Below are 119,968 nucleotides of genomic sequence, written 5' to 3'. Positions count from 1 at the left end.
GCAGAGCGGCAACTGAGCTGTAGTTCTATACGTAAACCTTTGACAATAGTTAGCAAAGCTCAAGAAGCGCCGAAGCGCCTTGCATGTCATGGGTTTGGGCCAGTCCTAGCCTGAACTGACTTTGTCTGGGTCCTCTTTTTTCTTTATACCTGTACTCTTACACCACCAAAGTTGTCCTTTAATTGTGTTGTATTCTTCTATTCTATTCTGATCTTTCTTGTAAAGGCGCCACTGTGCATTTTTTGGCCCATTTTGAGTCATTTTTCGCATCTATTTTTGGGATCAAGCTGAGTCTCTGCTAAATTGTGTGTCGTGCATCGTGTAGTATTCATGGGGTCACAAGAAGCAATTGACACCTCACGACCAGCTCCTGATCGGCAATCGTGTGGTCGTAAGAAAATCAAACATGTTTGAAGTCCTGGTTCTTCTTCTGTTTTAATAGTGACGCTTCAGAGTTCTTCTTGTTATTCTAATTTTTACATTGCATTTCCAGAAACAAGACCCCGACGTGTTGTGTATGGACGTACAGTGTGAACAGTCAGGTCGTGTCAGAGTGTCGGTCCGTATAGTGTGAGAACATGAATTGTGAGCTGCGCACATTCTGACTCTGCAATTGAGTCACACAATTTGAGCTGGAGTTGAGTACAACGATTAAAAAAAATCCACACAGTGTATGCCCGCTTTACATCCCAGCAAAAAGCTGAAGGTGGAAAACACACTTCACCTTCACAAAAAGCTGGTGGTCCAGGAGTCGGCAGAGGACCTTTCTCACACGAAGACAGTAAGTCTCAGAGTCAGAAGAAAAAAGTCAGTACGTCGCTTAAAAAGACAAAAACATATTGATTGAGCTGAACATTTGGGAACCTTTCTATGTGGAGATTGCATGTTCTCCCCTTGCTTGCAAGGGTTTTCTCTGTGTACTCTGGTTTCTTTCCAGAATCCAAACACATGTATGTTTGGCTGATTGGAGTCTCTAAATTGCCCGTAGGACCAGGAGCAAAAATCCTTTTTCAATATTGGGGGGACATTAACCAACACACTAGTAATAATAACTAATTATATGGAGGATGTTTTTAAAATAATAATAATAATAATAATAATAATAATAATAATAATAATAATAATAAATAAATAAATAATACATTTTATTTATAAGGCACCTTTCAAGGTACCTAAGGTCACCGTACAGAAAACAGGTTAAAATAGTAGACAACAAAAAATACAAAGACAAAATAAGGTGGACAATAGTGAAAGTTCAGTGGAAAATTGTTGATTAGAGGGAGAAAGCAAGTTTAAACAAATGGGTTTTGAGTTGGGATTTGAAAGTGGTGAGTGAATCTGCGTTTCGGAGGTCAGGAGGGAGTGAGATCCAGAGCTTTCAGTCGCTCTGCTCCCCATGGTGATGAGGCATGCACACAATATTATTAAAGACGCTGTTTTGACCTCGTAGATTATTTTTGTGCTTAAGTTGAACTGTTCTAGAAAAACCTTGTGTAATAGACTAGTCGATAAAGAAATATCAGTGCAGTCAACAAGGAAAATAGTCAGAAAGAAACGTCCCTAATCTCTTTATTAAGGTGCAGTTAGTTACAGATATCCTACTGTCTACAGTTAGTGCTTGGCTACTGTTTATGTTTCCTTACATGCAAGTCCTCCATGATGTGGTCACATGGTTTGTTGAATCGACTAATAGACTTCACACGTCACATTTTAAACAGATGATGAGTATGTGTTATTACTGTGAAGTGTGATGTCACCATCAGCACCGAGGATAACACTGTAATGTATTAAAATGTAAATTAATTTTTAACAAAACATATAAAATGTGTAATTATTAACTTAAGAGCAAGGCAGTAGATGTTGGGCTTTTTGGATTAAATGAAGGTTTGATAGCAGTGTATAGGAGTGTATATTGCGATTTATATACAAAAAATTGAAAAAAGACTAAGGCACTCTGTGGTAGATCTGTGAAATGTTATGTAAAAATAAGGAGCAGGCAGACAATGTGTTTCTGTATGATAGGAGTCTACATTCTTGTGTTTTGTTATGTTTATGCAAAGTATAATGCAGTGGTTTGTGCTATGACTTGAAGCAAAATTCAGACAGCGATATAACACAGCCTCCTCCTCTGTCATTACATTAGAGTCAAAATATCTCTTGATGACATATACAATTTTCCTCGCCTGGCTGTGCCGCGTGGTGATGGTGGGGGGCGGGGCGCTAAGTTCCTACCAATGTCAAAAATCAAACCTACACCTTTGCTGCTGGCCACCCACCCAATCTGTCAACCTACCTGTATGTCATTCTAGGCTCTACCCCCGTCAGGTTCCACACACTTTTTTGCTATGTTCACACCCCCTCATCATGTTGTCATGTTACTGTAACCCTAATCCACTAGAAAAATGCTGTCAATATCCTATATTTTGTTAAATAAATGCTGGCATTGGCCAGCAAGCTCCCAAAAACTAAGGTTAAATACATGTTTCTGTTAAAATAAAATTCATGCCACAAAGGGTTAAGGGGTGGAGTGACAGGAAACGTCTAAAGCTGTAGGCTGAGGCAGCAGAAATAGCTGGTGGAAGTGTCCTTCAAAGAAATACGTGTCGAAAAGTTCACCTCACAAAAAATCTAAATGTGAACATATTTTGGCTGTATTGTTGAGGATTTACAAATTAAGAAATGTGCTTTTTGAGGATTAATATGACATTTTTTCCCCCATCACTTTTGCACAGGAATCAACAAAATACTTTTGCATTCATCTTTGTGTTTATCTTTATTTCTCATCACACCACACTCTCCCAGAGTTCTTGAGGCACAGGCGGTAGTCGTCCTCTGACGTGGACGACTGGGTACAGGAGGTTACTAATAACAGCTGCCAGATGTGCACAGTCCCCTGAGCTCATGCACATTCTCACAGACAAAAGAATGCTTGTAAGTAGCCCCGGCAGGAAGTGAGGTCAGGGCTCTTGACCCCTCCCCTAAATGCTCAGCAAGACTCTCAGCAGTGGGACTGACTGTTTCTGTGAAGTGTCCCATCATAAACCTGCTGGCAGTGAGTGGTCAGTCAATAAAGAGTGTCTGCTATGTGACTAATAGGGAGTTCTCATTGAATCTATTCTGGCACTTCAGCAGACGATAGAAAAAGCGAGAACAAAAGCTTTTAGGGATACATCGTTAAACCTACAGGCTGGTATAGACTCCATCTTTACAAATTGTTTCTGTTCAGCTTGTTCTGCTTTTGGGCACTTTCCTCATACCAGCTCTTGCAGCAGTGGCAGGGATGAGTCAAGTGCAGAGAAAATGGATTGCACAATGGTTCTACCCGGGTGTATTATTAGCAGATAGAGACACGAGTCGAAGTGGCTGAAAGTATTCACCAGAGTCCAGACACTGGAAGTTTCATCTGGCTGTGGTACTGAAACCATCGGATTAAAAAGTAGAGAAATGTACTTTATAGACACAGAAACACTTTCTTACTGGTGACCAAAGTGTGGTTTTGTTTTTTTTGTGAAATCGTGACTCTTTTCTGTATCTCTCTGAAAAACAAAAACAAAACACTAAACTAAAAATAAACATGTTCTATGTCCAATCACTAAAGTAGTCCACTATCACCACTTTGGTCAGAGAGAGAGAGTCATTTAAACACACTCAACTGTCAAATGAAGACTGAAACTATGCTTTAAACAAGAATAACATTTGACCAATAAATCCAATCTGGAGGCTGCACTGTTTTTTTTTTTTTAATGTTGGTGCATCAAAGGTTTTTTTTTTTTTTTTTTTTTTTTAAATAAATAAAATTGACTTTTGATTGCTGGACATAAAGTATGGGACATTAAACTCTGCTTTGAGCCTTTTTTTAACTATAGAGCTATGGACGTAGACTTATAATCAACACATTAATTCAATTGTTAATAAATAAATAAAAAAAAAAAACACTGTTATTAAATCATTTGCAACTTGCATTCCTATGGTAACAATAGTGTCATGAATACAATAAAGTGTTCTATATTTTCAAGACCTAATGGACATTTTTCCCACAATAACAACGTTTGTTTAATTTGTTTCAATATTTTCTCTCCTGTTTCTGGAGAATTTAGTGAAATGAAAGAGTCACACGCACATGTTTAAACTAAGTCTTTTCAACGTGTTTTTACACAAATGTCTTGATCATTTTCAAATTGTGTGATTAGATGTGCCCAGAACTATTTCAAAAAAAAAAAAAAAAAAATGTTTTAAAGCTACTTTATCCATTTCACAGAAGCCTGGAGAGGCTTTGAGTGCAATGCTCATGTGGGATAGGATAAGATAATCAAATAATGAAGCAGACTTGTGACAACGTTGCATGAATTTGCCTTTCAACGTGATGAGTGTGAAGACACTGTTGTTTGATCTGGGCTTTGAGAGAAGCTCTCTGTGCACATGCTGGTATATACACATACATGGCACAGCCCCAGAGACTAACAAGCCCCGACTTACCTTCACCTCACCCACAATATTACATCAATAACCAGACCTGAGGGATAAATAAGACAATCAACACAATGAGTCATCAGAAGCAACACGTGTATTTAACTAAAACTATTAAAGTTCATGTCAGCAGCTGATCTTAATAAGGTCATATATGTTTTATATGTGTATGTTTATCAGGAGAGAGGCAGGATGATGTGGAGAAAGGAAGTGAGGAGGAGGAACATCTGGACTTCATTTGTTTGTACCAGAGAGAGAGAAAAAGTCCAAAGCTGCATCCAAGTTGTTTTTTTTCCTCTCTCTCTCTTTGTTTTACGTTCCTTTGTGCATCAGTGTGTGTGTGTGTGTGTGTGTGTGTGTGTGTGTGTGTGTGTGTGTGTGTGTGTGTGTGTGTGTGTGTGTGTGTGTGTGTTTCCATGACTCTCCCCCGCCTCTCTCTCTCTCTCTCTCTCTCTCTCTCTCTCTCTCTCTCTCTCCCCCACACACGCACACAAACACGCACGCTCCTGTGTGTGCGCGCGCGCCTCCTGGACGCTCCATGGCCCCGTGGAGCTGTTGTTTCCACACAGAAGGAGGACAATCAAGACGGGCTGCAGGCTCAGAGCCACAAAAGAGAAAGTGCCCTCTCTCTTGTTCTCTACAAAGTCGGTTGCGGCTTTAATGCCACTTCTCGTTTCTCCGCGGCACCGCGGAGCTTCAACGTACTTTTCTGCCGGCTTTTTGCCGCTCACACCCGGTATGGATTTACCACTGAACAGACAAGACACGCTGTCTGGTCGCCCGCACAAGTTCTGACTGTCATCGCGTGTCCCGAGAGCGCACAACTTTTACGCAGCGTCCGTGGAGACTGGTTGGCCACATGTGAGGACTTTTGGAGAGACGCTTTTCTCCCCTACTTTATCGCTCATGGGGTAAGTCACACAGCTTTCACATGCACTGTTCATCTCAGTAGTATAGTTCACTAACCTAACAAAAAAGAGTGAGCGTGCAGTGTCAATGAGTGACAGCGGTGGGATCGATTCATCGGCTTTAACGGTGACCCAGCTCCTCTCCACGAGGTCCCACTTCATTGTACAATAATCAAAGTGAACTTTATCTAAAAACATAAACGGTCTCGGTGTTTCACCAACATATCTGAACGCAAGAAGAGCCTCATTAGACATTTGGAAGCTCTCCTGCAGCCAGAGGCCATGCTGCAAGTCTGGATTCATTGTGACAGTTCTGCGCTTTAATGAATATCACTGCGAGTGCGAACTGTTACATATTAACACGCCTGACTACAGCTGTCAATCATCCACTGGGGATGGGGGGTGTGGGAGCAGGCCAGGCTGCTGCTGCTTACAGTGTTTGGCCCCTGAGCTGCTGATGCACTCACATGGCCCTCACACTGCCTGCTGTGCCCTCCCCCTCCCCCCTCCACCAACTGTGCCTCTTCCAATATTGTTTAGGCTTGTTCATCCATCCCTCTAAAGAAGCTATTGTTTTGAAAGGATGTATTAATAAGACAAAAGAAAAGCACCCAATACCCCCCCCTCCCCCCCAGTTTTAACCTCAATGGTTTGAAGATGGACCCCTGAGAGGCAAGAAGGTCTGGGGTTCAAACCCTGAGGTGGTCACTTGGGTCCTTTCTGTGTAGGGTTTGCATGTTCTCCCCGTGCATGCATGGGTCTTTTCTGGGTGTCTCATCATTGAAAAACACATGACTGTTAGCATTATAAAAGTCTCTAGATTGGCTGTAGGTGTGAGTGGTTGTTTGTCTGCGTTTATGTTACGGTGAACTGGCGTCCTGTTCAGGGTGGACCCCCACCTAGTGCCTGAAGACAGCTAGGATAGGCACCAGCAGACCCCTGTGATCCTGCAAAGGAGCAAGCGTGTTGCAAAATAAAAGGATGGTTTAAAATGAGCATTTCATACAGTGTTCTGACACAAAAAGCAATGGTGCATCAGAGAAAAAAATGACATTTCAAATCACTTCTCAATTGCGTCAATGAGAATAAATCTTGCTGAGAAGGATACGTAGGTGTCAGCAGGCCAGTAGGAGGTCTGGGAGAATCCTCAAGTCAGAGAGAGATAAGATGATAAGATGGAGGAACTAATGTTTATTGCCAAGATAAAAGCCCCCATCCATCATCCTCTGTCTTTCCTGGCTTTGGTTCAGTCTGCACAGTGCTGTGCTCATTAGCAAGCATGTGTGAGCAGCAAGAGTGACTTTAAAGCAAACAAAACCATAAAAGCAAGTGGCTTATGAAAACTAGAAATGCTGCTGCAGATGTTAACTCGGGCCACGGCTGAGGCTGAATAGTTCATCTTAAATGTGGCTGGATGCTCTCAGCCAGTGTTTCTCAAATGGGGGTTACGCGATGGCAAAATTAACAAATGAAAGCATGAAAAATAATGGGATTTGTTTATGTTTATTTTGAGCTAAAAATTATAATCATAATGAATATCACCAGCAACTCAGAAAATGACAACAAAAACACTCAAAATAAGAGAAAAATACCTACTATTACCAGCCACACACACAATGACAACAAAGACACTAAATGTTGTTTCATTCCACTTATTTATAAAGTTAGATTCTTTAAAATATGTGTTATCATCACTCATTCATTCCATTATTATGCTCTATAGTTGTTTTTTCACAGAATTCTGAGCTAAATATTGTAGTAAAAAAAAGTGGGGTACTTGCATTCAAAAGTAAGAGAAAGGGGGTAAACATCTTACTGAGATAACATCAGGAGTAGGAGGTGAGGAGGCGACATGAGGAGCATTGATATCAAGTGTTGAAGGCATTGTTGACAGGTTCTTTGGGGTTTGCGTTGTGCAAGAGTGGCTTCGTTTGTTTGGAGGGAGGCATCGGCCACTTTTAGACTCGAAGCGGTATGTTGCAGTCGCCCAAGCATCCCATGGTTCATTGCTGCTTAACAACACCCTATGCCCCACTGGGCCTGACCGCTTCTAGGCTTCATCACCCACCCTTCATCATCAGCGTGTTAGACTGATGATGAGATATTGCTTATTACATCATGAGTTCAGGATCTTTGAGTGTCTGACCCAGCCCGCTCTGCTTTCCTCGAGAAGATGACTGCTGTAATCGGACCCCCTCCAAATGGGGACAGCCAGTGAGAGCGTGAGAAACCAAGACAAACAGATGAGTAGAATAAATAAATACAAGTACAAGTGCGTGGATGGATAAATAAATGAACGGGATTGCCGTGGTGGGAACTGGATCTGCCTGTAGTTTTTATGTGTTTTTTTTTTAGTAGAACGGGTCACGGAGGAGGGTGGGGGGTGCTGAAGGCGTAGAAGGGTGGTGTCGATCCCTAAAGGATGCTCAGGTTTCAGCTGAGGCCTAGGATTCGTCCACTAAAAGAAAGCAGCGAGGAGGCTTTTTCCTTGGGGAAACCAACTTTTCTTTTGTTGTATTTGTTCAGCTTTAATCGATCCACCTCAGACAGGTAACAACAGGGAAAAGGTCATTGGTGCTTCCTGCCAGAGGTGCTCCGTCTGTGGTGTAAAACACTGCAGAACAAGATGAGCGTGGACAATGCATGTGTGTGTATATGTGAGCTGACATATACGAAAGAGGATTTGTGTGTTGTATAGTGTTCAGGATTGGTGGAAGGACATCTGGACTGGTGCTCCCCTTTTGGAGAAAAACACTTTCTCTGGGTGTGGCAGCTGGAGCAAAATAAACGCCTTCTGTTCGCAAGCTGCCAAAGCACAAGTCACAACACACAGCTGACAGCGTGTAGCGTTCTGCTTCACGGCCAAGAGCTAGGAGTGTCTAAGATCAGAGCAATAAATATGGCGTCCTTGGCTTTTTTTTTAACATCTTATCAACACAACAGAGGATGTGCTTAACAGGTATAAAGAAGCACGTCAGACCTTTCAGCCTTTGTTTCAGCAGTCAGTGCTGTGCTGATTATCATATAAATATTTACACTATCAGAGTTTGGGAGGATGTTACGCATCTCTGGATATTTTAGGAAACTTTATTTCCGAAGCGGTGAAAACACCCATTAACTTTAATGTGTCCTATTTTGTTTTTTTTCCACTTGATCAACTTGGACATACTGCAGGACCCCCATGGCAAACACATGATGCTTGTAGCAGCATGCCAGGATGTCTCCTTTTTTTTCACGGTTCAAGCTTAGATCGATCTGCGCTGCAAAAAGCAGTCATGTGGAAGTGAAGCAGAACACGGGTTTTCAGCCCCGCTCCTCAGAAAGGAACATTAGATTTATCTGTGACATTGACAAGCAGATTGAGTCGAGGTTTCCTGGTTCTTGTGGCTTTGGATGGGTTCTTGTAACACTTTGCAACCTCTCTTTAGGCTTTTCTGTGTGATTTATGAACTGAATGGAAGCAACCTTATGCTGTCAGTCCAACCAGTGGGACTAATCAGTGTGGTCATATTGTGGTTTCCTGATTTCTGGTCTTTTCAGAGAAGATGCTGTGGTTTTGGAGACCCCACCTCCTTCTATTTCTTTCTCTCACCTGGATGTCTTTGTTTTCCACTTAGCTTTGTTTGTGCAGCTGGGAAACTCAACAGGATTTCTGCAAGCTTACCTTCTTAGACTAGTTTGCTTGCATGCTAAACTGTCCCATGCCTCCAGTCAGCGCTCTCTGAAGAAATTTGTTTAGCTTGGAGTTGGAAATTAGTCTGATGTCTTAACATAACAAGATCAGCAAGTCGTTAGATTGTTTAACAGACAGATATCACAATATCTAAATGAGCAGGCATATTTTCTCAGGCAAGGCTCAAGCAAATAAGTGCTAAATATTCGCCGTAAAACTTCACTGTAAGCCTTTCTGATCTTTGAATTCATAGACTTGACCCACAGTTAAACACAAGCAGGGTTATGTTGGAGGCCAGACAGCTTAGTTGAAACGGACAGATTAAGCACAAGTAGATGCTTTTAACTTAACTGACGACTCTTCTACCACGACAGTTTTGACGGAGCCTCAGTAACACTTTTCTTCTGCAAAGGCACTTAAAGATGCACAGTTTCCCCCTATCCAGCAATTTGGTCTTTAACTCCAATAAAGTGTAGTAAATCTAAATTAAGAAACAATATTTACAGCTGGTTTGTAAAAGGATATGCTTCTTTATTGTGGCCAGGGAATACAACAGACAGTATAAACCCTCCAAAGCTATCCATTTATATGAAACTGAACCTCTTTCCATCCACACATTTACCATCCTTGAATGCAGATGTTTGCTTAGCATCTTGCCTTGTGTTTTTCACATTTAGGCATAATAAATGCTCTTTTCCAGGGGTCTTAGGAGAAATATTTTCAACTCTTATAAGAAAAATCCCTGTATCGTCCAAAATGCAAGGGCACAAGTGAACACTGTGTGGACACAACATTGTTCCTTCTCCAAGCAACCATGTTGTTCTCCAAAAACAGAGCTTAATGGGCCACTGTTTGCCAGACTCTGAGGCTATTTTCTGAAGCATGAGGAGAGATGCAGGGCCTCCATCAATTCATCATCTTATCAGTGTGCAGAAGCAATCAGAGTGGCCTTGTGTGTGTGTGTGTGCTCAGTGCTCCTCTTTTTCCCACCTGTTTTTGTGAAATTACGTAAACATCTGTGGACGAAAACAAAAGTGTCACAAAAGCTCTGTGATTTACAACGTTACACTCGAACGATTAATGTCACCATCTGTTGTTTTAGTTACCCCGCCAGCAACAAATGACCACAAACTCTCTCACGACATCCTCACGGTTTCCCAACGTAAAAAGAGAACATGAGAAGGGGTGGAGTTCAAGGTTGAGCTTTAGAGTAGAATAGGATGAAGGAGGAAGGACAAAGGATACCTAAAGAGGGTTTGAAAACCATTCATTAGCAGAGACCTCACTGTAAAGACAAGGACGTGGAAAAGGTGTGAATGGGCAGAGTGGGTGAAACTTGAATCAGGCAAAACTCAGCCCGCACGTTTGTTGCCTCTGATACAGACCAGTCCGACCTGACCTATTCAAAGCCGTGCACCCTAAAGTGTGCGTGAGTTTAACTCGTGGGAAAAGCAGACACTGGTGACACCAAATGCAAAAAGCAGAAATACTGCGATGAAAATGTTTTATCTTCGAGGAACAGATCTCAATAAACCCTAACGCGTGGTTCACCTCTGACCAACAAGAGGCTTCACTTCTGAGAAACATTATTTTCAACCTTTCGTGCAACAGAAACATCTGCTACATGCTACACTGTTGCATAAGCACGGCTGATCACACCAGTTTGTACAAAAGCGACCTTGGTGTTGGTCTGATGTATCTTTGTGCTGAGCTCCAAAACTTTTCAAACTATTAGCTGAGTTTACTGTACACGTTTTTTAATGACTTCTTTATTAGGGGGCTATAATGGTGCGTTTCCATTGGCAGTATCGGCTCTACACGGATCCGCACTCCACGCTTTCGGGACCCAATATCATTTTTTTGGCGCGTTTCCATTGAGCACTCAGACACAATCAGTGTCTGCTTTGTGCTAGGGCTGGGCGATTTTGCCTACAAAAAAAATCTCTGATTTTTTCAAGAAAAATTCAAGTTTGGATTCAATTATCAATTTTTTTTTCAATGCACTTAAAGTGCAACTTTATTGCTGTGATTGTCCTCAAGAGTTAAAATGCATAAAACAATCCCCAAATAAAAAGTAAATGATTCTCTGTCATTCAACTATTTCAAGCTTTAACCCAGGTTTAAGCAAAAGTGCAACAGCAACTTCACCGTAGCTTCAATTTTCTGATTAAGAAATCAGATAATTACATATTTTATAACATTACAAATAAAAAAATTATAAACCCTCTCTCTCTTTCCTTTGCATCTCAGCATAGTGTGAATAAAACATTAAACATGCCTGTGGCACACATATAGCCTACTCAAAGGGTAAACAAATGTACACAAAGAGGGGGCTGGCTACGGTGACCCACAAGGACGGAATGTGAAAAAGTCCAAAATAACTGTGGTGGAAAAAATTTTTTTAAAATAATTTTAAAAAATTAAACGCGAATTTGCAAAATAAAAATCGTTGTTATCTACAAATTTGAAAAAATCGATTAAATTGATTTTTTTTGCCCAGCCCTACTTTGTGCCTACGCCACATTTTCAGACCAGGGCTGCTTTTTTTGGAACCTCAACAAAGGAGCTACTAAAAAAAAGCAGCACCAGGTACCACGATGAAACGAGTAAAGAGTAAGAGAGTAGAGCCGATGCCGCCAGTGTAGTAAGTAGATGCCTGCTCCAGATGTGTGCTAAAAAACAGTCCTTCTTGATGTTCATTTGATCGTCAGTCTTTGTGGCCTTGTCTTTTGATGCCTGTGGTGAGGTTGAGAATATACGATGTCAGGAGGAGGTGTCGGAGGCAGGACGCTGAAGTTCTGCAAATCACATTGGAAAATGACAGTAAAATATGCAAAATAGCGCAAGAAAGGAATATAAGTCATTTGGAAAGTAGACAAGTTGACAGGAATAGTCAGAGAGTGACGGCACTACAGTAATAGGCACCCCCTTTGGAGATCTCCCACCCCCCAAAATGTGGAAGAGTGCAGTTAGGAGGGGTCGGGATTAGAGTGGAGGGGGCGCTGTGTCTCCTCAGCCTGTACTACACTCTTCTTGTCCTTTGTCTCCTCTCAGTATCACTTTATTAGAGCTTAATGGCACACACTACTGTGTGAGATAAGTTTTAGCTGAAGAGGGGAACAGAAAACAACGAGGTGGTGAAGAAACATGAATTAAAAACCAAATTTGTCAGCACAGTTCTGCTTGTTCCAGACAGAGTTGTGCTGACAGATCAGAGTCCTCTGGAGAGGCTGTACCCAAACTGTCAAACTGTTTGACGAGTGAAAGGGTAATCCCTAATTATATGAGAAGGTCTCGTGTATTAGGGACACCCACTCCCCGAGTGTCTCGCAGATTATATGTGCTTTTAATGAAGCATGCGTGTGTTCGAGCAGACGGAGACAAAGAGAACTTTGCTGCTAAAATTAACCGTATGGGGGCGAAAAAAACATGTGCATAATGTTTTTTTTTGTTTAAAAAAAAAAAAGGAACTGCCGCCTGTCACCTTTCAACTAATACCATGATCTATGTGAGGCCAGAGCAAGCTTGTGATGGACACTTCTGTATTTTTGAATCACAAATTATCAAATTACAAAGATTTGTTTATCCTGTAGATTTTGTTCCCTTTGTCCACTTCCTCTTCTGGCTTGTTGTAGTGCACAGTTGAAAGTCCACACTCATGTTCATGAGTCATTTTAATTTATACACACACTAGGGGTGGGAACCTCCGGGTACCTCACGATAAGATACGATACGCGATACACAGCTCACGATAATGATTATCGCACGATATGACGATACTGCGATGATCGATATATTGGTCAGAAATCAATCTACGATCATTCATGACATAACAAGAAAAAAAAAGATTATGTGAAAAAATGCCATTTTTATTTCATATCTCTGAAAGACAATATATTGAAAAAGTGTCCTTTGAACATTGACACTATTTTAGTGCAACATTTCTGTAAATAAGTGTCAACATACCAATGTAAACAAATAAGTATCTCCAATAGTGCTTTCTGTAAACAAAAAATAGGGTTTTTCTTACCAGTGACACCATTATAGTGCAATATTCCAGTAAACAATATATTTGTTCCTTCAACAAACAGTGACAACATTTCTGTGAAGACGTACCTGACCCAAACCCTTTGAAAATAATAGAATAAAACCTCAATCTAAAAAAAAAAAAAAACGATACTTGATCATCGCCACATCGTCACACTCCTAACACACACTTAGGTTGCACTTCTTGTCACATGAAATGGTGTAAAATCACATGAGCTGTGCATGAATGTCAAAATTACAGATTGGACATGCATATTCCTTGTGGATTAGTGTGAAAAATAATCTTCATTAACATTGTAAATTATAAAAACCAAGCTGATTTTATTCTCCTGTTAATCTCATTTGGCCTCCCTGGTTAAACAAATGTCAAATATATTCAGAAATTAATCTCTTCATGTATATTTTTTAAATCTTGATTTCTGCTTTTTTTTGTTTTGCTTTGTTTGAACTCAAACATGGATGTTTTTGAACACCCTCTTCCTGTCAGCTGTGCAGTGTTTCTAGCATCACTTTTATCTGTGAGCTTGTCTGCAGTTGTGACTGATATAGCACAGACTGTTAACCCGTAGCATAACTAAGAGCTGCTCGCTACTGGTTTTAACCCTACAGAATAAACGCCACATGGGTAAAAGTCTGTGTTTTATTTTACTACTACTGTCTTTTCAAGGACGGGGCTCCAGTACACACGTTAATCCTCATCACTTCTGTGTTGCACTGCTGTTAGTAACATGGCGGCCATTTACTGGAAACTGCAACAAAGCAATCAATAAATGAACCGTCCTGATGTAAAATGATTTCACACCCACGGGGGCTTTGTGATGGATGCGTAAGTGAGCTGCAGCTCGTGTGTGTGTGTGTGTGTGTGTGTGTGTGTGTGTGTGTGTGTTTTTCCGACCTCCTCGGATAAGTGTGCAAAAAGGGAAGCATGGACAGCTTCACTGATGAAGTTTTGCAAACTGCATTTGTTAAGAGTAAGTGTTTTCTGGGCAAATCTTCAGTTTAGTCATTTCCTTGAAACATCTGTGGTAGCAGTGGGGAAACCAAGCAGTGGTAATGGTTGTATTTTCTCCTTTGTGTGTGACATGTCAACACTTGACTTGGGGAAACTTTCTGCTGTTCTGTGTGAGTGGAATTTTCTGTTCTATCTCCATACCGCCTTTGTTATGTGCTCACATTTTGGTTTGATTTTGGATTAAAAAACGCTCAGACACACATTAAAGGATTTTTGCAGAGTGAGTCACTCGGTCAAAGTATGTTCGTGATTTGAGGGGAAATCATAGATGTGGACTGATCCCACGCACAATTAAAAGTGAAGCACTCGATCAGATAAGATAAACAGTGATTGCAAAGGCAGAGAGGCTGAACAGGAACAGACAAATCACAACAAGAAAATATTTCCCTGGAATTATTTGAGAATAGCTGGCATAGAAATTAAGCCAAATGTCTCATAAAAGTCAATCAAGAAGCCGTTCACTCCTCCTTAAATGGGAAAAAAAAGTTTACCAAAGCCTTTTTGAAAAACAATCTGTAGAAAAGTCTTCTTTATTTTGTTGTTGCTTCCTTTTACAATTATAAATATCTGCAGGGGTGGAATTCGACTGTATTGTCACTGCAGTGGGATTCAGTAACTAAAACAGAGGTGGGCGACATTCTATCACAGCGTGGACCACGGAAAAGTTTTTGTGTGATCCAAGGGCCACATGATCAACATTCATATCAGCGTTTACAATAATGACTAATCTGAGCATCAACAGGAAAGAACATTGGAGTCATATTGTGTATTTTTGTTGTCATTTTGCATTTTTTTGGAGTAATGTTTGTGTATTTTCTGTTGTCATTTTGCTTGTGGGTTTGCAGAGTAATTTTGGGGGGGTTTCTTGTCTTTTTATGTTCTTTTGTTTTCATTTTCTGGAATTGTATATATTATTTGGAGTCATTTGGTGTATTTTTTGTTGTTTTGTGTTATTTGGCTTCATTTTGTGTACTAGTTTTGTCGTTTTGTTCATTTTTGTAGTCGTTTTGTGTGTTTTTCTTCTCTTTTACTGTATTTTCCTGCAATGTTGGCATGGTTTGTTTTTTTGTTTTTTTTTTTAATGTATTCTTGCTTTTGTTCTGAGTATTTTTTTTGCCATTTTGTACGTTTACTTTGGGGGCCGCATAAAATGACACCTAGGGCCGCATGTGGCTCTCGGGCCGCCTGTTGGCTATGTCTGAACTAAACTTTAACTATGTGTGAACAGACATCAGATAAGGGATAAATAAACTATACAGTTACATGTTGAGATGGTATTCTTATCTGAAATGACTCTGTGAGAATAAGTGATCCATTAAAACGTGTCAAAGTTTAGAAAGTTTCTCTGTTGTGGAGGGTTTTAGGGGGATTGGATCAGGTTGAGGTGTTTTGTGATTGTGTGAGGAGTAGGGATGTAACGATTCACTCAACTCCCGATACGATTCGATTCACGATACTGGGTTCACGATACGATTCTCTCACGATTAATTTTACAAAACGGGACTGTACTTAAATGACTGAAAAATATTCCTTTATTTTTTTGGGGGAAAAAAACTGTACTATTTTCCTTTTATTTTTCATTGTCAAAAGAATCCCTTGATGAACTATTCAAACAATGCAATTTAACTAAAAATAAATCTTGAATGAAATAAATAAAGGAATAATACAAATGAAGAAGCCTATTCATTTAAATTCTGGTTCCATAGTAAACAATACAAAACTGCATAATAGTTATTTTTCTTTTTAAAAGTGCAACTGAAAATGTATTTTGTGACTTAACAATTGGACCTTAAAAAAAAAAAACAGTCTGCACTGTATTTGCCTCAGATATTTGTTTGAACCAGCAGAGGGCGCTGGTAACACAGTGGTCGGTTGGCATGCAGCTAAGTGCAGTGAAGAAGAGATGCTACGCTAGCAGACAGGGTTAATAGAAAAATGTGACTTTTACAGATATTCACTTAATATTACAGATATTCTTTTGGTGCTAAAGGGGTAAGGAATCATTTATGAACATGTTTAAGAGTAGAAGGCGGCCAGAAAGAAAGTATTAGCAGATTTCGCCCGCCGCCATGACTTCTGGTGGTTAAAAAAAGTACTGCGATTCAATTTTCACAGCATCGATGTGAACCTTGATACCTATGAATCGATTTTTAACTGCCTTACGATTAATCGTTACATCCCTAGTGAGGAGGTTGTTGGGTATTGGAGAGCTGACACACTGACAATAAATGCTTATGAGGTGTATTTTTAGAGTAAAGCACCTGAGGCTTTGTGCACATCAGTCGCCTGATGAGGAGGAAGTCAGCATCCAAGCACACAGTGTACACACAATGAGTTATTACAACAGTTTATAATAAACAGAATCAGAAGTACTTCATTTATCCCAGGGGAAATTACTTATGTTACAGCCGCTCAGAAAAACATTACAAATAAAAATAATAAACACTGAAAAAAGAAAGAAAAACATACATAATTAAGTAAAAGACTGTTAATTAAATAAGGATTAAATATAAGTGCACACATTACAGAGCAGGTTTGGAGAGCGTGCTACATACTGGTCTTAGTTAAACTGTTTATTTTTGGCTTTCTGCCCATCCGTTTCATTTAGTTTGTGATATTTTTTTGTTAAAAAAAAAAAAATAAATAATAATCAGATGCCGGAAATAGGAAGTTTTACCACTTAAATTGAATGAAAAGGATATATTTAACAGAAAAAGTGGGTAATGCAAATCCTTCCTATAGTCCGCTACCAGGATGTGATACAGTGGTTGGAGAATCAGGCTGCAGATAAATGCTGTCATCAGCTGTGGCTACTGTTTGCATTCTGCAGGAATGAACAGTAAGAGGAAAATGTGTGTGAAAAAAAAAAAAAAAAGTGTGTCAAACAATGACACACATATTGGCTTCTTTAGTTTAGATTATTATTTTGCCTTTTGGGGAGCAATAATAGTCTGATGAGTTGAATTGTGGGCTCAGAATTGCTTTGAATGCTATTGTCTTTTATGTTTTTTGTGCACTTAAAACTATTTGAGCAAAAAACATTGTTTGTCTGCAACTAAAAAAAGGTATTGAGTTGTACTGTGCGTACATTGATAATGTTAGTTTAATTAAAGCAATTACCCGAAGAATGAACAGTGGGAGAGAAAATTAAAAAGTGAACGTCTCAATGTCCCGCCCTAAACAGCCTCACTTCCTCCCCCTGCCTCTGCCAATCTACCAGAAGCCCCGCCTCTTCTTTTGTGCATGAGCATAGTGGAACATAACACTCCTAGCGCTCCTCCATGATGCTATGCTGCTGTTTGCTGTTGTGATGCACGGCCTTGTTTTCGTGCACACTTTACCTACTCGCATTCACTTTGATTGACAGTCTCCACTACAGGAAGTCGAAGCCTATTGGCTGGGCGATCGCGGCGCGATTTTCAATTTGTATACGTGTCTAAAGGACGAAGGCAGGACTTATATACAATGATGTTAGACTTCGGTGGTAATACGGTGATACCGTATACCGTGGGGCCATAAAAATAGCAATGGTATCAGTTTCAATACCGTCATTTAAAAAAAGAAATGCAATGCACTTCCCCGTGACTACGCAGAGTCCGCCACACACACACACAGGTGTCAGAGAGAGAGTGACTGGGGGGTTCCACTGGAAACGTTTCCGCTGCGCCACTGCACCGATCCGGTTTTGCTCCGCTGTCCGCCGTCCGGTAATCCCCACCGGTTGCGTTTTGAGTGCGCCACGGTGCACGACTGTGACGTCACGAGACAGTGAGTATGTGGTTCATTTCCTGTTTAGCTTCATTTGCTCTGTGCTGATTGAGGCGTCGTGCTCCGGTGTACACCACAAATAGAAGTAATGCGTATAAATGGCGGAGGGCACCGGACTACCGCAGCTAGGAAGGAGCAGACACGCAGCGCAGCGAACCCGGTGGAAATTACATAGACTAAAGTGAAAACCTATCTGCTCCTGTGGCGCGGCGGAGACGTAAGGCAGCGGAGCCCCATCCAGTGGAAATTGGGGGTGAGAACAGACACGTGTAAACCAAGATAAGCTTATTCAAGGTGAATTAATTCTGTAGTCTGGAAGCAGAGTGATAGTTCACTCAGAGTGGCAGGAAGCCACAAGCACACACAGAGTGGGTGACGGGGACGACAGCAGCAGCTGTTGGGGAGAGTAACAACAGAGTGATATGTACGTTCATGTCAGAGTCTCTAAAACACCAGAAAAATCTCCAATAACACAAGATAAAGTATATACATTTGTCACTAGTCTATATTGAGAAAAAAAAAGTCACTAAGAGCGTTCAGAATATACCGGTAAGGGAGGTTCAGTTTCGATTTCAAAACGGAGTGGAGAGAAGATTCTACAAATTGCAGCTTTAACTCTTTGAATAAACCTACATTCTGAGTGAACTCATCCTTTAGTAACTTCGTAAGATGATCATTTAAACCGTAAAAGTTGTTAATGATAAGGGCGGAAGAAGAAACGATCAGTCCTCTCCCCTGTCACTCAGCTCCATACACACACACACAGAGAGAGAGAGACAGTCGCGTTCAGTGTGAACGCACCCTTAGCCTTACGTCACATTTTTTAATTAGCCACGGTAATACCGTATACCGCGGTAAAATAGGGAGGAGGTTTGCCAGTATCATCATTTGGATACCGCCCAAGCCTAGTAGACCATAAAAGTCTAGTTAGGCAATTTTTCGCATTTCAAAAGAAAGATACATACGTAAACATAGATTCTCAACCTGCTTGCCTTTCTTGTTATGCTGGCCATATACAGTCGTATCTACATCTATGTGAAATACCAGAGCCAGTGCACATCTCAACACACCTCAGAGCTGCGACACAACCAGACTGTTGTTAACCTCATGAAGACAATTTCTCTGGTTTTGGGTGAGCAGCAATTCACATACAACATGTGTCAAACCCAGGGCCCAGGAGCCAAATCTGGCCCTTTAGAGCAGTGGTTCTCAAACTTTTTTGGCTGAAGTACCTCCTTTAAGGATTAGTTGAAAGCTGCGCAGAATCTACAGAAGTGACTGCGCAAAGGGTTTTTAAAAACGACTAAAGTGGGTCAAATATTTTTTTGAAAAACACCCCGTAAATATTGACCAGCAGGTGTCCTCAGTGAGCAACGTTTGTAACTAAGGTGAGTAATAATAATGATGTAAAATCGCACGCGTGCAAGCGCGTAGCTTTTTCGTCCATGAAAAAGCTACTTAACCTCCCACTTTTCTATAGCAAGACATGCTTCCTACGGGCACTACACTAGTTTTATTAAAACTAAATGTTAAAGCCTTAATAATTACAATAATAACACTTAGTTTTATTTATAAACAACCTAACTGCTTATCTTTCTTGTTTGCATTTTTTGTAAACTTTATTTCTGGTTAAATTGTAAATTTGATTTGAATTTATGTGTATTTAATGCTCTATTTTGTTGTTGCACCAACAGTTCTGGGTTGCTATTTTTTTTCCTTTGTGTTCATCAGGAAAGGAGGCATTGGCAGTCACAGCATGACAACATTTTTGACAGGGTATGTTTTGTCTACTGGGGAAGTGTGACCGCAAAAACTGGGTCAAATAGAGGGCATGACTTTAACAAAGCGGTGGGAAGGAGGAGTTGGGAGTTAGGAAGTCTGTGTCGCTATTGACCAATCACCGCAGAAACACCTGAATGGCAGGTAGAGAGAGGCAGGGCACCACTGATACTACACTGTGTTGTAGGCAAACCAGCCCATCAGGTTTCCCTCATTCAGCAAAATCTCCTGATGACAGATGCCAAAGGCTTCCTGGTGACAAGAGGACCCTGAGTTGTCTGCACGACAGATGGACGAAGACTGTCCTGAAAAAACCTGAGTGAGACAAAAAAACTTGGCTCCAAGCTACGGATGTAAGTCTTTGGGTGTCTCGCGATTCGATTCGATTTCGATTCTTAGGGTCACGATTTGATTCAAAACGATTCAATTCAAATTTGATTCTCGATTCTCGATTCAAACGATTTTCGATTCGAACAATTCTCGTTTCAAAAATGTATACAATGCATACTGTGTTAAGGCAAATTACGGCATCAAAACAATACAGTTTGTATAACTGATTCCAATGATGTAATCACACAAAGGCAAACATTTATTCATGCTAAACAAATAAAAACTTACTGTACAAGAAATAACTTGCATAAATAAAATTGCCTAAATAAAAGCTTAGGCCAGCTGCCCCTTTCTTCCAGAAGTAAGTCTTACAGTAACTCTCAGTGACTACAAGAATAAGTTCAAGGTGTACAAAAAAAAAAATTCTGTTCATAGATAAAATTGCTGCCTTTTTTCCCCAGAAGTTACAAAAATAAACTGTACACAAATAACACAAATTGGTGTTTTGTGTGATTTTTCAAAAATAGAAACTTCTCAATTCTCAGTGACGACAACAAAAAAATAAAGCTTCTGTCAATAAATTAAATTGCCTAAATAAAAGTTTAGGGTGGCTGCCTTTTTCTCTCTCATAAGGTGCCCATTTCAAAATACACAACAATGAACTGGAGTTTTCTTTGCTATTTCAAAAATAAAATTGTACAAATAACACTGCAAACTTTAACTGCTATTTTGTGTGATTTCTCAACAAATCACATAACTAGGATGGACACATATTGGGCTTGGTGTGTAGGATTACACAGTCCATAATTGTCCACGTGGGATTACTGTCCATCAGGAACATTTAGGTTCTTTTGCAGAAAAAGAAGCTCATCTACGTGTTCTGGACTGAGATTGCTTCACTGTGCAACACTAGTACCAGGGATGCATAGGTAGTGTCTAGCTAATTTGGCAAGTATAGGGAAAGCTGTCTCATGGTTCCTCCACCAATCAGTCCCTCCAGGATTTCGCGATGTCGCGATCGCAACTATTAACGCAAAATCAAGCAAACTCCACAAAATCAGTGCAGCAATGCAATTTTTCCAAAAGCCCGTACCTTTCCCGCTACTTCGCTGAAAAAAATACATAAATGTGTGGCCGCTTATCGTTACTTTTGGCATTTTAGCGCTTGTAGTTGCTACGGAAGTAGCGGAGGATGTACTTTGGGCTTTGCGCCATAAACATGTATACGTGAATGCCCGTTAAATCCTGGAGGGACTGACCAATGAAGGGGGTCTTCTGAGAGTGACAGTGGATCAGCCTCCAGGTACTTATATATATATATATAAACATACATAAACTGCTTACGTCCTGTACTTTGTCTGTTTTTTTGTTGCTGTTTTGGTTTTGTGTTTGTACTTGTATTGTTTGACTTACAATAATAAAAAAATAAAATGTATTAAAAGTTTGTGAATCGATTCAGAATTGTGGATAATTAGAATAATGTGAATCATTTTTCCCCCACCCTTACACACATGCACAACAGAGCAAAACTGGTGTGGGTTTCTCCTGGCAAAGCAGAAACTAAGAAGAAACAGATGTGGGTTTTTTTTCCCTCAATACAATGATGATTGGCTCTGATATTTCCGCCTAATCTAATAAGATTTGTGCAGTTGGTACATATGCTGAATCTCAAGCTTCCCATTTGTGTTTAGTTATTGAACTTAAAGGATGAGAAGCAGACAAGATGTGCTGATAACAGCAGTCGCTCAATGATAAATGCATTTTCTGAAATGATACCCGCACTGCAGACAAGTAGGAGTTGGCGTCCTCAGATTAAGGCTGAAGGTCAACACTATCTACACTGAAACAGACTATTGTTCTTTGTCTCTGCTGGAGGAAACAGTACACAGCTTATTGCAGGCCGCCAATGACAGCTGTGTGTCGGTTTCACCTGCCTCTACGACCGGGGGATGCTTGGCTACAGTGCTTCTTCTGTTACAATTAGACGTGCACGTGTGTGGGTGTGTCATTGTGGTGTGTAGATACGTGCGGTTCTACACATCATTGTGGAGTTTGTATAAATTCACGTCAGGCATGTTTAAGATTCCTGGTTTTGTGTCCGGATGCCGTTCCACATGCATGCTCTCAGTCAGGGAGGCTTTGCCTTTTTTCCTTTTTTCCTCACCTTCTCTCAGGTTTTTCGGTAGTTGAAACTATCTTTTAATTGGTGTCCAAGTCCAGTTTCCACTGGTTTGTTTTTGCAATCAAGGTTTGCTGCAGCTGTTCAGGCCTAGCAGAGACTTGGAGTGGAAGCATCAGTGTTAAATTACTGCAGGAGTTAGTCTGCAGAGGGATCCTGTTACTTTTGACAGGTTTAAGACATCAGTTCCAACTCTAATTAGATTTCCAGACCCTCCGACTTTCCTTTGTCTCCACTCCTCTGACGGCAGCCTTTTTTATTGGCTCTTTGTTTGTTTATCAGATTCTTCTCTCAAAGCAGGACTTTTAACACAGGTTTCTGTGTCACTTTTAGAAGCAGTGCATCTAATTAACCTTTTTCAAACCTTTGCTTAAATCCTTAACCCGCTGAAGAATAAACTCGTCAAAATTAAGCTTAAACATGTTTGTGTTTGCACAATGTTATTAAGAACACAAGAAATACAACCTAGTATCACAAAATATTACTTTCAGTTCATTTTTGCATACAATGTGCAGTAGATATTTATTTTAAATTAATGACTCCCTCTTAAATATTGTGTTTTCTCAAATATCTATAGAATTAAATGTGTTTTTTTTTTATATATATATATATATATATAAAGTGGATGGTCTACAGGCCAGGACAAGGAGCTTCTGCTATTCAAAGAGCTATGCTGAAGTTTCAAGAGTTGGCTCATTGAAGTGGAATGGTCTGCTCACCTCAACAATAGTGTGTGTTGACAGTCGAGTCCTCGGACAGAGTCGGTGGAATGTTCCTGTCAGTATGCTTACGCAGCCCTTTGCCTTTGGCTGCATAAGCAGAAGCTCACAGTGCACTTATATTTCACCTGAAGATGCTCTCTTGCCAGTACAAATTATCTATTGCTCCAAAAAAACAGAAGAAAACTTAGCCTTTTTTTTTTTGGTAACATTTATCACCAATGAAGTGGTAGAGAAGGTTGTCTGGTGAGTTGGCAGTCCGGGAATTGCTGTTGCATCCTTGGGCAAGACGCTTTAGGTACATAGGCAAATATTAATGTTTGAATTTGGATATTGACAGTTGTGTGCAGATTATCAGATAGACTTCTATCAGAATAATGTGTTTCTGATGGTGTTATGTGGTGTTGTTTAGTGAGCTCAGGTTGTTTGAGGTAACCAGGGTTAGGGTCAACTACATTTCTCATTGTTCAATTAGAAGTCAATTATGATTACGATGACCAGCAATTTTTCCGATTACAATTAAAATTACAAATATTTTTTTTACTTAACCTTCATCTTGTGTCAGCTTTCTGTTAGCATATCTTATGACAACGGCTCAGTTGTCTTAAGTCAGCTGTAAAATACACTAAAAATATTATTTATCATCATCATTTTTTTTGTGAGCGTCTGAGCCTTTTTTGTCTGTGAACCACTTGACTTTTCTTTTTTTTTTAAATGGTAAAAATTATTCGGAAGGGTAGTAAGAAAACTTAATATTAAAAAGAATTGATTTCATGATATTTCGCGATTTTTTTGGGTGCCGATTTTAATTAGATTTTTTTTTAATAAATATATATATATGCATATATATATATATATATAAGCAATATTTTTGTGTATTTGTGCAATATTTTAGTGGTGTTACAATGCTTTCAATGTGTTGCCATGGTTACTTGATTTTATGATGGCAGTGTGTAATGCCTCCAAAATGTATGTATGCACAGACATTTTATTTTCATATAATCTGTTCAGATCAGTGTTTAAACTGACACAATAGGATAAATTATTTTTTCTTATTTTTGTGCATTATCAGTAACTCAGGGTGATTTATCCTTAATGTTCTCACTTACAGTGGTTACAATGCCATCATTATGTTGTCATAGTGACTTTGAGACTTCTACACAGTAGTTTCAGTGAAAAGAACCTTGTTGCACTTTATTTTATGATGGCGGTGTGTAACACTGCATTTTTTTTTCAGTGAAAATGTGCAAAAACACTAATAATAAATAATAAATATGATGTTTTGAAGCAATTTGTCCTCTGAATAATCAATATCTTCTGATGAACATATACAGCAACTTGATTTTTCATCTCTACGTTTAATTTTGATATTGACTGGGTAGAGTATTGCGATAATATCGTATCATGACCCAAGTATTGTGATACGTATCCTACTGCAACATCCTTGCCAATACTCACCCCTAATTGTTCCCCAGGTTTGCATTTAATGAATTTGTTATATGAAAGTTATATGAACTGAATTACAACAGATGTTTAAATTACAATTGTGATTACGTCATGATTGTAATTAATTACAAATTACACAATTGCAATTATAATTCACTCCAACCCTGCTTCAGACTGTGTCGGACTTGTGCAGGATACTGTAATGAACTTCTGCTTACACACATCAGGATTTTCTAAATCTGAAGAGATTTTTTTTTTTTTATCTGTTACAGACCTCAAACATGAAGATTAAAAAAATCTGCCATGGAACATTTTTGATCGTACTGTGTGTGCGCTCTCAATCTCAACACAACACATCACATCACACACATAAAGATTCTGTCCCTCCACTGACCTTCCTACAAGCCAGAAAAACCAGATTTAACAACGTGATCTAATGCTGTGATTAAAGCAACTGCATTGTTTTCTTTTGTTTCCAGAATGTGAGGATATTAATGCAGCTCGGCCATATTTTATTATATTTTAATGCTCATTGTCTGACATTTCGATATAACGCTGTGGTTCAAGTGCCATTAAAACTGTTCTCCTTCCTGAGTTATTTCTTTTTACTTGAACTGTTTTCTTTGTCACAATTTATTTCATTATAGAAACAACATTGCTTTTGACAGCGCGCCCTCTTTCTCTGTGCCTGCAGGTGACCCACATAGAGCTCCTGAGATGTGACTGGGACAGGCCGTGTCCCTCCCTGGCCTCATCCTGCCCGTTCCTAACGGCAGTAATTACCGGCATGGACGCTGTGCACAGCTACACTGGGTGATTGAATCTTTGCCGTAAAACCGCTGTGCTCTGCCACCCTGTCACCATGAAGAGCAAGTATTCCGAGTACTACAATGACACTCTGATCCGCGCCTACTATGCCTTCGCTAAGAACATGACCGCCCAGGAGATGAAAGACCACATTGATAAAAAAAGGCATCTCACCAGCCTCAACATTGCCTTCGTGGTCCTGTGCACCATTATCATCCTGGAGAATCTGCTGGTCCTGATTGCTGTCTGGCGCAACAAGAAGTTTCACTCGGCCATGTTTTTCTTTATTGGAAACCTGGCATTTTCTGACCTGCTGGCAGGCTCGGCCTACATAGCCAACATTTTTCTGTCAGGGTCAAAGACCTTTAAACTGGTGCCTGTGCAGTGGTTCATCAGGGAAGGCACAGCGTTCATAGCTCTGGCAGCTTCAGTCTTCAGCTTGTTAGCCATAGCAATAGAACGTTATATTGCTATCACGAAAGTCAAAGTGTATGGCTCCTCAAAAACATGCCGCATGTTCCTCCTGATTGGAGCTTGTTGGGTCACATCTTTCCTGCTCGGAGGCCTACCGATCATCGGCTGGAACTGCATCTACAACCTCCCTGAATGCTCTGCCGTTTTACCCCTTTACTCAAAGAAGTACATCCTCTTTGTTTTCACCATTTTCAGCCTCATTCTGCTCTCTATTGTCATCCTCTATGTGAGGATCTATTTGATCGTACGCTCCAGCCACCAGGAAGCAACCAACTCACAAGCCTACTCTCTATTGAAAACAGTCACAATAGTGCTGGGTGTCTTCATTTTGTGCTGGTTGCCAGCATTTACCATTTTACTCCTAGATTCCTCCTGCAGTATACAGTTCTGTCCAATCCTCTCTCAGGCAGACATCTTTTTTGGCTTCGCCACTCTGAACTCAGCGCTTAACCCGTTGATCTACACGCTGCGCAGCAAGGACATGAGGAAAGAGTTTCTGCGTGTGCTTTGCTGCTGGGGGGTGCTGCAGAGCGGTCGGCCCGCTGACCGGTGTCTGGTTCCTCTAAAGAGCTCCAGCTCTCTGGAACAGTGCACCAACAAACACGAACACCAGACCACACCCATCATGACGGACTGTACCACCTGTGTTTGATGGGGTACAGTCATTTGAATAAGTGAGACAGAGAGAGAGAGAGAGAGAGCACTTGTATGAATATTGGGATCAAGTGGAAAGCCGGACCAGAAAGGATGGGCAGACCGGCGGGAAACAAATGTCTGTAGAGACATGTTCCACTCAGCTGAATGTCTTTGTTACAATCAAAGTTGTGTGTATTCACAATCAGAATTCAGTTAATCCAATGGGAGAACCAACTTTCAGTTGTGAACATTCAGAAATGTGAAGAAAAAAAAACCTTTTACATGGGTACTCTGAGTTAGGCAGTGGAAAACCCATTTTGCTGTGATTGCCTTTAACTTGTCTTCTCTAACCACGTTAACCCAAATCAAAAAAAGACAAAAAGTGACATATTACATCTAAGGCCAAACTTGTTTGGAGTTTGTATCAATGCAAAGCTTACAAAATTGCACTTTGCATATGAATGTTGAGATTCCTGCTTTTTGTGAGGTTTGACCACATTAATCTTTAATTTCATTGCATTAGGCTAGTGTGAAGCATAAAGATTTACCCTCATTCATTTCACAGCCAGTGCTCTGAGAACTTTCCACTGCACTGAAGACTAAGTACTCTGTGGTCTCTTGATGGAATCAGGGCTATATAACCTACAGTATATAACCTTGTTTGAAACCATTTGATAAACTAGACGAAGCCCAATAACCTGCTTACATTTATTGCATGAAATTCTAACTCAATTTTTAGGAGCTAATGTGTATGATATATCCCAGCTTTCATCACTAACAGCCCCTCCAATCTGCCTATCTTGCTTCTACTGTCTCCTCTTCTATTTGAACAGTTTCCGTTGAGGAAAGGCCCGATCACAAAACACATTTCCTCATGTGAGTCGCAATTGAGCCTTTTCACTCAGCTGTTCAGCAGCTCTCACCAAAGGGACTGACGGTGTTTTTAGCAGCAACGTGCGATCTCTGTACCTTCCTCTTAAAAAATATAAAGGCTGAATGTATGTATGAAGTTTATTTTGGGGCTTCTGCCCCTGTGTTGACAGTATTATTGATCATTTACTGAGTCATGACACGCTGGGAGTGGGATGAAGAGGAAAGGTCCTTCTCACTGTGAAGTCTTAAATAGCACCATGATCAAGGATTGGCTGCGACCATCCTGGTTTAATGTGCTGGCCATATGTTTTGTGAAATTTAAGACCGCTCATTTTTCCAAAGACTCCTTATCTCTCTTGCATTAAGGGAGATGATCCAGTTCCAAACACACCAGTATAAGGTCAGCTTCATCCTTCAACACAACTTCCTACAGCCATAGGAAGTCCTGTTCCTTATTGTCTGCTTCCTGTTGTTCAGGGTTACAAAACCTTCCTGTCGACACACAATTAAAACTCTTCCCTTTGTCAGTGTTCTTTGGATTGACATTACATTTAGATGGTCGAGTAGAAATGGTGATAAGCACTTTGGCAGCTTCAGTGATGTTTGCTTTTCCCCCCAGTTTATTTCAAATAGAGAGGGGTTTAATCCTGTGTTCCTCCGACTTTGTTGTACGCCTGATATTCCTATTATAAGTATATGAACATCAAGGTATGCTTGTAATTATGTATGTATCTTTGTACAGTATGTATGATTGTATGTTGTATGACATGTGTCGTGTGCAATAGCCTTGTGTGTCCAGTAGCACGCTGCCTGTATTACGTTGGTACAATCTGAAACACTAATGTAGGTACATAAACTTTTTTTTTTTTTTTTTTGTTAATTGCATTCCAGTTTTATAAAATAAATGAAAATGAAAGAATTTCCTGGCGTGTTCATTTTGGGAGCTGCAGCTGCCTCTGTGCAGGTCCAGAGATGTCTTTCTTTTAAGCCTGTATTTGACAAGTATTCAAAATGCAGCATTAAATCCAAACATGCTCTGACAAGGTCAGAAAAACACTAGCTTCAACATGAAAGCCTTAAGTTGTCATGCTAATGCTGCTTGGTCATTAATCATGGGTTTCTTGCTTAATAAAGTTGTTGCTGTAACTTTAAAGTGAGGCAGGGGAGAATTGGAAAGAGGGCAGGGAGGCCAAAAATAGGCTCTGGTGGAGAAGAATCTTTTTCTGAGATACATTGCATGAGAAAATAATCATTAATGGTTTTGGGGTTTTTTCTTTTTTTTTGGATGGGGGGGGGACTCAGGGGAAGAGTGGAGGTTAACTTATTGTGGCCTTGTGAGATTTGGGCCTGTTTCCTGTCAGACGTCCAGGATTCCTGGGTGGGAACATTGGCTGAATCAGCCCCAGGAGGCTGCACTGCTGGGATGACTGCCAAGTCTTTCCATTGCCCTGCAGGATATTACATCAGAATGAGAAACCTGTAGGTGAAGCTATATACACACACTGAAGAAAAAAAAAAAACATTCACATCATCGCTCATGTCTCTTGTGAATTTATTATAAACCATAATTTTAAGTAGGAAAGTTTAAAGATCTCACAAGTTATGAGGAAAAGACACAATTTAATCACAACCAGCTAAGACACAATAACATTAGAATGCCATCAACAAATGAAGCTGCATGTGCTCATCAGACATGAATCTATTGATTAAATTTGTAGCCAAAGAGTAAACAAATATGTGACTGGGTGAGTTTGACAACAAGATTAAAAACACAATTTAAGTCAGGTTTCGAGAACCTGGAAAAAAAAAAGCAAAAATAATTCAGTTTCAGGTTAATAGTAGTTACACAGCGCCATCTTGTGGTAATGCATACACAGGCCTTTTATAAAATATATATATATATATGTGTGTGTGTTTAATGTGAAGGCGTCTTTGTGATAAAAACTTACAAAAAAAAGTCAACTACTGTACATTCATACTGTAGAATATAGATCATATTTTTAAACCTAAGATATTCACATAATCTAGAAAGTAGTTCACAGTAACAAATGAAGATAGCAGTATTATTTTTTTACCAGCAATAATAAAGGATACAACATGTGAATGGATGGATGACAGAGAGTTTAAGATAAGGATTAAAAAGTCACTTCTTATTGTTTCACCAGAATCAGGAAATTCAATATTATACAAATTTGAACTTTTAAACATTTTTATTAAAAAATAATTCCTTTTGGATGTCAAATCATGGCCACAAATAATTCTTAATAGCACAACTGAAATTCATACTTTACTGACTTTGCTTAAAATGATTGTATTTTTTTTTTCTTTTAAAAACCTACACTTAACCTACTACAATTATGCAAGCAGGTGGTGAAGAAATATTAATTTACGTCCAGGTCAATGAATAAATGCCCGAACAAGACAGTAAAACAGTATATTTATTATTATTATTATTATTAATAATAATAATAATAATAATAATAATAATAATAATACATTTTATTAAGAAATGAAAAACACTCCACTGAGATCAGCCATATTTGTATGCATTACGTTGGCCTTAAAAATGGCAGCATGGGGGCGGTGTTTAGCTCAGTGGGTAGAGCGCCCGCCCCATGTACAGAGGCCATAGTTCCTCACCTGCAGCGGGTCCAGGTTCGATTCCCGGCCTGGGACCCCTTCCTGCGTGTCATTCCCTGCTCTCTCTGACCCCCTTTCCTGTCAAGCAACTGTCATATAAAGGCCACTAGAGCCAAAAAAATCCTTAAAAAAAAAAAATGGCAGCATGGAAACATGAAAAAGAAAATTAAAGTATGTTATGAGAGCTCTCCAACTAATTGTGAGTTTAATAAAAAAAATAAAATAAAACAAGACAACTAAAACTGTAAATGACTAAAACACGTTTCACACTACAAACACACATTGAACATCTGAAAAAGCCACAAAGTATAAGAATGGAATTGAAATTAAACGGCGGTCACCTGACCTTAAATTCTATTCAGATTCAGATAGCTTTATTTGTCCCTGAGTGGATCACAAGGCACAAATGAGCTGCAAAAAAATGAAACAATATTTACACAATTAACACAAGGTATTGTAGTAAACAGTAAAATTGTCACAAATCCAAACAGTTAAAGCTTTGTTTAGTAATTCAATGGTCCAAGAGCTTTTGTATTTGGAAACATGCGCCATGTTTGTTTTTTAACTTCAATAAAGTTTTTTTTTTTTTTTTTTCCTACTTCCGCCTGGTCAGTAGACCACTCTACCCTTCAAATAGCAGGACACTAATGAGTAAGCGAACCTATTATTTCACAAAAACTACATTATACCTAGAGTTGTAAGTTTTTGTGGAATGTTTTATATTTTACAGAGTCTGTGTAGTTCGCAAATAGTGAAAACTACGATTACGGTGAGAACATTACTGTGTTGCAGTGGAATGGTGTCACCTGCAGAACGTCCCATTGGTACAGTCCACAACGCCCAGGTTTCCGCGCGAAAAGACGGCCCGCGCGCCCGAATCGTTGATAGCACCCATTGAGAAGAGCTGCACGAGCCATACAGCAAGGTGGAGCGAGCTGTGAACGAGGACAGCTCAGATTGCCTGTTTTTAACTGTTTTTTAGCCTGAGTTTTACACTTCCCAATAGCTGCTTAAGGATGCCATCCATTTCACTGCCTGACGACGTCAGAAAAAGGTGCGTTCATCGTCCTGGTGTTATTGTTGGCGTTCTGCCTGTTGTGTCAGTTGTGAGAAACTAACATCAGCAGCAGTGTAACGTGTTAACCTGACCGTGTTGGGCTAAACTTCACTATGCTAGCTCTAACTATGTCATCAGTTCCCTGTAGCAGCTAGCGTTAGCCTGTCGCCGCTTCACAACAGCTCGTGTTGATGCTGATTACTGCATTAGCATATTAGCTCACTAGCCTGTCAATGGATGGTGCAGCGAGTGATTTGGCGCCAGGAAGTTTTGTTTCCATGTCACAGTGGTTTTGCTGCTTTAGCCTAACCTAACAAGAAACTGGTTGACTGAGATTTATTACCACATTAATTTAAATCGGTTGTTTACAGGTTGCAGATGCTGAATGAAGGAGGATCTGGAGAGGAGGTGAGACCTGTTGCACTGTATGAGCAATAAGACATAAACATTCATTCATGATGGTATCTGGTTCAATCATTTGTTGGGAGTTATCCTTCGATTAATGACAACGGTGGGTTTAATATACATGAAATGTCTTTAAAATGTTAATCATATTGTGTGCAGCATGTTTTTGTTTTTTTAACACTATAATGTCGGTGAGCTATTAAAGTTTTTAAACACTCTGACATTCCTGAATCTCTAGCTTTGGATGTTCGGAGCCTGTTTTGCTGTATCAACCAAACTTGTAAAAAAAAATTATTATATAAAATAACTGTTATTGGTGATAATGATAAATTGTAGGTGCATATTGCCTTTATGAAAAAAAAAAGAGGCATCTCTATTTTCAATCCTTTTGCCCAAACTAATTTTTCTGTCCTTTTATTGTGAACTAACCACATCTTGTAAACAAAGCTGAAAAAATGGCAACTTATTGCTCAAAATAAATAGTTTTTACTTCTATATTTGTCATAAGTATCAATTCATGGTCAGAAATATGTAGTCATCAGTGTCACACTATGGACATATGTACTGTAAACCTTTGGACTGAATGTATATACATTATTTTTGGTCTGATTTTCAAACATGTTTTATTTTGCCCATTATTTCAGGATCAACTGAAGGAGAAGCTGAAGTTGGTGCAGGAGTTCCTGCATACTGATGCCCAAAAGAAGCTAACCAGCCTGAAGGAAAAAATGAAAAGTTCAGAGATCTCAATGGTCAGTGACAGACGGAGTTCTTTCGATCACCTCCGATTTGTTAACGTCTTCCCACTGCTAATTCTCGGTCTTTGATTTGTGCTTTGCTTTACTCAGGAGGCCTACATAACCAAAGTGAAGGCCTTGCTGGGAAAAGAACTTCACCATGAGAATGGCTCACATGCAGATGGGGCCGAGCTGAATGGAAAAACCAATGGCTTTACTAATGGTTCCCACAAAGAGGAAGAGGAGGAGGATGACAGTGCAGCCATGGTCAGTCAGGAAGAGGTCAAGACACCAACCACCACTAAAGCAAAGGGTGGACGCAAGAGCAAAACAAATTCTGACACAAAGAGTAAGTTAAGTATGTAGTTGTAGTAGGTAATGATTAACTGTTGTTATTGAACTCTAATGTTGGGGAGCAAAAGACAACCATCCACCTCTTAAAGTGAGCATACACCATATGATTGCTGTTCTGGAGCTGGTCGTGAGGTGTTAATCGCTTCTCGTGACCCCATGTACAGTATACTACACAATGCACGACACACGTTTAGCGAGACCCGATCCCAAAAATAGCCGCAAGAGTCAAAAATTGGCTGAAAATGGGCCAAAGATCGCACAGTGTATGCCAGCCTTTACTAAAATTCCTCTAGTAAGATTTAGGGCATAATCTACTAATGATTGTTATTTATGTATCCCGTCTTGCCGTCCTTTGATCCTTGTGGAGTAATGGGTTTAACCATTTCTCGTATAATTTTAATGATTTATTTACTTTTTGAAAAATCAGTGTTTCTCAAACTTTTTCTGTTTTGCCCCCACCCCCTTAAAGTAATGAGATATTTTCAGTCAGTCCCCACAATTGCAACAACATTTAAAAAGAAATGGGTTTAAAAAAGTAACTTTTATTGAAGAAAAAAAATAACAAAATATGCAATCAAATATTTTACAACTGTAATAAAGTTCTCCAGTTTACCACTGCGCTAAGTGATGCTCATTGTTATTTTGTTAAAGTGATTCTTTAATCAAATCTTGCTCCATAGCATCTCCTGCCAGTTCCAGGGTTACAAGAACCTTTGGGAAACAGCCAACCATCATGTCTATGTTCTCTAAAGTGTACGTATGAAGTTCATGCTGTATTAAAAATTACTGTCTTTACTTTTCAGCCAAATGTTTGATGATGTATTTCTTATAGTCAGAAGCGCAAGTCTGAAGACTTAAATGGAGATGCTGTTAATGGACTTGATGAAGAGAAAAAAGATGATGCTGAGGAGGTAATTGTTTTAATGCTTCATTGTTGGCTTGCCTTAAAGATTTATTTTGTTGTTGAATACTGCTTTATACACTTTTAGTCCCGAGAGGAGAAACGCCTTAAAGTGGAATCTGATGAAAAGTAAGTCCTAATATAGACCTGCTCACAATGATGGAGTTTACTGGAGTTAAGAACCTAAAACGTGTCTTTCTGCAGAGCTGAGGTGCCAGAATCAAAGGCTGAGCTTACTAAACCTGCACCTGTTGCAAAGGTAAATATCATTATTCTTCTGCTTCATAACTGAAAGTCCTTGTAAACATCTAGTTTGTGATTTATTTATTTTTTGTGCGTGTGTAATATGGGATATTTTTTTGTTTTTTTTTCACAGCCACCACCAACCAAATGTGCCGACTGCAGGCAGTACTTGGATGACTCTGATCTCAAGTTCTTTCAAGGAGATCCTGATGACGCTGTAAGAAGGTGTAATATTTTGTGATGCCGTTTGGTGAATTGTTTTGTTTTGACTGGAGCTTTGAACCCCTTTCTTTAGCTGGATGAACCAGAAATGTTGACAGACGAGCGCCTTTCCTTGTTTGACTCAAATGAGGATGGGTTTGAGAGCTACGAGGATCTGCCGCAGCACAGAATCACCAACTTTAGGTACGCGCTTTCTAGAATGCAGTCGGGGAGTGTTTTTTTTTTTTTTTTTTTTAAACGCTTTTGTTGTCTTGCAGTGTGTATGACAAGCGTGGCCATCTTTGTCCGTTCGACTCTGGACTGATAGAGAAGAACGTGGAGCTTTACTTCAGCTGCGTCGTTAAGCCTATCTATGATGACAACCCTTGCATGGACGGTACCTAACGTAGCTTCGAAGAACATTTGATGGATTATTGCAGGGTTTTATTCAACCATTGTTTTTATTTCTGAACAGGTGGTGTCCCCGCCAAAAAGCTAGGACCCATCAATGCCTGGTGGATAACCGGTTTTGATGGGGGTGAAAAGGCTTTAATTGGATTCACAACCGGTAGGACTGGTTTTCACTCAGTGCTGTTTAGTCTTGGCAGGGCAATGCTAATGTATTTATACTGTATATCGCATTTCATACACAAGGCAACTCAATGTGCTTTACATGATCAAAAAGTGCAACAGAAAACATTCAACAGCTTAAATTCAATAAGAACATTTAAAATAATCAACAAACACATTACATCAACAACAACATGACCAAAAATCTCCCTCTGTCATACGCAGTTGAGAAAAAGTACCTTTAATGTTGAATTAAAAATGATCACATGTGATGCTGACTTCGGCTTTGCTGCAGTTTGTTCCACTTCTTTGCTGCATCACCGTGTTTACTGTGAGCTCTGGGCTCCACTATCTGACCTGTGTCCATAGATCTGAGAGACCTGCTGGGTTCATACCTGACAAACATCTCACTGATGTATTCTGGACCAAACCCATTCACAGATTTATACACCAGCAGCAGAACTTTAAAGTCTATTCTGAGGTTGACTGGGAGCCAGTGTAAAGACTTTAAAACTGGAGTAATGTGTTCTGATCTCTTTGTTCTGGTTAAGACCCGAGCTGCAGAGTTCTGAACCAGCTGTATCTGTTTGTCTAAAGTCAATGAATTAATTCTGATTTGTATTTTTCCTGTGCAGCATTTGCTGACTACATCCTTATGCAGTCCAGTGAGGAGTATTCGCAAATATTTGCGCTGATGCAGGAGAAGATCTATATGAGCAAGATAGTCGTGGAATTTCTTCAGAAGAATCGAGATGTCTCATACGAGGACCTTCTTAACAAAATTGAGGTGACGAATGATTTCACATTTGATCTATTAGGTGTTTATGAAATCTGAATTGGCCTGTTTTGCACGTTTGTGTTGTAGAGATCACTATTAATGCCAATCATTGGGACATCTGATGTGTCCATGTCTGTGAGGGAACTCTGTAAAACTGCTTGTCATGTTTCTGTCGCCTACAGACAACAGTGCCTCCTGCAGGACTGAACTTTAACTGCTTCACCGAGGACACGCTGCTACGTCATGCACAGTTTGTCGTGGAGCAGGTGGAAAGCTATGATGAAGCTGGTGACCCGGATGAGCAGCCCATCATTGTTACTCCCTGCATGAGAGACTTAATCAAGTTGGCAGGAGTTACTCTGGGCAAGAGGTACGCTTGACTAGGATCCATCCTTATTCGTTTACACTAAGCTTTATTTTGTGATCCATGGAGGAAATGTCATAATTTTAGGGTAATTAATGCAGACTTGACAGAGATCTAACCTATCAGTGTCTGATCATACTGCAGAATGTTAATCGTATTGTTGCACACGTCTCATCTGCTGCAATTAGTAAAAAAACAAACATTAAAGGGTACCTTTAGTGGACATGTATAAAACAAAATTATTTGATTTTATTACCACTAAACAAAAAATGTGCACGTTTAAAAAAAAAAAAAAAAAAAAAAAAAATCACATTTAAAATTAAAATTAAATTAAAAAATTTATGTCTTAAAATTGAATTGTGGAGCAGCTATGTTGGGCCAAATGTGATTTCAGTACAGTGTTTACATGGATGACCAAATTATTTCTATAATTTTCCTCTTTATGTTTTAGTAACGATTAGGGATGTAACAATTCATTCAACTCCCGATACGATTCGATTCACGATAATAGGTTCGCTATACGATTCTCTCACGATTTATTTTACAAAATTGGACTGAAAAATATTCCTTTATTTTTTTGGGGGGAAAAAGTTTACTGTTTTTATTTTATTTTTCATTGTCAAAAGAATACCTTGATAAACTAATCAGAACAATGCAATTTAACTAAAAATAAATCTTGAATGAAATAAAGGAATACATATGAAGAAGAAGCCTATTATTTTAAATTATGGTTCTATCGTAAACAATGCTAAAGTGCATAATAGTTCTTTTTAAAAGTGCAACTGAAAATTTATTTTGTGCCTTAACAATTGGACTTGTTAGGATAGGTAAGGATGTTGAACAGCTCAACATCCTTACCGGGATCCAACGTTGGCGTTAATCAGTCGTGTCTCATAAACAAGCTGTTTTTTTCCTCTTGGCTGCTTGACAAGGACTTTAAAAGAAGAAAAACTGACTAAACCTTTCATGTTATATATAATCATTTGATAGGGCTTACACCTAATATTCATGACAGGTACCCTTTAATGACTGTAACACTTAAGTTAATTTCAATATTTGCTTACTTTCTGCTCAGCTTTTCTTCTGCCTAATGTCTCACACTCTGACGTTCCTTAATGCAGCATGCAGCTGTACTGGTAGGTAGGCCTAATCATGACTGCATCCATAGCTTGCTTGGTGATTTTCTGTGAAACATCTAGAAGTGTATTTAAAACGGCACTGTACCAGTGTAATTTCCCCGTCCTCCATTTCAAAATACAGTAGTTCCATCGCAGTTTTTCATTGTGCCATTATGACTACCTGGTCCACTTATAAATGTTGCTTTTAACTACAGTTGAGGTGATGTTGAACTAGTCTACAAATGGCAAACAAAGATTCCACAACACAATGCGTAAATGCACTATTTTCTCCAAAAAGAAATTAAAATTGTTTCTTGTGCAGTTTAGTCTTGAAAGCTTCCCAGTCATTGGATTGTAAAATGCTTTCAACCTCATTGTGTTTTCAATTATATTATATAAACATTTGGCTTGTCTCTCATGCTGCATGGTTTGATGTATTTATATGATCTGAAGTATTTCATTGCTTGTGCTAAATAAATGCGCCCTTGGTTACATCACATCTTTTTCCAACAGGAGGGCTGCCAGACGCCAGGCTATACGACATCCCACAAAAATAGAGAGAGACAGCAAAGGGCCGACTAAGGCGACCACCACTAAACTGGTCTACCAGATCTTTGACACTTTCTTCTCTGATCAGATTGAGCAGAATGATAAAGATGGTGGAATCAAAAGACATCGATGTGGCGTCTGCGAGGTGAGAGGGAGAGTGACAGCATTTGTTAATCAGAAATATCCTCTGCAGTAGCTGATTTTTTTTATTTATTTTTTTTTTCCCCCATCTGCATTTTTTGTAACACACATTGTTTATTTGCTGGTCGAAGGTTTGTCAGTCCCCTGATTGTGGTAAATGTGCTGCGTGCAAGGACATGATCAAATTTGGAGGAAGTGGCAAAAGCAAGCAAGCTTGTAAGCAGAGAAGGTGAGTTTGTTTGCATTGTATCAAGTTTGTTAGACTCATCACATCACTATATTGTGCAGTGACTCTGTACTTGAGTCCAGACTGTTTGCACTGAACAGTATTCATGCACACTTCTCCATTGGATCTTGGTGGGTTTTTTCTTTATTATGAATTTGATATTTTGATAAGCGCAGTGAGATTACGTTAATGTAAACTGCGCTATACAAATAGTCAAATTAAATTAGCCTGTTTGCGCTATTTTTGTTGATAAACCCTTTTATTATTAGATGCCCAAACTTGGCAGTGAAAGAGGCTGAAGATGATGAGACCATTGAGGAAGAGGAAGTTGTCGAGGAGAAGCCCAAGAAAGTTGCTCATGCCAAGAGGAAAAAGCAAGTCCAGTGCAAACTTGCATGGATCGGTGACTCAATTCAGGTTTGTTTGTTCTTACTATATATCATCAATGCGTAAAAATCCTGTAGAATGTTTAATAGTTTTAATCGTTGCCTCCTCTCAGACACAAGGAAAGAAACGTTACTACAGGAAGGTCTCGGTGAACGATGAAGTGTTGGAGGTGGGCGACTGTGTCTCTGTGTCATCAGAGGATCCGTCCATCCCGCTCTACCTGGCCAGGTGTGACACTCAGAGCAGGTTGATTTGGAAGCACTTTGGTGCACTGTGTATTAACCAGATGTTTCATTAGGATCACGGCACTGTGGGAGGACAATAATGGGAAAATGTTCCACGCCCATTGGTTTCATCGTGGGATCCACACGGTGCTGGGAGAGTCCTCTGATCCATTGGAGCTGGTCCTCGTGGACGAGTGTGAAGATATGCTTCTGAATTACGTCCAAGAAAAAGTCAATGTCATGTACAAGGCCCCGTCTAATAACTGGTTCATGGAGGCAAGTTGGGGTGACGGCTTGATTTATGAATCACTGTTTTTTTGTTGTAGTTTTTTTTCCCCCCTCATTTAATGGTTGCCCTTGTTTTGCAGGGAGGTGTGGATGATGACATCAAAGTGATTGAGGATGATGGGAAGAGCTTCTTCTACCAGTTCTGGTACGACACAGACTTTGCCCGGTTTGAGACGCCTCCCAAGATCTCTCCGTCAGAGGAGAACGTGTCCACGTGAGAACCAGCCCCACTTATTATTCATCTGCTTTTTTTTGTTTGTTTTGTTTTCTCACTTTGTGTAAACTCGTGCGTTTGCTCGTAGGTTCTGCTGCAGCTGTGCTCGGATTAAAGAGCAAGAGGAACAAGAGAAACCTCACGTGTTTGAACCTGTGGAGCGTAACGATGAAGACAACAAGTGTCATTATGGGTTGGCCTCCTTCAAAGGGGACCAGTACAAGGTTGGAGATGGTGTTTATCTGCCCTCTGACGCTTTTGGCTTCAGGTGAGCAGGATCTTTGGAGGAAGCAGTGATGTGTTGTTTTTTTTGTTTTTTTTGCTGAACAATTGACTATAAAAAAGGATGGTCTCTACAATTTAGTTTATATTCGGTCTTCATTGTAAAATTGTTTAGTTTGTAATGAAATATGGGATTTAAGCAGGGTTGGGGTCAATTACATTTTCTTATTACAATTATGTTTTCAGTTATCCATGTTCAATTACAATTACGGTGACTGACGTTCTTTTTTTACAAAATAAAATTACAATTCTCATTATCATTACGTTCTCAATTAGGAAAGTTCAATCACAACTTCTGAGCCTTAAATAATTAATCCCATAAAAAGTAACCTTCTGTTAGCATTTCTTTTAACAGGTCAGTTTTGACTTCAATCAGCTGTAAAATACACTAAAAATATATTATCATTTAATTTGTTTTTCATCTCAGTTACCTTGTTAGGCTTCCTAATCAATGAACATTTTGGTATTAATATTGTTGGTGTGTGTGTCTGAGCCTTTTTTGTGTCAGTATACCCCTCGATTTAGATACTTTAGAAAATGGTGATGGGAAAAGTTGATTTGAAACATAATTTTAGAATTATTAACTACATATGTGTAAGTCCTAAAACTGTAACGTGATTCCCCTAGTTTTTCGTTTAATTAAATTGTAATTGTAGTTAGCAAAGAAATTAAAAACTGTCAAAGTCAATAATCTGAACTCCAAATGTTTTTTCAATTGCAATTACAATAGTGTCCTAATTGTAATTTAGCTATCAATTACACAATTACAATTATAAATGACCCCAACAAAGTAATTAAATGACATGAATTTTCCTTTTTGTGCCCAAGTGTAAAACCAGCCAGTCCTGTGAAACGCCCCCACAGGAAGGAGGATGTGGATGAAGAGTTGTATCCCGAGTATTACAGAAAGTCATCAGACTACATTAAGGGTTCCAACCTGGACGCTCCAGAACCCTTCAGAATTGGCCGCATCAAAGAGATCTATTGTCACCGACGCAGCAACGGCAAACCAGACGAATCCGAAGTCAAACTGCGGCTCCACAAGTTCTACAGGTTATTTTTTTTGTGAAAGAGTGAACCCTGTCAACTTTTAGGTATTCGTCTAATGAAAGTGTAGTTCACATATGGGTGAATTTCGTTCCTCTTTCCAGGCCAGAGAACACCCACAAAGGTATCAAAGCCAGTTACCACACTGACATCAACCAGCTGTACTGGAGCGATGAGGAGGCGACGGTTTGCATGGTGGATGTGCTCGGCCGCTGTCAGGTGGAATACGCAGAAGACCTGAACATGTCGGTCCAGGATTATTCCAGCGGTGGACTTGATCGCTTTTATTTCCTGGAGGTAAAAATGTCCCCACATTTAACCCACAGTGATTGTTAAAGCCAAGGCTGTAATCGTGCATTTACAAGTGCCTCTGCAACTTTGATACTCAAGGCGAAATTACTACCAGTAACACCTACAGGTATAGTGCAAATGTCTCGAGGGAACAATAACAAAAATGGTGCGAAAAACAGTGCAATCAAAAATTAAAATGAGATATAAAAGTTTCAGTTCAAGGAAATTTCTATTTTCCTGTTTGGTTTTAGTCGTCAGTAACACAAATCTTAAAACCACAGAACACAATGTGCAAACACAATAGAATTATATAGAATAGAACAAGAATTAAAATTAAATAAATATGGGCAGGAGATTAGAAGTTTTTTAATATGAATATTCAAATAATATAAAACATGTACAGTGATTTTTTTTTTTAAAGGATGTTTCACGTTTATTATACCTTATTAAATTAGTATAAAAATTGGGGGGGTGCAATTTGACGGTGCCCTAGGCAACCGCCTGTGTTGCCTCTCGGGTAGGCCGGCCCTGCTCTGCAACAATGCTGCACTCAACAAGTCGGGATGGTGGGAAAAAAAACATAGACCCTTTGATATTTTTATTGTTCTCAACATAAGATTTGTAAACCAAAATAGAGTGGTTTAAAATATAAACTAGTGAAACAAATACTTGCCTCTTCCACAAGTTTTGGTCAAATATACCTTCCTGTCCCACACATTCTACCTTTGCTCTGTGGGGAGAAAAAACAAACTGTTAGTAGGCAGTGGTAACCAGAGGGATTATCATAATTTACTGCCACAAACTGCAGAGTTCATCTCCTGTGGGTTGGACTGAGCCTGTTTTAGCTCTTTGTTAAAGTTTATTTTGTTACATGTTTAAAGTAAACTAAGGATGAGAAAACTGAAAAGAAAATATAAACAGATTAAGCAAATAAAAGGTGATTTACATGTCCTAAAATGAACGAGACAAAGTAGATTAATTTAAATGAAATTGAACACTTAAAATTAGGGATGTAACGATTAATTGTAAGGCAGTTAAAAATCGATTCATAGGTACCACGGTTCACATCGATGCTCTGAAAATTGAATCGCAGTACTTTTTTTAAACAGCAGAGGGCGCTATATATTAATCCTTCCAGAAGCGGATGTGACGGGTGGAATCTGCTACTATTTTCTTTCTGGCCGCCATTTACTGTTAAACATGCTCATAAATGATTCTTTACTCCTTTAGCATCGAAAGAATATCTGTAATATTACGTAAATATCTGTAAAAGTCACGTTTTTCTATTAGCTCTGTCTGCTAGCATAGCTTCTCTTCTTCACTGGTGGAATAACTGCATGCCAACCGACCACTGGGTTACCAGCGCCCTCTGCTGGTCCAAACAAATATCTGACGTAAATACAGTAAAATGACTGGTTTTTTTTAAAGTCCAATTGTTAAGGCACAAAATACATTTTCAGTTGCACTTTTAAAAAGAAAAAGAACTATTATGCAGTTTTGAATTGTTTACTATAGAACCAGAATTTAAATTAATAGGTTTCTTCTTCATTTGTATTATTCCTTTATTTATTTCATTCAAGATTTATTTTTAGTTAAATTGCATCATTTTGAATAGTTTATCAAGGGATTCTTTTGGCAATGAAAAATAAAAGGAAAATAGTATAGTATTTTCCCCAAAAAAATAAAGGAAAATTTTTCAGTCATTTGTCAACATTCCCATTTTGTAAAATAAATCGTGAGAAAATCGTATCGTGAACCCAGGATCGTGAATTGAATCGTATCGGGAGTTGAGTGAATCGTTACATCCCTACTTAAAATACAATTCTCGCAGGCTGAGGCAAAAACACCATTTCTACATTATGTTCTGTACAATGATGCATCTTGAACCAATTATATTATTTATACATGTTTTTTTTGTATATCACCTTGAAGATGAAAACATATTTTCTGCAGTTTCAACATGTTTTCCATTCACAGGCCTACAATGCAAAAACCAAAAACTTTGAAGATCCTCCAAATCACGCTCGTTCAGCTGTTCAAAAAGGAAAGGGAAAGGGCAAAGGAAAAGGTAAACACACGGGCAAGAAACATTGTCCAACATTTATTTTAACTTTAATGTAACTTAATTATTATCTGTTTAAAAAAAGGGAAAGGCAAAGGAAAAGCTGCTGCACAGGAACCCCAAGAACCTGTGGAACAACAAACTCCCAAAGTGCCAAAATACCGCACACTAGACGTCTTCTCTGGCTGTGGTGGACTGTCTGAGGGCTTCCATCAGACTGGTAGGTGCTTCTGTTGACTCATGAAGTTATATAACATGATCTTAGATCTGTAACAACACCTAAGAACGGTTTTAAAGATTTCAACCTGAGCACTTTCTATGTCTAGGTGTCTCGGAGACTCTTTGGGCCATTGAGATGTGGGAACCTGCTGCACAGGCCTTTAGACTCAACAACCCCGGCACCACAGTGTTCACTGAGGACTGTAACGTCCTGCTGAAGCTGGTCATGTCTGGAGAGAAAACCAACTCTCTGGGTCAGAAGCTTCCTCAGAAAGGTGACGTGGAGATGCTCTGTGGAGGACCTCCCTGTCAAGGATTCAGTGGGATGAACCGCTTCAACTCTCGCACTTACTCCAAATTTAAGAACTCCTTGGTGGTCTCCTATTTAAGGTAAGTGTGGGAGTTCATCTGATGCTACATCTTTACTAGAAGCAAAACTTTTCAGAATTAAACTTTACATTTGCAAATTTTTTTTTCTTCCATTGCAGTTACTGCGATTACTACAGACCCAAGTTCTTCCTGCTTGAGAACGTGAGGAACTTTGTCTCCTTCAAAAAATCCATGATCCTAAAGCTGACTCTACGCTGTCTGGTGCGAATGGGATACCAGTGTACCTTTGGTGTCCTTCAGGTGAGGCTAACATACTGGGTTGTGGTTCTCCCAGTTACCTGACCCCTCAACAGAAAGAAGAGCATTTTTTGTTTTTGTTTTTTAATGCTGAAGTTATATACACCTAATCCCTTGGGCCCTTGTTCTACAGGCTGGTCAGTACGGAGTTGCTCAGACCCGTCGGAGGGCCATCATCCTGGCTGCTGCACCAGGGGAGAAACTGCCTCACTATCCTGAACCACTGCATGTTTTTGCTCCCAGAGCTTGTTCTCTGAGCGTGGTGGTGGACGAAAAGAAATATTTCAGCAACGTCACACGGTAAAAAAACAAAAGAAACGGATGGTAGGGCTGGGCGATATGGACCGAAATTCATATCTTAATATCTTCTTCTCAAAATGGTGATGTATTATATAAATCTAGATTAATTTTAATTCAAATAGTGTTACCAAAAAACAATTCTGGATTTAATTTGCTGAGGCGAAATGCCGCACAGTTATTAACAAACAGTTGCAAGTAAGTGTCGCTTTTGTCTTTTTCTCCTCTATAGGACAGCACGTGTGAGTGAGTTCTATACTGTGGCTTGTTCAGGTGATGGTCTTGGTTAAGAAGCACTCAGAAATCCATCTAACTGTGTTTTTCATGCTTTTCTGAGAAGTTGAGAAAGCAGCCACTCCTAAAACTTGTATTTTGATACGAACAAAATAAGCTATGAAAATATACCGATGCAGGCAATATTCTATATCTCCAAAATAGGAAACTTGATATATCTCCCAGCTCTAACGAATGGTTTATGTCGTTTAAATAAGTTGTCTTTAAACCGTAAGGTGATGAAGTAATCATGGCCAGAAGATGCCCAGGCAAATAATGTAGTTCTGTATCAGCATTTCATTCACTGGGTTTAATGTTTGGGTCGTTCCTCAGAGGGAACGGTGGAATCTACAGAACCATCACGGTCAGGGACACCATGTCTGATCTGCCAGAGATCCGTAACGGTGCTGCAGCCTTGGAGATTTCCTACAACGGAGAACCTCAGTCATGGTTCCAAAGGCAGATCCGAGGCACGCAGTATCAGCCCATCCTCAGGGACCACATCTGCAAGGTGACACGCCCTCTCTGTTCACTGTGGACCAACGGGTTGGGGTCAATTACATTTACCCATGTTCAATTACGATTGTTGAACAGCTTTTTTCCAATTACAATAATTTTTTGTCCTCAAAGTCAATTACAGTTATGTTCTTAATTACTAAAGTTAAATTACAATTAATCACAAATACCGAGCCTGAAATAGATAACTTAATAAAAGTTAACCTTCCTCGTGTTAAATTTCTGTTAGTATCTCTTATAACATGTCCTAAATCAGCTGTAAAATACACTAAAAACAAATATCTAATTTCTTATCTACTGCTTACCTTGTTAGGCTTCCTAATCAATGAAAATATAGGTTTTATTTTTTTAAATGGTAAAAATTATGAGATATTTTGAAAAAACTACGTGTAGAACTGTAACATGGTTCCCCAAGTTTTGCATTAAATTATAATTGACATTTTTTGTTAATAGAATTTTCATTACAATTACAAAGTCGCTTATCTAAACTTAATTATGATTGACTGCAAGAGATTTTTACCATATTTGCAATTACAATTATAATTGACCCCAACCCTGGTTTCCATACATACACACTATTACAACCGTAACTGTTGTTCTCCATAACTCATGACCACTGTGAATATTTAATTTAGAACACTGTTATTGTCCATCACATAATATTAGTATCAATTTGACTATTTCTCATTTTTTTCTTAGTAATGTTCTTGCTTAACCTGACTGTCCCTATGACTAATAAATATGCTAACTGTGTGCAGGACATGAGTGCCCTGGTTGAAGGCAGAATGCGTCACATCCCTCTGGCTCCAGGCTCTGACTGGAGAGATCTGCCCAACATTGAGATTCGACTCAAAGATGGAACTATGACCAAAAAACTCCGTTACACACATCCAGACAAGAAGAACGGCCGCAGCAGCACCGGCTCCCTCAGAGGCGTGTGCACGTGTTCAGGAGGTAATACCTTTATATTAGACTTGTTCTGAGATCCAGTCACGGAGACGATGCTAATAATGGTTGTGGCCGTTTGTAGGAACTCCCTGTGATCCAGCAGACCGACAGTTTAACACCCTCATTCCCTGGTGTCTGCCCCACACTGGCAACCGTCATAACCACTGGGCCGGGCTTTACGGCAGGCTGGAGTGGGACGGCTTCTTCAGCACAACTGTGACCAACCCTGAACCCATGGGCAAACAGGTGACTGGCCTTTTGGAATTTTTTTTTAGTGCTTGGTTAGTAGATTCTTTTAGGTCTTGAATTTGTCATTGTTAACCAAAGGATCTGGTTTCAGGGCCGGGTTCTGCATCCTGAGCAGCACAGAGTGGTCAGTGTGAGGGAGTGTGCTCGCTCACAGGGATTCCCTGACACATACCGCTTATTTGGAAACATCCTCGACAAACACAGACAAGTAAGGGCTACATTTGCTCTATTTGTGAGCCCACTTATAGCAGTGGGATTGATGAGTGTCTGGTTTTGGTCTCTTTTCACAACTTCTTCTTTGTGCTTCTGCCTCAGGTTGGAAACGCAGTTCCTCCTCCTCTGTCCAGAGCCATTGGCCTGGAGATCAAAAAGTGCATCTTGCAGAGAATTAAAGAAGAACAGAGCTCAGGTGACTTAATCAGTCCAAGTTTTTGTCTGACTTTTCTGCATTTGCTCATTATTTCTTTTTTTCTCCTTCTCTTTCCAGACGTCAAACTTGAGATGATGGAAGTCTCTGAATAATCTTTACGTCCCTTGATGAGAATTTGTCACACTTTGATTTTAGCAAATTGTTATTGTGGATGTTTTCTAGTTTCATTCCATGTTAATTTTTAATCGTGTTTAACCACATTTGTCTGATTCATGTTTTAATGCAGGTTTTATATGTAATCTTTTTAATAAAACGTGAGATCTCATGTCATGGGTTAATTGATTCCCACAGAGAAACTGAACTAAATTCTACTCCAGGTTTGTTCCACGTTTTAAAAGCAATGACAAAACACATTTCAGGTGGTAAAATTAGTTTGAAAGTAGAACACTATCGCTAAAATTAATAACAGTGGGTGATTTTTACCAGATGTAATTACCCAATAAAAGTAATTATAATTCAAATATGAGAAATTAAAGTTGCGTTCTATTAAACCATACCATGCCTAAAAACATGGAAAATCTTTAAAATGAAACTGTAAACTTGGTTTTTACTCCACCCTTTTCTGAAGCATTTGATGCTTTTGTGGGGGAGGAGTCTACACACACAACCAGCTCCAGGAGAGAACAAAAGAATTGCATTTTTTGATTGGGTAAAAATGATCACCTGACAAATATTTTTATCATTTTTATTGTGATATTTATTCTACAACTACTGGAATAGATAAAAGTAGCATGGACATTTTACTTTTTTTGTTTTAATGCAGTCTGAAAACCACCCAATTGTTAGTAGGGGAACCTTTTAAAACAGAAGATGCTAAAGCTACAACGGTACCAAGTAAACAACTACACACAAATGATGTAAATACGTGAAAATCACCCACCAGTAGTGTTTTAGGATTAAGAGGCACAACATGTTAGAAGCTACTGTTGTGAACATGGGGTGAATGAACTTTGGGCTGTGAATACAAACAAGTTGATTACAACATATTTAAGTTGCCTACATGAAGCAGATTCTTCAAGGTACAAGTTTGAAGAATTTTTCTTATTTAAATTACATAAATAGACCTACTGTGAAACCTATAGCAATGTTTGAACACACATTTGAGAGCTTTAAAAGGACATTTTCAAATTTATTTCTATTTGGTTAAATATCTTAGGCTTAGCGTTAATCTATGTTAGCTAACGTGTTCAAATGGACTCCATGAGTGGTATGAGGTTTTTTTTTTTAATGAGCATATAAGTCGCTCATCAGAATCAAATAATTTTATTGCCACATATAGTTTAAACAATGAGGAATTTGCTCTGGTGAGATCGGTGCAACAATAAATATGGAAAAAAAACAGATTGAAGCAAAGAAGGTTCACTTATACCAAAACTATTGAGGTCTTTACATTGACCATTTATAGTAGAATGTGAGATATGAGGTGAATCCACCCGTGCAAACTGAAAGGTGGATTCTGATTAATAAAAGGAAAGTGTTTGTAAGTGTGGATACTATCATTTTATGGGCATATCATTGTCAGTGCAATAACACTTCACCTTAGGTATAGAGATCTTACAGCAAGGGGGCCGGACTCCAGTCCTCTAGGGCCGGATTCCTGAGACTTTTAGATGTGTCCCTGCTCCAACACACCTGGTTGAAACCAACGTGTCGTCATCAAGCTCTGCAGAAGCACGATAACGAGCCTTTCAGTTGATTCAGGTGTGTTGGAGCAGAAACACATCTAAAATGCTCAGGAATCCGGTCCTCGAGGACTGGAGTACGGCACCCATGTCTTGCAGGTTTCTTTTGTGTCATTCATTCAACGACGAGGCTCTTACAGATGTGATTGTATTAATAGGTTAGGCTATCAATTTTCACTTAAACTACCAAATAAGGAGATGTAGATTTGTGCCATACATTTTATTTTGGTTGTTTTTGCACTGGCATCTTTAGGAACTCAGTCTGCAGTTTCCTCAATTGTTTGATGGTCTAGAAAGAAAACAAAATTGAGTTTAGCTACAAAAAAAGAAACATTATGAAGTTTAATAAATTTTCAAAAATGACAACATACTTGGCCCATTCAACATTAAGAATGAGATGATCATATCCAAATCCTGACACGCCGGTAATGGCTCTTGCTGCGTCTTCCCGGCGGTGGAAACTTATGAAGGCAAATCCCTGCAGGAATGAAATGCAGTGATTACAGTTAAAGCTGGTCAGTGTGATGTCTAATGCTGCAATGATTAGTCAACATTATTATGTTGACTACAAATATTTGTTTAGGCAGATTTATAGCATTGACGCTTTATATTAATGTTGTACATTGAACAATGGCCGCTTCCTGTGTTATTGTTGCTGCAGTACCTTACATGGACTGCTGGGGGAGCATCTTGATTCTTTTTTATTTTCAATCACATGCAGATTTGATGATCCAGTTATTATACGCCTGTGTTGTACGTTTGCCAGAAAATCATGAAAATGCTTGCTTAGCAAAGGCTGGTTCAGTTTTGTTTGTGTAATTCACAGCAATAATCAGTGAATTACTGACGTAGTCTGCTTTGAAATAACTGTTTTCTGCCTTCTGCTAATATTAAGGTTTATTCTGAACAGTGAACCTCTAAACTGTATGATTTGAATAATATTAGACATTTAATAATCTGTGATCATGCTTACAGTACTTATCTTACACCGGAATTTGAAATCTAATATAAAGCTCTAAACTGTGACAGGGTAACCTTCAGTCAAATCTGCTTTAAAAAAAGATATAAGCATGTATTAGTAGGCTACAAAAATAATTGTAGGTTTAGGTGTGTGGAATTGCAAAAATATCTTGTTTGGATGATATTAAGAAAATATAGGGCCGGGACACATTACCATGAAACTGAAACATGAATCTTATCCAAGCAAAGCACCAACCTTGGACTGTCCTGTGTTCTTATCTTTGGCCAGGTAGATCCTGGAGATGGAGCCGAACGGCCTGAAGAGCTCCTGTAAGTCCGTCTCGCGCGTGTCCTCAGACAGGTTGGTCACACGAATAGTGGCATTGTCATCAGCTGTTGATTACAGATAAACAGTGTTAGCATGAACACGGTCTGATGAAGGGGTGGGACATATGGAAACTATTTTATATCATCATTTTTATTTGTTATTTACCAGCAAAACAAACTTGTTTCATGTACAATTAACATGCAAAACGATCGACATGAAGTGGCCCAGAGAAAGACTTTGGATAGGTCTGTGAGTGCATGGTTACGCAGATGGTACCACAGATAAAACGTGTCATACAGTCTGTCCTATAGTCTCTGGGCTTTGGCAGATCGTGGTCACATTCTAAGGTTGTAAAAACACGCATCCCCGACAGCTTTCTGATTCTCGTATATATCTGTATTGTTATTTATTTTTTGTACTATAATGTCTGCACTTCTATTTAATTAACAGTCTTTTACTTAATTATGTACGTTTTTCTTTTTATTTCTTTGTTTAGTGTTTTTTCTTTTCACTTGTAATAATTCTCGAGTGTCTGTGACTGTGTCATTTCCCCCTGGGATGAATAAAGTACTTCTGATTCTGACTCAGACGTTCACCCACCTCTGCGGTTGGGCTGCATGGACTCTCCTCTGCGTGTTCCTCCGTCCCTCAGGCTCGGGGGAACATACTTCCCAGTCTTACTCTGTGCTGGCTGTGCAGGCTCTGGTTCTGCTGCTCAAAGACAACAACAGTAGCGCGTAAGCAGCAGAAACACTAACCAACTAGCCAATGACGGCCCCAAAAAGTGGAATAATAGGTGAGCTGATGGTACCAGAGCCAGCAGGCTTATCCTTGTCTCCAGTGGAAAGTCCAAGCTGCTCAGCCAGCTCCTTCTGCATTGGACCCAGAGTGTCCTTGTATGGACAACGTGTGGTCCAATGGTCGCCTTTGCAAATACGGCAGGACACGATTTTCTGGCCTTTTAATTTATTCATTGGATCCTCATCTTGATCTTGAGAATTTAAATCCTAGAGAAAGCAGAACGCTAAGTAAGAAGAGAACAGACTGGGATTCTACCAGCAAAGATTTATAGCAGGAGGACGTTTTTACCTCTTTGCTGGAGATGAACGTCATGTAGACGTCATCACTGACGGTGGTGGTAGCCACATTAGGACCAGGGGCATCAAACTCAGAGTTACCAAACTTCTTCCAGTTCTAAAATGACAACATTAAATGCGTTATGGCCCTAATATACTCTGCATTGTGAGAGTTAAAAACCTCATTTAGACGTAATCAGACAGACCTTTCTCCGAGCAACAGCTTTGGAGGCTTTCCTCGTCTCAATCTTAAAAGTTCGAACAATCTGAATAAACAAAAAAAACAAAACATGAACATATCTACTACAATTCACTGAAGGAATCTCTTATTAACATGAAAAGATTTATGTGCTTTTAAGACATTTATTTTATCGTCATTTCACAAATCTCACTGCAGTACATTTAGGCATGAAAAGCTGCAGTGACTCAGACTGAATTATTGAACAGCATAAATAATAGTGTTATATAACAGTATGTGCAGTAGGGCTGGGACGATACCCCTTTGTCCCGATTCAATTTTAATCCCTATTCTTGGGTTCTAATTTGACTTAAATTGCGATTTTGATTTTACAAGTATTGCAACTCTACAGTGACCATTAACCCAATTTTTGCCTTATCCAAACACATGAGTTGAATCTTTAACTTCTAGAAATATGTCACAGTTCCAAAAAAAATTTGCACATCACATTCAGTCATTCACTGATTTATTATTATTTATTCAGTGATTTATTATTATTTAATTAATGTGTCAGGTAAATTGTGAATGTAGTTGTGTGGAAATAATGGTGATGAAAACCATGCTTGATTATGTAAAAGAAAGTACATCAACATAGAAACCAGGGCCAGTGGCCATCATCATGCTCCGAATAGAAGATTACTTGATTTACTGTCACATCAAATATATTTGATCACCTTGAGCTTCTTTCCGTCATCATCTATCTTATACTCTGTGATGGTCTTAATGTTTCCTTTGATGGTTTCCTTAGATGCTGGAAGCGTACCTGAGAATAAACATATCAAGATAGTTATGATCACCCTATATTTTGACAGTTTAAAGCCAACTATATAGCTGCAGTATGTAGAATCGTTTGGACTGGAATGGAAACGTCTCCCCCTTCTTGTTTCAAGTTTGAGCTTGAAGACAGAGCCAGGAGAAGGAGCAGAGGTCATGTGTCCTCTCAGAAAATTTTGAATTACACAATGCATGAAAGTTATTATTCCAAAATCGGCTTTAGATACTGGCCATCAGCTGATTTTTTTTTTTTCTTTCTTTTTTTAAATCGGTATCGGCAAATGAAAATGTCATATCTGTCAACCTTTATTTTTTTACTAACCCTAACGCACCACTTCCTGGATAAATTCGAGGTTTGTCGTATTAAAAAAAGGCTTCCGCTGTCACGTCAGGGGCATTTCTGCCCAGCCAGAGGCTTGAGTCCCGTCATGGGCTTCTGCAGCTGGATACTATGGGTCACAGCAGTGTTACCAGATACTTTACAGCAGAAGTAACCCGGTAAGTACAGTGTAGCAGCACTTTAAGCTGCTTGTCATGTTTATAATTGTATACAAAACGAGTAGCTAATCGCTAGTAAATTAAGCTAAGTTTAAAAAAAAAAAACTCGCCTCGGATCATCACATGTTTTAATAGTGTGCTTTACTTGGGTTCAAATTCTGATTTTTATTTGTTTTATTTTTTTTTAAAAATAACAATAATATCAGGGACTTATTCTATTGGCAGAAGTGAAGCCCCTCCTTTAACTTTTACAGTATTGTTGCTAACGCAGAATGCTAGCTTGATGATAGAGCGCTCACATCAAAGCCTGTTTAGTCTAATCCAATGTAACATTTAACACTTATAAGGGGGACTGAAGTCTGAAATACCGTGTACACGTATGGTTTCATACGTAAATAAATTTAACGTGGATCATTTTCTACCACGTGGAACACACTTGGCCGGCCTTGGTTAGCAGACGACCGGTGTTAGCTAACATGAGCTAACGGGCTTCTTACCTTCGTCTCCCTCCTCCTCCACCTGGTCTGCCCAGCTGGGCTTTGAGCTGCAACGGAGCACGAAGAAAAGTTATTCCGCTGATATAAACAGAGGCTATTGAAAAGTTTAAATTTTTTTTTTTTTTAAAAAAAACTCCACAACCACTTACTCATCGTACTCTATCGACGGCATCCTCTTGGCTTCTATGACGTCCTTCACGCAGCGGGTTCTTTCGTCACTTCCGTCACTCAAAATCCTTACGACTAAGAACTCCAGGAACGTGATATTTGAATGTAAGCAGAACATGTGACGTTTAATGAATATTTTAATAGTACACATTTAAATATGTGACTGTTTTGTGGTGTTGTTGATTAGAGAGAAAAAAAAAAAAAACAGATAAAAACACAATACGCAACTTTGACAACCAAAAACCAAATAGAAAATTAGCTACAAATGAAAATAAATCGGAATTCACTCCAAACATAAATTTCTAATTTTTTTAAATATCAGGGTTTCAACCTTTTAAATAGTTCTGCTGAAAGGATTGGGTAGTGTTTTTTTGTTTGTTTGTTTTTTAACTTTATTTAAACTCATTTAAATACAACACAATGTCATACAAAAATGAACATAAAACGACAAAGGAATAGGAAGACAATAAAAGAAACAGACAACAAAAAAAGTAATAAATTAATCATAAGGGATGGCTTAGGTGCCCGTGTTGATATATTTCTTGAATGTTTTGTAAATGTTTATGGCCTTATTGTTTGCAGTGGTTTCAATTGTGTAAAAATACTGGTTATTTCGTTTTGAAAGAGATGTTGATTTGGCTCCATTTGGCTTTGTGTATGTGGTATTTAGCAGGGAATATTAGAGTTTGAATCAGAAGCAAGAGTTCTTCAGGAAAGGTGGGGTTATCAGAGTAAAAGAGGATGTCTCTCTCCCAGAGGCCGGTCATATATCCTGTTTACATGCGACATACTATAAGTGAAAATAAAAAACTACATACTATATGTGTTCGAAAGTGACAGTTGGTGCCATCTATGCCCTCCACAGTCGATGTGAAATGATCAGGCCCATAGAAAAATATACAGTAGCTATTGTTTACCCCAAAATTTTTACATGTAAAAAACAATCATAAAGTGATTGCAGTCACAATGGGAGAAGAAAAATAAAGGGCACATTGTCAAAAAGAATGCAAATTACATTTGTTTCTCACATTTTAAGACAATTAAATTATCCAAGCAAATTGATCATTTTCAGAACAGAACCATCAGGCCCTAATGGAAGTTAGATTTAAAAAAAAAAAAGTAATACACATGTTGAGGTTTTCCACTTAAAGGTGCAGTCTGCAACTTTTATAAAAATGACTTTTTGTCATATTTGCTAAAGCTATCACTATGTAAGGACAGCTTTACATCAATCTAGTAGTTTGTGTGAAAAAACAGGCTCATTGAGTCCCCCTGCTGCTCCTGCAGCCTTTGGCAGATTGCCAGAATGCACCGCGACCGAGCAAAAAGAACCAATCAGAGCCAGGATTGTGTTTGATGGGCTGTCTGACAGTTGTTGCTCACAGGCCCCGCCCCTTTCCCGGAGCTAGAGCGCCGTCTTTTTTTTTTTTACAGTGTATGGTCTGGAGGATGTAGAAGATGGAATTGGTGACTTTTCCGCTTGAAAGGTATTTACTGCTGCTTGATAGACATTGTTTAATTTGTAATTGTTACATTAGAACTCTGTAGTGCATGTGAGCAGCAGCCTCCGTGTGGGCTGCTGTAAGTAATATTGTGTTGTTGCTGCTGCTGAGGTGTGGCACGTAGAGAGAGAGAAGCGCTGCAGTTATATGCTTTTATCAGAGCACATTATAGTACTGTGACGTTGCTGTCGGCGAAAGTTAGCTTGTTAGCTCCACTGAGGGAGGGACTTTGGAAAGTTTGGAGGCAGAGCAAGAGAGCAGCGGGGAGTGAGGGATCTGAGAGTTGCAGACTGCACCTTTACCATAAGCACAATAATCAGACACATTCAGTTCTACTTCCTCAGCACTACCCTCACCCTGTCCTCTGAACTCCTACCACAGCATGCCACTCTGATACTGTCAAACACAGCCATGTAAAGGATTGGATGGATGCACATGTTGAGCGTTGCCAGTCCCTTGGACACTTGGTACATATTGTAAACCCAGCAGACAGACTTCTTAGGATCATTGATCCTCAGATACAAATGGTAGATCTGAGACACGTGATAGGGAATAAAAGAAATGGCATACAGTACAAGCACAGATGTGACCAACAGTGCAACTTTTCGCTTTTCTAGCGTGGTGATGGTTGTATTCACCCACACAACTGAGATCACAGCACAGTAAGAACAAAGAGTGACCAGGAAAGGAACCAGACATCCAAACACAGCCAGAAAGAGCTTATAAGTGTAGTGAGGTTTCTCATATTGAGGAACTTTGTCACAGTAGGATACACACTGAGTCTTGTTATTGTCTTCATTGAGGCAAACTGAAGCATATCTGAATACAGGGCAGGAAACGACTCCTACAACAATCCAGATGATAACACTCACTGCCTTGGCATGGGCAGGTTTCACATGTGAGCGAGTGAAGAAGGGATAGCGTAGGGCCACGCAGCGGTTCACACTGATGGCCATGATGAAGAATATGCTTACATACAAATTGCAAGTAAAAAGAAATCGTTCAATCTTACACACAGCATCTCCAAATATCCAGTGTTTTCCGAGTGAGTAGTAGACAATGAGGAGTGGCAGAGTCAGTGAGTAGAGCAGGTCACTGATGGCCAGGTTACAGGACAGGACCACTCCAGTGTGCCAGTTGCTTCTTTCTCGCATCACGAGCAGCCAGAGCGCAAACATGTTTCCCACCAGTGCAACCACAAACTCCACTCCATACACAGCAGGCAACATTTTCATCTGAAACTGCTCACACTCTGAGAAGTTGCTCTTCATCATGTCTTTCAAAGAAGTTACACTCAAGTCTGAGACCTGAAACGTGGATAAATTAAGCATTGAGCTTCAAACATGTCTAATCCATATAGTTTGAGAACATATCCTGTTGCATCCTTCCAATAACCCAACATGCTTTTAGCTACTAAACACAGCATGATCCTTAATGTTGACATCTACTTACCAATGGCTGAAAATGTTAGAATGATGTTTTCCTCGGAGTCTCAACTCTTATCAACTCCAAAGTAACTTCCTCTAACATCCGGCCCCATTTTGCAATCAGAAGAAGCAGAACTGATGACACAGAGTGTGCCAACATTATTAGTCACCAAACAGCTCAGGACTACTTAAATAAAAAGGACACAAAGATTACATTCTTTTTATATCCCAGCTTGGAGATGAGACTTATGTATTTATTAAAGATTTAACACAAAAATACTCTCATGACTCAGTTTATTCTGTACTCCTGTGATTGTATAGTACATGCATTACAAACAATGTGACAACAGTTTTGTGTTTTGCTGAATGTGCAAATGTATCATCTGAATAAACAGTCTGTTCTGGCTGAGGAAATCTTTGCTGCCACCTGTTGGTTAAGCACAATACTGCACCTAAAGTCCCTCTTTAGTGGTGAGAGAAAAGGACTCAGCCTTTTCCTTTTCTCTTTTTGAAACCTTGCTTTGTGGCAGCTCCTTTCTTTTTAAAGCCAAAATTGCCTTTTGGACTTCTTGACTGTTGGTTTTTATTTTTCTTTCCATCAAACTTATTTCGACTAAATTTGTTTTCTCTTTCTCCTGCCCTCTTGGCGCCAAAAGTCTTTCCTGCAGGCTTTGATTTCCTTCCATCTTTTGAATTCTTCCATCCTGGTTTGTGATGTTTATCTTCTCTGTCTGCCTGTCGCCCTCCCAAAAACTTTCTTTTTGGTGATTTGGCATCTCTGCTTTTCCCCACGGAGAGCTTCCTCTTCTTTGCAGGGCCACTAGACTTTTCAGAAAAGCGTCTTCTTTTGGCGCCAGGAAACATGTCTGCACAAAAGAGACATTTATGAAGAACACAGTAAAAAGCCTTCAATAGCCAACAGTGACTTATCTCACACACCTTCATCTGGCTCCACTCCCACAGCCTGCCTGTAATATTCAACCTCATCATCAGATTCCACAGCAGCAGGTTGATCGCCCTGCATCCCTGGATCCTCCACCTCACTGTCCTCCTGTTCCTCGCTCTTTTTTGCACCCTTTAGGCTCTTTTTCCTGTTAACAACATCCAATTTTAAAATGAAACATGGGAACTTTCAAATAAACAGAAAACCTATTTAGTAAAGTGGCCAAAATTACTTGTGCTCATCTCGTTTCTCTTTCTTGTTAGCGACATTCTGCTCTTGTTCCAGACGACGTCCCTCCTTCTCTTTTAGCTTGGCCTCTTTCCTCTTCAGGATGTCACGAATTTCTTCCTCCGTTTTGTTGACTGCAGACAAGGAAAAAAAGAAAACCCTTATTAAAAGTTTGTGCAAGCACAGGGAGAAGAAAACCCAACCCTTGGGTGCTATGGATGCATCAGTAAGCGTTTACTTATGAGTAGAAATCATTGGATTCATATTGCTTATGTCATCATGTACATCAGAGAATAAAACAGCTACTGGTTTAGTAAAGGCATGCACTCACTGATGGAGTGATAGAGGACATTTCCCTCGCCCATTCCTTCCTGTATTTTGGTCAGCTGTAGAGTCATGCGGGGGCCGATCTAAAACAGAACAAAGCACTCAGTGACCATCTATGCAGCGTTAGTAAGAGTGATTCACAGTGGACTCGTGCTCACACACCTCAGTCAGTCTGACGGCACTTTGCTGAGCTGCCATGTTCCCTCTTCCTGAGTAGACCTGAGGCAGCTCCGTTATGTTGTGCTCCCCGTCTTGTTCAGCTTCGCTTTCAGAAAGGTTTGCTCCCCTGAGAGTGGGACACATTTGTTAAAGTCTCAGTGGTTTTCCAAACCCCTCTCAGCCAATCCAAGCCCCGTCAGAGCTCAAAGGATTGTGCCTTTACAAGGTGCCAGAAAAAAACTGATTCATGACCGAATTGTGATTTTTATTAATTAAGATTCTGAAACGATTCAAAACTTTCAAGAATCATTTTTTTTTCGTTTAAAAAGATCTGTACCCCTATAGAATACTACCTTATAGTGTCATAAAATTGAGATGTAATATTTGAATCTGCTGATAAACACAACAGGTACTTAAATGTCACATTTTATTTTCATATTCAATTTAAAATGTTCTCAAATGTTTACTTTCAAAGCTAGTAATTTGGTATTCGTCTTCACTTATTTTAACAGAAAATGAAAAGTTTTTGCAACTGATAAAATGAGAATTAATTTTATAGTTTTTTTTAGTGTTGCATTGTTTTGATGTTACTGAATTGTTAAACATTGTAGCCACAGAAAGACTGCTTTATTTTTAAAACTACTATTAATTGTCTTTGTGTATTAACAACTTTAGAATCACTCGATTGAACCATCAAGTGATTCTGAACTTCACGTCGTCACCTGAAGTATTAGAATCGAATGGTGAGTTGTTGAAAGATTTCCATTCCTAATTTACAAGAACCTTACTTCATCAGCAGCTCACTGATGTCCTCAAACTTGCTCATATTAGGGAAGCGCTCCTGCATCAACTTCTTCACTCCGCGGCTCATTCCCACAGGAACCACCTTCAGGCTGCTGCAGGCACAAAACAGGAGTTTGTAACACGCTCACACTAAATCATCACATGACTGAAATGTGGAGAAAGCTCATCAGTGCGTTTACTTTGAATATAAATCACTTAACAGTCACAATTCAAATTTGTCATCATCCGAGCACAATAAATCGTGTCATTTTCTTAGTCAACAAAGCATTCACTCTAATCAAATAATTGTACTTACTAGTGGCGGAATTCAATCTGCTCCGATGAAGGATTGTAATTTAACAACACACACCTCTTGATGTTGTTAAGGCTGACCTAGAAAATCAAATGTAAACTTATTAGATCACACAGTTAATCCATGACATTAGAGAATACATCGAAGGAATCAGAAAGCGTTTACTTTTTGAAATAATCTTCATATTCAGTCAGAAGACTATACCATCATCATTTTGACCTTCATCTTCACACAGCAAAATAATCTTAGAATCAAACAGGTACCTTGTGCACATTTATGGAAGGAAACATGTTTTGAAACATGGTGGCCATGAGCTTGATATGCATGCCATCGGCGCCAAAGTTATTAAGGACGAGCAGCGGGTGATGAGTGAACTGCTGCTGATGCATCCTGTGTTTCTTCAGAGTGGAAACGACATCTTTGACGAGAGAATACTGGACAACAGGAATGAGAAAATAAAACATTAGCAAAGGAGCTAATTGTGAGACTAACACTGGATCAGTATTTCGGGCACATCAGTGCGTTTACTTTGAAATGGATCACTGAACAGTCACACTTTTAATTAATCATCATCATTGGTACCCATCATTTCATTGAACAAAGAATTCTCAGCAGCCATCTTTACCTTGAGGACTTTAAAGTGAATCATAGGGCCTTTTGGAAGTCGAGCAAGTCTCTGAAAAGAGAAAAAAACTGAGCATTTAATGAGGAAAAGAAATCCCTGTCCAAAAGAGCAAAAATTGGGTTAGGTTTTGTCAACACGTTATTAAGTGGAACACTTAATATTTTGACGTAATGTTAAAATCAAGGCAGTGACTATCTGTACAGTTGCCGTATCGATATACCAACATTGTATCCGTAAGCAGCGGATATAACCTAACCCTAACCTTAAGACGCTACGTATGTCTGCTTTGGTAAATGTACCAATAGCACCGGGGGTTGTCCGTACGGCAACCGTAAACACTTTCTAAAATCAACAAAGTGTCTATACGTATGGTTACGTACAACCCCCGGTGCTATTGGTACATTTACCGAAGTACACATACGTAGCATCTTAGTGTTAGGTTATAACCCTATATCGCAACAATTTTGAGGGTTAGGTTCAGTCTTAGTCACGTGACCTAAACTGGCCAATGAGGGGCGCTGCTGACGAATAGAACGTCAGTATATTTTTTACTGTAACCGTACGGATAGCCACTGCCTAATATCAAAAATAAAGATCAACTTTTACCATGTTGATGTTGGTCTCTGTTTTACTGAAGATCATAAAGTGTGTCACTCCCAATGGTCCAGCTACGGCCACAAAGTCTTTCAGCACATTGTTCTTCCTGGCCTGATGCAAATAAAGTAAAATCAATCATGAGTTAGACGATAAACGCCACAACAAAATGAGACACTTTACTGCTTTAAAGTAAAAAAAAAAAAAAAGTAGAGGGGAAACCTTAAGGGACTCGGCGGTGTATGGCTCCATCACTCTCCGCACATCCAAGATGAGCTGACCCACGTTTTTCCCCACCTGACCCCGGGGAAAGACGAAGGAGTGGGGCACAGATCCGTACGTCTCCTCCGCCACATGGTTGGCTTCAACTCGAGACTTCTTCTGGTTCTTCGTCTAACAAAAATATACATTCAACCATCCATCATTATGTGACATACACAAGCGAAGGCTCAACAGCAGGTTTAAGTATGACAATAAACGACTTTATTATTACAAATTACACGCAGGCTAATCTTTTCTGCTAACTTGTTAGCACAGCTAGCCGCTTACCTTTGATTTTCCCATTTTCTGCTCAATGCAGACGCACAGCACCGTCTACCACTGCTCTTACACTGTATTCAGTCAGTCAGTGTAAATACAAACACACCAACAACACAACCAATTATAACTATAACACTAATTTCAGACAGCTGACTAACGTCACATGTCCCACATGGTTTTCTATGCGTGTCATGGCTTCTTCTTCTTCTTCGTCTTATTTTTCTTCTTCTTCTCTGAAATTCATGGCAGACTAGAAACCACTCAATGGAGCTGCATGCCGCCACCTACTGCATCGGAGTATTTAACTACACATGGTCTACAGAAATAATAATAATAATAATAATAATAATAATAATAATAATAATAATAATAATAATAATAATAATAAATAATAAATAACATAAGGGGTGTCTTGACCCAACTTTTTCCACCTCTGATACAATACTAATATTGCAGCCTTCAGTATTGGCCGATGCCGATATCAATCCAATTTGATTTCCGCATGACTCATACATACATTTATGGCTTTCTTTGTAGTGGGGAATGTTAGAAAAGGCTTGATCAAGTGACATTACTCAAACAGAGAACAATTGTCAGCAAACAAGTATGAGTATATATACATTTTGATTTTACCCTTCAACATAAGAATATTCGGCCGTTGAATACAATACATAAAATTATAAGTGAAATGGCACTGAAAAATAACCTCAAAACCAATAAAAACAAAATATACTTTTAAAGGACTTAATAACAATTTAAGTGTACTTCAGTTTTTTTTTTTTTTTTTTTTTTTTCACTGTCAGTATTTAGTGTCAACTACTGGAGCGTAGTCTCTAAAATTTACTGGGTTTGCTTATATCGGAGATTATAGATCTGATTCCGATTTTTTTCTTTTTGCTGATATCAGACCGATTTCCAATATCGATATCGGATCGGAAAATCCCTAATATTAAAACATAAAGGCGTTCTTTCCAGAGTGATCATCTCCCTCACACTATTGTCAGCTGGGTCCGATACCATAAGCGAGTGTAAGCAGATCAATAAATGACTCAATAAATAATGGATAAACATTATCAATAAAAAATGATATTATATTAACAATAGTAAGGGTATTATTCTTAATGATGATACATTTAGAAACTCTAACTTACAACTTTGGTTTTTAACTGTGGCAGTAGCATGATGTCAGGAGGGAGGAGATATCCCAGATTCCTGCACAGAGCAAAGTACTCCTAAGGGGGGGCTGGATGGGCGGATGGGGGGACATTGGATGGTTTGTAATTAGCTCTCTCATTTGTGAGAGGTCCTGACACAGAAATGTTTGAGAGGAAGAAGTGGTGCAGCTTCAGATAAAACCAGTCTATTGGCTCAAGAAACCATTTTTCTTTTCTTGCAGTTCATTTCTATTTTAATATTTATAGAGGACTACTTACGTTTCCATTCTTGCGGATACTTTTGACTTGAGACACACGTTTAAAAAATAAAAAATAAAAATCTGGGAGAATTTTTGCATCCTTGAAGCTGCTGCTGCACATGAAGAGCAGAAAAACCTCTTCAGAAACGTAAGCAATGTACTCATGCATTCTTTAATGATCTTTTAGTTATAAGCTTATTGTTTCTTGGCAAAATGTACCCAGTAAATGTTGGTTGCCTGAAATCATCAGTAGTTTTTTTGGCGTGAAGTTGACATTTGTGTTTCTGTATAAAGACAGGGTTTGAAATTAGTGACAAAGACTTATTTTGGTGAAAATGTTAGCCTACAGTATTTGCATTGTTTATGGTGTTGACCACAGTGGATGTGAAGTAACACGCTCTGTTTGAGGCAGTGGATTCTGGTTGAACTGAGTTGACTTTTTGTCCTTTCAGTGTTGACCTGTTAAGTTCCAGCCCTGGTGAGAAAAGTGTGTTTTGTGGCTTTAGTGGGAAACAGCTGGTCAGCAATTAAAATCCACAATACACACATAGTAAATCAGCGATGGGCAACTCTATCACAGCAGGGGCCGTAAAAATGTGATTGTATCTGATCCGAGAGCCACATGATCAACATTCATGTCAGCATTTAGAATAATGACCAATCTGAGCATTAATACAAGAGGGAAAAAGGGTTTTGTCTTTATTTTGTTTTTGTTTTTGGTTTTGGTGTTTTCTCAGTTTTTAGTCATTATGTGTGTTTTTTTTTTGTGTGTACTTGGTATTATTTTGTGTATTCTTCTGTTATTTTCTTCATTTTTGTTGTTGTTGATTTGTGTGTATTTGGAGTCACTTTCTGTATTGTTGTTTTTCCTGTATTTTCATGCAATTTTGTGTAATTTTTGAACCAGTGTGTCTTTGGAGTTATTCTGTAATGTGTTGTTGTTTTGTGTTTTTTTGACGTCATTTTGTTTGTTCAAAAGGTTGTTGTGTCTGTCTTTATTGTCATTTTATGTTTTGTGAGTAAGTTTGTGTTTTTGTGTACTTTGTGTATCATTTTTGACGTCATATTTCTTCCAAATTCTTGAATTGCAATTTTTGGAAACTTACTTTGGGGTCTCGAAAAGGCCGCCATGTCTGGTCTAAAGGTTTTGGTTGTACTCTGCGTAGTATTCAGTCTTATCACGTTCTCTGCTGTATTTACAGGAAGAAGCCACGCTCATGGAGAGGACACTGACTATCAGGTTGGTTCTCATCCTCACACTTTGCATAACTTTACCCGAAGCTGGAGGACAGAGGCAGGAGGCCAATGGCGATAGCAAACCCTTATTACGTTCCTCAGACACAAAAACAGGCCGTTGCTCCTACACGTTCATTGTGCCGCAGCAGAAATTGACAGGAGCGCTTTGTTTGAACACACAACCTGCTCCCACCAACCACTCAGAGGTGGCAGCACTAAGGGGAGAGCTGAAACGACAGCAGGAACAATTGGAAAGGCTCAGGGGCCAGCTGGAGCAGGAAGGGACTCTCGCCATTGAGGTGAGAGCCCTTCGCAAAGAAAGCAACAGTCTCAACTCCCGCATTTCCCAGCTTTATGCACAACTTCTGCACGAGGTCGTACAAAAGAAAGACCAGGCTTTGGAGCAGCAAAGGGTTGAGAACCTACTTCTAAATGCCACAACACTGGTAGGCAGAATGCAGAAGCCATTGTGCAAGTGCAAAAATACAACTTTTTAAAAGCTGTGTGTGTTTTTAGGCGCTGCAAGTGTCTAGTAATTACAGAGAGCTGGAGAAGAAGTATGGACTCCTCACTTCCACAATGAGCTCACAGAATCAGTTGATTGTTCGCCTGGAGAAACAGTGCCAGTGCAAAGACTCCATCCAGTCGTCCTTGGTTGGAAATATTAGAATATCAGATTCATAGTAGGATTGTACGCAAAGAATGGGAATGCTGTACTTTGTGTGTGTGTCGGTCCCTACAGGTGACAACTGAATCAACCAGAATCCGCTCCAATGTGCATCCAACTTACAGCTCTGATGCCAACCAAATGACAAATGATGTTCAAAGGGATCAGAGCGCTCCTCTGCCACAGCAAGAAAAGCCTGCAGGAGTGAACTCCCTCCTAACCCCAACCACCAGCTCTCCCACAGACACTCCACTAGTTAGCTTTCCTGTTACCAAATCTCCAGGTACGTCCACGACAACTGGTCCAATTCAAACCTGCGCGTGCGTGTGAGTGACTTCAGCTTCTGTCAGAGTAGTGTAAACATTCAGATAAACAGCAGAATGGATGGTGTCAGTGACCTGCTTCTTACTTATGGGAAAGTGTTAGGAATGTCAAAAACAGCCAGCGGCTCTAGGACCTCACAGGACTTTAAATAAAGATTGTTTATGACTGTAAATCAATGCAACTTTAAGGTTTTAAATTACACACCAGGCTACAGCAAATATGTGACTCTGCTTGTTTTTAGACGTTATCTTTGAGAACGAAGAGTTTCCATCTTTGTATATACATATTGTCAGGGCAGATTCCTGAGCTCATCTTATCACTGGGACACAAGACTCTAAACATTTGCCTGAAAGAAGAAACAAAAAAAAAAAATTAAGCTCCAAACTGATAAACAGACGCTGCAACGTCTGTTTCTAATGATGCACACATGCACAACCCTCTGTGGAACTCTGTTTTAATCAGTTTGTCAAAGCAGCCATTTTAAAAATATTGAAAAATAACAACATTTTAGACGTTTACAAGTTCCTTAGCTGTGGAAATCATATGGTTGCGACTAACAAATGACCCTAAAAAATGCTAACTTAGATTTTGGGGTAAAGTATTAGTTTTAAAGTGACTGATGGACAGTACAGCTAGTAATCATAGCACAAAGTTCATCAAGTGATCTTTGTTTGACCACCTGCGTAAAACAAAAGTAAGGAAAGAGCTATACGACATCCTGCCATGATCTTTCACCATAAAATGACAACAATTTATATATGATATAAAAAAAATGGAAACAAACAGTATGTTAGCAATTTTCTTTTGCCGTTGATCTCTGTTGTTTGGCTTTTATTCCACAAACACAGGGCCATGGCGAGACTGTCAGCATGTGCTGGAATCAGGTGAGACTACCAGTGGGATCTACCTGCTGCACCTGCAAAATGCCAACCGTCTCCTGCAGGCGTGGTGCGAGCAGAGTCAGGCTCAGGGAGGCTGGACCGTCATCCAGAGAAGACAGGATGGGTCAGTGAACTTCTTTAGGACTTGGGAGCAGTACAAGGTGATTTAACCATCACTAAAATCATCTGGAAATGTGTCCATTGTCTGTTCAGAGCTGATCTTATGTGCTTTTAGATGATAATAACAGAGGTGTAAAGAGCACTGATATATCCTACTTAACTAGAAGTACTGTTACTTGATTTAAACTGTGCTCAAGTACAAGTAAGTCATACATAAAATACTCAACTACAAGTAGAGAGTAGCTCAGCTAAATAGTACTCAAAGTTAACGTTACTAGTTACTCTCACTCCCCGCGTTTATATTTGGTAATAAATCTTGCATACAGTAAACAACTCATGTATAAATTTAAAAAGGAAGAGACAATATCTTGCACAGTTAGAACTTAATATATTTTCCACAAAGGCATCTGTATGAAATAAAATGTTTGTTAAAATGTACAATTCTTCTAAAAATAAAATAAGACCAACAAATTCAATTCAAATTCTAAAAATTCTCAGGCCCTAAGTTTAGCTACATTTATTAACTCTGAATCTGAGAAAATAACCAGCATTCAATGCTGTTTTAACACGGTGCATTCATCTGTTGGTCGGCTATGATGTGATGCATTTGATTGTTGTCTGATCATTTCATTTTTTTGTAGTTTCACAATGTTTTTTTTTTATCATTTTAAAACAAAAACAAATTAGAATTTATTCAGTAGCGGTTGGGTGTAGAAATGTAACAAATTACTTTACTTAAGTAAAATTACTCATTTAGAATTATACTCCAAAAAAGTACAAGTACCTATTAAAGCAACTCTATTACAGTAACTTGAGTACTTGTAATCCTTTACTTTCAACTGTTGATAATAATTTAATTTATGTATTAAACATAAGATCATATCTGCTTCAAACAGAGGTATAGTTGGGTTTATGATTATACTATTGTGGTTTATTTAAACAACTAGTGCGGTGTCCGTAGGAAGTATGTATTGCTATAGAAAAGTGTGCTCGCGGTCCATTATGAGGTCAATTCTCGTGTGCGTTTACGTAGGGGTGGACTCCGCAGTGATTGGCTCTGGTGTGCACATGGCAACGGTGTGCAGTGATTAGCTCTGGCGCGCACGTGACTGTGGTGGATCCAGTGGACAATATTTATGAAATAATTTATTAACGGTATCATTGCAGTCCAAACAAATCCGACGTCACACATCCTTGAACCAAGCAGCAGCCATGTTGAAACTCTCAGGGCAGTTTGATCCTGATCCACAGAGCTTCCTTGGTTTTTCAGAGAGATAGCCAGGGGGAAATTTGAAGTAATTTTGCGTTGTGTTCCAGCAAGGCTTTGGGAACCTGGACGGAGAGTACTGGCTGGGTCTGGAACACCTATACTGGCTGACTAAACAGACCAGCTACAAGTTACGGGTGTCCCTGGAGGACTGGCAGGGGCGAGTTGTTTATGCTGAATACGACAGCTTTTACCTGGAGCCAGAGAGCGACTGGTACCGTCTGAGGTTGGGACAATACCACGGTAACGCCGGGGATTCCCTGTCATGGCACAACAACAAAGCTTTTACCACTTTGGACCGAGACAAGGACAGCTACACAGGTCTGGCCTTGCATGGAGTCTCCTAAATTTAGTCTTTTTGATGTTAATCCATTTTGTGTTTTTTTTTTCTTCTGTTTTCAGGTAATTGTGCTCATTACCAAAAAGGAGGCTGGTGGTATCACATGTGCGCTCACTCCAATCTAAACGGCGTGTGGTATCGAGGAGGTCATTACAGAAGTCGCTACCAGGATGGGGTTTACTGGGCTGAATTCCATGGAGGCTCTTATTCCCTTAAACGAGTTGCCTTGATGATCAAACCCACTTGAAGTAGTCCTACACGTCAACATACTGCATGATTTATGTCTAGATGCTCACACTTCATTGACTGTGTAATAGACAAAATGTTTTAAACAAGATTACGTGCATGAAGATGACAATATTGATGATTGATGACACATCAACAATAAAATGACCAATTTGCTGCAGTCACACAATATGAGTTCAACCTTCTGAGTTATTCCTATTCAACACAAAAAGTACAGACGAGGGGTGGGACTTGATTAAAAAAAAGTATTCTAATTAACTCAGGGCTTTGTAATTAATTCATCAAAATTTAATCACATTTTAAGTGCGTAACAACATTTGCCCAAAAAAGCAACACTTCTCAATCTAAATGGATTTTAGGGGATGAATGAATAAAATAATTGACACAGACAAACTCAAAGAATTTCACTGTCACAACTGTGGAAAAAGAAATTAAAAATATTTCTAGTCAAAATTAAACAAATCTAAGTAAAAGTGTCATTTTAATTACATTATGTACTTTTCACAATGGTAAAAAAAAAATAAAAATAAAAAACAATTCAACATAAAGTGCTTTTTTTTAAATTCAAGTAAAATTTGAAATATAAATGGTCATTTCCAACTACTAAATAACAGTACTAACATTCTAGTGCAAAAAATAACACCCATCTGCCTCGCAACACCTTCGGGCCTACAGTATTTCCTCTCCTTCAGACAGTTGCTCAGACAAACTAGAGTAGACGATTAACATTGTCAGAGCTCAAGGAAGCTCTTTTTTTGTCACTATGTGTCCTGCAAGTGAAAACAGCCTCTCACATGGGACAGAGGTGGCAGGGCGAGTCAGAAACATGCGGGCCAGGACAGACAGCTGTGGGTGGGTCCCTGCTCGACTGGACCACCACTGCAGTGGGCATTCTGTTTTGCTAATGGTGGATTCAGCTTTGTACAAAGTTAGGGCCTTGTTCCTCGTCTGAATCAGAGTCTGAAGACGAGGAAGAGAAAAGGAGGCTCCTTTTTCTTGCAGGCTCCTGTGTGGTGGTGGTGGTATCTTTACGCCGTTCCTGCAGCAGAGCCTTAAGGCTCTCCCCTTGAAAGACCCTTTAAATCCTTAAAGCGTGGGTCGAACGCAGTAGCCATCTTGAGCCAATCACGGTTGAGTGTAGCAACACGTTGAGACAAGTCCTTTGTGAAGGCAGTCTTGAATTTCCCCATGTAGGCTGTGCCCTCATCTGAGGCCTCCATGGTGTGGTACAGGTGGCAGAGAGCGGGTAAACCTACTGAACATGAGACAAATGTTTTACCTTCAAGAAGCACAGTCACAAATCTGCAGAAGACAGTTCAGGAAATCTACAAAATAACAGTAATTTATAGAGAAACAGTAACAATAAATCCCATTAAAAATAGTTTTTATTTACCTATTACCTGCATGTCTCAAGGAGAGTTGCCAGCATTTGTAGTTTTACAAGCTCTGATGGAGTTAACGTGACCAGCTTGTGCTTCTGTCTGTCTAAAGCAGCGACAATAGCCTCTTAATTCTTCAGTAGACGAGTGATCATTTGAAGCGTTGATTTCCGCTTTGTGGAAACATCCTGTATAAGTGGCTCTCTTTCTTGCCCCAGCCTCGTTTGTTCCTGCTATAGTTCCTCTGTATTAGCAGGGCTGTGTTTAAAGTGACCCACTATCTTGTGACATTTTGCTAATGTCTCACTAAACCCGCTATCAGCAAGGCTAACAGTGATGGTTATCTGTAAGATGTGAGCAACACAAGGCATGTGTTCATAAGGTAAGTGTCTTGCTGCAGTCATCACGTTCCGTGCACTGTCTGTTCCAATTGTGGTGACCTTTTGTTGAATCCCCCATTTCTCTGCCACAGAGAGAAACTGTTGAGTGCAGTTTTCAGCAGAGTGTCTGGTGTTTGTCTACTGCACAGTCACGGCAAAAGACTGCAGATGCCATGTAGAGCTCTGACGTCACGTGTGCATCAGTGTAATCGGCGGAAGGGAAAAAACACGCAATGACAAACAGTTCTGCGCTGTTTATCAAGCAAACTGTGATGAAATGCGTTACATTTTTGTAACACATTCTTTTCTTGTAATTAATTAATCGGAATTAACACGGTAAAGTCCCCCACCTAGGACAAAACACTCATAAATATGAACTCAAGAACATGTTTGGATGTGATGCTGAACACACAACCACACACTATGACATAAAGCAGTGGTTTATTACTTCAGTAGTCAGTAAATACAGTCCACTTTGTAAAATGTAGCTAATTATTGTTTTCTATTGTCAGAAATGTGATAAATTGGCCTCTACTGCATAAAGTATGCATGTTTTAATAAATTACAATAAAATATAGTGTTTTATTGACCAGTAGTGCTGTTGGTTTGTGGTGAATTTGTCAAAAAACATAGTCTAAGAAGGAACTAGGAACATTTCTCGATTATTTTTCAATTAATTGTTCAATCTTTCTGAGTACTCCCTGCAATGGGCTCCTGTACCCGTAGGGGTACACATACCCCTGTTTGGGAACCATTCTTGTTTACAGCAAACAAACATGTGCCTTTTTTTGTAAATATTTTCTTCCTAGCAATAGTAATTTATTAAGCATGCATTTATTTAGTAATGTGTCACCAACTGTGTTGTTGCTCTATAAAAAAATAATGGGTAGCATCACAGTTACACTAAACACACAGGTTGGCTGAAATAAGTGTTTACTTGAGCGTGCATGTGCAGAACGAAACAAAACCTGCACATGCTGTACATGTTATATTGCATTTCTTATGGTATCATACAGTATATATCAATATGTTTACTTTTTCAAACTTATTTTTATTAGCTTGCCTTAGAAAATCTCCAGAAAGCTGTAATAGGGATGGTGGAAGGCACATGCCACATGCTGACATGTGACAACAACAATGCAGCCCCTGTGCAGAGGCAATAAAACAGTGCAGACAATGACACTCGTATGATCCCAATGTGTCATCTTGAATGTCTCAAGCAAGAGGGATTACAATGGAGCACTATTCAGATGTGATGCTAAACTACACCTCGGGGTTAGTGGACCAACATTTGTGACAACTGGTGATATTTCCTTCCTGTTACCGTAAAGGCGTAAAGGTATACACTTAATTGCAGAATAGTTTCCTTTAATTCCTTTAATTTAGGTTTCCTCAAATTTTCCATATACTGCAGTAGACAAATGATCTACATTTTATATGATAGTCTGAGCTAATGTTATGCTGTGATGCCTTCTCTTGTGAACAAACTCTTGCATGTTTTCGTTTAATTGTTTTTTTTTTTCGTCAAACACACATTTATACATTAATTGAAGATAACCTGAGTGGATACAAAGACTCTCCATGAAACAAATAGTCCTACTCCACCTAATGATACATTATTCAAATTGAACCACAGCACATGCTATGCTGTGGGACTATTTCATGCATTACTGTATTATTTAATTATGTTATTATTTGATTGTTGTTTATTCTTGAGGAATTTTGGAGAGAAAACTTGACATTCAGATGCACTGACTGCACTGCTGAAGGGAAACCTGTCCTTGGAAAGGAAAAACCAGTGGATGACCACTAGATGGCGCCTGAGAGCTCTGCCTGTTTTTGACCGCAGCCACGTCCACATATTGTCTGCAGTTCTATTATTGCCAATAATAAAGTTCCTGTGATCTGTCCATGGCATCAAGAGTTAAACATCGGGCTGTACTGGATAGCTTCATCAATTTTGTAGAGAAAAAGTTCATGTGTTCAACCAAAAAGACAAAGATTACCTCAACTAACAGACTAAAAGTATTAAAAAAACAAAACATTTCCTCGTTTTATCAAAGGGAAAGTGTCTATAAATGATCTCAGTCATTCACGTCTGGGTAATTGTGGTCTTTTTTTTCTGTCATCGTAATTGAAATGAAAATACAAAAGGATAATGTTTAGTAATTATTATTATTTGTTGTTGTTGCTGTTTTTACCGTGTAAGGACAAAGTCACCAGATGGGCCGAACGGGAGACTCTGATGGGCCAAATTTGGTCCGCAAGCTTTATGTTGGGGTCCTTGTTGTCCAGCTTGTCCAGAGGCATGTCAACTATAAAGGTAGATTTGTTTCTTTATTATTCGATAAAAGAAAAAATTTGCTTTAATCAAAAAAGTATTTCTAATCTAAAAAAAATGTAATTTACGCTTTTTCGATCAAATGAAAAAATATTTAATATATGCACCCAAAAAAATGCATTACAACATTTCTTTCTTAAAGTTTTAAAGTCAGTGTTTTTTTTAATTATTATTATTATTATTATTATTATTGAAGCAATATTGTGATAAGGCCCAAATACAAAAAAAGATTACTTTAATAAAAATAATATATTATATTTACAACCAAATAATAACTCACTTCAGTCAAAAAAAAAAAACCTTTTCAATAATTTTTTTTTTTGAGTGTCAAATATTGATTACGTTTCCCTTTGGTTGAAAAAAATGTTTTTTGATTGAAGTAAAGCTTTTTTAATTTAATATACTTTTTAAAAAAAAATAATCGTCTTTTTCTTTGATTGAATGGTTATAGAAACAACTCCACCTCCACAGTGTAGAGCAGTGGTTCCCAAACAGGGGTATGAGTAAACCTTGGGGTACGGGAGCACACTGCAGGGGTACTCGGAAAGACTTAACAATTAATTTAAGAATAATTAAAATTTAATTTAAAAATAATTGGGAAATGGTCCTAGTTCCTTTTCAGGTTTTTATTTTTTTATTTTTATTTTTTTTTGACAAATCACCACAAAATAACTATTAATATGTTAATAGGTTTAATTTATGTGTCCAATGCTTGGACATAGTTTTGTCCAGGACATCCGCATAATAATAATAATAATAATGCAAAGGGGGTACACAGGACCAAAAAGCGATTCTCAACTTAAGACAATAATTAATAATAATAATAATAATAATTTAAAAAAAAAAATCAAAAAAATACTTCAATCAAAAAACATTTTAAATTAAAAAAAAAAGGTTTACTTCAATGAAAAATTAATATTTTCAATCAAAGAAAAAAGTGTTCAAATGCAAAAAAAAAAAAAAAAAGAAGAGACCCCAATAATTGCATTTGAAGACTTTAATTATTTATTGAATAATAAAGTGAAGACATAGCTCTAGCTCTACAGTGTAGAGTGGTAGCAGAGAAGGGTCAGGGTTCAGTGCAGCCATGTGGGATTCAGTGTACTGTCCCTTTAAGAATTAGGATTTGGGAGTGACGCCGATAGGAAAGCTAGTTCGTCCCTGTTTTCTCCGCTATGAAAAATATTTGGACAAAGTGGACGCGCTGCTGTCAGCCTTAAGTGATGAACTAACGGCGATGTTGTGCGTTAGTCTCGGCTGAAAGCTGGTCAAAGTGCAGCAGGTCGTGGGCTTCGTCAGGGCGGGATCACAGTCGGCCGAGCTCCGACCTCCGAGCTCCGAGCTGGGGGATAACTTTGGAGAAGTTCTTTGTATTCGGGATAGTCTGGTCAGCTCGGCCGTTGGACTGAACATGGACTGGGGCACAGAGCTATGGGTGAGTGTTTCCTCTGTGTCTGCGTGGATTATGAACTGGACGGAAGGCATTTTGTTTTCAGTTTTAATCAAACGAACTGGGGCTGAGTTGTAGCGGTGAAGGCGCAGGTCCTTCAGCCTCCATCGACGCTGACCTGCTTTTAATGTGTGTTTTATTTTCATCCAGATTGGATGAGCTTTACTGTTCATGCACAATATCAACCTCTGCACTCTGCCTCTATTTAACTTTATTTTATGCTACTTTAGCCTCAATTTTTTTTAAATTATTTCCCCTTTTAAAAATACATATTGAAATGTAATCTATGGCGAAATTGTCCAAAACCGACCATTGGGGAGACTTTGGACACAAAAGAAAAACTTGAAATATGTCTGAAAATGTGTTGAACTACACACAAGCTGTAGCTACTGCTGTAATGCCCAACATTATTGCATCTACCTATGTCCAAATGTCCACATTTGTTCAATAAAATGCCAGTCCAATCCAAAACAAAAACAATAAAAGTGCATGCGTATTTGCACTTGAATTCAATCCTGATTATTGTTATTTATTCCTTGTTTGTACCTTTTCTTGCGTTAATATAATCATTTGTGTCTTCCTCTGTGTTTTTACTTTTTCTTTTTAGCCATTTTGTTCCGATTCTGAATAAATATATATAATTTAGCAAATATTTTCTTTTGTCAATTCAATTTAAATATGTTTTTGGCTCATTAATATTCATATTTATTTGCTAGTTATTTTAAGGAGTAATTTCTTTCAAATTGTCAAGTAAAAAATGGCTAATGTCAAAGTCTACAGGATTCAAAAGGATTTATTTATTTTATTTTAGTATATTAAAAACGTTATTGTGGTCCTATATATATATATATATATATATATATATATATATATATATATATAGTAGGTTATGAATAAGTACCATTAGTCAGACTCTCATGTATTGAGCCTAATATCACACTTAAAGAGGGGTCCTTGTCCTCCATCGCTCCTGGCGTGTGCAGAGGTGTGTGTTGATGCGGCTGGTACCCGGTGGGAAGCTAATGTTTACAGTCTTGCTCATCTTGTCTCCATGGAGATGAAGTCAGATGCTGTGATTTGCATAACTACTACAAGCTTCATCACAGATGGAGCTTCAAACACTGACTTTGAGTCAGAGAACAACAGATTTCTATTTAACCAGATGATTATACATATATATATATATATCTATATATACATACTCCAGGCTGAACAGATTCAAAATGACATTTTTTTGTTAGACTCTGCTCATCTCTATGGCATTTATTCCTACTTGTCTGGGGTTTTCGGTGTGGCCGAAGCATTGGTTTACACCTGATTTAGAGTTGGATTTAAACTCTAGCCGGTTTATCCTGAGAAAGCTAACCCAAAAGAACTGTTGTGTGGCACATGCAGAATCTCATGGTATCCAAAATGCCTGTTGCAAAGACAAGAATGAGGTTTGGGAGGTTGTGACCTCATTAGAGTCTCCCCCTAGGCCTCTTCTCCCGTCCTTTTTCACTCTGTGTGCCGGTACATCAGCCTAATTAGTTTTGCCCTACTTCGATCTATTCACAGATTCATTTGTACACTTGTAATCATCAGATAAACTGTATTTGCATTTTTATGTTTTCTCTCTTTTTTTTTAATCTCAAAAGTGGCAACAGAAGTCCTTGGACAACGTCTGCGATCTTAGCCTTCACTGTTTTCAGTCTTTAATGAAGATTAAAGACAATTATTTTCCAGTTCTGATGACACGTTCACTCGTGCAGCGACACAAAGCCCTTCAGTGGAGCAGGTTTTCTGAATGTTTGACCGCCCGGAGAGTCATCCCCAGTGGCATCTGTCTCCTGATTGCCGTTAATCCATTTGCTATTTTAGGCACCGGTTTGCTGTAAGAAAGATCAGTGTGGAGGCCTAAGCTGTGATTGTGAGAGTTAGCAGGCCACTCCTGAGGCAGTGTGGCAGGTCTGGCTGGGCCATTCTCCTCATTTTGATGAATGCAGGGTGACTCAGGGCTGAAGTATCTATCCAAGCTAAATATGCTGCTGAGTTTAGCACCGTCACTCTTTTTTTTTTTTTTGTCATTATATTGCTCATGGTTGGCTATTATTGTAAGCGTTGGAATAGGAATTTAAATGTGTCCGACTGCAGCACGCTGTAAACCATTCTTCTCTAATTGCGTTCTTCCTTCCTGCAATAGAAAATTAATTACAGTTCTTCTAATTTTGGAGTTAAGCAAAGCATGGACATTTCGTTTCTACTTCAAAGATACAGTACAAAATGTACTGATGCTTATGATGCATTTCGACACACTGTGGTTTGCATGTTAACTTGATAGTTAGAAACTTTTGTTTTTCCATCTGTTCTTTGATTACAATAAAACTATTAGGAGTGTCCCAGTACAACTTTTTCACTTCTGATATGATACTGATATGATTCTGCCTTTAGGATTGTCCAATAGTATACCAAAATCGATCCGATACAATTTATTTAATATGCCATTATTTTTTCAAGGGACTCTTGTCATGTATTTTTTAATGAACACAAGCAATAAATCAATCTGTTTCATAATAAACAATTTCATATTTATTTAAACTTCAAAACATGTATAAAATATAAATTTTAAAGCACAGATTACAACAATAAAGCAAACAAATGTGTGGCGTTACCTCTTCAACGTATCTAACTAACTTCACGTTACATGTAAACATCTGGACTGCACTTTATAAACACTCTGAACTTAACTAGACAGTACAAGACAGGACACGAAAAACAATAAAAATACAAAATCGCGTTTTATGATATCACGATAATATCGCAAATGCAATTAATCATTCAGCCTTACTTTTATTATATATTTTCTAATGCTTGATCAAGTCATATTACTTAAACGTGGAACTGAGCCTATTATTATTATTGTTATTGTTATTATTATTACACCAATGAATCACATACATTTTAACCTTAAACATAAGACTATTCTACAATTAAATAAAATAAATGAGAAGACCCTGAAAAATAACCATAATAATCATTCCCAAATATTAACCTTAACTATAAAAAAAGAAAATCATATTTTTAAAGTGCAAAATAACCCCTAGTTTAACTGAAACATAAGCATATTCTACAATTGAATAGAATAAATTGCAAGTTCCTGCAAAAGTAACCTAAATAAATCCAATAAAAACAGATTATGTATCCAGTGCTTGTATCAGATTCTAGATGCAGGCCCATATATAATCCAATTCTTAGGTTTTTGCTGATATCGAACCGATATAAACATTGGATCGGGACACCCTTAAAAACTATTATTCATGTTGGATGTTGCAAAATCAGAATCAGAATTCCTTTATTAATCCCAGGGGGAAATTGTTTATGTTACAGCAAAAAAATCGCAAATAAAACAAGAAAAACCTTAACAAAGACGAAAGAAAGAACAAACGTTAAATACGTTTATATATAAGTAAAAAACTGTTAAAAATAGGGATCAGATACACACGCATTACAGTAGTAGGAAATAAAGTAGGATAGATAATACTAATAATAATAATACAAATATGATAAAGATATTTACAAAAATAATACAAATAAATAGGATTTAGATATTTACAACATTATTCATACAACAGTATTCATAAGAATAAACTGAAAATTGATACATCATTAATATTGATGATCAGCGATTAGAATGATTAAAACGTGTGCTTTCTCTCTGTGCTGAAGTGTCTCTATTTTTACAGTTTCAATGTCTAACCCGGGTTTACATTATACAGATGTTTAATACATTAGTATGTGATGAATAGAACGACACCTTTTGTGCTGACAGGCGTGTGGTGGGTGGTCCGTTAAAGCTAGAGGAAAAGCACTCTTCTGTGGATTAAACCATCCAACAGCTGGACTCCAAACACACCTTCACACTAGCAATATTTAACATCAACTTCAATGTCCACAATAGTTGATCATTTTGTAAAAAGAAAAAAAAAACAGTGCAGTCTAGCAAGTGCACATTTAATTTGAATTAGCACTGCTTTTGGTGTACTTTAATCCACAATATCCACACAGAGGCCGTTTACTTTTATGTTGCATGCACACGATTTAGTAATAATTGGGAGTTGAGTAGTAATCTCTTCTGCTATGATAATGCAAAGTTTGGCTATGAGTGTGAGAAGCTGAAGGGAGGAGCTTCAATTCCACATGCCTGTTACACCACGCCGGACACTATTTTAATCACAGAGGGGTCTTCTTTCATCCAACTCATCCGTCACAGCTCGTTGCCATGCCAGTGGGATATATGAAAGCTTCTGTGACCCACACAGTCATACAGTTACCAGGCACTGTATATTTACAAACTTTACCCATACTTTGGGTCAATGAATCAGATACAAATTGTATTACGGGGAAAAAAAGAACAAACAAGTAAATTTGCCTTTGTTAAAGCTGTTAGTTAGATAAAATCATAGTGTATACCTCATAAACCAATGAGTCATTTACTCCAAAAAGTAGGAAAATAGGTAGAAATTGCCACTGTAAACACTCTGTTTGATGTTTTCACGCATTGCATTGTGGGATGTGGAGTCCCATAGGCATATTAGAGCAGCACGATTATTGCTAAAATGATAATCACCATTATTTTTCATCAGTTTTGTAATCATGATCATAATCGCAATCATTTATAATGTTAAGGAAACATCTGTATTTCATTACTTAAAAAAACAACAACAATATTTGAACAGTTTACAGTGTAAAATGAAGCTTTAAAATAAAAATTATACCACAAAAAAAATAAATTAACCCAAGAATTTAAAATGTACCAAGGGTTTGCTGAACAAATACACTATTACAGAGTGCTTGCTTTCACAAAATGAAACTCATTGGAATCCACGGCTGCTGACTAATGTTTGAGTAAGTGCCCAATCAGATATGCAGCAGAACCTACATTTTTAATTTTTTTTATTTTTACTTTATTTATGAGTTTCAACATTTTACACGTGACACACTAAGACAGAAAAAGACATACTGTCAGGCACAAAGTATACATAAAGATACTTAGTCCACAGTTCATCGTAAACTGAAATACTTGGATAAAAAAAAAAAAAAAAATACACAATACTAACAATGAGGCTATTAACGTCATTTAAATATCCACATTTTAGCCACAGAAAAATTAAGTATAATCAGGGTCATTCAAAGTTCCAAACATTCCAAATGAGGTTTCGACGTGCTGTAAAATACATGTAGGTTCCCTGACACTTCATATAGCAGTCTTTCAACATGGAATACTCCAATAAATTCTCTCAGACAAGTTTCAAATACAGGTGGGGTGTCTGATTTCCACATTTTCATAATACATTTCTTTGCAATCACCATACTATAAGCAAAAGTTGTACAGAATTGTTTGTCCTTCTTTTCAATGCATTAGAAATACCCAACAAGGCAGATTCAGATAATGGCTCAAGATTCATTTTAAATATAGAGAAAAACCCTTTAAATATTAAACACCAAAAGTTTTTCATCTTTAGGCAGAGCCCACATTTTAAATGTAAATATTACTGACGTTCAAGTTAATTTAACCGTGGCAACCAAAATTATGATTAAAATTTGAATAATTGTGCAGCTCTATACTATACTTATGCATAGAAGTGATTTCTTGTGTTTCTTCACCAGACAAAGGAAGACAATGATTGTCTTGACACCATTTTTGTTGTAGTTTGTTCTCGATATTCCCCTGTGATTTCAGAATGAAGTAAAAACACTTATATAACCGTCTCTGCTATTCCAGCTCCCACAATGCATGGTGCGAAAATGCCAACAAACTAAGCATTGACGGTGGAGATAAAAACAAACTTTTTAGGTGGCAATTACACATTTTTACATCTTTTTTTCAGGCAAATGATCTTCAATTTATTGATCAATGAGACTTTATACCAGGGCTGGACTAAAAATCATATCAATATTTTTTTCTCCCAATGGCGATATACAATATAAATCTCAATAATATTTTTCACTCAATAAAGTCTTACCAAAATGACAACACGGGGTTAAATTTGCTGATGCAAAATGCCTCACAGGCAAATTTATTAACAAACAGCTGCACAATATGTGACACTTTTAGCTTTTTCTCTGATAAGGGACAGCACGTGTGAGTGAGTTCTGTAGTGTGGCTTGTTTAGGGGAAGGTCTGGGTTAGGAGGCACTCAGTGATCCATCAAACTGTTCTTTTCATGCTGCTCTGAGAAGCAGTGACTTCTAAAATGTGTAATTTAATACAAAACAAGCTATAAAATAAAAAAATATATATATTTAGATAGATTCTTTATTGACCCCGAGAGAAACTCAAGGCATCCACTAGCAGTATACAAGACACAAGTACAATAAACAGTAAACAGTAACCAATATACAATAAAACAAATAAACAGCTGCTGTCCTCCCTTCCGTATATATTATAATATACACAGACATTAAACAGTCAGTGCAGACATTAAGGGTGCAAATTACAAATGCAAATTAAAGTGATTGTCGTTATTGTGTCCAAACATTAAAAGGTGCAGAAATAAAGAAATAAAGTGATGGCAGATGAGCATTGAGTGTCCAAATATAGGTGACATTGCAATTTTCTATATCGCCAAAATAGACATCTTGATATATTTGTTGAATCTTGATATTTTGCCCAGGCCTACCTTATATTGTGGATGTATATAATTTTAAAATTGTCAGGGTTCGGCAGCTTTAATATTTAAGGAAAGCCTGTTGGTAAAACTAGCATTTTTGAACAATGGGAAAGACGTATTCTTCCTTTCACCAATTCTGAACCTAAAACATAACCCTAACCCTGACCTATTGGTTAGGTGCTAGTGTGAACATGTGAACGTGTGGATCGCAAGCCTTTGTCTCACCTTTAACAGTGTTTTCTAATTAGGTTAAGTCTTCTCTACTCTGGCTTCTGACTTATTGTTTTACCTGTGGGGCAGAGCATGGCCTGACATGCCAGGAATCCCTCATTTACACAACATTCCCCCTCTCCTACCTTACCTTAGTGAAGTCAGCAGTGCAGAAAGCTGATGTGCGATGGTTCTTTTTGTAGGGCGAGAGAAAACTTGATATCATCTCTCGCTCCTTTAGTAACTTGTCTGAGCTTGAAGGTGTCAGTATATACAGTATGGTGGTGACCTATTTGTTTTTACACAAGGCAGATCAGATAACCACACAAAGTCACGCTGCCATGAATATTGCAATAATAATAATAATAATAATAATATTCAGTTCTTCACAGTGTAGCTCAGGGGCGTCAAACTCATTTTAGTTTAAGGGTAAAATACGGACCAGTTCGATCACAAGTGGATCATAGATTTTAGGTGGGAAACAAACTACTTTAACATTAATTTGCCCAAGTTTCCACTTCCAGTTATAAATTAGATATATAGTATGGACGGCATCAACAATATCTTAGCAATAAGTGTCAGATAGTTAAATGTCCTTTGATTTTATGACCAATTTTTATTTAATTTGTTGAGTTTCAATTCACAACTGAATTATTTGGTCGTTTACACAATGATTCATTTTTTCTCTGTCATCTTCACTTTCTCCTGCGGGCCGATTCGGATGCTCTGAAGGGCCGGATTTGGTTCCCAGGCCTTGAGTTTGACACATATGGTGTAGCTGGTTTGTACGAGAAGAGTGCCTGCAAATTCTGAGTGTTGTTCTAGATCTGAACAGACTGAGCCTCGAACAACAGGAGTAAACTTTAAAAATGCTGAAAAACATTGTCCGCAATGTAAAGGACACTCCAGTGCACTTTAATAGAACGATTGCACCATATAACGTTCAGATGATTTAGTGAGATGACCTTAAACTTCCAGTGGAACGTTGTTGCTGTTATCACACAGACGTTAGTGCATGTTCTGTTCCTCTGCTTCTTTCCCTTATTTGTCGCTCTCGCTCCTTCTTCCAGGACCAATATGACATCATTGAGAAGCACACACAGGCCGGTCTGGAGCTGGTGGAGAAGTATGTGAAATTTGTGAAGGAAAGGACAGAGATTGAGCAAAATTATGCCAAACATTTAAGGTGGGCGTCGTTCTCATGTTTTCCTACCGCTGCCTCTTCTATTTGTGTGCATCAGTAAGTTGATGCCTGTGTTTTCACTGCTGCATGTGTTTATACAAGGTCCAAGTCCTGTGACTGCTTTTGGAGCAGAATATAACTCATGCTCGAAACATTGGCCCAGTTTTCCCAGCTTCATCATGCTTCCTCTCCCGACCGTTTCCCAGTATGCAAGCCTAAAAACATCTGTTGCAGTGCTGAGTTTTGCTGGAGAGGAAGTGGGAGTAGACTGGCACATGATAGACAGGATGTGGTATAAAAAAGAGAGTGAAAGGAGGAAGAATGGCTATTTAAATATGCTGACAGTGGAGCGGTTTTAATGTTTTATCTTGTATTAAATGCGGTTGTATTATAAATGTTTCTCTTTCTTTCATGACGTAATAAATCAATGATGAAATAATATTTTCAATCATATTATTAGTTAAACAATTTGTATAATTTATCTCGGTCTACAGGAACCTTTCAAAGAAGTACAACCTTAAACGAAGCAGCAAAGATGAACCAGAGTGCAGGTGAGTCATTGGGGATTTGTTGCAAAATCTATTTGCAAAAAAAAGAAAAGAAAAGTTACTTTAGCTCCAATAAGACTTGATTAAATTACACAGATACTATGTGACAAGACCTTTTCATTGACTGTAGAGCTGTAGAATGGCCAACTCTGAAGTTGAAGTTGAAGTTGGTCTGGTCCGCTACTTTTTTTTTTTTTAAAGTGTTTATTTGTACGATTGTCGTACGGACAACCCCCGGTGCTATTGGTACGGTTACCGAAGTACAAGTACGTAGCGTCCTAGGGTTAGGGTTAAGTTATAACCCAATATCACAACTATTTTTAGGGTTAGAGTTAGGGTAAGGTTTTAGGGTGAGGTTTAGTTTTAGTCACGTGACCTAAACTGACCAATGACTGACCTATCACATGATCTAAACTGGCCAAATAGGGGCGCTGCGTGCGGATAGAATGGCGGTATATTGATACAACACCCGTACAGGTAGCCACTGCCTTTTTACTTTGATCAGCAAGTGGATGCATACATGGTAACAGGAGGCCAAAAATGGTCCAAAAGTGGCAAGAAAAGAGTGAAAAGTGACTCAAATGGGCCAAAACCTGTCAAGAGTGGCCAAAAATGGGCAAATAAAGAGGAACCAGGTGGTATGTAATGGCAAGGGGTAGCTTAAATGAGCAAAATGTGGCAAACAATAGTGAAATGGGGCAAAAATGTGGAACAAAAAAATGCAAAATGTAGGGTAAAGATTGGGCAAAAATTTGCTTTTTTGTATGAAAAGTGACCAAAAAAATACAGAAAGGACAAAAATTGGATACACGTATCAAAATGAACTAACAAAAATAGACGAAAAATATGAAAAAATAAATATTTACTGGCAAAAGGTAGCTAAAGTCTTAAAAAAAAAATGTCAAAGGGGGCCTAAATGGGACAAAGGAAAGGAAAAGGGGGTTAAAAAGTTTTCCCTTTTAAGGTTTTCTGGGGTAATAATAATCAAAATTAAGACTTAAAGAGCCACATGTTGAGCATCACTGATTTAATAACGGCTTCTACATGGTGTCCTCTGATAATGTAGTGGGCTGGTCTGGACACAAATGGCCAAGGCTGAATTTTTGTCCCAGTCCACCCCTGGTGCTAACTCAACTGCTATCGTGCTAACTCATCATTTAACTTCCTTTGAGACTGGATACATTAATGATTTAATCCTTTCACACTGAGGTTTGTAATATAATTCCGCTATATAAAACCTATATAAACACAATCTGAGCTGCAATAGAGGCTTCTTGCCAATTGTTATATTTTTGTACTTAAGAGCTGACGTTACTGACTATTTAAAGGCCTCACAAGGAAGTTAGAAAAAGGAAATTACTGTACACACTCTTATCCTTACTTGGCCCACTGTTCCCATTCCTTTTTTCTTCTTCTCTGATTTTTATCTCTGTGTTGTTTATTTACCAACCTTTGGCCTTTTCTAACGCTAGATTGTCAAGCTACCAGTCGTTTCTGGACATCCTAAATGAGATGAACGACTACGCAGGCCAGAGAGAGTTGATCGCGGAGGATTTGATGATGAACATTTGCATTGATCTCACCAAGTACCTGCAGGAGCTCAAGCAGGAACGAAAGGCGGTGAGTTCAGTCCATTTAGTGTTTGTTTGGTTTTTTTTAATCGGAATGTACAACCCACACATTTAAAGAAACACAGAAAGGAAAGAAAGCACGTTTAGTCCGTTCTCTCTGAGGAATGTTTTGACTTTAGGATCAGAACGATCATGTACCAGGGACTGTTGAAGCCGTTACGTCTCAAACGGACACACATCAGTGTTTGTTTTCTCGGCTTTTGTGTTGTGTGGCTTTTGGAGTTAATTGTCAAGTCACACACGACGTGTCATCCTACCCCCCGCCCCCTCTCACACGCACTGTCTATTTTCAGTATCTAATGGAGGCCAAGAAGGCCCAGCAAAGTTTGGAGATGACATACAAGCAACTTGACAGTGTAAGTTTGACTTTTATTAAAAAAAACACACGTCGATTTTAAACTGCTTGATTGAACCTAAACATAACAACATTCTTGAATATTAAAACTGGCCCTAAGCTTGAGTTTGCTGAGTAAACATGACATATTTAATATCTTTTTGTCTCCCCAGAGTAAAAAGCGATTTGAGAGAGAGTGGAGAGAATCAGAACGCACAACGCAGTATGCAGAGAAGACGGATCAGGACATTAATGCCACAAAAGCCGACGTTGAAAAAGTAAAGGACATGTAAACCAATTGTCAACATGCAGAGTGAGATGTGTCACACCTTGTTGACCCTCCTGTGTTCTGTCTACTGCTCAGGCCAAACAGCAGGCTCACATGAGAGCGCATGTAGCAGAGGATTGTAAGAACGACTACGCTGCTCAGCTCCAGAAGTACAACAAAGAACAGAACCAGTTTTATTTTCAAGACATGCCCCTTATTTTCAACGTGAGTCTATTTACACACTACTGTGATTTTGCGATTTGTTGATGAATGGTTAGCTTTGGAAAATTGCATATTACATTTATTTCTTACAATGAACTTTATATTTTGTTAAGCGCATTGAGATGACTTTGTTGTAATTTCCGCTATATAAATAAAGTTGAATTGAAATGAATCTAAAATCAATGAAGATGTTGCCATTAATCTTGTTTTTAATGAAGGTTGATTTTTTTTTTTGTTCCCTAGAAATTGCAGGATCTTGATGAGAGGCGAGTACGAAAGTTGGCTCAAGGCTACATTTTGTTCTCAGATACCGAGAAGCATGTGATACCCATCATTGGCAAGTGCCTGGAGGGCATTACTAAAGCCGGCACTAATGTTAATGAGAAGAATGTGAGTTGGTCTCGGAAGAAATCTGAAATGGATTTTCATATGGAACATGATCTTCTGTGTCCTACTTGTTAGCACTTGTTTAGATATAACTACTTGATTATTGCATTTGATGCAGGACTCCTTAGTTCTAATAGAGCAGAATAAGTCGGGATTTGAGCGACCTGGAGATTTGGAGTTTGAGGACTTCAGTCAAGGCATCAATCGAGCATCATCCGACAGCAGCCTGGGCACACCCAAAGGCCCCATGGACCTTCTGGGGAAGAACAGGAGCAAAAATTTCTGGCTATTCAGCAAACGGAATAAGGTATGATAGTCCATGAATACGGTGCACACTCAGGGGAATTCTCTCAGAGGTGGCAGCAGTGTACCTTTGAATGAGAGTTCATCCGTGATGGGCAGAGCTCAGAGGAGGAGGAAATAGAGTTTACGAGACAGAAAATGGCGCTACAAGAGTTGATGTTGAAGTTCACAGTAGCTCACACTCGATCAGAGCATGTGTAGAACAAAGTAGACTATTGAGAGAAAATGATAAAAAAAACACGGGGGAGAGACTTGGAGGATGACCAAAATACAGTATCATTCAACTCTGACCCAGATAACAATAATAATAATTTTGCCATCAAAAGCCCGGTTTCAGTGATGTTTTTGTAGTTTTATAGAAGGAAACCATTGTTGAGGTGTCCCTAAAACAAAAAAGTAAAAGCTTCAAAGTCACTAATAGATATTTTCAGAAAAAGCCTTTTTTCTCAGCTTTTTGTCACAAACTGTCGATTTGTGTGAAACTACTGATTACGGAAGAATGTAACAAGCTAGAAACAAAATATTTTTTTCTGATGAAAGTAGAGAGTTTCATCTTTCAGAATCTGGTTTCAGATGTCAGATTGTCATAGGACAAAATATTCTGTGGGTCTTGAAAAATCAGTGAAAGTCATCTAGAACGCCTGGCAATATGGGGTTGGCTGCTCTGAAAATGGCTGGCAGTGAATGAGTTAATAAAACGATACAAGAAGCTCTTTCATGACGTCACACAGTTTGAGAAAATGTATTTTGCATGATTCTGTCCCTCTCTGTAAGAGAATGCCCTCCTGAACACTCATACACACCTACACACACTGCACTGTGGGTTTCAATAGGTGGATAGGCGGACAACGATCTGCTGTGCTTGTGCTTTCACCAGCACGAGACCACAACAACACAGATATTTTCTCTGGAGGCATCCACAAACACACTGCTCCATTATGCTGCCCAGCAGCTTGTATTATGAACACCATCACAATCAAATCTTTGTATCAACATCAGACTGACACCAGGTTTGCTAAATAAAAAAAACCCATAAACAACTGCTACGTTGTTGACGCTGCGCTCTTTGTATTTGCACTGTAGCACTACTTTGGCAGTGCAAGCTTCACAGCCTTTGAAAGACTGTTATCTGAATGAGGCTCTCTTGCTGAGGTTTAAAATATAACTTGACATGAGTGGAAGACCACTAACCCGTTAACGCCCTCCCCCTCTGCAGCACTAAAGCTAAATGAATCCTTCTTCCTTCCCTGCAGTGTTTGCTTGTTCAGCACCTCTTTGCTCGCTGCATGTGTCGCTTTCTGCACTCTGCTGTGCGCGCTCTCTGTTCTGTGTGTGAATCTGTGGCATAGAGCTCCGTGTCATCAGTCATGCTCAACCAATTAGAGCTGAGCAGATTAAATTGGTGGCTGACGATCCCGACTCTACCGAGCATTTAGTTTACATGTCGCACCATGTAATTTAGCTAAGAGATCCCAATACTCAAGTGTCGCTCACTTCCAGAGACTATTACGTAGTTAAGCCTGAACATGTTTTTTTATATTTCTTTTAGGCCATTCAAGGCCTTCATTAAGCCAGGAAAATCTATATGCACCTCCCCACTGTAATAATGAAACAAGCTATTTATGCACTGCTCTCTGAGTGTGGGTTTTATCTAGGCCACACGCTGGTTAGTTTGGGGTTGCCACATGAGCATGAGTTTTGTTTTTAAGTTGTCCTAATGGAATTTTCTTTTTCATTATGAAAACTGCTGTTGGTTTTTTATTAAAAAAAAAGAGTATTATTTGACTTCTGCAAACTGTTGGTAAATGTGCAAAGAACACTGGCATCTAAGCATTATTTTGGGAATTATACTGTTTATGGAAATTACGCTTAATGCAGAACAGGCCTATAAAAATACAAACTAAATATAGGAAATATTTAAAATGGAATCTGAAGAAACCTCCATTGTCGAACACACTTTTTTTTGTCTCGTTGGCGCTAAAGCCCCAATATGGACATATTGATGTGCGGCTTGTGTTGTGTTGTTCATGTTTTTTTTTTTTTTGGTATGTGTGTCAATATGCAACACATGCACAGATGTGTGCACGTTTGCTAATGCGATGTGGGCTGGGTTTTGTGTCAGTGTTGCCGTTCTGGCTTTGTGGTGTGCTTTAAGGTGTTGACGGTGTCTTTTTCTTTCCTTGTCACTTTTGTCTTCCCCTGCCCTCCTGATTTCTTCATGATCTGATCTCCCCCTTTTGGTCCCCACACACCTGTGCCATAATACCCCACCCTCCATCCCCCTCTGGGTAATTTGCTCTCACTCCACCCTAGCTCTCTTCCTCCTCACTCACTCCTTTCTCCACACCCACCACTCCTTCACCTGCTAATGGACCCCCTTCCCCCAAGTTTGGCCGGGACCCCCTGTCGTACTGTTTGAAGGAGATCAATAAGACAGTCAAACCCAGAATCTCTTCCTTCCGGACACTCAGGAGATCGGTGAGTCACCAGACAGGATGGACCTTCACTCACAAGGCCTCACAGATCGTCTCATGTTCACTGCAAGAGTCACTAAACTTGTTTATGGTTTTAGACTCATTCTAAACAGACGTTTGTAAGACAGTTTGTTTTTTTTTTAAGCTGGTTAACCACATAACTGCCATTTTTAAAACTCAACCCAGGGTTGGGGTCAATTACATTCTTCAGTTACAAAGTACGATTCAATTGCATTTTTTCCAATCACAAAACAATTAAAATCTCTTATGATAACTAGTCCTAAATCAGCTATAAAACAAATAACTAACATCTAATATCTTTCCTATTTATTGTTACCTTGTTAAGCTTCCTAATTATGAAAATATAGGTTTTGATATTTTTGATGCGGGCGTCTGAGCCTTTTTTGTGTCAGTATAGCCCTTGATTTAAATCTTTTTTTAAATATTTAAATGGTAAAATGTGGGAAATCTTGATATGAAACATATTTTAATAATTGTTAACTACATATACTGTATGTAGAACTGTACATAGAACTGCAACATGGTTCCCCAGTTTTGCATGAAATTATAATTGACAATTTTATCGAATTTTTATTTCTCACTTACAATTTAATTACAATTACAACAGCAACAGTTTTTTTTAAAAATTACAATTATAATTATGCTATAATTGTAATTAATGATCAATTACACAATTACAATTATTATTGACCCCAACCCTGACTCAACCTATATGTCATCCATAAGTTTGTTTTCATAAATCCTCTGATTTACCCTCGTCATGTGATTTGAACTTTGGAAAACTTTCGAGCATTGCATTGTGGGATTTGCAGTCCTGTAGAAGAAAAAGATTGCACCGAAGCCGAAAAGTTTCTTTGAGAATTGTTAATACTTTACGTGATTGTTTGAATTTTTTGTCCTGCTTTGTTTGTGGCGTTTCCCTGTGTTATGATGACACAAATATCAACATCCACCATTGTTTTGTCAACAACTTGTTTTATGGGGTCATAATGGCATCAGTAGTGGATGAGAACAACTCTTTGATGAGATACAGTTACAGTTTTAAAATGTGCTGTATGTGGTGAAGCAGCTTTAAGTATGTGCGAGTATCTTCTGCTACAAAAAATATGCCACTTTTTAAATGATCATGACAATTATTACATGAACAATTTTTTTCACCCTCAGAAATTTACTCCTTGCAGGATCCTGGTAATACATGCACCAAAGTGGTGTGGGTGATCCCTGTGGAATAACGGCCACCTTTTCTTTGCAAACACTGACTTTACCTTAACTTCTGAGTCTTTTAATGCTAGTGTTTGTGTGTAATGAACATGCAGCGACTAGCATGATGCTATTTGGCCCTAAATCTTGTCCTGTAGAGTTTGTACTGAAAAGGTGGCCCCCTGGTGGTTGGACAAGGCAGGGTGCTTGGTTGCACAATCTGATCTTGAAGCCATGAAAACGACACAAATAATTTCAGATGGTGTATTGTTCTGAGCCTGTTGCATCATGGGGATTTGTCTTAGGTGTTTGTGTTGTGTTCAGCTCAAACCGACATCTCAAAAGTAAATTATTGTCTTTTCCTAATTTAATTGAATCCATTCAAGTGCCTCGCACTTGTGATAATTAGTATTTTAATCAAATTTCAGATTAAATTATTGATTAACTACTTGAGGGCTTTAACAAGCCTTATTCATTTTACTGTTATTACATTTTATAATAGGATTATTTGGTAAAACATGGGAATATATCTTACTTTGGGGATGTAATTGTCTGTGGCATTTGCCGTCAGTTGGCATTAATGTGATAAATAAGTTTGGTAACACTTTACTTGAAGTTTTATACATCAGGCTGACATTAGCATTTACAAGGTGTCATGAAGGCTGTCATTAAGTGTGTCATTAAGTGTGCCAACCTTTAGATCTATGTTGGCATTTTTGGGTTAGGTGGAGGGATCATTGGGTTTAGGTTGGGTTGGGGTTCGGGGTTAGTGTAACAAAGGACACTTAATGACAGCCTTCATGACACCTTATGCTGCGTTCACACTAAACTTTCGGGCGTCAAAATCATGCCTCACACCCCTAGTTGGACGCTTGTGCCCATTGAATCAGACGCTTGTCACCGGCGTAGAAGACGCTCTGGATGTGCGTCCAAACAAGTTGGGAAGAGAGCGTGCTGAGCGCATTTAGGGGAGGGGCTTCCCTGTTGCCGGTGGTGGTCATACAATGGATGATATTGTGGCGATCAGTTACGTTCATAATTCACCCAGTGACTGTGATATGGTGGGGAACATTGTGTTGAGAAGGCGGTGTTTCCGGTCGGATGTATTTTGGTGTGACTCAGTGTGTGCACTGTGATGTTAGAGGGCTATAGAGAAGTGTGGGTGAATAGAGAATACATTTTGAAGTTCCTTGCTGAACACGCTGCCTCCGACTCCCGTTCATCGGCTCTACATTATCGATAGAGTGACTTGGCTTTATTTGCGCCTCGGCACCGTTTTTGGATTCACCAGAGCTGCGCTCGAACGAGAGTTGCTTTCAGTGCTACTTCCGTCTCTCTCGTGCCCAGTTTGATGACCTGCTGACCCGCATCGGTGCTCGCATCTCCTACCAGGACACCAACTACAGGCGTTCTATTCCAGCAGAAGAGTGTTAGTGTTAGTGGTTTTTTTTTCATTATTATGAATACGTCACGGTTGAAAAAAGCTTCTGATTGGTCAATGCGCCGCGATGTGCCCCAAAACTTCAACAATCCCAACTCTAGCGTCGGCCGCGTTGGAGGCGCGGGACGCACGTCAAAAGCTTGAAATCTCAAAATACGCATAAGCTTCAGAACGCGCCGCACAGGACGCGCGGGACGCTCCTAGAAGTGCTTCTACATAATTTGTCTATGTAAACCTGACGCTTTGGACGCGTTTGGTGCGAAGGTGCCAATATTCATGCTAATGACAGCGTAATGTCAGCCTTTATGTATAAAACTTCAAGTAAACTGTTACCATAAATTCTTATCATGTAAAAATTCTTCCTGAGCTGAAGACAAACCACAGTCTGGGTGTTTGTTTGGTTGCCGACGTTTCTTGTTGTTTGAAAGCATTTAAGGCTTTCGTGCAACCTTGACCTTCCGTTGGTGTGACCTCTTTCAGCCCACGGTGACGGAAGATTTTGGCCATCTCCCACCAGAGCAGCGCAGGAAGCGGTTACAACATAAACTAGAGGAAATTTGCAAAGAACTGCAGAAAGAAGTAGATCAGAGGTTTGTGTGTGTGGCAGGAGTATGGATATCATCGTCATTGCCTGCACATTCTGCAGGAACAGATTTCACCTTAATTGCCCTCCTTTAATCTCATTCCTTTTCCAGTGAGGCCCTTGGAAAGATGAAAGATGTTTATGAGAAAAATCCTCAAATGGGGGACCCTGATAGTCTGTTATCTCAAATCAGCCAGACATCCCAGAATATAGAGAGACTCAGGGGAGAGCTCAACAAGTATGAGGTAATCCTCACCTAAAGTGACCTTTTTATTTCAGTTGAAGCCATGAACTAAATCCAGCTTCAAGAACCTTGTGTTCAATAAGATGTCATGATTTTTTTCCCCCATGTAGACTTGGCTAGCTGAAGCAGGAGGTCGAGGGGACACCCTGCGTTACAAACCGCACATGTTTAACAATAATGGAAGTCTTGATGTACACAGGTAGGCTGAGTTTCTAACTAACAACTCTGCGGTTTTGAACAAGGGCTTTTCCTGAGTTGTGTGTTTTTTTTTTTTGCAGTCCTGATGGAGCTCATTCAGACGAAAGCCCCCCAGATCCATCCCAAGCTATTTATGCAGAGTTCGATGATGACTTTGAGGACGAGGAATTAGCCGCTCCCATTGGAAAATGCACAGCCATGTACAATTTCCCAGGTATGTAAGATAGCACACACAGTGAGTGAGCTCTCTGGGGTTGGTTCTGCACTAAAACATGATTTAGTTCTTTTAAAATATAGGTTGTTTAGATTTTTTTAAGGTTATTTGTTAAAACTGTTTTGGATCATAAGCTTAAGTGTCAAATATGAAGATTTCTTTTGGCAATTGTAAACTTGCTAACTGTCAAACCAGCTGAAGTTCAAAAGATTAAGCCAATTAAACAAAATCAACAAGAGCACTCAGAGCGCCAAATGTCCTCTTAACAAGATATTGGAAGCTATCGTTTACACTTTAAAGACTTGGAAGACATTTATATTCCCATTAGTAACGATACAGTAGGTCCAAATGTATGGGCATCTCCATTTTTTTTTAAAAAACATTTTTTGGATAAAATGGGGATCTGGATAGCATATTACATTTTCACTATTTTGAAACTCATTGGAGTAAATGACATTACTGAGTCAAATTTCACAAAGATTGTTTAATTACAAACTGAGATATGTATTTTGGAAATTTTGCCAATGATGAGAGATGGGGATTTGTAGATATTTGAAACTTATCCAGATTCATTATATTGAACCGCATTCCCTCCAAAATTTAAAGGAAGCTTCCATGCCGTAAGGTCTATTTTTGGTTCAAATGTTGTGAAAATCAGTACTTTGACATAATCCTGCCAACAGACAAACAAACAAGGTAATTAGTTGGCATTTTCTCTGAAAATGTTATTTAATATTCTTTTATTTGTTTCCCTTCCTTTAGGTGCAAGTGAAGGGACCATTTCCATGCAGGAGGGCGAGGTGCTGGCGGTGGTTGAGGAGGACAAAGGCGACGGTTGGACCCGTGTTAGGAGGAACAATGGGGACGAAGGCTACATCCCCACATCTTACGTTACAATCACTCTGAATAAATGACCGACACACGTGGACCATGGGGGTAAACTGACACCCACATAAAACTTTGCGCAGTTTTTCTCTTTGGACCAATCCCAACAAAGCCACAGCAGTAGAATGGGCGGGACCACCAGAGTACGCAACGCAATCTAACATTGTACTTTTGGTTTCTTGAGAAATTGTCCTCGATGAGAAGTTGAATGGTGCTAACTGTGTGTTTTTAAAGCTCTCATTACCAACCAGATATATAGACCAAGATATTCTCCAACCTACTTTTAACTTTTTTATTTAACAGACCTGCAGGAATCTGAGGTAATAGTGCTGTGTGTGTGCTTGCCTTGTTTCACAGCCTAATGAGGCGTTGGCTTCTGAATGTAAGGACGATGGAGACGAAAGACGAAAAAAAAAGTGCTGCTGTCATCTGTACACTGAGTTTTACCACCAGACACTTTTCCTGGTTACCTCACCCTGTTAGCAGTGGATTTAAAACCACTGATGAGCTGCGACCCACTGGTTTGACTTCTCATCCATTTAAAATGTGACACTTTTCTATCATTCATAGCACTCCAGAGGTTTGAAGGAGGAAGCTTTCATTTTGGTTTTTAGCCATTCATTGATCGTGTCAGTAAAATCTCTCTCACAGAAACGAAACACTCCAATGTCCAGACAATCTCAGCCTCGTGTCCCTTTTTTTTTAATTCCACTCTGTGGTGGTTGCAATATGTTTAGTACCTGTTGTTTTCTAACAGTGAAGACTGAAATTTATAGTAGAATAATTTATTACAAATGTGTGTAAATAATATTTTCACCTGAGATAGAAGTTGTATTTTGCATCAAGGATTTCCCTGATATTTTTTTAAAAACTTTTTTCACACTTGGTGGACAGCCTGTAGCCCACAGAAGGGACTTCATCAAAATGTGCTCTCTTAAGGCTTTTGTATTTATGTATTAAATATATATCTTAGCTATCAAAATACCACTATTGTCTTATTTGCTTTTAATTATTCAAATAAAGGTTGTTTAGGTTTGATAAATTTCCTATTTTGTCACAAATAGTGTTAATTAGGGTTGACTTCACACACATTCTCTCGCTTCAGTAACTTCTCATAATGTCTTTAGTGCCTTTCTGTTTAAAAGCATTTTGTACATACAAGTTTATGCTCTTTTTTTGGGACTTTTTTTCAAGACCTAATAAATGCTAAGCATATTTCAAATGTAGAGGTTGTCATGTCATCTTTGTTTGTGTTTGTGTTTTCTGTCTTCAGCAGTGCAAAAATGCTTTACCACTGTCATTATTTTATTTATGGCTCTTTGCGTCTATGCAGACGGTCGATTCAGCTTATTCAAGCTAAGCTGAATGCCTGGACGCAGGATATATGGAGAAAGTGCCTTGCCCAATCTGCACTTAACCACTCTGGACTTAGTTGATTTATTCCAAAGGAAGGACAGGGTCGATACGTTTGGGATCAACAATGTTGCAGGGGTTATTCTCCTTATCGACTGCCTCCCTCCCTCCTGATTTTCCGTTAGGGTTTACACCCTTAGCCTTTCATACTCCCGTATAAACCTACAAGGCAGTAGGAACAGCTGCAGGTTGTACCATCTATGGTCATTATGGTAGCAGCACTTGGTTGACCTGACACACTATCATTATAACAAAAAAAAAAAATATCTACATATATATGAACGTTTTTAATTTTTTTTCATCCATACCATATATATATTTTTTCTTATGTCAAATGTTCCTGAACTCTTTAACCAGTTCAAACACACATGCACATACTGTACATGCACACAGTCAAACGAGGAAATCAGTTTTGATCGTTCGCAAACACCAGATACCGATGTTTATGCACTCTTGTTTTATTATTCTATTGTGTTGCACTTGTACCACAACTCTGTACAGCACTTTGTGATTTTATCTGCAAAAAGCACTTTATAAATAAAACTTACTTACTGGATGTGTTAAGACATTTCTGAAAATGCAAAGACTGAATTAAATTAATTAATTTTCAAGGAACACAACAAAACGCAGTGGGCAAGGCAGAGCACACCCTGGACAAGACGCAGAGACAGACAATGACAAAATACATATTTATGGAAATAATAAAGACCTAAAAAATAAGGTTTCCTGATATTAAAATATTAACAGTACACTTTAAATTTAAGAAAAGTGTTTGTAGTCCTAATATAAAAAAAAATATACATATATATTAGATATTTTCTGTTAGAGATATACTGAAATGAATATTGTCACATTTCAGCAGAAGATAATTATTTTCTGTAGTTGCAAGAATTAACAAAAAACAATAAAAACGACATGGTTCGACAGTAATAAAAAAAAAAAATGCGCACTGACAGAAAATCCTTTATTAGTTTAATATGTTCAATTTAAACCTTTATTAATAACTGTTTTATTCATACAGCTCCCATCAGTCATGTGATTACCAGTAAGTGCGTGCCATTCTCAGTAGGTGGCATTGTTGCATCATTTCAGGAAAAATCTCATGTCTCTCAGCCTCCTTTCTGCATAACTGTGTTCTCAATATAGGCCATGTATTTGCATATCTGATCACATTACACGGGTTACAGAACCACCCCTGCTTAAATTAACAAAATTCAAAATCCCCAAATTTGTGCCAGCATGCTGAGAAAAAGAAAAGAATACGCTAAACAGACGAAAGAGACAGTTATTCAGCAGCACACTGTGGTATTGGTTGACCAGTCAGATAATTGAAGAATCCACCAGTTATCATTAGTATTCTGGGCATTTGTTAGCATTTCAACTGAACCACATGATTCAGCCACCTCCATGTTTCAGCATCAGAGCTGGACAGATTCATAACATGTATTATACATTGTACATGTACTGCCACAACAATAAAATATCCCCAAAAATGTTCTATTTTACATTGAATAATGTGTCATACAGTAAGTAACTCACAAATTATCTCACAATTTCCAACATTTTCCTTTCAGATTCTGCATGTGATCACATCTTGTCTTCCAAGGTACATCAACTCTTCCTTCGTCTTTCTGAAGCACAATTGTAACTTAATTTATTTTCCACAAAGCCATCTGTATAAAATAAAAGCTTTGTCAAAATGTACAATTTTTTTAAATAAAATTACACCAATTTTAAATAAAATAACACCAATGAATTCTATTCAAAATATGAAAAAAAAAAAACATTTTCGTTCTCTAAGTTGTATAGCTAAATGTATGAACTCTAAAACAGAAAATAACCGGCATTCCGTGCTGTTTTGGTGTCGTGCATTACCTTTAATCTGGTCGGTCGGCTATGATGTGATGCATCTGATTGTTGTCTGGTCATTTCATTTTTCATAGTTTCACAATGTCCATTGATCCTTTTAAAACAAAACAAAAAATGTACTCAGTAATGGTTGGGTGTAGAAATGTATGACAAATGACTTTATTTCTTTTAAAACATACTTAAGTACGAGTAAAATGACTGATTTAGAAATAAACTCAAAAAAGTACAAGTACCCGTACAACCAACCTAATTACAGTAATGTGAGTACTTGTACTGTAATCAGAATTAGAATCAGAATTCATATATTAATCCCAGGGGGAAATAGCTTTTGTGACAGCCACTTAAGAAAAAAAATAACAAATAAAAGAATAATAATAATAATAATAATAATAATAATAATAATAATAATAATAATAATAATACAAATTATATACAAATATGATACAGATATTTACAAAAATAATACAAATGTACAAATATTATACAGATATGTACAACAATCAAGCTGTGAGGTTACAGTGATGCATTATACAGTTTGATTGCCACAGGCAGGAATAATTCCCTGTGGCGTTCTATGGAGCACCATGGTTGGATCAGCCTGGTGCTGAAGATGCTTCCATTACTTTAACCTCTGGCAAAGTCACAAAATCAGTGAAGCCTTTATTTTTAATTGCAAAATGCGGAAAGAACTCTGCAATTTCTTAAAAACAAGCCCACAAAATTCTCGTAAAAAAAGTGCACAAAAGTTGGTCACAAGGGAATCGTGGAAGTGTAGATCCTGCAGTGGCTGATATTTGTCATCTGGTGCAACAGATGGAAACTACATGAAGTGCTTTGGCATTTTTACTGACTTTTACTTTCATTAATATGCACTGACCCTTCCAAAAAAACACACTTGAAATGATTAGTTGGATATTGTAAGTGCCTTGGATACTGTATATATCATCAACTTGCGGAAGTGCCAACCAGGGCATAATAATATCAGTTCATTTATAAGCACATTAAAAACAACAGTTGTTGACCAAAGTGATTTGCAACAAAAAATAATGTCAATAATACATAAAAAGCAGTAAATAATACACAGATAGATATGATACAACCAGGGCTTTAAATTAACACCCGCCAAATGCGGGTAAAAATAAGTTTTGGCGGGTAACATTGTAGCCATTTTGGCTGGTGAAGAATGAAACAAATACCTCTTCATCTGTTTGAATCAGCAGGCTGCAGACACGAGGCAACAAGTTATTGTTGCCAGATTGGGCTGTTTTCCCTCCAAGAAATTGGGAGTTTTTGTGTGTGTTTAGATTTCAAAACTATTGTCTATCTGGCAACTTGGTTGCGCGAGCGACGTGACTCTGCTCGACCAATTAGAAAGTCTATATCTTGCGCTACCCGGAAGCGGCGGACACACGCAAGATGCGCTTTGGATGTTGTTGCTACAGGTAGCTTAACTTTGGTTATCAATAATAAAAGTTGTGACAAATCATGAAAGTGATCTAATTAAACGATAACTCACAGGAGCTGACTGCCAAACGCCGACCACCGCGATCAAGTCGATCAATATGTGAAACGGAGAAAAGTGGTGAGTCACGTGCTTAGCGTTAGCATCAGATGGTCCTATAGTGATAAGTTGTTTATACCAACCTTCTTATTTTCCTTTTATTTATGTTGTTAATGGGATTTGATCAATAATTATATTAGTAATTATGTTCAAAGTGATGTGGTGTGTTATTAGCAAAACATTTGCACTTTAAACGCAAGCTGCAATTTTGATATTTATATTTAATATATGCTAATATTTAAGTATTTAGATGATTACATTATATAGTTATTCGTATTGAGAATAATCTGAGAATCATTAAATAAAAATATATTGTACAATATTTTACTAATATATAGAATATAATTTATTTATAATACAACCTGTATTATTTAAGGAATTGTGTACACAGAGAAATATTTGTATTACATGGTCCTGTTCTCTGCACAGGGCAGGTAATTAATGGTGAGCTATAGAAAGGCATTAAGCCCACTGTATCCAGGAGAACCTGTAACCTCCTGTTTAATCCAGGCAATAGGAGGATCTTGTAGCTCATGAACTTTTGCTCTCTCACACACGCACACGACCTTCCTCTGTACTCTCAATCCCTGCGTGGGTCAATGAACTGTTCATTTGTGTGTGAATGAACATCAGAATCCACGGATCCTAGGAATTATTATTTGACTTTTCTTTATTCGTATTGTAATCTTGAATAATTTTTCTAAATGTTCTACATTTTGATTTAGAACAGGGTTCTCAGGTACTTAATATTCTTTATAGTTATCATACTTGACACTGTACATATGCACTGAATGGCCATTAAATATTATGTTTGCTGTATTTAAATGTCTTTTTTCTGTTTCACATAATACATGGTACCTTCAAAAGCAATTTGTCTGTTTCTTCAGTTTTTGCTCCTCTCTCCTTGAGTTGTACTTAGTCTATTTATTTACTAGTCTAAAATTATACTTAAATACTTATTATTTCACGATTACATTTCTTTGCTTCAAGTTCAATTTATTTGCCATTTGCGGTGAAAAGAAACCACATTGGACTATTTGTGCAAAAATACACCGGTGTGCACCAGAGAGGGCAACAACAAACACCAAAATAGACAAAATAAATGAACACAGTAAAAGTTCAAAGGGAAACATTTGACACTATAAAGCGAGGTGATAACACACATATAGCCTGCTTAAAACAATACAACAATAAAGCAATACAACAATAAAAGTGCAAGAACAGCCTTCAAAGTGCTTCGTTCAGCCTAATAACAGCTTGTGGGAAGGAGCTGTTAATGTGGCGAGATGTCCTGCATCTCAATGAACGATATCTTCTCCCGGAGGGAAGGAGCTGGAACATGGCTTTACCAGGGTGGCCAGTACCAGAAGAGTCATTGATTATTTTCAGAGCTTGATTTAAGAGTCTGCAGTCATAAAGAGCCTCCAGAACAGGCAGATCACAGCTCACAGTCCTTTTTGCAGAGCAGACCACCTTGTCCAGAGCTCTGCTTTGTTTGGCTGTGATGTTACCGAACCACACAGTCATAGAGCTAACAAGCAGACTTTCTATGGTGCAACGAGAAAAGTTAAGCAAAGTCTTAGTTATTTGTAAATTCCCTAAATTTCCGAAGAAAGAAGAGACGTTGACTAGTTTTCTTGACAATGCGATTAGTGATTAATAATTTAAGTATCATGTGTGTTACATAAGCCTACATTTCCCATGAACACCATATCGTGACGTGTCATACAACAATTGGCTACGTGCTTACGTTAGCGTGGTTGTTATGGTTTGGTACAGGAGAAGACAAACGGAACGATGCAAAACAAACAATAGGAGCTGAAATTAAGTTGTAAAATTAGTTAGAAAAAAACAAACATGGAGATATTTATCGGGTGTTGAAAAACCGGAAGTGCATAAAAAGGAAGGATGCTGCTGACACAGGAGAAAATGAAGATGAAAGAGGATCTGAAAAGAAGAAGAAATTGAGTAGTTTTATTACTAAATGGATGTCAGGTCGTGAGTGGCACGGGATTAGTTTTACCTAGGGACCACATGCGATTTGTAATAATTGCGGAGAATGTCCGTGATGTTAATCCCGTGCGAATCGGCCATATTAGTATTTTGTAAAGTAAAAATTCCCCCGCAAAATACCTACTATGTTTTGCTGAACTCTGAGGTCCTGTAATAATACTAATCCAATGCGAATAGGCATTGCTCTGATTTGAACAGAAATGGGCGGGATCTGATGCGTGATTATGCATTGTTTTGTTTCCGGGACGCATGTTTATTTATTTTTTTAATTGATCTTAAAGGGGACATATCATGCTAAATCCACTTTTTTAGCCCTTAAATGCATTTTCTTGTATATTTAGAGTGCTTAGAAGTACAGAAAAGTTCAAATTAGTCTCTTCAGGTGCTCTGTAGATATCTTTATATTCTGTTTTGCTCATATTTTTCAATCTGTTTTTGTGTGCGCGAAGCACTTCAAGGATGACTGCTTCAGCAACCTCCGCCAGTATAAAGAAGGATTTGCTGAAAGACTTTGTCTGATTGAGGGTTCAATTCCTTCTATCTTTGGAGACGACAAACAGAGCACTTCGGTAAGCTGTAAATAATGCTAAAAAGTGTGATAAGACGTCCCTGTCATTGTTTTGTTAGCATTAGCAGTTGCACCGTCTTCAGACTTCATATGTTAGCGCTGTGTGCTCGTTTTAGATCCTTGATGATATGGCCTACGTGGTTTAATTTAAGTCTAAAGTTTTCATTAGTCATTTCATTTTGCCGTTTTTGTCTTTGAAAAGACTGTATTAAAATGCATTTTGTAACGTTAGCTTGGCGCTAGCGTTTGCTCGTTGCTTGTGTTAGCTCACTTGTTAGGGTTCTGCAGGTTCGTCATCTTCATTTTCATCTCGCTCCGCCGGGTCAGACTCTGGCTCGAACATGTAAAGCTGGATGGACAAGTCTTCTGTTGTTGACATTTTGTAAATAACCACTGAATAAAAAGTTTATGCGCCGCTACATAGCCGTATCTCTTCTATCAAACTACAAAAATGGCCGAGAAGGGTGGAGTTGAACCGAGTGTCACCTGAAGAGGGGGCGGGGTATAGAGTGTCTCATTTGCATTTAAAGAGACCGCACCAAAACGAGTTGCTCTCAGAAGCACATCAGAAAAGGGGTAGAAAATGGGGCCTGTGGAGCTATAATAATGAGGAATTCAGACCTAAGCATTGCAGTTCCGCTTTATATAGACCACAACTGTATGATTTATATGTAAAAAGGAAGGATTTAAAACCATGATATGTCCCCTTTAAGGTTTCTTCTTAGTGCCTGCCATGTTGAAAACAATGTAAGCGAATGTTACGCAATACGCACCGCGTTGACATCATATCTGGGAGATGTCCGTAAATTTCAGCAAAATCTCAGGCTAAGGTTATCCCGTGCAAATGCACCACAGAAAAAGCAGACGTTAGGGGGTCATTTATTTATTACATGGGTAGGTAATACTTATCCCGTGCGAATGGGGCTAGTGAGAATTCTAAGATAAAGAGAAGATATGGTATAGTTGGGATTGAAATGTCAGTGGATGGTGGTCAACTAATAATCTAACTATTCCACAGTTTGGGACCAACAACGAAGCTCTCTCACCTTTGGATTTCAACTGTATTTGAGGAATGATTTGGTAGAATCTAGTGCTATAGCCCATGGATGGATAAACAAACAGAATAATATTAAAATCCTATCTGTACTTCACTGGTAACCAGTAAACATACAGGGGATATGTGCTCTCTTCTCTTGGTACCAGTGATGAGCCCAGCAGCTGCTTTTTGTATGACCAGCAGACATTTTAGGGCTGATTGGTTGATGCCTGTATATAATGAGTTCGAGTAATATAATTGGGAGGAACTGAAAGCATGGACCAGGGTGTCTAAGATCTTTGGAGATGAGAAATTGTTTTCATTTAGCTATTGATCTCAGATGGAGAATAAAACTATGGCTGACAATGCACTTTAACTATGGTGCCCAATAATGTCAAAATAGCTTTGTTTCCCTCCCAACTCAAATGTGCTGCCCTCTTGAGATTAAACTGGTCCATGTTTGGGTCCTGAACTAAAATGAGTTTGACAGCCCTGCTCAGCACTTTAAGGAATACCGACAGGGGTGGACTGGCCATCTGGTATACCGGGCATCGTCCCAGTGGGCCGTCGACCCAAAATTGGCCGGTCTGGTCCACTGTGTTGCTTTTTTTTGTGGAACGAGTGGAGGAAGGCATGGTAACAGGTGGCCAAAAATGATCCAAAAGTGGGCAAAAACATGGCAAGAAAAGAGTGAATTGTCACTAAAATGGGCCAAAAGCAGTCAAGAAGGGCCAAGAAATTGTCAAATAAAGAGGAACCAGGTGGTATGTAATGGCAAAGGGTAGCTTTAATGGGCAAAATGTGGCAAACAATTGTGAGAAAGGGCTAAAATGTGGAACAAAAAAAGGCAAAATGTAATAAAAAAGGAAAGAAGTGATATTAGATAAAAGTTAGCTTATTGGGATGAAGTGGCCCAAATAAATAGGGAAAAAAAGATTACATTAATTGGAAAACTACAGTTAAAGTCTGAAAAAAGTTTTGAAAAGGGGCAAAAATGGGACAAAGGAAGTTGCAAAATGGGGTTAAAAAGTTTCCCTCTTTTAAGGTTTTCTGGGAGAATAATAATTAAAATTAAGACATAAAAAGCCACATGTTCATCTTTAATGATGTTGTGGGTTTTTACTGAATGAGCCGTGTTGTAAGACAAATTTCTGCTCTCTTGAAGAGACAAAGTTGTATTCATTCATGTTGAGAATCACTGACTTAATAACGGCTTCTACGTGGTGTCGCTGATAATGTAGTGGGCTGGTCTGAATAGAAAATGTCAGGGCTGCTGATACATTATAAATGTATTCACAGATCATACCTAACTCCTCGAAGGTTACAACAAATAAAAGTCAGAGACAATCCATACTGTGACTTTTGTTTAGACAATACTATTGGTACTTTTTATCATATGGTTTGGCAGTGCCCGGAGGTTAATAGATTTGGGAACAGTGTCTCAAGTATTCTATGAAATGTAATGGGGTGGCCATTCCTCACTCACAGTGTCTGCTTCTCCTGAATGAAACGTCAGCTTGAAAATTATCTGCAAAAAACAAGCGTATGTTATTGGCTGGTCTGACAGCTGCCAAAAGTTTGTCGTTGGAAACCACCACATATACTGTCGGTTAGGGAATGGCTGCTCAGTTATGGGGATATTGCCCAGTTGGAGCTTTCCACAGCTCGTTTGCACTGTGCCAAAACATCAAACATCAATTGCTGGTCAAAGTTACTAGAGAAAATTACTAACATGTTGTAAAAGTCATCTTGTCTATGTTCTGCACTCATTTTGTCAGGTATTATGTTATGAATATTATATTCACATGGTTACTTCACCTGTATATTTTGATGATATATATATATATATATATATATATATTCCATACTATCTCTGTGGATATCGTCATGTTGGAGGAGATAGATGTGGAATTTTTGTTTGCTAATGTATTTGAGAATTTTGGGAAATATGAGGGTCAACAGACTCTTGGACCGTGGGGAGGGAGGGAGGTTGTGTGTATGTTTTGATATATCATTTATTAATTGTTATTTTTTTCTTTATTATTAGTTTCTTTATTTATTTGTATTTACTCTATTTATTTCCTTTCTTCCTCTTACTTCTTAGTGATCTTAAAGCAGAACTAAGTAACTTGCACTTAGCACTCCCCCTAAAGGTCCCTTTTGGTTATGTCAGTGTCATAAAAACTCCCCACCCCCGCTGCCTACCTCACCCCACAGCTACATTTGTTCTCCCAAGACGATAGCAACCGATCACTGAAAAATCCTAATACAACAGTGACACCAAGGATGCTTTCACACATATAGTCACATGTGACCATGTGAACAGTATGAGGAAGAGAGACAAGTAAAATTAATGAATGATATGGGAGTAATACAGAAGGGAGTGTGGAAATGTGTGTGATGTTTTTGTGTGTTGACAAAGCAGCTCTAAAAATGGTTGAATGGATAGATAAATAGATGGATGGATATTTGTGTGTGTGGTGCCGGATGGAGCACTGGGTTGCGAGTGTGTGCGCGTGCCTGTTGTGCAATCACACACACTACGACGACTGTGTGTGTGATTGCTGTGTGTTGCTGCTGAGCTGTCACTGCATAGAGTTGCTCCGTTCCTCAGACAGAGGTCTTCTCTGCCTTTTTTTTGCTGGCTCCGCAACGATATAAGATTTAGAAAAGTGAATTTGTAGACAACAGTGTGCAGCCACAGGGCTGGTCATAATCTAGCATTAGTTTGTATTGAGCTGTCGTAAAGCAGTACGTCTTGCCACCAGGTCGGAGGCAGGGAAAGTTACAAGTGCTGTTTTCTGGCCAGAGACAGCAGGGGGGGATGAAATACCCCACAATCACCCCATAAACACTTGTATTACCCTCACAGGGACTACGAGAAGGATTTATTGAGGTGAAAAAGTGACTTAGTTCGGCTTTAAGCCTTGGCTTCATTCTGTGGGGATGCATGGGTCTGTGTGGGGAGAGAACAATGGGTACTCAATGGGACCAATCACATGCGGTATGTAAAGAATTGATAACTGTTTCCTGTACCTATTGTATGAACTATGGAAAAAAATAATAAAAAAATTGATTACAATAAAAGAAAAGAAAATGACAGGGCTGAATTTTGGTCCCAGTCATCCCATGAGTACCAGTAACTTTGGTGATTCTTCTTCTTTAAAAATTTAAATGACGTTAAATCTTCAGACATAGGTTTGTAACTTGTTTACGGAATGGAATACTGTAAATGTAGTCCCAGGGGTTGGGTTTAGGATGGACCATCCTGTTGGCTAAATAATCAAAGCTGTAAAGTCCTGTGAGGAGCTGAGGTGGAAAACGTTTGCTGCCCGGAACCTATTTGAGAAATCTGTTTATATTTTCATTTTCCTATTTAATATAGGTAGTTTGTAATCTTTGTCTTTACACATTCAAGTGTGTGTTATCTACTTTGCACTGCTTCACTGTGCTCTGTGTTTATAGAAACAGATAACTCTTGCGAGGCAAGACTAAAGATAGAAGAGTTTACTGCTGGCTTCTATTAGAAGATAATGGCCTAAAGAAAAGGAAAAGAAAGAGGAAGTATGTAGATGTGTGATTGGCAGTGAAGTAAAAAAAAAAAAAAAAAGGGGAAACAATGCTTCTTCTGTTGCTCATGAATTGTTTTGTAACGAACATGTACACAATTGTTTAGTTTAAGACTTTAAAAAATGTGTGAAAGAATTGTGATTTCTATTTTAGGGCCAAATCTGGCCTGAAACATTCAGATTCAATTTCACCACTAATACCAATTTAAAAGTTAAAAGTCAGCAGTCAATCGTGGCCATTTGGTGACATCTTTTCCAGCAGAAGATTTATGTATCTTGTTCTTATCTAACAGTCTCCTCTACCTCGCACCTAAAGCCTGGACAGTCTGTGCAGAGTTTGCATGTTCTCCTAGCATACACTGGATCACTTAAAGCACACTGGTTTCTTCCAACTGGGGGGTTCACTAACGGTAAATGGTTTTGTGGGTGTTCGCCTTCAAATAAATTGGGGTTATCATGTCCCAACACTGTATATCTTTAATTCATTTGACAAGTTAAAACACATTGATGGATCATTTTATTAATGATACATTTCTAAATTATAAAGTTTTACAATGACTTGATGCAAAAAGTTTTTAACCATGTACTTAATATTCTTTACACAACTGGTGTTATTTATTTATTTATTTTTTTTAACCAATGACTCATTTTCAAGGATTCGTTTGATGGGCTAATGAGTAGCTAACACTTCAATCATTATCATTAATCCTTTCTTTTCACTCATTTGAATTACATGAAGTGCTGTACAGTGAACAAACACTTCCTGGCGAAGTGTCACTGATGTTTATCTAGTGACAGTCTCTATCTGACTGTGGGGAAGTTCTGTGGTTCCTCTATGGAGAGTGCTGCTGCAAAAGCAATTATATCTCCCCCTGCAGCATCAAAGGCAATCAAAGATTGAAAGGGTCGGTCGTCGAGGAATGATAGCAGCAAAACTGCACAGATGGAAGGATCATTTCAATGTTATATGCCCTCATGTGACCCATTAAAGGGTGGATACACCCAAGGATTAAGAGTTTTTTTATTGAGACATGAATCTGTCAATCATTATCCAAATCATGTTTACAGTTGAAGTTCTCCCGCCATAAGTTCGGCCATTTAAAAAAAAAAAAACTTTGGAACACCTTAATTTATCGTTGTGGTAGATGTATAACAAAATGCACTAGAAGAGTCACTGCATTGTATTTGTTCCTGTAGTAAACCATAAAACTTGTGCTCTCAAATGACCTTTTTTTTTTTTAAAAAAGAAAGATTAAGAAAAAAGACTATGTATAGTATGGGGAGTCGATAGTAAAGTTGCACATGCTAAAACAAACAGCAATTTTTTGTTTTAAATGTGAATTTTTTAATGTTACTTATGACCAGATTTACAGCAATATTTGTGAAATTTGTGATTTTTTTTTTCTCGTAAAATATGTCAATGTTGAATCTAAATGGTAAATCTAATTGCTAAATGTTAATGTTACATTTAAATGTAAATGTTAAATATAAATGTTAAATATGGAAATTCACCTGAAGTACCAAAATTAAAGCTCATTTAAATTTAGCGTTTAGCATTTAGATTTCACCCCCCACATCAAAGCTACAGTTTCACCCCAGCTGCCTACAGAGGCTCTCTCCCCTATCTTCCCCCCCTCCTCCCCCCCTCCTACAGAGACACCTTTCTCCATCAAAGAGAGAGATGTGAATAGACTTTTCAGGAGACAAAACCCCCGTAAGGCTTGTGGACCGGACTCTGTCTCTCCTTCTACCTTAAAGCACTGTGCTGATCAGCTGTCTCCAGTGTTCACAGACATTTTTAACACCTCACTGGAGACATGCACCGTACCAGCCTGTTTTAAGGCCTCCACCATCGTTCCTGTCCCTAAAAAGCTGAGGATCACAGGACTTAATGACTACAGACCCATCGCTCTGACATCTGTGGTCATGAAGTCCTTTGAACGCCTCATGCTCTCCCACATCAAGGACATCACCGACCCCCACCTGGACCCCCTGCAGTTTGCCTATAGATCCAACAGGTCCGTAGACGATGCTGTAAACCTGGCTCTCCACTTCATCCTCCAGCACCTGGACTCCCCAGGCTCCTACGCCAGGATCCTGTTTGTGGACTTCAGCTCTGCTTTTAATACAATAATCCCAGCTCTCCTTCAGGACAAGCTTTCCCAGCTGAACGTGCAAGACTCCACCTGCAGGTGGATCACAGAAGCAGCACGTGAAGCTGGGAAAAACCATCTCTGCTCCCCGGACCATCAGCACTGGATCTCCTCAGGGCTGTGTTCTTTCTCCTCTGCTCTTCTCCCTGTACACCAACAGCTGCACCTCCTCTCACCAGTTGGTCAAACTCCTGAAGTTTGCAGACGACACGACCATCATCGGTCTCATCGCTGATGGAGACGAGTCTGACTACAGGTGGGAGACAGACCGGCTGGTGTCCTGGTGCAGCCAGAACAACCTGGAGCTCAATGCTTTAAAGACAGTGGAGATGATAGCAGACTTCAGGAAGAACCCAGCCCCCCTCACCCCCCTCACCCTGGGAGACTCTACAGTGAGCTCTGTAGAGTACTTCTGCTTCCTGGGGACCATCATCACTCAGGACCTCAAGTGGGAGCTGAACATCAGCTCCCTTATCAAAAAAGCTCAGCAGAGGATGTACTTTCTGCGGCAGCTGAAGAAGTTCAGTCTGCCAACAAAGATGATGGTGAACTTCTACAGCTCCATCATCCAGTCCATCCTCTGCTCCTCCATCACCATTTGGTACGCTGCAGCTACGGCCAAGGACAAGGCCAGACTGCAGCGTATCATCCACTCTGCAGAGAAGGTCATCGGCTGCAATCTGCCCTCCCTCCAGGACCTGTACGCCTCCAGGATTTTGAGGCGTGCAGGAAAGATTGTGGCCGACCCCTCCCACCCCGGTCATAAACTGTTTCAATCTCTCCCTTCTGGTAGGAGGTTTCGGTCCATCAGGACCAGAACCTCCAGACACAAAAACAGCTTCTTTCCCTCTGCCACCATCCACATGAACACACCCCAAGTCACCCACTGAACCCCCCCCCCCCCCCACCCGATCACCACCTCCACCAGCTTGATATCTGCTGCACTGTATATATATATATTTATATTTATCCTTTATTCTCTATCTATCCTTTATTTATCCCTCATCCTTTATATTTATCATTATTATTATTATTATTGTTGCTGGGTTGTTCTTTGTTGTTTTGTTTTTATTTCTTTTATTTCTTTTTGTTGCTTGTTTTGTGCACCAACCACCAAGTCAAATTCCTTGTACTGTCCTTAAAACTGTACATGGCAAATAAAACATTTCTGATTCTGATTCTGATTTAATATTTATGTTTAAATGTAACACTCAGATTTAACATTTAAATTTAAAATTATATTTTAGTCAAGCAAATATCTGAAATTTCATAAATATTGCTGTATATCTGGTCAAAAGTAAAGTAAAATTTACACAAGTTTTTTTTAAACATGGTTTCTTGCTAAATGTTGCAAAAAGTTGCTGTTTATTTTAGCATGCGCAACTTTACAATTGGCCGTAATGTAGAGGATACACTAACCACAAGCACCTTCACGCTAAATTTAGGCCTGTATTCACACCCAACTTAATGCTCAACTGTCGGCTCCATTTCTCTGACACCACCATGAATGTAATAAAACAGATGAAATGTAAATAATGCTATTAGTCTTTTTGTCTCCCAGCAGTAGCATAATTTAAATAACTGAACTGAACCAAATTGATTTAGTTAAATCTTTGGATTCACGCTACATTTACATAAAGTAAATGCAAAATTAATGGTCCTGCCTTAGATTTATAAAATGCTTTTCTTCATTATCAGACGACAAAAAGCTTTACTAAAGACTGTTATTAATTTAATACATTGTGTGTGTAACAGAAAATGTTTGCATCTGATCAAGATAAGTGGGTGCAGTGGATAGATGGATAATGGGTGGTAGGGCAGGTTTTTTAAGCTTTAGTCTACCAGCGTGTGTGACTATGGGGTAAGTGAATAAATGTTTTATGGTCTGTGCTTTGAGAATCTGATCAGAAAGAAAAAGTGTCATATAAATCCAAGGCATTATCATCATTATTGTGCCAGTGCCAAATCCTCCAAAGAGTCATAAAATACCACAAGTTGCCCATAGAGCTGAAAACTTTTAAAACTTATTTTTTTGTTTTTAGAACAAACCCTTTCTTTAAATCTTATTGAAAAAAGAGACAAAAGACGAACAAAATATAGATAAGACAAAGAATCAACAATCCCTGTAGAGTAGGTGAGGCTGTTTCCAACTCCCATTATTATTATATTGGGCCACTTTTGATTCATTACTTGAGTTAGAAGAGTAAAAATGACAAGAACAGATACAACTTTTCTCCTGAAAAAGATGCTCAAAAAGATATGTTTACTTTTTAAATAACAGTCAACAAGCCTGCCTGTAAAGTAGATTAGTTGTTGACTACTAGGAATGCATTCAAACAATTAGATCGATATTCATACGCATTCCAATTTACAGCTTCAATTGAATTGTGGCTTATTGTGATTTTTTTTTCCCCCTTGTTGCCAATCCAATTATTTAGCTTAAAGTTTTGTAAAAAAAAAAGTAGCTCAAAACATGCACTGGAGCAATAAATGTGTAAAGCACATGACCTCAACAGCAGGCTGGTTTATCATGTCATACTGTCTAAGCTGCCAGGAATCTATTGTTATGCTGCCTGTCCTACACAAAACTGGGGCACCTTGGCCCTCGCCCTTTCTGCTGGCCTGGCTGCTCTTTGGGCTCGGGTTGTCGCTTGGGTTTGCAGTAGCAGTTCTTGCACATGCATTGATCTACGATGCACTGGCATGCCTTGGACTGTGGGATAAAACTTGTACTGGGCTTAATCTTAGACACGTTGATCCCAAATACCTGTTTTAGGTATTACCAATCGCTCCTTCCCTCTGTCCACAGCCACCACCATTATACCTAAGCTTCACACTTGTCACCAGACTGGCTTGATTACACAACACAATAAGCACAATATGCACAACTACAACTTCACATCTCACTCTCACTTTAAAAAAATCCACTCTTCCACACCCTTTCCATTTCCTACCTTGAGTCTCTCCTCCCTGTTCCCTTCCCCCTCACTTAGGCGTAACCCTGCCCTCTCTTTTTATATATTCTCTTTAATAAAGTATTTCTTACCCTTCCTTAGAGAGGGCTGGTGATGGTCACAATTATGCAATAAAATAAATTCATTTATTCAAATGCAATAACAAAACATGCATTGATGTCTTAAAAAGATTGCACTTGTAGTGTTGACCTTTGACAGCATGTGCAGACAAAAAATTGAATAAAAAGAGTATTATGTGCTGTTGAAAAGAGAATCCACTCAGAGCTGATGTCAAGCAGGCACGGTTGAACTTGTTAGTGCTCTGCATTATCTGCCACTAAAACGGTACTACGGAAGTTTCATGCACTAAGATGTATGAATCAATGGTTTTAACCAAATTACAGGACAATGAAATGAGGTAATCACATTACTCATAGCTGTTTAATAGGGGTGATTTGGTTTAATAGCTTCTAAGAGAAAAGGCTGCGCTTAATGGATAAATATGAACAGGGTTCACATTTTAGATGCAACAGCAGTAATAAATCGAAGAGGAATATTTGGCTGCTGAGACATTTAAATAAAGGAAGTAAAAAGATTTACAGTAATTTCTAAATGGAATAGGTCAGCAATAACAAAAAATAAATAAATAAAAAATCAGCCAGAGACAGTATTATTGTGCTGATGTAATTCGCTCATTTACAAGCAGTGTCCAGACAAGGCTTACTCATTAGGTGGTAATACTTCAGAAGATCTTCAGTGTTTATTGGTGGTCAGCGTTTGGCTATGAGGAGTGGCTGTGATTTGTCCTCAGTGAGGGAAGCTCAATTAAGGACAAAATAAACTAATGAGCTCTTTTAACAATAGATGCAGTGTGCCAAAACATGTTTTAGTTTGAAGTGAAGAAGTTTGTAGGTTCTGAGAGAAAAAGAAAAAAGGTTGGACAATAAACACAGCAGGCTTTTTTTTTCCCCCCCTGAGAAGCGTTCCTTTGACAGTTCTTATTTTACTCAAAGGAGTCATTTTTGAGAGAAAACATTACAGTTGTTAACTTGCATATCACAGATGTTTTATCTTTGCCAAGCTAAAGTTACACATGGCCAGTGGTGGACTATAGGGCACAAATGTGGAACAGAAAGAGATTAAATAGGGCAAAAAGGAAACAAGTGATATTTATTGGGCAAAAGGTAGCTTATTTGGATGAAAAATGTCAAAAAATGGTTCAGGAAAGGACAAAAATTGGATAAGTTTTGCAAAAATGGACAAAATATAGGAAAAAAAAGGGCACTTATTTGCAAATCTGAAAAAAAAGTGTTTTTTAAATGTTTGTCTGATAGCAGGATTATGTCAAAAGTACTAAACAGATTTTGACAAAATTTGGAGGGGATCCACATCTATATACAGATTTTTGATCAGTTAAAAAAAAAAAAAAATTCCCAGTCTATCATAATAATGGTGAAGTTTCCAAAATTTGTCCCTCGGTCCGTAATTGACTGATCTTTATGAAATTTGACTCCGAATTGACCATTACTTTGATTTTTCAAAAATACCAGTGGATGTCCATATATTTTAATGTACTCAGACTGCTTTTGATATAGACATTTCTTCTGTGGTACCATGATAAGGATTACTGATGCAGATAACTGCTAATATCTGGTGATGGTTTGTGAGTCCTTCTTAGAGGAGTGGCAGTTTATTGTGTGTATGCTGGTTTATCCAGGTCCTGCTTCTCCCTCTGTGTTACCGCTGGGTTTTAACACTGATATTTAGTTTGACTATATACTCTGTGTTACTGCTGTTTTGATTTTATTTTAAAACTGTGTACCTTTGCCTTCTGAGCTGGATCCCGAAATTTCTTTCTTATGTTTCACCACCACAGCTCTAAAAAAAAGTCAGTAGTTTCAAACAGACAGCCAAATATATACGTATATATATATATTCAAAGTCCTCTTTTCTGATCAAAGTAAAGTGTGCCTTTCATTCGGGAATCAAGGTCCAAGGGTTTGGAGGAAGACGGGTGAGGAACAGAACAGGGTCTGTGTATTTATATATATATATATATAAATATATATATATATATCTTATTTATAACTGTGGATTTCATATCTTCGCTGGGTTATATTGTCTATGAGCATTAACAAAGCAACCTGCACTTGAACTTTCACTCTCTGGCCAGAATGAGGTCCTGTTTATGCTCTGGGAAGGACAGACGAAATAACACATTACTTGCCTACATCTCTGCAGGGCATACAGCTGCTCTGGAATACAGATGTAGTGAATAGTGTGCACATTATTAATAGAATTATTTCCGATTGCAATTTTGTGCTAAGGTTATCTGCAGCATTTTTTCAATTTACATAAAATTATGTTAAAACAAGAGTAGTCAGTGATCTGGATCATGGTACCTTGATCATTCACATTAAAAGGCCTGTGAGAAATTTCTATTCCCATTAATAATGATACAGTAGGTCCAAATATATGGGCAACTCCATGTTTTTTTTAAGCAATCATGATGAAATGCCAAATCCAGGTCCCATCCGGAAAAAAAAAACAGGGTAATCGATAGGGATTTATTAATTTCACATTTTTTCATGTAACAATCAATCTTTATTCATTTATTTTTTTAATATGAATGTATCTGTTTTGCTAAAGCATTGTCAAGTGGTAGCCCTATATAAGCCCTGAACTAAATGCTTGACCAAACCAATTAAACCAACTGACTAGTGAAAGGTGTCTACTAGTAGGAGAGCTCTTGTTCACCACAATGCAGTTGTGATATGAACACGACAGCTGCATAGTGTAGATGTCGAGATAAAAAGTAGAAATGCCAAAGGCTGTCTTAGAGACAAGGTAAATCAGAGCGAAGATGTGTGGTTAATCTTTCTTCCCATCAGCGTGTTTTCTGCCATCGGGGTGAAATGAGCTTCTTTAAATAGCTCTGATTAATTAGAGCTTTTAATTTGACTGCTTTAGCGGCTGCTTTGCATGCTGTATTATCAGTGATGTCCATGGCAAGAGGACACTGTCACTTCTTCCAACACCTTATTGTGGTCTTTCTTCTGTGTTGCATCACCACTCCACTTTCTCTGAATGATCATCAGTTCCTTCCCATCTTGGTTCTTTCCAATGTTTTGCATCACCATGAGTTTTCTCTACAGAAAACACCCTCACTGAATACATGAATATTCTTCCTTCCTCCATTTCTTAATCATGTCTTTTCAATCATCATGGAGGACAAAATCAGCTTGTAATTCATTACTGTGCACTTTTCAGTGCACTGTCAGTGATGAGGTAGCCGGTGACAAAGGTGCACTTCACCCTCCATGCCAGGGTCCAGTTTTCAACACTGCTCTCTTCTGTTCATCGTGTTTGTAGACAGGCCTACTGCTCATTACTGAACAATCTGGATTAAGTAGTCAAGTAATCATGCAATAGCTCATTTTATATACTATATTTATCCCCGCACTGCAGGAAAAACAAACACAAGAATTACTATTATTCTTTTTACCCAGTGGCTTAATCTTACTACTTATTCCAGTGTGCAAGTGGCTTGTTGCCCTACTGAATGACATTGCTTGGCCTTTCCTTCCCTTCCACAGCCTGCTTGAGTATGCACAGAAGCCCACAGTGATTGATGGGTGGACAAGGAGAGAGGAAATCTTTCCCTATAGGTTGCCACGCGGCTCCGTTGATGGATGGCCCCTCGGAGGTCTTAGCAGAACTGATGGGTCATGGGCCACACAAATCCTAGAGCCAGGAGTGGGAGTGAGGACACAGATCAGCTTAGGGAGCGAATGCAGAGACAAAGGTGGGAGGATATGTACACAAGGCTGGGAACTGCATATTTTTATCTGCAAAGACTAAAGACTTTTGGCCTCATGGTTGTCTAATTCCAAACAATATTTTAGGAGAATGTATCAGGGGTATAATTAGCTTCAAAGTTAGCACAGCATACTGTTCTTCTTCTCAGGTGTCGAAGCTGCTCGGCAAAGGACCTTTATTCTGAGGCCTCTGGCCTGGCATTACTGGTTCACTTTATTCCCATGTGAAGGCTCCACAAGGTCAGTGCAGAATCTGCTGTTAAGTGGAACATTGCACTGAAAGACAGAGATCTTATTTTCCCGAATAGTTTGAGCTTTTTTGTACTGACCAAAAGGAAAAGTTTGCAAATACAAAGCACAGAAATAAACTTCCTGCCTTAGGTGGCTGCACTCAGCCTTAAAGGAAAGATCGAAGAGCTTGTACATTAGCAGGGAGTTCAGAGTAGAAAACAGATCCTTTGCATGTAAATGAGCTAATTGAAGTGGTTTGGGATGTTCCCTGGATGCACCTCAACACAAGGGATGGACGGCATACAGATGTTTGTATGTATGTATGAATGGATGGGTCCATATAGCATGCTCACATATCTTTCATTTGCACTGCTAAAAAGTTCTTATTCCACATACACAAATAAAAATTACACATAAATGATCTGCCTAGACCATCATTGAATGATGTTGATGGCGATTCACGACAGACTCTAATAAGGTGACATTTGGAATGAAATGTCACACAAACTGTAAATGATTTCTACAAGTAAGAGGATTATAGTCATAGTTGTTTGGTGCCGATGTTGATTTGCATCCAAATCACCCTAAAGATTGTTTTTGATGGGAGGCAGACTGCAGCTCTAATACTAATCCGTTGGTGTATCACCTTTCAGGGGTACATAAAATTTGATTGTTATCCTATTGCAAATTAACCAAAAATCAATCAATAACGCACACCAAGCGTGAAGAAACTGGTGGGGGAAAATAAAATCAGTGTTTTATTTATAACGGGAGAGGCTTCAGGAAATATTCCAGGATGCCGTCATTCTTTGTGAGGGCATTTGTATTATTATATTCAAAGTGCAAGTTACAGAGGGATTTTTCCATTGTGGCCAAATTTAACAATGCACACTTTACAGGCTCATATTCACTTGAATTTATTAATTAAGTTTTTTTTTTTTTTTTTTTTAAATCTCCTTCAATGGGAAGAGAGTAGCTGTGATTCCATTACTCTTGAAAGTGCTCAAAATCTATATAGCGCAATAAAAACTGGTAATGGAAACACCTGAATTTTGAAAAAACACTCGAATTTCAGACGTTTTGGTAATGAAATGTGTCGCAAAAGCGTTATGGAAACACTTTTTCATCAAATACACGTCACAGAATGTGACATACATGGTCACATGACCACTTCTCTCCAAGAAAACATGGTGCGGTACATGTAAACAGAAGAGGATACCAAGACATTTCTTAGCATTATACTTAAAAATGATTAGTGCCACCTTAAACAACAAAGAAATGCAGTGTTAGGCAACTCAATGTGCTTTACATGATAAAACATTCAACTGTTTAAAATCAATAAGAACATTTAAAAACACACCTTTTTTTTTAGGCGATATATTATTTTGTTTGAAATAAACTATGTGCACTCTTGCGCATTTAATTTAATTTTTGCTGTCATCAAATCTTAAGTAGGTGGCCAGAGTGTCCCCATGATTCTAATCATTCTATATTTACCTTTTATTAACCTTTGTATGTGAGTTAGTTATAGCCCCCCCAAAAAATAAAATAAAATAAAAAATTTCCAGTGCCGGCCCCTAAATTGTAGCAAAACTATGTCACAAACACAATATTCAATAAACCACTAAAATATAGTAGAACAGATTTATAAAATACAAGCAATGGATATGCAGTCATTAGGTTATTGCAGTTATTTTCAGCTTTATGGTCAGGACACCATGTAGCCTGGAATTAAAATGGGGTTGCCTAAAATGTCTACTACAGTAATTGTAAAAAAAAAAAAAAAAAAAGTAGGTAAATAATTTTAAAATTGTATTTAATTATTTTTTAATTATTTTTATTTTTCAAATACACATCACACAGAATAAATATCAAATAACTGTATCCTATACTCAAACTTTCTCAAATATAAATCTAGCTCAATTAAAATGCAGTATAAAATATTTAAGGTGGTCCACTTGTCACTTTGTTACAAATACAGAGTAGGATTAGTGACACACTTTAATAAACATGATCAAAAACGAGTTGTAGAAGAAAAAAAAATTGTCTGGGGTTGCTGGACATTTGGGATATTAAATTGGGGTCACGACCCGAAAAAGGGTGGGAAACTCCGGGGTAATGTGGAAAAAAAAGAAAGCTTATATAATAATGCAAGAATACTAGTTTAGTTTCCGGGCGGAAAAAAACGTATACATAACTTACAGTAGGAGCCCAACAAGATGGTGGAGCTACGGCCCTGTTTAGAAATATGACTTTTATTTTATGAAAATCTATAATGGAAACAGTTAATGTTATGAGTGTCAGGGTGGGGAAGTCTGTGACTCGGCAGGCTGGTTGTCACTGCTGCGCGCTCTCAAAACGGCTTCGCACTTCTCTTCTTAAAAGCAGCTCTTGGCACTGGCAGAGCTAATAGTCATAGATTTTTTATTTTTTTTGCCTTAAGGCCAAACTAGCACATTCCAACCGTGAAAACAGGTCCCATTTTTAAGGGCTTTAAGAGTTTAGACACCTTGTCAAGATCAAGGTTATTTTATTCTTCAGATCACATAGTTAATTTTTATGCTTGCGTGTACTGTAGTAACAATAAATTGGCATGGATTAAATGTCAACTCTGGAGCAGATTCAGCCTCACTGGAGGCAGCGTGAATCTCTTCATATGAGAACAAGTCAGACAAATTAGTGTGTGCACCGACTTCAGCGTAATGTCAGGTGTTTACCATGGAGGAGGGTATTTCATCAAACAGGAGGACTGACAGCGGCTTCATATCAAGCCTGATATGAATAAACATAGACTAGCCAAGTGTTAGATAAGACGTCTAGTCAGACTGTGGAGAATAGTTCCCGACCTCTAGAAGAATACAGTCATGCCTTTTACAAAGTTCAAGCTGTAGAATTTTAGCACAAAGATGGAATTCTTTCCAAAATGTATCAATTAAGCAACATTGTTTATTGAAATTACACAGCTTGTTTATACAGCTTCTTGCTTTCATTCCTGACCAATTCCTCCATCGTTCTCTAGCCTCATTATATCTCAATTATGTCCTCACTCAGGCAGAAATTGCCATGCAACTGCGGCATTCAGCACATAAGGGATGCTTAGATTGCACACTATTTGAAAAGGAGAAACTCACTTCCTCTCCAGTAATGTTTGAAACAGATCAGAGGGCTGAAAGAGCGCGAGATGTCCCATGAATATGTGCCTATAATGGGTTGTGTGTCTGCAGAATTTTGAAAGCAGACTTGTTTGCCTGAAGCATGAATGATCTTCCACAAGAGCTGCAATTAAACAAAAGTCTCTAGAGTAGGAATCAAGTCACACCCCGTAATCAGAAAACTTAAATTGTTTTATAATTCTCTATCTTCAGGCTAACACTGAGCAAGACTTGGTATCTGCATGAATTTTGAGTGTTTTAAAGGGTTTCTTTGAATCATATCTTGGTCTTTTGTTTAACAGTATACTGTAAGGTGATTTATTGCCATTCTGGTTGCTTTGTAACCAGATTGAATTCACATTTTAATTTATGAGAGGTCATAGGAGTCAGTTTCAGGGGGGCAGGGGGGATATCTGCCCCGCCCACACACGTGTAGACCATTTAAAGACCCCCAAAGAACCCTAAAAACATAGTATTTGTGGTTTATTTTCCCAGCGTTTTAGCCTCTACACAAACAGGCTGATTTGCGGCCTACTTATGCATATTCATGAGTGGGCGTGTCTATAGACGGGACAATGACTTCCTCCTCCACGCACGGTGACGTAGGGCCAGAGGACGACCCCCTCTCCTCCCACCCACTCCGTAGCTGAGTTCATGCTGCTTTATAAACACAAGACAGAGCGTGGGGGCGGGGCGTTCGCCGGTACATACATAGACTGTAGAAAATACATACATAGCACTGCGCGAAGGACAATTTTCAGTGCTTCCCCTACAAATTAATGATAGTCAAATGTTGTTAAAATGGATAGTTTTAAGTAAAGTATCAAAATTTACCACTGGCCTGTGACCCAGTAAGATTTCTTTTCATGGGGCCCAAAAACCCTGGCAGCGCCCCTGGGTGGGAATCATTAAAAGTGTTGGCCCACCTCTCAATAGGTTTTTATTCAATACATGACTATCACATTAACGTGAAATAGGTGCAGCAGAAACATTTTATAGTGGCTTTACCTAAAGTAAAACCAATTATATTCACCTCCCACACACTTTTCAAAACAAACTAACGCCCATGTATAAGGCTTCAAAATGCTAAACGGGTTTAATAAACAATTGATTTGTTAATTTAGTCCTGTGTTTCTCTGCAGTGTTCTAGTTCTGATCAAACATTCAGACATGCTGCAGTCCTATTACCTTACTCTGGGCAGATTGTACAGGAATACATTCAAGCAAAAACCCATGGGGCTAAAGAGTCTCTGTTTGCTTTGAAAAATATTTTAATCTAACTTACTAGATGTGTGAGCGGCAAGTCATTAGTCACCAACTGTCTGACACAGTTACTATGGCCCCATACAATAATGATTTTGATTGTTTCCTGATTTGAAATGCAAGCTGTGTTTTGGTAATGTGATGAAACTGAAAACAGGAGTTTCTCATGGTAGACTTTTTTGCTCGCAGAGGATGACAGCGTCTTGGAATGGGTGGTTCATCTGGCAGACAAACAAGCAAAGGATTATGGGTTGGAATGTAGTGAGCAGAAAAGTGGATGTGCCCCCCTTCTCTCCTTCCTTGTGTCTCAGATGGACAGATGCCCAGAAATACGTTGTTTCTGGTATCAGTGGGTTTTAGAATAAAATAACATTCCTTGTTCAAGGGGCAGTGATGCCATGTTTTTTTTTTCTTTTCAATCTAATAAACACAGAGAGCAATCACAATATACCATCTGTTGGCAAGCCGGATGCTAAAAATGCCTTCTAATATTATCATTCCTGCTGGTGTGCACTTAAAAAAAACCACTGAGCTGGCCACTCCCCTGTTTGCAGACCTTGGTCATCCATTTGGATACAATCTGCACCTGTCTCTGGCTACTTTGGATTCCTGGATGGGCAGCAGATGAATGCTGCCCTGCCCGTGTCTGCTCAGTACTACACACTTTGCTTCCTTGATGCAAAGCATTTGCAGCATTCATCTGGCAATACACCAGAAAAAACAGTACTGCACTGGCAGGCAAGTCTTACTTAGGTTGGTAATTGATGTATGGTCTTAGCTATGTTAGTGCTGTACGGGGAAGAGGAAAGCAATTCATGGGTTGAGTAGGGATTCTTTCAACAGCTTCAGTGAGCACTCCAATCCCACTTCCTTTCTGTCCTCTGCTTTTGTCTGTGGGAGGCTGGGATTTTCCTCTGAAATCTTTCTCACAGACACACTTGTTAATGGATTGAGCTTTGTAAGGGCAGAGTGCACGAGTAAGACAGTCCAATTAACATAAGAGATGCTTTGGTTGCATTTGACTCATTTCCACTGCTCCCTGTGTCAGTCTGTCAGTCAAAATGTTGGTGGGTTTTGTCTTTTGTCCAGTGTCTTGGTCATGGCCTTTACTATATATTGCAACCAGTGGGTGCGTCCGAACAGTCCCTCCTATCTCCTTTCCTCTCCACTTTTCCTTCACCCCTGTAAGTGTTTAAGAGGCGGCCACGATAAGGAGCATTCCAATTCTTAAAAAGCTAAGGGATGGAGGCTCAATTCTTCCTTTATAACCTCCTTTACCCTAGGAAACACTGATGCATTCTTTACCAAAAGAGACAAGATAATGCTGCCCCACAATTCCTTGCAACGATGACCTTTAAAGGGACCCGCTCATCCGAGCGTTCAGTGAAACTCGCAATGACTGAAAACAGAGAACTCTGTCATTCAAGAAAAAGGGACATTTTTAGCCACATTTTGTTTTATTCAACATATTTCATTCAGCTAGGAGTGCTTTGTGTGCTTGTACATTTGTATGTCTACAACATTATGTAGGCCTATATCTTGCATAAATGTAACAATTTCATAAAATTTTACTTAATTTGGATTAATGTTGATTTTTGAGTGGAAGGTAAGCGTGAGCTAGTTTCATTTTTGTTCCTGGTGCCTGGTAGCCTCTTTTCCATTGATTTCAATTCAAACCTTGTGATGTTTGAGAGGAAAGTGATAGAAACTTAGTAGTCAATTTTCAGAAATTTGTAGTTTATTCACCACGGCAGAAGTCCCTACACCTTCGCCGCTGTCGGATTATTAGGTCACCTGATTGTCAAAACAATGTGATCGCCTTTCCCTAATTCCTTTATGAAGTCTCCTAACACCTTTCCTTAACCCTGTGATGTCATCCACAGGGTTAACGAAAAGTGGATAGGAAAGGAGATAGGAAGTACTATTCGGACACAGCCTCTGTCTTTTCAGCTTCCCCCTGTTTCCACTTAGGTATGCCTCATCTCCTAATTGCCTTCCTTCACTACTTAAGGTGTGCTTGAACATTGTGTGTTTACTGGTCCATTGTATTGTCTTTCACCTGTCGATCAGTGGGGGGTTGAGTCAATTTGATTTATTAGTCAGTATGTTTGAGAATTGATTGTTTTCTGTTTGTATTAGAGATGTAACGATTCACTCAACTCTCGATACGATTCGATTCACGATACTGGGTTCACGATACGATTCTCTCACGGTTTATTTTACAAAATGGGACTGTAGGCAAAATTTTTTTTTTGGGAAAAAAACTAGAAAATACGGTATTATTTTCCTTTTATTTTTCATTGTCAAAAGAATTACTTGATAAACTATTCAAAACAATGCAATTTAACTAAAAATAAATCTTGAATGAAATAAATAAAGGAATAATACAAATGAAAATGAAGCCTATTAATTTAAATTCTGGTTCTATAATAAACAATGCAAAACTGCATAATAGTTATTTTTTTTTTTTTAAAGTGCAACTGAAAATGTATTTTGACAATTGGACTTTAAAAAAAAAAAAAAAAAAAACCGTGATTGCAATGATTTACGTCATATTTGTTTGAACCAGCAGAGGGCGCTGGTAATACAGTGGTCGGTTGGCATGCAGATATCTTGCAGTGAAGAAGAGAAGCTATGCTAGCAGACAGAGCTAATAGAAAAACGTGACTTTTACAGCTATTCAAGTAATATTACAGATATTCTTTCAGTGCTAAAGGGATAATAAATCATTTATTAACATATTTAAGAGTAGAAGGCAGCCAGAAAGAAAGTATTAGCAGACTCCGCCCGCCGTCTACACTTGTGGATAGCGCCCTCTGCTGGTTAAAAAAAGTACTGCGATTCAATTTTCAGAAAATCGATATAAACCGTGATACCTATGAATCGATTTTTAACTGCCTTACGATTAATCGTTACATCCCTAGTTTGTATACTTGTTTTCATCATTAAATGGACCATACATTGTCACTCCAACTACCTGCCTGCCTGCCACTTCTGTTTTATCCAATTGTGCTCTCATCAATTCAGCCTTCACCATATCCTGACACACTGCTCCTCTGGATAATTATTCCTTCTTTGTGTTTTGCTTCAACAGATGAATGTCTATTATCCATCCACGTATGCAGGGTAAGAAAACAGATCACTTTCAAGCTCTCGATGGCAACACTGTGTTTTAATTTGTTATCATCTCTAAGGATATTGTTATTTCCAAAGTCTGGAACACAGAAAGAAGCAGCATTGTCCCTCTACTACCACAGGTTCCCACTCAGGTGTTTCTCATCAGCTAATTAGCTAGCACTGTGTTGGATCCTTGTCCGTGTGTCTTCATGTTCCTGCACCCCTCCTGTAAGTCTTCTTTCTGTTTAAGTTTATCTGAACTTTGGTTCATATTTTATCGATTTTGAGTTTTGTTAATGAAATTAAAACGGACCTTCTTATGGAGCGTCACTCCTGCCTGCTGTGTTTGTGACAACGCCACACCCTTACACTTTTACTGTGTGGAGGCTTTTGTGACAATTTACTTATTAGTCGCAATTTCCATATTATATTTTATATTAGGATTCCATAATATTGCCTTATAGCTACTATTCTTTTCACAAGTTATTAAAGAAAAAAACAATAACACTGAAATAACAAACACAACTAATTAGAAGCAAAAATTATACTTTTTTTTCTTCTGTTGTTTGTCAAAAGAGTCACTCAAAACAAATGTATAGATACTTGGAATTTAGACATAAATAACAGATTTAGTGTGACGCTGTTGCCTTAAAACGTACAGAGCTGGGTTTATAGCTCTGCTGTTCGTTGCATGTTCTCATGTCTCCCTTTGGAACTGTCTTAATATTAAACTTAAAAGCTGTAACAACATAAATATATTTTTTTTACTAGCAAAACTTGTTAGATCAGTAC

General features: G+C 38.6%; 6 protein-coding genes across 11 annotated transcripts; 4 read left to right on the top strand and 2 right to left on the bottom strand.

Annotated features, from left to right (window-relative positions):
• Positions 1-4,956: 4,956 nt before the first annotated feature.
• s1pr2 (sphingosine-1-phosphate receptor 2) lies at positions 4,957-28,016 on the top strand. Its single transcript, XM_028455191.1, has 2 exons — positions 4,957-5,378; positions 25,023-28,016. The coding sequence occupies exon 2, from the start codon at positions 25,191-25,193 to the stop codon at positions 26,259-26,261; it is 1,071 nt and encodes a 356-aa protein (XP_028310992.1). The 5' UTR covers positions 4,957-5,378; positions 25,023-25,190; the 3' UTR covers positions 26,262-28,016.
• A 2,357-nt stretch (positions 28,017-30,373) lies between these two features.
• On the top strand, positions 30,374-46,021 carry dnmt1 (DNA (cytosine-5-)-methyltransferase 1). 2 transcript variants are annotated; one of them, XM_028455323.1, is made up of 36 exons: positions 30,374-30,409; positions 30,551-30,812; positions 31,187-31,223; positions 31,865-31,972; positions 32,069-32,306; positions 32,992-33,064; positions 33,144-33,222; positions 33,301-33,341; positions 33,417-33,471; positions 33,589-33,672; positions 33,751-33,860; positions 33,935-34,053; positions 34,132-34,224; positions 34,862-35,013; positions 35,187-35,374; positions 36,490-36,504; positions 37,000-37,180; positions 37,308-37,405; positions 37,672-37,819; positions 37,902-38,017; positions 38,088-38,289; positions 38,382-38,515; positions 38,604-38,783; positions 39,626-39,850; positions 39,949-40,141; positions 42,113-42,203; positions 42,283-42,417; positions 42,524-42,806; positions 42,905-43,046; positions 43,177-43,343; positions 43,947-44,124; positions 44,888-45,083; positions 45,160-45,323; positions 45,418-45,534; positions 45,642-45,735; positions 45,814-46,021. In XM_028455323.1, the coding sequence occupies exons 2-36, from the start codon at positions 30,775-30,777 to the stop codon at positions 45,846-45,848; spliced, it is 4,509 nt and encodes a 1,502-aa protein (XP_028311124.1). In that variant the 5' UTR covers positions 30,374-30,409; positions 30,551-30,774; the 3' UTR covers positions 45,849-46,021. The 2 variants fall into 2 exon arrangements, with proteins under 2 accessions (XP_028311124.1, XP_028311125.1); XM_028455324.1 differs by lacking the exon at positions 36,490-36,504 and having other exon boundaries at positions 30,375-30,409.
• A 1,622-nt stretch (positions 46,022-47,643) lies between these two features.
• Positions 47,644-52,110, bottom strand: eif3g (eukaryotic translation initiation factor 3, subunit G). The gene is made up of 10 exons (XM_028455482.1): positions 51,959-52,110; positions 51,810-51,856; positions 50,715-50,803; positions 50,009-50,068; positions 49,816-49,920; positions 49,538-49,733; positions 49,327-49,437; positions 48,655-48,791; positions 47,810-47,916; positions 47,644-47,727 (listed from the first exon to the last, which is right to left on the bottom strand). Exons 1-10 carry the CDS (start codon positions 52,093-52,095, stop codon positions 47,712-47,714), a joined length of 1,005 nt encoding a protein of 334 aa, XP_028311283.1. The 5' UTR covers positions 52,096-52,110; the 3' UTR covers positions 47,644-47,711.
• Positions 52,111-53,549: 1,439 nt separating this feature from the next.
• Positions 53,550-59,651, bottom strand: ppan (peter pan homolog). The gene is given in 14 exon segments (XM_028455040.1): positions 53,550-54,786; positions 55,365-55,685; positions 55,687-55,772; positions 55,846-55,997; positions 56,082-56,211; positions 56,409-56,487; positions 56,567-56,690; positions 57,352-57,459; positions 57,663-57,739; positions 57,923-58,093; positions 58,285-58,335; positions 58,891-58,992; positions 59,101-59,271; positions 59,428-59,651. Coding segments are annotated over 14 exon segments (2,562 nt in total). The 5' UTR covers positions 59,443-59,651; the 3' UTR covers positions 53,550-53,811.
• A 1,088-nt stretch (positions 59,652-60,739) lies between these two features.
• Positions 60,740-65,914, top strand: angptl6 (angiopoietin-like 6). Its single transcript, XM_028455526.1, has 7 exons — positions 60,740-60,980; positions 62,035-62,514; positions 62,585-62,722; positions 62,811-63,018; positions 63,908-64,101; positions 65,378-65,648; positions 65,730-65,914. The coding sequence occupies exons 2-7, from the start codon at positions 62,050-62,052 to the stop codon at positions 65,912-65,914; spliced, it is 1,461 nt and encodes a 486-aa protein (XP_028311327.1). The 5' UTR covers positions 60,740-60,980; positions 62,035-62,049.
• Positions 65,915-71,128: 5,214 nt separating this feature from the next.
• trip10a (thyroid hormone receptor interactor 10a) lies at positions 71,129-91,685 on the top strand. Of its 5 annotated transcripts, none has more exons than XM_028455267.1 (15): positions 71,129-71,448; positions 79,394-79,449; positions 80,001-80,057; positions 81,527-81,674; positions 81,979-82,041; positions 82,193-82,297; positions 82,384-82,512; positions 82,753-82,899; positions 83,015-83,203; positions 85,513-85,677; positions 88,816-88,925; positions 89,031-89,163; positions 89,273-89,361; positions 89,441-89,574; positions 90,337-91,685. In XM_028455267.1, the coding sequence occupies exons 1-15, from the start codon at positions 71,425-71,427 to the stop codon at positions 90,486-90,488; spliced, it is 1,701 nt and encodes a 566-aa protein (XP_028311068.1). In that variant the 5' UTR covers positions 71,129-71,424; the 3' UTR covers positions 90,489-91,685. The 5 variants fall into 5 exon arrangements, with proteins under 5 accessions (XP_028311068.1, XP_028311071.1, XP_028311069.1 ...); XM_028455268.1 differs by lacking the exon at positions 85,513-85,677 and adding an exon at positions 86,859-86,882 and having other exon boundaries at positions 71,425-71,448; positions 79,394-79,509; XM_028455266.1 differs by having other exon boundaries at positions 71,425-71,448; positions 79,394-79,509.
• Positions 91,686-119,968: the final 28,283 nt, after the last annotated feature.

This window comes from Gouania willdenowi, chromosome 8 (genome assembly GCF_900634775.1).
Source record: "Gouania willdenowi chromosome 8, fGouWil2.1, whole genome shotgun sequence".
In the NCBI taxonomy this organism is placed as follows: domain Eukaryota; kingdom Metazoa; phylum Chordata; class Actinopteri; order Blenniiformes; family Gobiesocidae; genus Gouania; species Gouania willdenowi.
The sequence above is the reverse complement of the archived record's forward strand: the minus strand, read 5'-3'. Positions and strand labels throughout refer to the sequence as shown.

What these genes read in the sequence shown, in the direction of transcription:
- angptl6 (XM_028455526.1), top strand. Translation starts at nt 62,050, where the DNA reads ATGGAGAGGACACTGACTATCAGGTTGGTTCTCATCCTCACACTTTGC. An exon ending in TTCTAAATGCCACAACACTG is followed by an intron (nt 62,515 to 62,584) that starts GTAGGCAGAATG and finishes GTGTGTTTTTAG; the next exon opens with GCGCTGCAAGTGTCTAGTAA. An exon ending in AGACAAGGACAGCTACACAG is followed by an intron (nt 65,649 to 65,729) that starts GTCTGGCCTTGC and finishes TTCTGTTTTCAG; the next exon opens with GTAATTGTGCTCATTACCAA.
- eif3g (XM_028455482.1), bottom strand. Translation starts at nt 52,095, where the DNA reads ATGTTCTGCTTACATTCAAATATCACGTTCCTGGAGTTCTTAGTCGTA. An exon ending in ATGACGGAAAGAAGCTCAAG is followed by an intron (nt 50,069 to 50,714) that starts GTGATCAAATAT and finishes TTGTTTATTCAG; the next exon opens with ATTGTTCGAACTTTTAAGAT. An exon ending in CATGCAGCCCAACCGCAGAG is followed by an intron (nt 48,792 to 49,326) that starts GTGGGTGAACGT and finishes TGTAATCAACAG; the next exon opens with CTGATGACAATGCCACTATT.
- s1pr2 (XM_028455191.1), top strand. Translation starts at nt 25,191, where the DNA reads ATGAAGAGCAAGTATTCCGAGTACTACAATGACACTCTGATCCGCGCC.
- dnmt1 (XM_028455323.1), top strand. Translation starts at nt 30,775, where the DNA reads ATGCCATCCATTTCACTGCCTGACGACGTCAGAAAAAG. An exon ending in ATCGATGTGGCGTCTGCGAG is followed by an intron (nt 37,181 to 37,307) that starts GTGAGAGGGAGA and finishes TGCTGGTCGAAG; the next exon opens with GTTTGTCAGTCCCCTGATTG. An exon ending in TCAGGGACCACATCTGCAAG is followed by an intron (nt 44,125 to 44,887) that starts GTGACACGCCCT and finishes AACTGTGTGCAG; the next exon opens with GACATGAGTGCCCTGGTTGA.
- trip10a (XM_028455266.1), top strand. Translation starts at nt 71,425, where the DNA reads ATGGACTGGGGCACAGAGCTATGG. An exon ending in AAAGATGAACCAGAGTGCAG is followed by an intron (nt 80,058 to 81,526) that starts GTGAGTCATTGG and finishes TTCTAACGCTAG; the next exon opens with ATTGTCAAGCTACCAGTCGT. An exon ending in CATACAAGCAACTTGACAGT is followed by an intron (nt 82,042 to 82,192) that starts GTAAGTTTGACT and finishes TTGTCTCCCCAG; the next exon opens with AGTAAAAAGCGATTTGAGAG.